Source organism: Leuresthes tenuis, unplaced genomic scaffold, assembly GCF_036924035.1.
Source record: "Leuresthes tenuis unplaced genomic scaffold, fLeuTen1.0.hap1 SCAF_19, whole genome shotgun sequence".
NCBI lineage: Eukaryota > Metazoa > Chordata > Actinopteri > Atheriniformes > Atherinopsidae > Leuresthes > Leuresthes tenuis.
Window position 1 is genome coordinate 14,139,060 of NW_027325373.1, and position 122,689 is coordinate 14,261,748.

Genomic DNA, 122,689 nt, shown 5'->3' on the forward strand with positions numbered 1-122,689 from the left:
CTCTTCATAAACTTGCACCCTTGTGGGCCTCTGAGGAATCCTTCCCTTACCTGTGCTTATAATCTTCTTAGCGAATATAGTCAGCTTGTCTATTTAGCAGCTAAAGTCACCTGTAATCTGCTGATTTGCTTTGATACTTTCTGCTGTGAGCATGAAAGGTGATAGGACAGCAATTTCACTATTGTATCATTTATTTATCAGGATACTATCCAACTACGCCACCGTTCGGGGATTACATCTACATACACTAAAATGTAATTTTCCTTGGAATAAGAGAGAATTTGCAATATGGTCAATATATGGTAAATGTGATGTCTGCTGGAAGTAATGGCAACAAACTTCCATTACTCTCCCGAATTATTGATGCTGTGGTGTCACAAATAAAACATTTTTGCTTTTTCTGTTGTTAGGTATCTGTTGTTTAATCCTTCCAGTGTAAATACTGGTAATCTACCACTTGGGGGCAGCATTGCACCAGTGAATGTCCCGTTAAAGTTAAAGTTCAGTGAAGGAGCTCGTTTTGTTTTCCCATGCTGACATATGGTGGGGACACTAACTGGAAATAACAAGAGGGAGTGGGGGGAAAAATTACACAAACTCTTCCAATGTGTTGACATATTCTGGAGTTATTCACTTATTTAGAACACTGCCTTATTACCCCTTTACTGCATTTTTTGTTTTTCAAATTTGTGATTTAACTGTTTTCTGTTGTACCACAGACACACACACGCACACACACGCTATTAAGTAGGCTAATTGATCCTTTATTTTATGATAAATTCATTTAGATCGTCATCAAATATGGATGCATGTATATAGCACTGGTAAAAAAAAAAAACTAAATAAATATACATGTGAGTTTATATATATATATATACACATTTACATATAAATACAATATATATATATATATACATATATATATGAGATGGTATAATACGTGTGAACATTACATTAATGTACCGAGTTACATGTTTGTCCACCACAACAAGGAATCATGTAATTCAGTAAGTATCAAACATATGTCATAAGTGGAAAAAAATAATTATATAGATGGGAAAATAATTGTAATGATACTAATGTGGTATTATTCTTCTGTTTAGGAGTCTGAATCAGTAGTTTGTATTATCATTTTTTCAATCATAGACACTAATCACCCATTAATCTTCAGAGCATGTTTTTGCTGTGTATTCCTCAAAGCGGAGGAAACCACTTATTTTAATGCATTTCATTTTTCACTCAGAATAGGGAGCTCCTCGGTGCAGCTACTTTGAGTTCAGTCGTCTCTCACACACAAAAACATGTTTTCTTCTTTTTCACTTGTTTCATATTTTGTTGTTGTTGTTTTTTTTCTTCCTTTCTATTGTTTCCTTTTTTTCTTAATCCCCCAGTTGGATCTTGCGGATAGTCCACACACGCAACAATGAGAAGCGGCAAAGGCGAAATGAGATTGAGGTAAGCTGATTTCAGATTTTAAACTGAGCAACTCAAAGTTGTTGCTCTTTTCTGAAGCAATCGAGTTTCATAAACAAAACAAAACCATCTGCCTGTGTAGAAGGTGAACTGTACAGTTCTGCATAGTTGTTGTTGGTTTTATTTTACAGGCTTTTAGGATAAGTCAATGAAAATAAACCAAAGGGACATTTTCCTCACTCTGTCCGGAGATTACTGCTTTGTAGTGCCTTTTCTGTACAAAAAACTGAAAAACACATAGTCAAAGCAAAATATCTAATGCTTTAAGCCAACGAGTCCTGTTGATCACATTGTTCTCTTTGCTGCTTCTTTAACCACCCTGAGACTTTTTGACCCAAGAGTGAAAGTCAGATTGTTCTCTACAAATCCTGCTGCATTGAATTAGCAGTGCATTCGCCAGCATGCTTCGCAGATGCCAAATATTACAAAGCTTTTTGTTTACTTTGAACTGATTACCTCAAAAGCAGCCTTCAGCAATTCCAAAGTGAGATTGCCCAAATTGAACGAAAAGAAAGTAATGTGTGAATGGCAGGTTGATTTAATCATTGAGTTGTTTTCTTCTCCATTTTGCTTTACGTTTATTGGACTTGTGTGTGATTTGTTGAGCCTATAGGTGATCTTCTTTTAGTTTGTCAGCATGTGGTGACTCATTTGCTTTGAAAAATTGTTGTTGCTGCCGGCTTTCATTTCCCCTGCCAAGCAGAAATAGATCAAAGACAACATTTACAAGAGAAGTATAATTAGTTAGTGGAAACTGCATGTTTAAAACTTTAATATTATTGCCCACAAGGAACAGAAGTGACTTGATGACAGAATTGTTATTTTGTTGTGTTCTTTGATCCATTCCTAAGCAGGGACCCACTGCTGTTCTGCTAGGGGAGGCGACTACTATAAGGAGTGCTGTTGTCATGTGATTGGTCTGCAGAAATGTTGAGGTAAGTGGTAGTTGTCAAAGTGACAGCCATGGGAATGCTAGGAGCCAGGTTCTCCCAACAGAACACAGAATTGTAGCAAGATGAGCTGTGTCACTCCCTTTACCTGTCAGTGACAAACCCATTACCTCGCTTGTGAGGCATCAGAAGAAGTCCGAAGAATACCTTCATTCTGTGACATCATGGATAAAATCAACAAGTCTTCAAGTAATTCTCCATGTAGTCAAACCCTAGTAAATGTGCAGAGGGACTGAATAAAGAAGTGGTGAGCTCCCATAGATCCAAGTATTCAAAGAAATCACTATGAAAAAAACTGATTTTTATTTTATCTGAGTATGTGATTAAAAAAAACAGCCATAGTACTATAGAGAAACCAAAATAGGACTTTTTATTGACATGTTCTGTCATGCATAAACAAGCAAAAGCAACATAAATGAATGAAGGATTATAAACATATTCAGTAAATATGCTACAGATGGGTGCAAACCTGCTGGGTGAACATCTGGAATCTGTTAACATTTGCTTTGTGTTATTAATGGTGCAGTTCACATGGAGATATTGGTCAGTTGTCTTCTGGTCGTGTTACAGTACATTCAAATCTGCCTATGTTATCTGAAATTTACTAATTATAAAGCAGTCCCTTAACAAAACAAGGTAATGACCAATGGATAGGAAGGAGGAAAACAATTTGCATAATGGAAAAATCAGACCTAATCTTCTTTGGAATCAGCCTTGGAGCTTTAACCGACAATATAGGAGGGCAGGAAGGAAGGAAGGAAGTGGAGGAGAAATGGATGAGCCCTTAAATGAGAATCCAACTGGAGCTGACATCGCTTATCCCCATCCTTAAACCTTTGTGGAATGTCCTTTATCTTGCAGCAATCCCCAAGACAAAGCTTTGGTTTTGACCAATTCTCCTGGTATTTATGAGTTTTTGTATCCTGAGGATTGCTCCTATTACCCATAATTGTATGCTGAGATTGGCTCGTCATGTGTGGCATAAGTTCCAGAAAATCGTGTAAACATTAACCATCAGTCGACATTATCTCTTCAACATGGTTTAATTATCCTGAGTGTATGAAGTACAGCATGAGCTTTAAATGAGCTCATTTGAATACATAATTTAACATTTATTATCTCCTTTAATTTCACATTAAAACTGACACAAGATGTATTTTAGTATAGTATGTATTATAGTACTTTGACTACACTGACAATTCAACATGTGGTATCTTCTATTGTTTTTTCTCCAAACAACCAAAGGGTGGCAGTGCTGTTTCCTATCCTCTCATGTCCTTTTCAGTCCAGATGGAAGACTGTAAAGCACTTAGACCATTCTGACTGTAAGGAAATTGTTGCATTAACTTAAATCCTGAATTGTGAAATCTTAAAATATCACAAAATAAGTTTTCATTAATTTTCTTATGATCCTAAAATTCAAACCAATCAAGTGGCAAATGGCCTGTGTGACGGTGTTGTGGTTAGTACTTTCACCTCACAGCAATATGACTCTTGGTTCAAATCTTGACTTGCTACATGGAGGTTTGCATGTTTTCTCGAAGTACTCTGACTGCTTCCTACTGTCTAAAAACATGCACGTTAGGTTAATTGGTGATTCTAAATTGATCTTAGGTGTGAGAGTGTATGGCTGTATGGCCCTGCGATGGACTAGCGACTTGTCTGCCTTTTGCCCAGTTGCAGCTCGGACAGGCTCCATCCCATCAAAAAAAACAAACCTGAATTGGATTAAGCGGGTATTGAAAATGGATGGATGGATGCCAAGTAAAAAATCTGCAGTCTCTACTCAGAGCAAAAGTACTGTACACTTTGAATTCAGGTTTATTTTCTACAGATGCTCCGTGACAGTGGGATAGTGACAAAAAGAGAATAATTGGCTGTAACAAGTATCATGACATTTGTATTATACTCACTTAATCGATATGCGTCAGATACTTGTAGCCTCATATTTACTTGGTCTTTAATGCAACTTTTATCCTTGTTACTGAAATCGCATGTGCAAGAAATTCTTTGTATGACCCATTGGTTCAAGAGTACTCTACGTGATATAACTGCTGGGCCACTGATCTGAAAACAGAATCAAGCTGCTTACGGATACAATAAATATTACATGTTGAGGAAATTACAAGTTCTGTTTTAAACTGACCCCTTGAATTTCTGTTCAGGAGAGAGGAATGAGTAAGAGAGTTGCATGGCTATTAAGTATCATTTACTCGATAGACACAAATACATAGGGAGCATTTTTCATTGTTATGACTGAGCAGTTCCATTTTATTTAGAAAATGCTAACAGAACTTGACTTCGATGCCAGCAACACACTAAAAGATTTGGAATGGAGCCATGTTTATTACTAAGTTACATTACTCTTCCTTTTAATGACATTTTTTAATCATGTGTAAACTGAGGATAGGAATGGTTGGAGTTTTGCAAAAAGAATCCGTGTCCATCCTTGCTGAATACAAGATTTTAGCTGCTCAACAGTCCGTTGTTAGCTGCTTTTCCCCCTCATGACTTCAGTAGGAGCCTGATCTGAACTGCAGGCTGGTCAGTGAAACACACTCAGTTGCTTTATTTATGATGCCACATGTTTAGAAGATGTGCAGAATGACACCTGAGATTGTCCTGCTGATGAAACGCAGACATAATGAGTAAAGATGCTATCTTGATGGAAGAATAATATTCTAATAATATATTTCCAAAGTTTTATTATGCACCTCTGCATCATTTGTTCCTTCACACTAATGCAAGTCATCCATGCCACGGATACTGACGCACCTCCCATACCATCACTTTCGCTGGTTTTAGTACTATTAATTATTATCTTGATGTTTAGAGTTTACAAGTTCTTAAAAAAAGTGATTAAACAAAATAGTAATGGTACTTTATTGTGACTTACTGATAAACACGCCTCCATTCCAACTTTTTCAGTGTGTTGCTGGCATAACATGCTAGATTTTTTTGTGAAGACACTTTAAAAAAAATTTTTTTAGAAAACTTTCTGAAGTTTAAAAAGTTTTGCGAGATCTCGCAAAACTTTCTCGAGATCTTTCTCGCGAAGTTTTGCAAGATCATATGAGATCTTGCGAAGTCATATTTAGGATAATGTACATCCAGTTCAGTTAGGCCCATGGGAATGAATTCAAGAGCTCTCCAAGTTGTCCTCCATTGCTCCTCTTCTTTCGTCAACAAAACACCGATCTGGTCCAGAATACTTTGTTTGCGGGATCTCGCAAAAGTTTCTCGAGATCTCACAAAAGTCTGTCCTTTTCTTTTCTTTTTTTTTTCACCCATCATCTTTTTTCCCCCTTGTCCCCAAGGGGGCTCCGTGATTTTTGGCTTAGAGTATTCAAACAGAAAAAAAAAATTGAAATTATTTTGTGGGGCTGCATGGTGAAGTGGTGGTTACCGCCAGTGCCTCAGAGCAAGTTTACTGGATTGACTCCTGGCTGGGGCCTTTCTGTGTGAGGTATCAGTGTTCTCTTCCATGTCTGTTGGCCCTGTGATGCACAGGCAGTCGCTCCACGATGGACCCTGACTAGCAGAGATAGGCTGCAGCTCCTAACAGTGAGTCTTGACTTTTTTTAATGCAGTGCTGCCTGAGGGCCCAAAGATAACAACCAAGTTGTAGTTGTCCTTTGCGTACAGAAAGTTATATGGATTATCTAAATCTTTTAATGCTATTATGTAGTATAAATATGAAATTGTCAAACTTTTACTTGAGGGAATTTTTTTTTTCCCGACTTACTTTTCTACTGATTCCCCTTGTATCTCGGATTCTGACTGACTCAAATCAAATAATCTAAGATGCTTTTTTCTATCTATTCACGTTACTGACCTGTTGTATTATAAATTGCCCAAAATGTTGTGAAATGATCAATCAGGATTTTTCTGTCCTTAGTTGTGACTATTTCGACGTCATTTCTTAAAAGGTTTCGCAGGCACAAATTGTGAGGTTTTATATATTTGTGAGGTTTTATATATATATATATATAGAGAGAGAGAGATATAGATAGATAGATATATATACATATAAAACCTCACAGTTTGTATCATTATTTGTTGTTGTTGGTTTGTTTGATTTAGCCTAGAAAGTGACTTATTTAGATACCGAAGCCACAAGTTGCTCAAAACAGCATATGGGGACCTGACATGGAGAATTATTGATTTGTGTTCACAGCTTATACTCAGTCTATCTTGTCATTATCGCTCTTTGAGCCAATCTGAAAGATCACAGAAAGATGTGATCTAATCAGGAGAAACAGAATATAGGCACTGGAGTGTAGCTGATCTCTTTTGCTTCGTGGATGTGGCAAATATTTGAAGGTGATTTTTGAAGACTATGGGAGAAGACAAGGAATAATGCATTTGTGTATGTACATATGTACAGTGTGTGTATTTGTTTTCATGTATCTGATTACAGTGTGGAGTTAAACATAGAAACTGTGCCAGCAATAAATTGTGCTCAATATTCAGGTTAGCATCCATGTGTCTCTAAGGCTGCTTGTTGCACTGGTGTCTATACTGTACCACATATCAGCTTATACATCATCTGTCCTTCAGTGTGTATGTGCAAACGTATGTGTCCCTCGTGGCTATTTGTCTGGCAGCATGATAATGCTGAGCCTCGTGAAGCCGCTTGCCTCTGTTGTGGCTCCTTGTTCTTGGCCTACTTTGGGAGAGGTGAATTGAGGGCAACTCGAGTCTATGGGTAAGGGGATTAGGTCTCCAAACACGCTCCTCTCCAGTTTGGGATTTTGCCCTGATGCCAGACACTTAAAGTCTGCCACGGATTAAGATAAAGAGAGAAGTAAGAGCGGTGTGTATTGTGGTCTTTTCAGCAGCAAAAAAAAAAAGCAAGAGCAGGGGCAGGTGGTGGGTGATAGAAAAATAAGATGCATGTTGGTGATATGATCCAATTCCACAATTCTGCATTTGTTGACCTATTTGGCTGTGGCTCGTGCCATGATGTCGGTCAGCATATTTTCAAGGGATGAGACACAATAGTGGAGAAGCTGTTCTTTTCATTTTGTTTGTATTAGTGGATGATCTCTGCTTAAGTCAGTGGTTTAATTAGGAAAAGGCAAAGAGCATTGCTCAGTATCATTAGTCTCACAGTTTCCTGTTTTGGAAAACAAAAGAATTTAAATGTGTTAAGAATCACCCTCAGAAGAACTATGACCTATCAGACATGTGGGTCAGGCTCACAAAGTGGCTGAATTTGTCACTTTTTTCTACCAACTGATTCCATTAGAAATCTTTCTGTGAAATAAAATGTCATCTGCATATCATACAATGACACAGAGTTTGCTTAAATACTGTTATATCCAAAAAGCGCAACAACAGGTGCCAGTGGAGAAAACACAAAGCCCCTGACTAACAAATATTTTTCACGAAAAGGATCAAATGACCTCTGAAATATCTGTCAGATAAAACTTATAAGGCCAAATCACGTTTAGGTTTTAGAGTTCTTGAACCTCGAGCATGGCTTTCAGGGATCTTCACAGGAGTTTGGCTTTTCCTTTGTCTTAACAGAGTGGTTGGGGGGGGGTCGCACCACCCCTCCACCCTGCGTCTGGAGGCACCTCCTGGGTAAGAGGAGGCTGCTGCTCCATCATGCTCCTCCAAGAAAGTGGGTCATGAGTCTGAGACTGTGGGATTACCGATCATCATGCAGGCGTGTGCCGGACAGCCTCTTATCCGCAATGTTAGTCCACACCGCCCGCCCCACCCCCCTACCTTTGACGGAAAAGAAGACTAAAAGAAAAAAAAGCGTGAGAGGGAGAAAAACACGTCATGTGTCCCACCAACATGGGCTACACAAACATCCCTAAGCTTGTTCGACTAAGACAATTCTGAGCTGATGCCTAATGCAACAATGGTCATCACACAAAAAGAAAAACAAACAAAAGTCATTCAGAGAGAAAAGTCTTTGAATCCCAACTGAATCCCAACCAGCTCAGCAATGACATCCAACAACAAAATGATAAATGTTGCCTTTAAAAGAGCTGACCCCTGTGATACTAATGGCATTCTGGTCCTCTGGTATGCTCTGACATGGAGTATGATTAATAAGAAAATAAATTACAAATAATAAATCCATTAATTTTTGCGGAGGAATAATTATAGCCATCATCAGAGGTTACTGCTGCCTTGTACAGCGACTAATCACTTGTTCCACTCTACTTTCCACCTGTGATGGCAAAATAAAAGAATAAATCAGTGATAGGGTAGAAACCTTGAAAGGTAAATACAAAATAAGAATGGGGAAAGAAAGTCCGGAGTGGGAGCTGAAATCCTGTAAAAAAAAAAAAATCAGGTAAAAATAAAGAAGCAACAGTATAGTTACTGTTGTAGAGCAGAAACTCTGTCTCATTATTTGTGTCCATGTCGGCAGAATTGCTGACTCTGTTTTTTTAGTTTGTTTGTTTTTTGTTTTTTTGCTTTTTTTTGGAGGGGGGTGTTCATTAAGATAGAGGGAGGTGGAGAGATATTCTAATTAGAGGTTAGAGAGGACAAATATAACCACTGACACATGTTGCTATCCATGACCTCATAAGTCCACATATGACATCATCATTTATTTGTTGTTATACTTTTTTCCCTTCTCTTTGGTACCCAAAAGAAGTAAAAAATCCTAATTGCATACAACATATTTATGTTATTTTATACCAGACTTGATTAAACCACAAGACTGCAATGATCCCTAAAGGGTTATGGATAAGAACTGTTTAATAAAGAAGTGTTTTGTTAATTTCTTTTAACTTGTATGAAAGGACGCTTTCATTGTTTTTGTTCTATCCTACTCAGAGAATATAAAGTTACAGGATCTAATGTTCAGGTTTCAAATGATTCGGTAGATGTTAGTGAAGGAAATCACTATCAGCCAACGATTCAGGATTCAGACATCAACAGTTTGATGTAAAAGTCCAACAACAGCCAACTTTGTAAATCAACTGTTAACAACTGCATAGCGTGTATGGAAATTGTGATTAAATGTACATCAGTTGTCTGGAATTTTAGCTTTCCCGAGAATGGTTTCTCTTTGAAAATGTAGCTACAAAGTAGTAAAGTGGGGACCAGATTTTAGCTTTATAAAGTCACCATGGCAGCTTGATCATCAGGTTGGTGTAATACAATATATCCTCTGCTTTACAGGCCTAACCCACTCTAACTTTAACCACGATCACAGTAGAGCATCTTTCCCACTTCTTCTAAGTCTCTAATATCACCTTACATAGACCATTTATAAGGGGCGGCTAAAACATTGACATTAAATGGCCATCAGTGGTGAAACAACCCTTGTAAGACGGGTAGGGTACAATTATGCCTTTTTGGACAATCTTGGGAAGGGATGCTAATCTGTAGTTTGGTGTCATTGTATAAAACTCTTGCATATTGCAGTGCACTCTAGTGAACAATTACAACATGTCTTCGTTTTCATGTAACCAAGTTTGGTTTTGATAGGTCCAGTGCATGCTGGGATATGAGTTCATTGTCTGCTACCAGATGTAATAAACTATCAAAGACTAATACTTTTGTTAATCAAAAAAACACATAACAACTTTTGTTTAGCTTGGTCTCAAGTAAATTTTTGCTAACTGTCGCAATAATTTTTTAAGCGATAACTTATTTTCTGAAAAACCAGTGTGTTGAGCACTGCAGTGTGGTGAAAATATATGCTTTCTACTTAGTTTGATAAAAGGAATCCCGTGGCTCTGCATTTTTTAAATTAGAGCGTATGGTTTACAAGTTACATGCAGCTCCAGTTTTGACACGGCACAAGAGACCTCAAGTTGCAAACATGAAAGTTTATTCAGGACAATGCCCCACATTGTTGTGCCAGTTTTTGGGCTGCCGTGGACTAACGTTGAGCATGCGTTTCCATGTTTTCAGGCTTATCTGCAGTGCTTAAGTGATGTATTGTCACCATAAACATTACCCAAAGTTAAAAAAACGGGTATATGCATGTTTAGTATTTTTATGCAGAGGCAGTGCTTGCCCATGGGAGTGAGAGTGTGCATGTTATCCAATGCAAGCAAATTAAAATTGGAAGTTTTTGCACCACAAAGAACAAGTGATCCGCTAGTACTTTTTAGAGTACTTTTTTTAAAAAAAATTTTTGGCTGTGAGAGCAAGTTGACCCAGTTCATCTTCTCTGAATACCCAGCAATCTTATATTAGTGGATGTGATTTGTTTTTCCTGGCCAGTCAGGAAACGTTTTGAAATTTGTTTGCTGCACTTCATAAACAAAAGTTTTATGAAAGTTTTATGAAGGCCCAGTATGATGCTGGCTTTGTGGTGACACTGAAGTCAAATGTTGAGACTCCTCAACCACTAAAATTGTACAAACTAAAACCACAGCCAATGAGAGAAATTGTTTCAAATGTGTGCATAGTATCAGCATTAGACATATGTGTTTTAATGTGAACATCACGGGTACACTGAGAGAAAAGGCAGCCAAGGGGGCCACCATCCCTTTGCGTTAATAGATTTATAAACAAGATAACTGAACATATTCATTTGTTGCACATACAACCGCTCAGAAACATGGAGGTATAATCTTTGTTGTAGCGGTTTGTCATGCTGCTCTCTATGATGTTCAGAGAAGGAGCCGATTCTGGTTCTAACACGTATGGTTGGATCTTACGTGTTGCTTGGAAACGTGGGTTTTCTTGTTCAGAATCAGAAGACTTGTATGTGTGTTGTCCTAGCCAGCAGTTATATTAGTGAACATCTTTCTGAACTAATTCCAAATTATTTAATCTAGAGGTACCCAAGATTAAAAGTTACACTTCTGGAAATGATCATGCCATATCCACTTTAAGCAGCTTGCTATGTGGCCTCCATTTAAAAAAAAAAAAAAAACAGAAATCTGGTGTGGAGGCAGACAAGATGGATTTCAGAAGAACTATCATATATTTGGTTCTGACAAAAAAAAAAGAGTAGACAAGGATGCTGGACAGCATATATAGTAGCATGATTACCTCTTTTTGTCCAAACTCTGTTTCTCATCAAACAATAGAAATATACTTTTAATACCCCCAAAGCTGATTTGGTTGCTCTTAAAACCATCTAATAAATGTAAAGATGATAACTGTTAAGCTTTATAATGTTCCATATTTTCTCTGTTTTTGACACAAGCATACCACCTACAAACCAGAAAGACCCCACAGCCGGCCAACATCTGTAAGGACACTCTAGGTCAAACCTGGGCTCTGCCAGACAGGTTTGAACTCTGACCCCTCAGGCATGGAGGCTGCTTTTGGATTGGCTTATCATTGCCGTAAAAAGCCGATACTTTCCACCAAGGACAAAGACAGCATAACCAGTCAGGATCCCAGACGGTCCATCAGAACTGTGTAGCAGCATCCCCCATATAAATGGATCGGCAGTTGTTGGCCTTTATTGTCTGTGCATGAAACTGGGGACACATGTTGGGTGGTAAAAGTGTCAAAGACTCACTGAATGGCCATTGTACTGGTTTCCAGTGGTAGCAGTCAAGCTTTGTCTCTTATGTTGTTCATCATTAGCATATCAATATTAAGAGGGGTTGACGATAGGCAGAGGTGGCAGCCTTTTTAGCCAAGAGAAGGCCCTCGCACCAAATAATGAAACCTGCATTCAGCTCTTAAGGGCCAGCTGTTGAGTTAAGCACATAATTGATGAAGAAGCATGAGAATTCCCTGTTCTCTAAAAGTGGAGAAGATTTTGAGTCATAGGTTGGAGCATTTGTCATTTTTTTCCAAATCTTTGAATGTCCAAAGATCATTTCAAAGGTCTTGCAGTGCACTCAAAACACTTTTGACCCATTTCTCTAGTTCTCTTGAGGAATAACAATGGCCTAAATGGTGTCACCCTGTTCAGCCCACACCACCCGTCCCAACATACCTCCCTCCCCTCCCTTGGCTCAAGCCAGCTGACCCCAAGACTGGCAGGCCGGTGGACAGTTACCCTTGTGTGCTTGTATGAGCGTTTGTGTATGTTTGTGGGGTAAAGCCACCAGAGTATCGGTTAGTCCGAAGGCCAAGCGGAGAAGCGGTTGGGCAGTTTAGCCAGCTGCTGGGGGTTGCGAGCCTCGGCTGGCCTGGTCAGTGAAACCTTGCCAGATGGAGCCATTTCGGAACAATGAGAGCTGCTTGCTATGGTTGAAAACTAGATGCCGGTTCCTCCGCCGACAAAAAGGGTGTCATTTCAAATGTAAATGACCGTTTGCACTACTGAGCAATCTCCAACTTAGCCAAGTTGAAAATTTGTTTTACAGTTGTGTTCTAATACTGGCAATATTCGAATATCCCCCTATGACGAGTGAATGTGCAGCATCGAAATAATAGTTTTCTGCCGTTCCTTTGCACGTTCACAGTCAAGTCACTCAGATTAACATATTTTGCCATTTTTGACATCCACATTCAAACAAATGTTCTCTTTTTCTTTTTCTATACCGTTCACACACATTTGCGCTCTTCCTCTTTTTCTTCACGCAGCAACAGGCTAAGGTGTCTTGGGACTATACTCCCTTTAGGAGTAACCAAGCCTGGGTAATGAGGCGTGTGATTAGTCCCCTCCCTCATGGACAAGGCCAGTCTTTGGAGGACATGATGGATCATGACAGGAGGACAATGGCTGCCTGGTGTCAGAGGGGTGGCATGGGTGCACATGGACCCCCCGCAGTGACACTCAGCCGCCTACCTCAACTGTGTATAAGCAGTTGCATGCACACAACATGCATGCACATACAGTACATGCACACAATTAAGGACACAAGGCCACTTGGGGACAAATGCAAACATGTACAATGGCACATATAAACAAAGCAAGGCCATGTTCTCTGATGTGCATCTAAACACATATGAATACCAACAGTCACTTTTTGTTGTTAAAGTCCAAAATGTTTAAAGAAGTACATCCGAGAAAAATGTATTGCGTTTTGGGAAAAATGCTGTGTGAATGCTTTTCAATTTGGACCTTGAAATTACGTTGTCTTGTCTCTTTATCTGCCTGGCCCTGGTCTTAAAGAAAAGAAAAAGGAAAAAGAAAAAAAAATGTATTCTAGATTTCTGTCAAAAGAATTTGACTAAACATATTCTACAGAAATTTAGTCGCTGCATTTTTTGTTTTGAATAGAGTATTGGTTGTCCTAATAAACAATTCAGGACTGTCTAATTATGACTTGAACTAGCTTGAAACAGACAATTTCGAGTTTTTCTTCCACCTGTGGGAAAAATGGGGAAATGGTGGTATAGATCTGCTCCAAATGAAATAATTTAAGTAGAAGAATAGAAATTCACATTGATTTGATTTTCTATTATTATCAAATCACTCCAGATTTGAGTGAATAGCTGCATTTATGAATAAAAAACACTCTCTTTCAGACAAAAGTCTCCACTTGAAGGAGGTCTCACATGAAACATGCTGTTTGTTCTTTTGAAGTAACCCTCATCCACATGGCACTTTTGAGATGGCTGCACCAGCTAATCAAGGTCAAAAATCAAGTTGTCATAGGTGCAAAAGGCAGCGTTTTTATGAAGGACCATTAGAGGCTCATTGCAACTGCTTTCTCAAGTGGGACCCAGGTGTGTTAACGCTTTACCAATTTTCTGTGATGATGCTTTGTAGGTTCTGCAGTGTACAAACAAATCAGTATAAGAACCCAGGCATATTTTAGAAGCTTGCCTCATCATAATATTCATGAAAGGGTGTAAAAAAAAAGTCTGAGAAAGGAGTGCTTTCATGTAAAGGTAACTCAGCTATATTTCATATAATTTCAATTTTATACTTTATTTTAACCTCAAAATGTCTTTCCTGATCCTCACAAAACATACATTAGCCAGAGGAATGATAGTTCAGCAATACCAAAAGAATTAATAAATAAATTAAAAGTGGCCACTGATACAGCTTAATAGATCATTTATTCTCATTGTTTGTGGTTTTCTCCATACACAACATAGGTTGACATAGGTTACTACATTCATATTTTCACTATGTACCACAACAAACAACCAAGGACTGTTGGAACATACCTCCATCTCTGAGTGGATGAGAGGAAAAGGAAAGCGGTGATTTTGTTTGTGTTTGTCATCTAAGCTCCTGCAGCTGCGTTGGCTTTAGGATTTTTGTTAGCCTACTGCGTAGAAGTCCTTCCAGATTTACAAACAGTTCTCCCTTAATCTGCGCAGAAATCTATGTTTACTTGTTTATCAGACGTTGCTGCCCATGAAAACACAAAGGCTTATTCGTGAAAACATACCTTCACTTGTTAATGTCAAAATGGCTGCAAAGAGCGTGTTGGGGTTACTAAAGATAAGAGAGAAAAAAACTTTTGGGACGCTTAATTACCCTGGGTTGACTAATGAAGAGCACCGTGGTTCTAATTGGCTTACAGCACTCGTTGGCTGCGTGCTGTGCGAATAAAATTGAATCAAAGCTGTAGCACTACGTCAGAACATGCGTTACGGTCCTAATTGGCACAGTCTCAAATGAATGAGATTTGGCACATAGCCAAATAGGCGGCTGAGCGTGTGTTTGTTTACTATGTCACTATAGTTACTTTATTCTACCTAGACAGTGTGCTGTAAAAATGAAGAAAAAAAACATATTAGTGTGATTATTCCAATGTTATTGTTTAAATCAAACTCCAGCACTTGTCAACCAATATTGATTGTACAATGTCTGTCTTTTTTCAAATTTACAGTTACACTATACCGACTAAGATAACGGCCTTTTCACTCCACCCGTTCCTGCCAATAATGTCTATTTTTAAACTAACAAAAGAAAGACGCAGCGATGGAAACGCACGATAACAATGCCCAATTGCCCCATTGTGCGCATTGAAAGACAGACACGTGCAACACAACATAGATAAGGAGAGAGAGGGGAGGGCTGGTGTGTGTAGTTGTGAGCGTGCTTAAAGATCGCCTCTGGGGATGTTAGAGCAGCACACACCCCTGCAGCCTGCTCAGAGAAACTCCCCTTTCAGCACTCTGGACAGAGGCAGCGCTGACCGCCGGTTATTTTGGTTGAAGTTAAGTTTCAGGCTGCAGGCTCACACTCGGGTCAGCTGACGCGGCTAACGGTCAGCCGCTTCCCCACTGTCACCCGCCTCTCATCGCGAACTTATCAAACAAGGCATCAAAGAGCAACTTGATGAATATTCAAAGCTCCTGTTCTTGGAGGCTGACGAAAGGAAAAAGGTCGAGTCCGTTTCAACATTTTTCTGAATTAATAGACCTCAACTCACTCTCAAGAGGATACATTGCCAATTAAGTGCGGAGTTGAGTCCGCCGTCTATATTGAGCAGCTTATTAAGTTTTTGTTTCAAATCAAAGATCTTCTGTGCCGTTTTCTTCACTTGGAGCATCTTCAAAATGCTACTTGAACACCCGGGGTCAAGTTGTCAAAGCACCGGGAATTTTTCCCGGTACAATTCAAGCCAAGGTAAGACACAATTTTGCTATTTTCTGCAGTTATTAAGTTTGGGCGAGAGCACATATTAATTACAAGTAGTGCAGAGTTTTTCCAAGCGTCCTGGGATCCGTGTCCCTAACCCCAGGATGAAATAGCGGATAAAGAAGCACAGCGGGACTGAATAATGTCTTTGACAACCATGAAATAGGTGCTGTAAAAACGTATAAATCCACTGTGAAAAACAAAGACACTCTCAACAAAAGCTACAGACTTTGAAAGTTACTTTTGTCGACTTACTTTACAGTAATATTGGCCTTCAATGCAAAGTGGTGAAAGGGTGAGATAAAAGTTGTGGCAACCCTAATATTGGCAAGTCATGCTGATGTTAACAGCCCGTTTAGAGGTGCCTCTTTTGCCGGAGACGTTATGAATCCGTAATGAGCCCTCATTGTTTGTGAATCACACGAACAGATGTTGTGCGCGTGCTGTCATTTCACACCACCGCCTGCAGTTGTCACGGGAGCGCAAAGCGCAGGGAGCGGATAAGGAGACACCACCGGATCCGCTGAGGAGACGGCAGCCTCTGTGCGGTTGAGCGACAGACTGTGAGCAGGCCCAAAGCTGCTCCCCTCCGCGTCTCAGCCACACAGTATGCTCAACAGGTGTGGCATTTCTTCCCTGACAGGTGGGACACCTGCAGTGAAGGTGGTGGTGGCGTCTAAGGTGGTTTTCACTAAAAGAAGGATAGATTAATGGTGTTTTGTATAAGTAGTCCGTAGCTTCCCAAATGGTGGAACGCATGTTTCATGCTTGTCAATCTCACTTGTAACATGCGTCATATTTCTAATAAGCAATGGGCTCCTACTGGAAATAAGTAAGGGGTTTCTTAAATGGAACATTTTGAGCACAATACACCGCTGATATTTTACCTAATTTACAAATTTCATTTTGACGGGCATAACGCGAAGAAAAGTCTGTTTTTTTTAATAATCTTTGGTCCTTTCCCTAACTGACTGACCATCACTCTGATAGTCATTTTATGGCTTTGTTGCCACATTACTGTCGGCTCACCCCCTCAAAAGCGAGCGATCAATGTGACATAAAAAAATATTACAAAGCTGAAAAGTAAAAGGGGCACCCATGAACCCCACACCTTTCTCCAAAACGCCTTTCATATACTTCTGAAAATACAGGCAAATGGGACATTGATTTTAGATTCATCAGTGGTCCGGCCGGTTGTGGCACTACCAGTGATTTCCCCAGGCGCTCTTTTGAGCCAAAGATCAGTGTCAATAAAATTCATTGGGATACCGGCCCGATCAACACGTTATTGAACAGCCAATCTCTCCCCTAAATAAACACTCGCCTTTGCGCACTCAGCACACATGGAAGTAAGACTGCATGTGTGCGCGAGCGTGTGTGTGAGTATTCCTTAGTATATTTTTTCATCATTTATTTATAATCTCATACAAAGCGGATAGACTTTGCAATATTTGACCAGTCTGTAAAATATATCCTGGGCAAGTGCTCTATAAATGTAAAATACAGTTACCACTACTATGACAATAATGACAAAAACAAAACTAATATTAATTCATGAATTAATTTAACTTGTGGCACTTTTGAACTGAAATCGGTTTTAAAAATGAATTTTTAAGGTAGCTTCATAGTGGAGAGTATATTCTTTTTTCCCCCTGTTGTTATAGGCTTACGTTCTTGCACTGGTTCGGTTTCCAAACTTGGATAATTTACACAGTGTCCTATCTATGTACATGTGTTTGAAATTGTGGCAGTTGGACAGCAAAGGATAAATTGTTCTAAGTTTGAACAACTTATTGAATGCTTCTCACAAAACTATTAAAGCATTCATATATTTGCTTCAATTCCTCTTTATTGGGGATCAGCCAAAAATGTTATTTTAGTCTAATTCTGCTTGGTAATGGAAAAAGCGAGAACAGGCTGAAGTGGATTCTTGAGGAGTTTTTTGTTTTTGTCCCATCTTGGCAGCCAAATTAAAAGTGGGGGAGAGTAAAATAAATTGTTTTCCTCGTTGGAGAAGTCTGTGGGATCATTGTAAGGCGTCCCAGTGCGCTGGACCTCTATTGGTTTCCCACCTCACCTCTTGCTTCTTCTTCTTCCGGGTAAGGTACTCAGTAGGTGATGTTGATCTGTCTCCCTGTCGCCCGGGAAACGGCGCAGCGTAATCCTGCTCAGGCTTCAACGGAGGGGAAGCATAAAAGCAAACTCCTCTGCAACCTCACGCGCCTGTGCCCAGTTCAGGACTCTTGCTGCACAAATTTGACAACACTTGCCGTTCGTGAGTGTGTACGTGTGTGGATAGACACGAGCAAGACGGGCTTGTGTTGATATAAGCGTAAATCATGAGCAATGGATGGACGTGGTGAGCTCAACTCTCCTAAAGAGGCACCAAATAACGCGGAGATGCTCCTCGCTCTGCTGTCACACAGTAACGAGTTGCGGAAAGGTAAATGCATTCAAAGATAACATTACTTTCCTTTATTATTATTCATGTTGCACTAGTGTGTGTGCAGAGTTTGTCCTCAAACGCCATGCTGTTGACTTGGGCCTTTCAGTTTAGTTGATTGACAATCTGTTGGCCACGTGTTGAGTGGGTTATAGAATCTCGATGTTTTAATGCGCTTTAATTTGAGCAAACTGTTTCCCAGCGGAACAGTTTAAGTTGGTGACACGGGGGGAACGTGTAATTTTCGCCACTCCTGATATCGACCCTGGACGTCTGTTCTTCATGTTGTAACCTTTGATCTCAGTGATGATTGTTCGTGTTTTTAGCGCACGCTTTTGAGGGGCCAATTTGAACCTTTTTTTTTTCTTTTACGCATTTTGCACTCTTACAGAATATTTGTTGTGCATCTTCAGACACATGGTGGTTGTGGGGAAACAGTTACCTTTGTTTGTTTCTTAAAGTTTTAGAATAGTTTTCTTTGCTCATTATTACACATCTGATCTGATCTGCTTTTATATTTTACTAAAATAGTTATGAGGGGGTTATACTTATTACTAAATGACTGAATGGTGCATATAACATCACCTCCTCGCGGTAATCAGATTTCCATTGGGATTTGCAACCATTTACAATTTCAATATTCCGAGTGGGCCTTTTGTAAGGTGCGCTAATTGCTTGGACGCCGTGTTGGTTCGAACTCCGAGACAACAGGCCGCAGCTTTCTAGTTTTACCGAGCGCACTGAATTAATGATGACCTGGATACACCTGTGCTCGATGTGGCCGCCACCGCACTTGTGCAGGGCTTGCTGGTGATGCAAGACGAAATGGCTCGTCAATGTTTTATGAATCGTCCACAACAGAACAATGGGAGCGCGATTCCTTGCACGGATGGAATATGAAGTGGTTGCGCTTCTTTTAATTAGTAATAAAGAGGCCGAATAACGTCTCTCCTTGTATGTCAGACTTCCTTTATTTGTATCTAACCGTCTGAATGCCCCAGAAAGCTGCTGCCTCTGTACGCCCTCGTTGCTTTGAATGATTGTTTGCTAAAATACTAAAAAATCAATTCTAGTGCCACGTTGCCTTTTCGGTCGATTGTATCTAGAACTGATCTCAATTCGTGATTTTGGGATGTAACTCTCTTAGAGATGTACTAAATTGCCTTATAATATTTAGACAGTTAAATTGGATGTTTTTCTCACACATTGTAACATTTTTCGTTGGTAGATAGACAACGCATTCTTAAGCGATGTCAAACATGATAAGGTCTATTTATATCGCGCGTGTATTAAGTTGTTTTTCTCTGTGGGGAGGGGTCGGGGAGGTGCCCACGGTAAGCATTATTTCCCCGAGTTTACTCCCGTTGTATAATTTATCACATGATCTGTAATTACATCAAGTAGTCATCAGTCGTGTTTGATCAACCCGTGGTTTAATGGCAGATTTTTGCATCAAGTGAATTAATCTAATTTTGTCACCTGTATATTCCAAGTCCCAGCACCAAAAGATAGAGACGGTGTGGACATGGAGGGAAAAAAAGAACTGTTAAATTAACTATTGTGTGGAGATCTGTGTAGAAACACACGTGTAGAAGTGAAATCCGGTCATTGTCTTTTTATTCGTGTTTTCTTTTAAATATATACCTGAGAGATTAACAGCTGGGCCTATCAGGAACTCAACCCACCCGACTGAGTCAGTAACAGAGTTAAATGCAGACGCATGGGCGTTTTCAGTAACTTTGCTTTGTGTTGCGCTTGTGCGAGTTTATTTGATACATCCACTCGTGTTTCCACGATGATTTAAAAATTGAATTGAATAACATGAAATATAGAAAAATAAACAGGGGTTTAGCGATTGGAAAGGCAAACAGAAAAAAGAAGCATTAGAAATCTAGGTAAACTGACGCTCATTAACAAAAGACAGACATCCATCGTGGATGCGGTTCGGAGTTTTCAATTTTCTGATCGCAAGCTGTTGTCATTATGAGTCGTGGATAAGCAGTTGTCTCCACTGGTTGTTATTCTAACTTTGGCAGCTGTTGTACACATTCTAAGCTTATGAGCGGGATCATTTGACGTGTTGAAATGACTAAAAATGCTGACACTTCTCTGTTTTTCTTCTGCAGAAATCCCAGTATGCGCAGGCTGCAGTCAACACATAGTAGACCGCTTCATCCTCAAAGTGCTGGATCGCCACTGGCACAGCAAGTGCCTAAAATGCAGCGACTGTCAGGCACAACTGGCGGAAAAGTGCTTCAGCAGGGGCGACAGCGTGTACTGCAAAGACGATTTCTTCAAGTGAGTGCCTCCAGGAGAAAAAAAAATGGAAATTAAAAAAATGCTCTTCGAAAATCTGTTTTGTCAGTATTTCACGAAAAATACACACGCTGTTTTATAATGTATTGATGGAGACTCTCTAATATCCCCAAAGGAGATTCGGGACCAAATGCGCGGCCTGTCAGCAGGGGATACCGCCCACCCAGGTGGTGAGGAGAGCGCAGGACTTCGTCTACCACCTGCACTGTTTTGCCTGCATCGTGTGCAAGAGGCAGCTGGCCACAGGTGACGAATACTATCTGATGGAGGACAGCAGGCTGGTCTGCAAGGCCGACTACGAGACCGCCAAACAGAGAGGTGAGCTGGTCTCAGCGTTTCCCATCACTCGCCTGAAAATTCTAACAAAGACAAACGCAGAAAATTGTCGACAGACAGCTTCATTTTATAGGCTCTGTAGCCCACCCTTTAATCATCTACCTGGAATTGTGTGTTTGACGTGACAGTGAGGTCATCCATAAACTCTGACCCAACCGCGCTAATTGCGCAACCCAATCGATACTAAACTGCGAGAAGCGGGGGCCACGAAGCTTACACTTGCACTCTGCACTTGAAGGGATCAGCTTTCAATAACTCTTTGTGCGGTGACGGAGATGGGGGTCTGGTGGAGAAACGGACAGAAAGATGCGCGCAGCGCGCATATGTGTGGGAAAAGACGGGAACTCCGTGACTCCTCTGCGCATTATTTACAGTAACCCTGTCCCTGCATGCATTATTTAAATAAATTATTCATGTATCATATGTGCTTATAGGTGTGGCAGATGCTTGATAGGAAGGAGTTTGATATACATATGTTGTTTATTTAAAACAATTAAAAATAAAGGATCTTCTAATCAAAACATCCGACATTTTTTTTCATGCAGTCACAGTTTCTTAAGCTCTAAAATTGAAATCTCCACATGAAAGATTAATTTTCACAAATTTCAGTTTTATAGTGAAACGAACAGGTAAGACACAAACATTTAAATAAAGCTGGAAACACACCGGAAAAGTGCACCAGGACACATAAAAACAGCATTTAACAGGATATCATTTATCCTCGATTAAATGCTGTTTTTCTGCCTGCATTAAGGTATCAATTTGCTCATCAGCATTTCCAAATATTTTGATATTACTACTAATATCACAGTGTAGACTTTAAAATGTCACTTTAACCAGAGAGAGTCCTCAGCTTAATAAACAACAAAAACTTTTTTTATATATATACCTTCCAATACACTGTACATTTCATTCCGTGCACAAAGCTGCTTCACATAACGCACATCCTTTGGAAAATGTACAAATGTTGCACTCTTGACTTCTTTTTTTTATTTTATTGGTTAATAATACATTTTAGAATGTATTGCATATCAGTAGTAGTAGTTTTTGAAACGACATGTAAAAGAACAGGCCAACGGCCCATAATACGTTTTCCCTGGATATTCTGTTTAATATTTCCTCACATTACTGGAAATCCCAGCAGGCTCATTCCTGGTGCGCCAGACTGGGCATGTCCAAGTTTTTATCTCCCCATCTGTTTGTTGTGAATTAACTGTGCTGATTTATGCAACGAGTTAACTCAAGTTTTTGCAAAAAACACACACGTTTATTTTGCTAATGACAGGGTGCAATTACTTGGGGCTGTATCCATTTGGATGATGGTTTTGCATTTTGCTGTGGGGGAGAACAGATGTGCAGGAATGATGCAAGAATGCATAAAGTGCCCCATCGGGGTTTATAAGTAAAGAAATATGAAACATTTATGTGAAATTAGAAAGTTGTACATCAAACCAGTCTTGGGCTTTTAGTTGCTATGGTGAATATGTTTCTGTTTAATATTTTTACATGGCTATGATATGTATATATATCAATATTACATTCACTTTGTTGCTTTGGGTGTCAGTTTAATCTGTACATGTGCCTCCATTTACATCAGCCCCAGACAGATAAAAAAAAATCAAAAGAATAATAAAATAGATTAAACTTTCGAGTAAACATAGTTAGATTGGGGTCTGCCCAGTGTTGTTTGACAAGTTGTGTGTCTTAATTTCAGAGGCAGACTCAACTGCAAAAAGGCCACGCACAACCATCACTGCTAAACAACTGGAGACACTGAAGAACGCTTACAACAACTCTCCCAAACCGGCCCGTCACGTCCGAGAGCAGCTATCATCAGAGACAGGTCTGGATATGCGGGTTGTGCAGGTAAAGTATATTATTATCCATTAAGGGCTATTCCATTAGTGTCCCGACTTCATTATCATTCATCATAAGGGACAATTGTAGCTGATCTGGCACAAACGTACTGTACGAACAAGTGTGTGTGTGTTGAGAGGAGGGATTTACGACTAGATGGAGTAAAATGAAGTCCACATGAAAGTCAGCATGGTTTAAATCCAGGCTCGTTAACAATGCTAAGAGGGCCCTTCGCACATTGTCTGCAGCTGAAGAGCCTCACACTGGTTGCTAGGTGTTGGTCATATATATTGTTTTATTTGCAAGGACAAAAGTAGGGACAGAAGCCACTAAAATGCTCCTCATTATTCAGTGAAAGGGAAGGGGTGAAGAGGGTTCACTCAGGATGGAATATCATTAAGAAGAATGCAAAGCCGCATGCTTTTTGTGCTACTGGCTGAAACTGATCCATTTTCTGTTCAAGATCAAAAGATGGAAAATAAAGACGGCTTAAATTTAGACAACAAACTGCAGGTGAGCTGCATGCAGTGTCTTCACACAATTTAGTTCAGATCAAAAGCCAGTACAGAAAAAAAAAAAGAAGAATCTAAGCTATCAGCACGCTAACCTGTCTGCTCCCTTAGGTGAAGACAACTTGAAGTGAAGTTAATTAAATGCGTGATAAATCTGATTGAGGAGAGGCTGGTCCCAGGGTTACTGCACAGTGTCATTGCTCCAGTCTCCCTCTTGGACTCTCAAAGGCATGAAGTGGTGTCCAGACAGTCCTTGAACATTAATTTTGTTTAAATGCTTTGAAACCATACATGTGCATCAGGAAAAGAGAACATAATGGGATTTAACCAGTGTGTGGGGAGTGGGATGTCTGAATCACAGTGGCTATTGGTCCTCTATGGGCTGAGAGGTATAAATTAACCAAAGAAAATGGGATTGAAGTGAATTTGATAATACTTTATTAATCCCGAAATGGGAAATTATTTTTGCAGCATAAAGAATCAAAACAGTAATTAGTTGTTAGCAATTGTGGGGAAGTAATTGTGCAGAGGTATTGCTGGGAATGGGAATGATCTCCTGTAACATTATTTGTTGCACTAGAGCTGAAAAAGCCTCTGCCTGAAGACACTTTGTTGTTTTATCACTGTGTTATGTAGATGGTGTTCTGCATTGTCCATTATGTTTGCAACATTCTACTTTGCATAAATTAACATAATAAATGTGTATTTTTTCATTAATTTTTCCCCAATTCATTATGAACTAGAAAGTTATTCTTATAGCAGATTTTAAAAAGTAACTTTATTTCTCCTCCTTTTTATACTTGGCCTTTTTCTCTCTCCTCCTCTCTTATGCAAATTGTGCTAAATAGCCTACATCTGCTCTGTTGAATTGTCAAAAGCCTTGACAAACATGACATCTTGCTTGTTCTTCCCATCAGGTTTGGTTTCAAAACAGACGAGCTAAAGAGAAAAGGCTGAAGAAAGACGCTGGGCGGCAGCGATGGGGGCAGTACTTTCGCAATATGAAGAGGTCAAGAGGAAGCTCCAAATCTGACAAAGACAGCATCCAGGAGGAGGGCATGGACAGTGATGCTGAAGTGTCCTTCACAGGTAAAGTCAACCACACAAAAATAAAAACACAGTGCAGCTGCTTCCACGTGTAATGGCAGTAAACAGCATATACATTACAAAAGAATTACACCATGCCATTAAAGTGCCTTAGTACTGAAAGTGTGACAGCACACATGTGCTTAGGTGTATTATCCACATCTGTTCTCTTCCTACAGTAACGATTAGAATTTTTGCCTTTTCAAAGTGGAAAAAAAATCCTCTTAATAACATCAATATTCTATGCACCAGTGCCACAGCCCTCCTAAGATTCATGCTGGTTTATTGCCATAGTTTCTTTAGAAGCTAAACTTGGAAGCTAAACAAGGAAATTTTATCTCCCTAATTTAAAGGCATAATTTCACCATAAACAACTATGTCAGCAATTAACAATTAACAGCTATTAACAAATTAGCATCGGTAAATACTGTATATGGTGCTTTTTCTATCTCATCTGTATTCTTTTAAAATGTTACCAGTTCTTTATCTATAGATAGAGTTTTTGGAATTGGTTTATTAATTTAATTTAGTATAACAAATAGTTTTGACAGTGCATGTTTGTGTGTGCAAATGAGTAAGCATTTATCACATTTGCATACATTTCTTGTCCAGAACAAAGCTCTGAAAACCAGGTTGAAATTTCTTGAATTTGTTTAATTTTGACTAAAGGAATTGAATATTACAGTCTGTAAATCATGTTTTTCAACAAAAGCAGAATTAAGAGAAAGCTCAAGATTTAAAAAGTACCTCACAAATGTAGGAAATCACTATATACTAACAAAAACTATTATGTACAGACTGTGCTGAAAAGCACAAATGGGTTATAATGCAATAATGTTTATTAGACCAAATATAAAAAAAAAAACAGAATAAACATGTAAAAGTGTTTTTTTAGACATTTTCTTTCTGTTGGTTTGAAAAAAATCATGAAGTAAACAAAAAATTGTCGATAATCTGACAATTAAAAACAATGATTTCGCCTGCAGAATCACCACTTAAATAGTTGTGAATGCTCACCAGATGGAGACATGCAGCACATTTTTTTTTTTTTTTTGGTATTTAGAATACCATTTAACTAAACAAAGGTTTACGGATAGGGGCTCTCCATGCAAGCAAAACAAGCTTGTTGGTCCAGTCACTAACTGATGGCTTCACAAAGTGTATTCAAAAGCTGTGGTACATTAACAACACTGACGCCAGTTTCTGGTCTTGTACAGATATACTTCGCCCAGTGAATTAATCCATTGATCGTGTTGACTCCATTAAGATTAATTAATTTAGCTATTTTAAGTACTGTTGTGGTGGCTACTTTGGATGAAATATAGAAGAAATTGAATGCAAACATATCAAACTAACTTTTCTTTTACTTTATCTCTCTTTCACAGATGAACCTCCCATGTCAGATCTTGGCCATACTAATGGCATTTACAGCAGCCTGAGTGAATCCTCTCCAGCCATGGCAGGCCGCCAAGGGGGTAATAACCACAGCTCCTTCCCCCTAGAACATGGCGTGCTCTCCTCTCAAGACCAGTTTCACGACATGCGCTCCAACAGCCCCTACGGCCTCCCCCAGTCACCTGGGTCACTTCAGGCACTACCCAGACACCAGCCTCTCATTTCCAGCCTCGTCTACCCTGATTCTGGCCTTTCTATCATGAGCCAGGGCAGCGGACCTGGGATCAACCCTGCTGTGAGGGTTTCCATGGGAGCAGCGAATGGCCCTAGCTCGGACCTGTCCACCGGCAGCAGCGGTGGATACCCAGATTTTCCTGCTAGTCCTGCATCCTGGCTAGACGAGGTGGACCATGGACAGTTCTGATTGGTCAACGAAAAAACTTGACTCTAATTTTCTTTTTTTTTTTTTCTTTTTTCGTGTCTTCTGTTGGATTTAAGAAGTGGAAAATAGTCACACAGGACAATGACTGTGTAAAGCAGGGGACTGCTGTGATTGGATTTCAGCAATATCTCAGACGTATTGATCAGTTCGTTATTTGTGATCGAAATGGAAGCAAGTAGGAAAATGTCCACTTTAAAGCACTTGGCCTACCCTTTGTCTTTCAGTTTTAAGACTTTATGCAAAACAAGAAATCTTTCAAAAATATTTCAATTTTCAGACATTACTATTAGCTTTTTTAAAACAACATAGACCACAGACAAAGACTCGAAATATTTAAACATTCAATATTTGGATTTTCAATATCTCTCATTTATTCACCTCTCATCCCATCTGTCTTTGTTAACTTCATTGTGTTCAGATGAAGCATCCAGTTCAACATTCAAAGTCTTTAAATGTCTGGTTGTTGCCAAATGTCTATATATGAATATATAATGGTTTATCATTGTGGAGACTTTATTTTTATACAAACATCCTCTTGGATATAAATAAGCACCTGGGCATGAGGACTTTGTACATTCTTGAACAGGGATTTAGACAAAAATGTAGATGTTGTCTTAAATGGTACCTAGGGGTCCAATTACTTCTATGCATTTGTGTGTTCTCAGATGTATCTTGTTCGTTTCGTTCTACCACCCCACGGCAGAACTGTAGCACCTGGGGATCTGATGTATATGTTTGTTTATGTGGAAAATGTTTTATGTATTATTTATTCCCTCTGGTAATGATGATGATTCATAATTAAATGGCAGGACTTTAATAAATTTGTCACCTAATTCGAGATGGAGTTTGATCTTTTTCTTATCGGCCTGCGAATGCAACAAACGGGATGCAATGAGTGATAAGTGCCCTCAAAGATAATTTCTTTTCTTGAGTATTTAGGAAGATTATTATCTGGGAATATATTTAAAAAAAAATGCAGAAACACTCATGTATTTTAGAAATATTTTAAATTCTAATATATGAAAATATATACAATATATGAAAACAGCAGCCAACAAACAAGGTGGTCATTGTCTACATTTATCTTATACATCACATGCAGCAGATATCCTACATATTCATCTTGCATATCTCCAGCACATCACATGATAGTGAAACCAGAGCAAGCCTACAGTTCTGCCTGTGCCTGCAAATTGAGTCTCTGGCTAACTACCAACACTGTATCAGGGGTTCAACAGCTCTTTAGCAGAGAAATTTGATGCAGTCAACTCATCAATCCAGAGATTACTGGGTCCTGTTTGCCCAAATGCCCCTATGGGAAAGGAATCTCCAATCCATTATCCAAGAAGGGATCGAGTGCCCCTTGTGAATTTCCTCATTTGTTTAGTTATTCAAAGTCAGGTTCAATTAAATAGATTAAACAGTGAATATGTGTGTTTGTTTGTGTATGTGTGTGCGTGTGTGAGTGAGTAGATGCCAGTGTGAGTGTGTGCACTTGCATGTTTATGTCTTTGAATTTAAAATAGTTTCTCAAAAGTGTAGATGGACGTAGAATGTCATTTATTTTTTTATGTATGTGGCCTCTTAAATCGTTTTGCTGTGTTCTCCCAAAGTCTTTCCATTTGTGAGTTTTACCCACGGGGCCTGTGATGTTGTTTGATTGTGTGCTCATGAGCACCTTACCTTTAGCAATGCAGCACTGCAAGGGTCAGTTTCTTCTTGTTCAAATTACTGGCACTAAACAAAACAATTTCATATTAGCAGATTTTTTAAGTGAATATCAATGATTGCTAAACAAAAGAAAAACGATAGCAAAAACAAAACTAACACGTGCCTAACATTGACAAATACAAATTGTACCTGTACCTAATTAATCATTCTCTTCAGTAAGTGTTGCAGAATATTTGATAACAATAATAACAGCCTCTGAACATTTCTAGTAGGATTTTAGAAGCGTCATGCACTTGTTTGCTGGTAGTTTCCGACACTTCGTCACAGGTATGTGTTCAAGCTCTTAAGAAATGTGGTAAAACAATCAGCCATTTTTGATGTTAACATCTTTGATGTTGATGGATGTGTGCTTCTGTTGGTTGTTCTGCTGAGGCACACCAGACCCTTACCTAAAAAGTGGTTATCTGACACTTGTTTGCAATTTTACTACAATATTTCATGGCAATGTTCTCATTTCCTCACTACATTCAGTAATTGGCTTTGTTCTTAGACATTATGTATTCATATTCTGTATTTTCCTAAATGACCTATGTTCCTAGCTGGTACTTTACTTTTCCACTCTGCTCATACTGCACAATCGATGACCTTAAAATGGTCCAAGACCTTAGAATGACATAAACAACTGGGTCAGACAAAACATCTCTATTAGGGCAGATAGGTCTGGTACATTAGACGCCTAAAACAGCACTCACACATACACACACATTGTTTATCACATCCAAAGAACACAACAAGGACAGCGGCTGGCCTGATCATGCCACTAAAAACTGGCCAATTATACTCTGACAAGTGTGAATACAACTTCTGTGAGATAAAGCTGAATATAAATATGAAATGTTTCCGGATATCGGGGCTCGGCCTGACGGATGTCCTGCGGGAGCTCTGGCCGAGTCCAGCGCTGCAATATACTTTACATGTGATCACTAATAAATACTTTATTTAATAAACAATTTCTCCAACTTGTTCTTGGCCTTCCAATGAAAGAATCAGGCTAACAGCCTCCTGCACAAAGCAGCCTCAGATGATGATGGAATCACTACCATGTTTTATTACAATAGGTATTCTTATATTGATGGACTTTTTTTACTCCTTTTGTACAAACAAACTGATGTGTTACATTCCCCAAGAGCTTTACTTTGGTTTATTATACTGTTGGAATTTATTCCAGAAAGACTAAAGCTAATATATGATTATCAATTATCATGCTTATGTATCTATTAAAAAAACAAAAACGTTAGACTCATTTATGGTGCGGGACTGAGACCTTTGCTCTAGATTAGCCAGAATGAGATGTCATTAGATGTCATCTGTGGTATTGATTCCACAGTATGTGTCAAACCTTTCAGAATTTTGTCACAGTCTCTTTGTTGTGTGTGTTTTAAGATCTAAACACATTAACTATGCTCTTACTGTGAAGATTCTTGATAACAATGCATACTGTTGGCATTGATATGAAGTTGTGGCATTGTCTTTTTCTTTTTTATTTCTTTTATTTCATTATTTCTTCCTGATAAAAGCATGTTGGTTTATTTGAATATTTCTGAGGATTCTCTGTACCTCTGTACATGCATTTCAATAGATTAGCACTGGGCTTATGCAGCCCAGGTCAACTCTATAAACAAAATTTAAAAAAAATTTGCTTTTAAGCCACATTGTATAATTTAAATTATTTTTAATTTGAAGATAAATTAAAAGTAAATGCTCTTTCATGCTCGCTTCCGTATTCGTAAATTTTCGCATATATGTCTGCTATTTTCCACAACTTTAAAATCTGACATGTATGACGTCAAGAGCCGGCTATCGTCACACCTTAACTTTTGAACTGCAACCTCCAGCTTCCTCTGCTATTAAAGGCTGCCTGATCTGCTCCTCGGGTTCCTGACAACAAGAAAAGGAACACCGGACAGGATATTCAGCTGAGCCCTTCCAGCTGAGTGGCAGGGATCATTGTTGCATCGCAAAAGCAACAGGTGTGTAACCTGACCCAAAGAGTGTTTGGTAAAGGCTGTGTTGATTTCCTACAACGTCCGCTTTGGTCAGTTTGTAGGATATTTGTATTTGGTGTTATAAAGGAGGATTTGCTGCAGTTGGGAAGCACTTTGCTCCACAGAACAGCTAGCAGTGTTTCTATTTAAGACAACTGAAGAGTGAAACTTGCAGCCCAGCTACATGCGTTTATCAAACCTAGATTTGTCAAATTAATACTGACTGAGTTGTGCTTTGTGTTACCCTCACTTCCCAGCTTTTGTAAGACTGTCACACAGCAGGTGTGAGATGTTGGTGGCTGTGGGACAAACTCTTTAAAGCAAATAACTGGGATTACCTCAACCCACTCTTTCAGATTGAGTTTAAAATCCACCATTTTCTGAGATAAGAATTAGATTAAGTTGAGTATGCAATTTGTCAGATGGGTTGACTGCAACTGGTTGACTAACAGCATTGCAACAAGTGAGTAACTGGTGGGAAAATGTTGTGAGAAAAAAGGGAAGAAAATAGAGAAGTGTAATTGAATACAGTGGTATGTACAAAGATAATCCATTGCTATTTCACTTGAAAGGAACAAATCAAAAAGGAATATCTGAGAAAGAAATCACGAGTATAATCAAGAACTGATAGCAAAAACTAAAAAGCGTTGTTCTAAATCAAAATAACCATGTGATTCTTGACTCCTGAGTGGGATTTCTATGACAAGCGTAGAACATTTTGGAAATTAGGGAACAGAAAGTACAACAGCCTAGACTGCAGTTGAGCTCCACAATATTTACAATTTACGATTCATTCTGCCCTTTCTTAATAAAGCTCTTGTCCTATTTGCTCTCACTGTAAAGTTTGTCATCTTTGTTCACTTTCATGATGGAGCTCAGATAAGAATCTCTGTCTACCATTAAGGAGACACTGTGTGCAGGAGACACTGTGTGGGAAAATGTAAAAAATGACCAATTGTTGTTTATTGAGAGAAGGTGTGTTATGCTGTGTCTTACACAGTCAAGATGTTGCTTCTGTCCACAGACTCCCCCTGATGTAAATTAGCCACGTTCTGCCTCTATAACCTCATGTTGTATTACACGGATCAATTTCTCACGAGAATCATTAGAATTGATCAAAAATGACTTATCTGATAATATTTTCATTCCTCAATATTACTTTCATATTTAAGATGAAAAAAATGAATTACATTCAAGTACATTTCATATCTGCATATCTAAAACATTTGGAAATGTCATGACAAACCAGTGTCCATTTCATACACACATTTATCTACATATATTTTATACAATCAAAGCTGTTTCTTACAGGACAGCATCTTCATTTTACATTAATTTGACTCCTGACTTTATTGTGTCAAAGAACATGGAGCAATGGAGAGTGTAAACTGCTTTTACTTGATATTTAAAGCCACCGAAGGTGTTAGCAAATGTAGTAATGTCCTGTCATATTGCATTCATAACCTTTAGAGCAAAGGGCGCTTTTGATTTGTCCAATCAGGTTGTGATAAGATGAGCTCTATATCCTACCAGGCAAATTAAAACATGGACTTTTAAGTCTAAAAACATCAAACCTCGAAATGCATTGGGAGGCAAATTTCTCGAAATAAATCTGTTTTATTTTAATGAAACAAATAATAGAAAAGTATTTATGACTGATGATTCTAATTTTTTTTTAAAAATCATGACAAAAAAAGTGCATCATTTGTATACAAAAACTGAAACATTAAAATGGAACATACATATATAAAATGGAAATGACAAGGTGTCGAATATGAAATCCCAGTGACTGTTGGTGCCGCCCATCGCTTGCAGCTGCTTTTAAACTGTTGCTTTTAACTGTCCTCTCTGTAAAGGACTCTAAGCCTGTGAGGACGCCTGTTGTCTTTCATATGGAAGGGACTCTCACACACACACACAGGCACACACACCCTCCAGCGTCATGTCAGATGGTGCTGAGTAAATCAGGTCTGACAATAACACCTCCCTTGGGTCCCACACATCACAACTACAATTCAGACCTAATGGAGCAGCAACGGAGGGGAGGCCGCTCAGTGCGTGTGTGCAAATGTATGCAGGGAAGAAGCGGTGTACTTTTTTTCATTTTGGGACCCCTGAAGGAGGGAAAGGATGAGAGGAGGAGGAGGGGGAGGAGCACAGTGGATTATCTGTGGTACAGTTATCAATCAATTATAGCAATGTGTTAATTTAATGACATCCTACAGTGGGTGAGGCTTGTGGAGGTTGGAATAGAAAAGCAAGCGGTGATGTGAACGAAGATCAGCTGTAGAGCTGGAGATATTTATTTTGCATGACTATCTAAAAGGAAATTGATTGTTTGTTTTCTGACTCCTGATCAGTAAGAAAAGGGATTTCGTCCAATTGTTATTGTTGTCAAAACAAGAAAAGCATAAAAGAAAACTTTGTCGATCTTTACGTGAGTGACTGGAGAGAATAAAAAAGAAAAGGCAGAGGGTGGTGGCATCATGATGGCACACACACAAAAGTGAACAGACTGCAAACACAGCACTGACCAACACAAGATTTTTGTTTATGTTGTAGATTAATGGCATCTGTAGCCGCATTAGAGCAATCTAACTAATCAACACGGTCATTAGCGTGTGTTTTCACTGACATCTTTAATCAAATCCATCACGGCTCCACCTTCCCATTACTCTCCGCAAGCTGCATAATTATTTCTTCATTTAATTCTAAGACAGGAATGCAATATCTAGTAATCTGTCTGCAATGGTTGACTGAAATGCATTCAGCAGCGTATATATTAGAAATGCATTGGCTAATGTATCACTGAGCTCTTCCTCTCACTGCCGGCATGTGTATGTTTGTCATTTTGAATGAAACCAGTGAAGCACTCTATACAGACGTCACCCAGGAAGAGTGTGCATGAGATCCACCGATTCTCATGTTGGTTAAGGTATCACCAACCACCATGAACACTAGCTATATATTAACACTAGATATACACTTGTATTTTTTTTTCAGCGGTGCCCAGTGATATTAACTAAACTTTAAATCTATTTTTTCCTTTTTTTATTTTTGTTTTTTCTAACAAAAATGTTAGAAAAACTCAGTTATATTAAGAACTGCTGCTGGTGAAATTGTTTGCTTGCTTGGACCACATTTTAGAAACTCATTTTATTCAAAGAACAAAGAAAAGCACACAGATTCTTAGCATGTATTTCTTTCATGCAGATTGAACTCATGTTTGGTGGATCAGCTGTGTAACTGAATAATCATTTCATTATTAATTGTCTTTATGGGCAATGGATTTTCCATAGCGAATAATGTTAAATGATCACAATCACATTCAGTTCAGTAGTGATGATGTAAGCATCTGCATTAAAAATCTGTTCTTGCAATCACTTGTGATGATCTTTTTCAACCATATTTCCACTGCCTTTAGCTTTCTTCTTACTATTAACAGGATTCATAGCAACACATGCTCATATTTACCACACAGTGGGATAATCATCCTCTTTCTCATTAGGAGCCTTGGCTCTGCAAAGGGGCCATCTTGGGGCCTTTTGGCATCTATGAGGTGTTAACAGCTCCCCAGGGAAGGCTGTCTGGCTCTCACATAACCCTCGACCTCCCCGCCCACGAATGCAACACTCACCAAACCACTCAGACTCACAGATGGTCGTTACACCAGCAGCCAGCCATCACACTTTTCAATTATCACAACACCAGGGAAGGCCATTGCTCAGCTGTCACCTTGCAGTGACATGGCAAATAAAGAAGCTCGAGAGGGCTGCGAGACGGAGAATTCCTGCATCCACAACTTGAAAAACACAAAAGGTACAGCAAACTTAAAGAGGCAGTGTGCTGCATTTCAGCAAAACACCAGCAACACGTGACCATCGAAGAGGGTCCTCCTGGTAAAGAGTCTGCTCTGATCTCTGGCTCGAGGAAGTGATAAATCACTTAGTATGATTGTTGTTTTTGAAGCCAGCATTTGAAGTGGCAAAAGAAGAAACCCGAGGCACTCGTAGCACACAGGCTTTTGTTGTCTGCATGAAAAGGAGGGAGGGGAGCAGAGACAAGGAAAGCAAGTCCTGAATAGGCGATTGTTAGGGTTTTCTTTGGAATGTTGCTCCATCAAAGAGGAAAAGAAAAGATGATAGAATAATCTATTTCATGAAAAATATATATGCGTGTGCATTTAGACATGCAGTCACATGGAAGCTGTTCATTTTCCTTGGCAAAAGGACTGAGAGCAAATGGAAACAAGTAGTATTGTTCTGTTGACAGGTAGGCAGAGTAATGTTCACTTTAAAATCAAAATTGTAATGATTTTTTTTTTCTACACCTTGGAGAGTCATCAGACTCTGTCATCAAAACTATTGATGTTCAGAGAATGAGCTATTTTTATTGCAACACATAGGACATTACAAATGATACAGTACAGGATGTGCATGTTTATATGTGTGTGTGTGTGTGTGTGTTTGTTCGCTTGCCTTTACGTTATATACAGTCAGCCAAAGACAAAAAGAAGGTGGTGGAGTAATAAAAAGTGTGAGGGATTGAGGTGTTCAATCATATAGATAGTACTATATTAAACAGCACTAGATTTAAACATCACAAATCCATTGCCATTCAACATTAATACTCTTTGTTCACTTCATTCTCCTTTACAGTAGTGTTTGGTGCGCTTTTGGTAAACAGTCTGCCTGGCAAGTATTACGATGTCTTTAGTGAAAAATGAAGCTTTAGTTTTTGCTTAATTTGCGTTGTTAAACTTTGTTGAATAAGGCTGCAGGAATCTCAAGTTGTAACATGTGGGAGGTGGCTGTAAAACACGGATAACTGTCATCTTGAATTGAATAATAATCTTGAATTGTTCGAACGGCACCACAGTGTTGGAGAGTGTCCCAGCGGCATGCCTGTTACTTGCAAATTTCAGAAGAAAACTGAAAAATCCCATTTTCAGACTTCACATGTGGCAGAGCAGCTGTTCTTAAATCAGAAGGTTGCTGGTTTGATCCCCGATGTGCAAAGTCTACATATTGAAGCAAGATTCTGAACCCCACCAGAATCTCTCTTACTTGTGAGTCTCTTTGGATAAAATCATCTGCTTCTATTTAACAAGAAAATACCGGTGACATAAAATTTTTAATTTAAAAAAATTTAGGATCTTATTGAATCTTATTGAATCTTATTGTGCAACAGAAATGAAGCTTTATTATTATGAATTTGTCATTAGCAGACAAACCCAAACTGATCTTGTAATTTAACTCTGCAAGACAGTGAATAACTGTTGATGAGTTTATTGAGTTTATATGAGTTTATTCTTTTAAATATATATATTTTTTCTTGTATTTAGTGGTTTACATTTTCAAACTCTACCCACACGCTATTGCTCACCTCCCTCTTCAAGCTCACCCCAGTAACATGATGCATCTGGGTGGAAACTGGTAATCAGTGAGGCCAGAAACATGTCGCAGAGGCCAGATCTTCCCTCACTATGCCTGCCAAATTTCCAGATTTACATCACATGGTAAAGTAACACGATCCAGAGTGTTCGTGCTGTTACTTGTTCTGAATTTCAAGTAATTTTCTACATAGAAATTGTAAAATAATGTTGCATTTTACAGTTTCTAGTTGGATGTTGAGCTCCTTTTTTTGGTTATGCTGAAATTTAAAGGTTAGTTTTAGATATGCATGTAAGTGTTCTACAAATCAAAAAAACATTTATCATGTATCTGTCCCGACATAAGTGCTCAGGTTTCAGTTCGAGTGCTTTTCCACTGTCCCACTTGTCCTTTCCTGGAGGAAAAAAAATAAAAATCCAGCTTCAGCCTGATGGGCCCCCTGAGGTCGTTGCCACCAGTCGCCAAAACTCAATCCAGTTTGGAGCATTTGCTCCAGCCCTCTCTTATCCGCTCTCTCTCTCTTTCGCTCTCTCTCTCTCTCCCAAGCGCTTGTTTTCTTTCTCTTTTTTTTCATAATTCATGTCAGAGGATCTCTGGAGAGATGAACGGTGGTGGTGTGTGGGGTAGGAGGGGGGGACAGTGGGTGGAGAGGACAAGGGGGTGGAGAGGGCATACACTTAATCCCTGGGTCAAGATGTATTTATTGAAGATTAATAACCGAGCAGCAATCTCATCATGCTCTCGATGATTTTATAATTTGGTTTCTGGGGGTAGGGAGGGTGGGAAGAGATCAGGGACAAAGGCAAGAGGGAGATTCTGAACTATTGTTCGTGCCGGAGCCGACTACAGTATAATGCACAACTCTTAAGGTTTCTTTGTGAGCCGCACTTAAAAAAGGCAAGCTCACTCACACAAGCTCATCTCTTTTCTATGGTCTTTCTAAAAGACACCAGCACATCATACATGTTTCAGCAGTACTGAAAGGAATCTCCTCTAAACTCTGTTTAAAACACAGCAAGTTCTCATTTGACATGTTGTAATCCAGCCTTACAGGTGTAGGACAGCGCTGTTTGTGTTTACTTTCTGCTTGGTGTTTGTGGTGTTATATTTACCTGCTTCACTGGCCCACGGGACCAGCAACCCTGTGCTGTTTTTTGATCAAATTGATTAACAAAGTTACGCCATGCTAAAGAGTGTTTTTTTTTTTAAAGTACAGCCATTCATTTTTCCCTGTTATATAAATTTTTTTAAATTATTATTAGAATTAGATTAGTTTAATTAATTAGTTTTCTTATTAGGAAATTCTGTGAAAAGAAAGCTGCAACTGTGGAAGATTTTCACGATAAAACAAACAAATTTCAGCTGGTTATAGTAAACTGATACACTGGCTCAGTTTTGTCCATATACGACTCAGCATCGCTGAGTATTGCATATGTAGAGTGAACACATTTTCCTCATTCAGCTAATGGATTTGTTGCACACTTGAAGCAGAGACTGCGAGAGACAGGGAGATAAAGAGGTTAAGCAGGAGGCCCCTTTTGTCACCAAGCAACAGGAAAAAATGGTAAAAAGATAAATTTTAGCTGAGGGTAAAGGTTCAAAGTTCAAGGTGTAGTCCTCGGTCCAAATTTATTTATACTCCTAATAATAATGAGTGGGTTGAATAGATTGTTTGTCCCTGACCTTGGTCATCAGGCAAACCTTATGCTACTATATCAAAGCGTGCAGGCAGACATGTCTGTGTGGGGTGACAGCTAACACAGTATGCAAGGAGATGGAAGGAAGGCTAGAGGGAAGGAAGGAAGGAAAGATGGAGGAAGGGAGGGAAGTATGTAGAGCAGGAGTGGTGGGAGGTGAAAGGGCAACTTGTTTGCATTTTGTATGGAATGAGGAGCAAGATGAAGGATGTGTGAAGGGCACGAAGGAAGGGCAATGTACAGTGTGTGTTTTATTTTTGCATGTATTTGTGTTCTTCTATGTGCATTCATTTGAGTGTCAATGATTGTTTTGTACATCGATGAATAAAGACTTGAATTCAACCATAAAAACACCAGCAACAAAAAAACTTCCTCTGGTTTGTGAATGAAAAATTGTCATCGTTTCCCATGTTTACAAATAATATTGGTATCCTACAGAGGAGTAAAACACTCTTTTGGTTATTACAATTCTGGTTAGGGTTAAATGTGGTCAGATTGCCCTAGATTCAATATTGCAATATTAACCGGAATTAAATTACATAGTTAGCCTGTGGTTTTCTTCATGGTTCAATGCTAAATATGATATTTTTGTGAAAACTGATTGAAAAATAAAGACACTTGTTCTTGCTGCTGGTCTCAAAACCCTTCCCGACTTTGGACTTCGAACAAACCCAGTCATCATTAGATGACGGACTCAGAAACCTCTTCCACAGCTCAGCACATCCCTCCCAAGACAAGACCATCACTTGAATCCCTGAGCATAGCCATCAAACCACCATCCCCAGCAACATTAAATGTATTTAGATGTAACAAAGTGCTCCCCCTTGACTCTATCACTTCTTTAAATGACTTAAGAAGGGGAAAAAAAAGAAGAAGAAGGATGAGGAGGAGGGGGTGGTGAGAAGGAGAAAAGGGAGCTGGGGGATTTACGGTGACAAAATGCCGGGGTCAGGCAGAATGTGTGGCGGTGGTATTGATCAGTGAGGCATGCAACGCACGCGTGGCCCGAACCCTGACCCTTAAATAGCGAATGAATCTCAATCCAATAGACTGAAGTGTCTGGTACAGACTATACACACACAGAGAGAAGCATAAAAAAACACACATCACACAAATATGTATGAACCAATACACCTTTGGTCTCACTGCCATTGCTACGACTCAGCACACCACATTAGAAACCTCGAATGATATTAACAGGGCATAATTTCCACGTTGTAGATTCACAGTTTCTTGATAAAAGAAGAGATGTGTGCATCTGTGCATGAACACTGACATATATGCTTATATTTTGAGCAGGTGTACATACCTCATTTCACCATCTTCGAATTTCACATTTGAAATTCCAAAATGGGATCTCCAGATTTTTCGGTTGGTATGTGAACACTGAGTGGGTCCGTGTGCAAAAAGGAATATATTTTGAATGATTTCTGAATTCTGGTCTCTTTTATTTCGATTCCTTTATTGGATGCTTTCTTTTTTTTTGTTTCAGTGTAATTTTTTTTATTTTTTTTGTAAATATGTTCTTTGCTCAAAAAATGCTGAATGTTAGAATATTCCTGGTAGTTAGAAGGGCTGTTTTTAAATCCCATAATAAAGCACGGTGAACATATCTGACAAATTGTGGTCTGTATGATTGTTTCTTTTTAAGGTTTATTGAAGTTGATGTGAAATAACACATTTAATTTTACTCAGAATATTAGAAATCACTGGGATCTGACCCTTTTAGCTCAGTCTCATATGTAAATTGAAGGGACACAAGGCAAAATCCTCAAACAAAAAAATGCTTGGATTATTCTAATGTCAATGAAAGGCTCTCCTCTTTATTTAATGCCTCTCTCCACTTTGCATTTCCGAGATCTTGACGCTGACATTCCCCCTCGACCCCTCACAGGCATGACACAAACAAACATAAGGCTTCACTAATAACCACTTTTTCTATCTTTTTAACCCCCAGCCACATCCATATTCCCATGTGCACACATGTGCATAGAAGCAAGCGCATGCATGCACACACGCACACACACACACATACATCCTGCTCCCCAACAAACAAAAAATCCTTTTAAGTAATGAAATTACATAGAGTCATATGTTACATCGTAGACTAGAGTTATGGGCACGTTTTACATAAAATTCACATCGGCAGCATAGTCCAGGATGCATGTGTGCATACGGATTTACATTTTAGAGGGTATTAAATAAATGAGCGGGGTGCGGTAAAATAGGAAGGAGAAAAAAAAACAAAAAAGCGTCCCAATCTCCTGTTCTATCATCTCAAATCCCGGCAGCCATAAATAACATGAACAAGGACCTTCTTTTAGATGCCACCCCCCCACACACACACACACACTCCCTCCCACACAGACACACACCTCACACACATTAAAAATGGATAAAAGAGTGAAAGACATTTGCAATAATTTCCTCATTTTCTGTTTGACTACAGAAACAAAGAGATTTCTGAACCGACGGGATTTGATCATTACTATAGATAAAATATGTTTGACATATATGGGAACTTCAGCAACTGCAGCTGTTACAGTGCTCGACCTTTGCATTTCGCACTTTCCTTCTTGTCTCTCCATCTATCCACAGCCATGATCACCAGGGGGCATGGAGCTTCTGCTTCTGGGCCATGCTAGGCCATTCTTAATCCAGCATGGCCTCGCCAGATTCCAACAAGTAAATCTCATATTTCTAAACACTGGATTATGCTTTTCTTTTATTACTGCTGGAGCTGACAGAGAGATGTGGGGTTAGGGGGGTAAGGCCAAAACTGATGGGATTACCAGAAAAGCCTGTGGACTTAGATATGAAGGGAGGAATAATAACAATAATAATAAAGAAATACATATATATGTGTTCATTAAGATGATGACTGAATGAAAAACCTGAATTAAGGATGCTCCAAAAATACTGATAAAAGTTAAAAGTAGGTCTGACACAATAATAATCCCAAGATTAACTCAAAAGCAGTTCAACGATGACACAGACGACGGTAACACATATACAATTGATTACACACAGAGTTCAGAAGTTGTAAGCTCACCAACAAAACCATGTACTAAAGCAAAGAAAGGGAGGGAAAAAAAGATATTTTACACGCAATCACAGACACAAAGACAAACCATCGCTTCTGAATGAGCAGCAGATTCAGTGATGTTATACACGATCATGTGACGGTGCAGCCCTCTGATTTTTATGTGCAGGTTTCACCAGTGGCTTTTATGAGAATAAAAAGGCTATCATGCCAGAAAATCACTGTGCCACAAACAGCAAAGAGTAGAGGCTGAGCGCGACAGTGACGTTGAAGTACAGGATGCAGGGTTGCAGAGAAGGGGAGAAGGAGAAAAATGACCTTGCTGCGAATAACAACAGCAACCCTTAATGTGTTGCATTACAAGATATGTGATAAAACACTTTTATGGGGAGGGCTGTTAATGCTGTGGTCTCATCGCACATGGTGCCCACTCAGCGGCCCATTTCATCCATGTGTGTGTGTGTTTGCGTGTGTGATTGAGGAGGAGCTGGAGTCAAGTGATCCAATGATCCAAGTTGGGGGCAGTAGCTCTGACTAATTGTCTTTGTTCTCACCTTGGTATTGGTTTCTCTTTGCCAAATGATCATCCTCCCTCTCAGAGTCAGGTAGACTTGTCGCATATGTGAATCTTCTTTGCTTTTGGAGAGCAGCTGGGCATCACAACTTTTATGAGTCTATTTGTTTTCTGTTGCGGCTTTTGACCGTACTGAGGGTTCTATCATTGTGATGGGATTTTGAAGTAGGCTTAAGGGGGGCATTTCATGTTTTTCTCTCCACTGGGAACGGAGATCTGATATGGGAGACATTGAGAATTTGGACTCAGCATTGCCCCCTGATGGATAACTTTCATAACAACAATATTTTTAGCTTAGACATATTAAGCTTTAGTTGGATCAATTGGAAAAGAAAATATATGTTTATGAAACAGGATAACAGGAGACGGGTGACACATTTTTACAATAAACTAGGTGAACCAGGACATTGTTTTCATTTATTTTTTTCTCTTTTTAATGAGTCATGTGATTAGTCTACTTCAGAAACTTAGCAGCAGTATCATAAATAGAAAAATGAGCAGGTATGCAGTCAGGCCACCTGCATTCTAATGTCAGGAATGTAACATATAATCTGGAAAGAGACACCAGTTGAGTGAGAGTAATAGTGAAAGAGACAAAAATTGATTTCTAAGGACAAAACAACAGCAAAAGTAGCAAAATAGGAAAAGCAATTGCTCAAATGAGCCTAAAAACTCGTACAAAATACTGCAAAGTAACAAGGGATCAACTAAGACCAAGCAAAATAAGTTCAAAATTTGTAATGTGAGACACATAATGGTCAAAACAAAACAAAAAATAATCAAAGTGACAAAAGAAAAAACAGTCTCAGAATGAGACAAAAAAGTGACCAATCTTTAAATGCTAGTGCTAGTGCTTGCTAAATGCTTTATGTGCTTTATAGTCATGTTGCACATCTTTCATGCACACCACAGATCATTTTAGCTGGCTTTCTTGAGAACAGCAGCTCTATTTTTACATCAATATTATACAATATGTTGCTGCTTGTCATTTTCTTTATATTTTCAATCTGTGAAAATGTGTATAGCACTCTCTTTGTGCTTCCCCTGTCTGCCTGTCTTTCTATTTTTGTCACTCTTGTCTTTTTCAGCATTCACCTTCTTCCTTGTTTGTGGACCCTGACACTCCTTCCGGCCCTCATATTCAGGCAGTGTAGATGTTAGGCCAGGACTTATCGATCAGACTATAAATTATCCATGCATCACCTCTCCTCTCCTCGCAGCGTGTCTCACAAGCAGTCTGAGACCTTATAGAGAAGAAGAGAGGGGTGGGATGGAGAGTAGTGTGAGGCAGGAGAGAGAGTCTCCAGCAAATTGTTAATTAAATACAAATCAATCCTCTGCCATTTATCAGGCCATGCGTCCACCTCACCTTTAAGGGGGAGGCTGAGGGAAGAGGTGGGGGGAGAGAGGGACGGGGAAAATCAATAAGGCGGACAGAGGGGAGGGATAAGTGTTTAATCCACCAATCAAACTATATTATGATCATTATGGAGAGACAGCTGGACATTATTGGGTAAACTGGTTGGGTTCACAATGCTTTAACATTTTACATTAAAGAAAATCGGACTAATGTCCACTTTCACTGTGTTGTGGCGGGCAAAATTCAAAAGAATACTAACTAAATGCAGAGCTGAAGGATCTCTATTAGGAGCTGAACCCAACCTTGGCCATTTGTTCAGTGCAGCAGCAATGAGAACGAGATTAAAAAGAGGAAAACAACTTTGATCCAAGTGTAAGGTGACGGAAGACAAACACTTCACAATCACATGTTCCTCTTGAGCACAATGTCGGCTGGATGAGTGGGCAATATATCAAATCAAATTTTTTTCATCAAATCAAATTTTATTTATATTGCACCTTTCATGCTTTAAAAGCAACACAAAGTGCCTCACAGAGGCTAAAAACAACAATGATAAAACATACCAGCCCTCTCACCTTCATAAATACCCAGAGAGACACAAAGACAAACAGACACACACGTACACACAAGCTCCCACTGCACCTATCAGACAGAGACATGGCCGGGCATCCAGACCTAAGGCAAGGAAAAAGCTACCTTAGGGGGGGCCGACCACACTGAGAGGGCTCCCGGCCCATGACCACGGGGAGCACCGCAACAGAGACAGTTCCGACCCGGGCAGACCCCACACCACAGAGACCCCACACCAAGGTGCAGAGTCCTCCTGCCACCCGGGCCAGAGCAGTCCACAGAACAGCACCCCCCTCAGTGGACTAAAAGCAGCTCCCAGTGTGGTAGCCCCCATGAGGAAACACTGGAGCTAAAAACTGAAATACTAAAACAGTAAAATAAGATAAAAAGGTGTAAAATGAACAAAATAGATGAAAAAGCTTTTCAGCTCATATAGTTAAATGATCTAACTAAGACATGGAGTTAAAACATGTAACTACAGCATGAAGTTAAAACGTCTAACTAAAACATGGAGTTTAAAACATATAATTAAAATGATATAGAACAAAAATTAGATATGATAAAAAAATATGATTAAAAGGAATAAAAAGAATCAATAAAAACAAATAAAAGCCTGATTAAAAAGGTGAGTCTTGAGCCTTTTTTAAAAAACCTCAACAGTCTCTGTGGCCCTGAGGTTCTCTGGCAGGCGTTTCCACAATCGAGAGCCATAATAACTAAAAGCCGCCCCCCTCTTTTCAATCGAACCCGTGGTATTTTTAAAAGGCCAGTGTCGGAAGACATCAGGGTCCGTGAGACATCTAAAAACAAGTAAAAGAATGTTAAAATTTATCCTGAAATGTACGGGACAAAGTTGTTCAGCACTGCATGTCTGAAAAAAATTATATTGGAAGAGTGTGAAAAACTGAACTCAGTCTAGAGAAATGTGTTACTTTCCACAAAGCCCCAATCGTCCCATGGCCTGACTGGTATTGTGGCTCATATGAAAAAATCAAACACAGATAATGAAAATTATTTCAGTTAAAAAACAAAACAACTCTGTCACCGTATGGTTTGGCTGCACTAAAATAAAACAGATGCTACAACATATATTGAAAACAAATTTTGACATCACTGCATTATTTCTGGGTCATGCTACTGTACTGACTGGTAGATCAGTCTGTCCACTTGTTCCTGTATGCCTCTACAGTCCATTCATTTTGATGAAGCATTCGTGGCTACATGTAAATGTATGCAAGAATGTTTTGTTGTTGATGTAAAACTCTATGGATATGTGTGGCATTACATTTGATCTAAGTTATGGGGAAATGGGGGCCGACAGCTGGGAGCCGATGACACATTTGAGGTACTTGCAGGGACCAAAATCTGATTATACATGTGGTTTTGTGTTTGCACGTAGGATTACTGTTATGTCAAAGTTTAGAGCTTAGCATTCAGTTGTGGAACACAACCAGTCGCTCACCAGGAGCCACCGTTGCTAATTGTTGTCAGACCTAAAATCTTCCCACAGCTACCTACCAGTATAAGACACTGTTTGGTCCGAGCTTTTGTGTTGCAGCCTCAAATTTGAGGTCATGATCAAGACTCTATCTGCTTCAGAGGGTAAAGAGAGGCAGGAATGGATGAAAATAGGATATGTCGATCTGCCGCTAAAAAGAATGTGGAGCAGTAATATGGAAAGAGGTAATACATCCTTGGCCTCCCTGTAGCAAGCGCCTTTGAATCTGACACCAAAAGCATCTATACATACCTTTCATCATATTTCCATGTCTGATTGATACAGAGCATGGTCAGGCTATGGGCAGCTCTCACATCTCCTCTCTTAAGAACCCTGGGAGCTTAATAATCATCCAACATCTGTCTGGAGCCAAGAGAAAGGCAGAGGCCCAGATGTCAGAGAGATTGGTCTTATGGGAGTAGGGCACTTGGCCCGTTTACCGAGCAGCCCAGTCAGTGAACTAGGATTAGAGATACGGCATACCCTGGAGCCAAAGATAGCTGGACTTTAACCTCAGATTTAGAGTATGTGAGAAAAACCTTAGCTGTTTTCTAAATTTTCACTTCTTTGATTAAAAAAAAAACATGTATATTGGCATGTTTGTTTTTTTAGGGTGAAAATCTAAATTTTTTTTATATCTCAAATATCTTAAGATATTTGATGATGTTTTGCGACTCCTTTCACTTACCTTGAGTTTGCATCACTGGAACATCATCCACCACATAAACGGCAAAAAATCCCCTCAGGAGCAGAGTCTGTGCTTTGACTCCAGAATCTCTGCTTTTAAAAAAAAACACATTTTACTTATAAAGACATCGATCAGCTGTCTTCCAAATATTGCTCTTTGTCAATTGCTGTATATATGTCAATTGTATATATAAAAATCTTGAAAAAAAAGAAGAAAAGAATCACTTTTAATGTATTTGTTTTCATAGAGTCATAGAGTTTATTTCTTTATATCTGTGTCTATTTTTATATCCTTTAGCTTTTCTCATGTGCCTTCCTGGGTGGGTGGTGGAGCTTGTTCCAGGCAGCTGGATTGTCCTCTATTAGTGTTCCCTCTGTTTCGCAGCCCTAATCCTCTTCACTGGAGCTTCGCCTCACTCCTAATCTGAGGCACAATCTCTCCTGCAGATGGTTCTCTCCTTAAGCACCGCAAAAGAAGTGAGCTTATCCCCATCTTCCCTGTTATTCCTCTGTTGTCCCTCAGTTCGCTTATCCTTTTCTACCAACATTACTCTCTCATTTCTCATCCCCAGACACTTCATTTCTTCCAGGACCCAGAGAGTTCTTTGAAGTAAACCATCTGAAAGTGTGACTATGTCACACTATGTCCCATTTAGCATTTCTTTAAATCCTCACAGTCAGAGAATAATGAGATTACTATAAAACCCACTTTAAATCGATATAAGATGAGGAGAAAAAAAAATCTAATTCAAAGATTTTGTCATGATTTCCTTCAGTTGCTTTATGGACAAAATTGACAAAATTCAGCTACTTGTAATGGGGGTAGAACTATATCTAAAATAAGAGTTGAGATGGTAAAACCTTTTCCAACACAAAAGCTAGAACCTACACCACAAACTACTATCTATTTATCAAATCAGATACAATGTATGCACCACTGTTGGAAATGAGATCATACATACCTTGTCATTATTTAATTATTTCTCTACATATTCTATAACTCCAATAGTATAAGCTTGAATGCTTCAGTTTATTAGAAAAGTGTTGTCCTCCATATGCTACCATATTTCAGAGTTGTCACCAGAATACCCAAGTTGTCAAGCGCTCAGAAACATGACCAAAAAAGAGAAGGCTGAAACACAACCACCACTGAGTAACAGCCATAAGCTGGAGCAACGAGATTAAAGCAAGAAACATTTGAGTACAGATTTTTCCAATGAGATCATATTGACTTGGAGCCATTGCTTGAACATGTACTGGATTGCTTATGTTTAAAGAGCACCGCTGCAGGGTGGAGGAGGATCACAAGCAGGGCTGCTGGATCTAATTGGGTTAAAGATGGACTGAAAATCAACTCCAAAACCTGATGCCAGTTTCTGGAAAAATACATTCTTGAACCAGTGATAAAGAGAAAATACTCCAACATCCAGGGGATGAAGATGGTCCATTACATATGTCTGAGCTTTCCGCTATTTGGCCATCGTCCTTACCTTTGCCAGACTTAGATAATCATAAAAAACCGACTGAAGGCTCAAGACAGTAACTGAAAAGATTTTTAAAGACCAAAAATGTTTAATTATAATTTGTTTTATTTGTAGCATTTTTTCTGAAGATTAAGAATAAACAAGGGAATCAGAAAAAAGAGTATTTTTATAATAACTCTGACTAATAATTCTGCTCATCCGATAGTTACCTCAATTACTAAACAGACTTAGACATTCTACTGAAAAAGACAAAAGTCCCTTTTTTATTCTTAAACATTCAAATTTGATGTTGGATTAACTGACTGCTGCATATGTTAAACTCTAAAATCAATCCTTCATCAAATAAAATGTTTTTTTTTCACTCTTATAACTGTTGGGTTCAGAAATCTGTAACAAAAAAAAAGAAGCCACAGCAGTACAGCCTCTCTACACTATGTAGTTCTTTTACCAAACTTCCACATCATCCCACTCAATTAGAAGATCAGCCTCCCTCTCCCTGGAGGACTTTTACTTTTCTATTCATTCTTTCCCCAGCAGCTAAAGCAATAGCCTACAATTGATAGTCTGCTCTGATAGGTAGTTTTCTCTAAATGCTGTGGCAGAGCATGCGAGGAAAAGAATGTGATAAAGGGTGAGCGGTGTTGAGCAATAATCCAGGGACAGTTTCTATGGCAACCCAGAAATGAAAGCTAGGTATACAATGTGAGCAGAAAGCCAGGAGGATGGAGTGGTGATCAGGTGCTGTCAGAATACTGGGGAGCGAGAAGTGAAGCTCTGGGTGTTGAAAATGGATTGCAGGGCGTGATGCACTGCAGAGAGAGAAGACTGGTGAGACGAAAGCAGGGGAGAGAGGAGGGGAGGACGGGGGGTGTAGTGGAGATGAGAGTTGCGGCACCATTTTTCACAGCAGACAAAAACATTTGCAGGGATATCAATTTGAAGCTGAGAAGCAGTCTTCCCCTCCTGCCCCATCATCCATCATCTTTTCGTACTAACCACCACTTGGGCACTTCACCCCTCTCCCCCTCCCGCACTTCGCCTTGCAACCACCCACACATGCACACACAAGCCTTGCCGTTTCCTCCCACCTTCATACATAACAGAATACTCTCTGCAATCTCATGCAGTTCCACAAAACATACATGGGGAAACACACACTGGAAGCAATGCCTTGCCTCAAAACAGGACAGAAAAGCTTGACCTGAAGGTGCTGTGTGTGAAAGGAAAATGCAAAGTAGAGTTGAAACGCAGCACCTCGCACGGTTGGGGTTGAAAAGGCGGGGCTGAGCGGTTGCCACAGCGGCCGTCTCCCCTAGTCTTCTCCCATTAGCACCAGTAGGGGAGACCCCACCCTCCTGCTGCCCTCTTATTGGCACCTTTGCCTGCACCCCATCACTCATCTCCCAGCCATCATCCATCACCCATCGCGATCAATAGGAGGCCACGCATTCATCAGTTACCGGGTGCTGATGGGAAAGAGGAGGCTTGGAGGGGGGAGCGATGAAGAGGGGGAACCACTTGGTGCAGAGGAAAGGCAAGAATATTTGAAAGTGAGGAAAAACTGAGTAAAAGAGGAGAAATGAAGGAGGAGGAGTCGTAGGAGGACAAGAGCACTAAGGTGCACTGTTATAGCAGCTAGATGACAGCACAATTTGAACCTTTTTAGATTTTATATAATTTTTGACAGAGGATCTGGAAATATAGAAGTATGTCAAAATACAAGAAACTGTATTCTTAAAAAAGATTTTACTTTGGAAAAAGAGCAATTACTGTAGCAATATGCAAAGAGGACTTGTTTAATATGCCACCATAACATTCCCAGGTGTCAGTGATGAAGCCATCATAATGATAAGTGAGAATTCTGTGGATCTTATGGCTACTTGAAGAGTGGCATGACAAAATGAAAAAAAGACCCTTTCTCTGCGAACACAGAAATAGATCTGAGGAAAAGTTCAATGTGCACAATTATTCACAACAGGCACACCAATATGTACGCAAGCATACTAAGAACATAATGGTGCAATGTCACTGTCAGTCATTCGGTGGTTGTCAGTTTCCGGCAAGGCACTGCACTTTGTGCTGACAGCTCATAAGTTGTGTCGTCAAGCATACACACACACACAGACACGCACACACCCACACACACACTCATGCTGGCTCAGCCCCCCCTCCTTCCTCAAGTCAACCGAACATGGACCGGAATAGATCGCACTTTAAGATGATGGATGCTCCCTTTAGCCAGAAAGGTTAGGGACAGGGCAATAAGTTACTGAGCACCACATTCAGAGCGGGTTGCAGCAGTGACCAGCAAATATACAGTACAGTCATTGCGTCTGCTTGACAGCTGGGACATGTACCTCTGTGAAAGCTGAGCCACGGCTTGACATAATTTGGTGGTAAATGTGCGAAAAAAATGGCCTTTCTCCCATGCCTGTCTACATTAATTTATCACGTGTTAGGTCTTATGATCTGCCTGTTTGAAAATAGCAATCAAGAAATTCCATTAAAATCTGTTGCATGGCATCATTTCTGAGGACTTTTAGGAGCTTCTTATAATTTATCTACAACACTTAACAAAGAGGTACAAACGCAGCAAAGGATAAGTGTCAAACAGTCCAAAAACTCTTGGACTCTTCTTTCAAGGCCAGGTGAGAGCGAATGTTTATTCCAACCACTAACCACTCTGCCCCATTTAAGCATCAATAAAGGAACACAGGTAGAGGGCACAAAGAGCTGTGGGTTAGATGACATGTCCAGGAGCCACACCATCATCAACCACCTGAAGTCATCCATTCCCAGAGTCCCCTCTGTGTGTGGATGTGTCAGATGTCACTCTCAGGTTTCGAACCCCAGGTCTCCATCTGCCGGATGCTCTCATTGGATTATTCAGGAGGAGGCTAAACGCTCTTTGTACCAAGCTGACTGAGACAAAACCCCACCTGGGGAGGATAAGCTACCACAAGCTGTGCAGCAAGAGGGCTTTTGTTGCATGAAAATATTGTTGCATGTTGGGAATTGAGGCAAAGCTAATTATCAGGATCATTGTCTGTGAAAAGTGACTTTTGAGAGAAAAAAAATGTCTCTTTCTGTTGATCAGTTTCAAAACTTTCATAGTGGGGAATGTGAGGTCCGTATTAGCAATCAGCAGCCAGGTTTGTCTTTAAAAGGTGTAAATAGGACAAGGTGAGTGGAAATGGTAAGAAAAAATAAAAATCAAATCAAATCAAATAACTTTGTAACTTCTTTCAAAGAAGCTTTGATGTGCATTGGGGGAATAGAAAATAATTTTGCAAATCCCATCTGACCTGGCAGAGCTAAAGATTGAGGGGATTCACCAGTTGCTTCCAGTCTTAGCCTGTAAACCAAAACTCAACCAATTGACTGACCAATGTCTTCCCAGAACTGTCAGATGCAGAAAAGGTGCCGTCTAAACATCCAAAATATAGCGTTTCTTTCTTTCTTTGGTTTTAGGTGTTTTAGATAGCGAAAATCTGAGAAGCCTTCAGCTTAGCTCTTCCATTTAGGATTCGTTCAGTTCGACTCTCTACTGCCCACTCACAAGTGGTACACACAGTCTCACTTTAAAAAGCACCTTTTTTAGATATCCTTGAGTGCCCAAATTTTCTTATTGACGATACATATTGTGCAGTATTAAAAGTATTAAAAGATAAAGATGCTAAAAGCTAAAGCTAATGGAACCATAGTAATAACAAGAATTTATATTATGGACATAACGACATAGTTTAATGTCAAATGTCTAATTCTTTTCCTTCTTCTCTCTCTTTTGACACTGTGACTTCAAACACTTTGTGCTATGTGCTGCTCTTTCTTAAATATTTCATTGTGAGCCTGTGCATTGTCTTTACTTCACACACCTACACATATCCACACAACACCGTCAAAGAAGGCAAATACTTGTGTGTTTGTGTGTGTCTCTGTGTCCCCGTCTTTGAGTAAGTGGAGACCAGTTTCCAGATAATAGATGTCTGTGTTTAATATTGGAGGAGTTTGAGGTAACCGCAAACCTGCAAACCTGGGGTCACTGAGTGTGAAGCTGGACATCTGATCTGCACCAATGCTGAGCACAGCTATTGTAAAAACCTGGAGGACTGATATCGCTAACTTGATTTCTGTTTCACTGATACCTTCAATGTGTGTTTTCCTATTTACAGCCAGTGCTGCTATTATTCTGTCTGTGAAATATGTAAGTTGGAAATTAGAAATAAGGGAGAAAATGCAAATGAGTACTGTTTCTTTCTTGCTATAAGAGCATGGCTGTTAAGCAGGTTTGCGGGAATCCCATAAACACTAATTGACACTGGTAATCTCCTGTCAGCAAGTGAAGAAATATGAGGTACAACAGCGATCAATCAGATACTTAGAGCCCTCTGCTGACATCAGGAGCAAAAGACAGACAGGGGCAGTGTAAGAGAAATGTATGGACAGCTGAGAAGAACTAAGCAGCCAGGTGGACGGATTTGTAGACACAGAGCCACAGAGAGCTGAAGTCCTGACATCATCTTCTACTGGCTTTAGTAGAAATTGCCCATTGATGCAACCCTCAATCTTTAATGCTTAAACCTATCAAATTTTTCAAGCCCTCATCATTTTAGCATCAGCATATTGTCAGATTGTTTAAATGTAAATTAAATCTAACTAAAACTAAAGGAAATCATTAAGTAGTTAATGAGACAGATATTTAACAGCTTGAGGAGACTTTTTCCATTTGTCCAGTTTTTCCATGTGTCCAAAACACAGTAGTATCACAAACCATGATTAGAAACTGTGGAATTATAATGTATTGCTGTGCATTTTTGTGTCTTTTAGTTAACCATTCGTGAGAGAAAGAAAAGTTGCAAAGTAAGAAATATGGAGGAGGAACATTGAAGGAAAGGTCAGTGGAAAACATTCTGTGAGACAAGTATCAAAGTATAAACTCAACTCGACAATTATGTGGACACACTCGCATGTTTATCTGGTTTATAGCTCCCAGGAAATGCTGCTTAAAAAGAATTTTTGAGTGGAAAAAAGAAAACCTATAGGGCTGCCCACGGAATAGATTCAAAGGTTGGAACTGTGATTTGTTTGTGCTTATGAACATGTCCGTGGGAAGTTTTTCCACTTGCTTTGGTTGACCACACAGTTCTGCACCAAACTTTAGCAATAAACAGAGAGTTTAAATCTCTGTTCTTAAAGTTGCCAAGTATTCTTCTATTTAGCCTTTGGTTTGAGGGTTTGTTTTCACATTCAGATATCAGCCCTATGCTTTAGGCGTTCAAGCGTTTTACTGCTCTGTTTGTTAACTACTTTTGCTGCCACTGTGTAAAAAGATTTCTGTCCGCAAATAAGCAGCTTTTGTTCTGAGAATTTTATGCAATGTGTAAAATGTTAAGGGAGCTAGATAAAGCACATTGTTAATTATCCCTGTGTTGTTTTTATGATGCTCTTACGTTTGGTCCCTTGATTTCCTGACCCTTGACCTTTTGACCCTTGCACGATGCCACTGGGAAAAAGATGGTGGTATTTCTTTCTGATAGCTTGAGCAGTTCTGGGTTTGGCAACTTGATGAAAGAGTGGTATCTGAGCTGGGGTGCTTTTGTACTTGCTATATCATTAATGGGGCACAGATAAAGATACGCAGCTCTCCTGGCACTTTGTTACAGATTAGGAGACAGGCTCAGAAAACCGATGCGTTTATCTTGTGTTTTCTATCTAGGCCACGTTTTGGTTCAACTCACATGTAGGTCCAGCCTCTTTCAAGTTGATTGCCTTAATTGACACAAGGAGACAAGACTTTAAGACACAAGGACAATAATCTTAGAACAAAAGACATGCAGTTGTTACAACTGAGTCTGGTTTGAAAAATCCAACAACTATACACCATTCAGCATCCACTCATATTCTACCACAGTGAAACAATTTACAGCATAAATCTTTCTGCATTAAAATGTTCACATGAGCTGGTCAAGAGGGTTGACAGGGCAGCGCAGTCCAAACGTAAATCAGCATAAGTGATCGGATAGATTTTTCTGTGTTAATGTATCGTGGCCTTGGCATGCACAATAACTCAGATGAGGGGAGGGAGAGTGTGTCCAGTATCCAGCCCTCTGTTTGCCAAGCCAGTGTGGTTAGGTCATCAAATCGACAATGTGATTGACCCATCAATTGACCCCTGCTGACCTTTCCGGCCAATCGGGCTAATGGTGGCTGGTAGTTTGAGCCTTATTTCGCTGGTATCCTTTCTCTTGCACCGCTCGTTTGTGGCTCTGCAAACACAAACATGCACGTGAACACAGACTGACATCCAGTCCAGTCTCACTTCCTAGGTTTCTAACCCATCTCAATTTGTCAGTATTGGCACATTCGTAACTGAAGGACTCTCGTTATCACTGACCTCTCTCTCTTTTTGTGCTTGCTAATATCAAAAGACTTCAGAGCAATGGGGCAATAAAACAAAAATACTGCTGGAATCCACCGAATTTTAGAATCATGAGTGGCTCTTTTTGTTTGACAGGCTTGTGTAAAATGTGCAACATGTATTTTAGTCCATATTCATATTAATCATAAAAATGCAGCATCACCATATTGCGACCAAGCTGCCTGACATGAATCAATATGTCTCTGCAGGCTGAATCTCCATAAATCAATTATACAGTAAAATTCTTGGACTGGTTGTGCCTATGTGTGTTTACTGGAAGTAGGAGCTGTATTGATCTGATCTAGTATGCAGTCACTGTATCATGCTTACGATTATTTGATGTAATGATAGTGTATGGATTCTTAATTGACAAGCTTTTAGATCAGAGGTGTTACTCTACACGGTGCGAGGTGGACAAGTCTGCACCTTCAAAGAGTGATGAAACCTCTGCTGCGTAATTCTTTATGACTCACCTGTAATTTTGCAGCAAAGACTAATATGATCATCAACTATGAGCCATGCTCATATCTCTTTTTTCACACTTTTCCCTGTATGCCCGACTCGTTCAGACAGAAATGCGATGCACTTTAACAGAAACTTAAGACTGTTGCACCAGCTGTATTTTGATACATACGTAATATAATTTTTGTCAAGGAGCTACAGAAACTTGAGTTGTTTTCCCTTCATCCCTTTTACAATGTCCAAACTGTGCTGTCAACAGAACAGATAGAAATAACATTGGGGTCAACAAATAAAATGTTACAGTCAGCTCACATTATTCGCCTTCTCATGTGCTTTACTGTCAGAGTTTTGATGGTGGAAGGTACTGACATAGCTGCAGAAAGCAATGACTTTGCATGAAGTGTCAAGACCGCAAAGAGCGTTTACAGCTCTGCAGGAACAGCAAAAAAGGACCCTAATGCACTTTGATTCCGATCTATTGCATGGAAGTACTGTAAAATTGGAGGTCAGGAGGAGAATCAGAGGTTATAAAACCAATCAGTTAAAATAAATAACAAAATAAAATAACAGTACTATCCGGTTTTCATAAGAAGTTAGGAGACTGTGTAAAACAGAAATATAAACAGAAAGCAATGATTTATCAGTTATAGTCTCTGGGACTGAGGGAACTAGTTATTGTGGCTTTAAAAGCAAAATATTTGTCCATTCTTGTTTGATAGAGGATTCATGATGCTCTGCAAGTCCGTGCTTCTTTTATTGTATAACAAAGTAGATGGTAATGAATTTTGAAAACTATTTCAGTTTGGATTCATCATACTAACGGATAGTTTTCCTCCTCTCCTCCACTTGTCTATTGCTGAATCTTGTTCACACATGATTTATTTATTTATTCATTTTTTTCATGTTAGAATTTAAACTTGAGCAACTTCAGCTGTGCTTACTGAGAGTCATTTCCAGACGTGTTTCTGAGCCCAAGCAGTAATTTCCACGACATAATCGTGGCAGTTCTTTTAATGCAATGCCCCCACACAGTCTGAAGATCACAGAAGCTCTAAATGAATTTTTTCTGCTTTCGTTCTTTTTGTAAGGAGATGTCAATGAACATTATTCTAGAAATTTTTAACTAACCGGCGTGTGTTTGGACTGCACGACACTTTTCCCACAAAGTTTCCCGTCCCACCTGTTTTCATCGTACAATTTAAAGTTCAGTTTAAAGACTGTTACTAATGTAACCTCGCTGCAACCCTTCCTTGCCTGCGCTCATCAATTTTCTTTTGATTTCTTTTACTTGAGTATCAACTGAAAATAAACTGCACATCCTTTCCAAACAGACCAATTTCTCTGCCATCTGTTCACCAACGTAAATCAGGGCTTGTTGATGTAAACCTCCTCCTTCCTCAAACTCCCCCCAGTGAGGACTGAAGCGAGCTTAATCCCCCCCAGTGTCCCCTGCCCTCTAAATCATCTCTGCATATTAATGCTCTATGCATCACTACCAGCCAGAAGCAGATGTATATGCAAAGCATGCAAAACACAAAACCAAGGACTCTGTTCCTTTGGTGGTTTACTATAAGCAGGGAGTGAAAGTGACTTTAAATAGAAGTGTGTGTGTGTGCTGGCAAATTGTCTGCATGCCACCTGGACAAATATTTTACACTTGATTTCCTTTATTTGTATTGGCACACTAAAAGATTGAAAGATAGCAATTTTTTAAGTAAAAGGTCATGAACATTTGAACATTATGTTATCATAAGATCTTGGGGTTTTACATTTACAACTAAGCGCTCATACTGTCTTCATACATGTAATTTTTTTCAGAATATTGTAGTGTCTTAATTTGAAGATAATAAGGGCATTTCTTTTCTCTCTTCGTTATCTAATCGAGATTGAGGGAACGTCTCACCTCTTCCCCATGTTGTACCTTTCACAGGAACATAAACCCTGCTGCACAGGCCATCCCCGACACCCTTTCCTCCTTTTTTAGATCCAAGCTTCACAGCTCTCTCACTCAGCAATGCAGATGTTTCCACATCAGTCCATAATCCAGCCTTGCCCCCTTATGCCAAGGATTAGCACTGGCCAGGCCCAATCGGGAACAGTGGGAGAACAGAACAGGCTGACAGACATGGACCAAAACCACAAGGAAAACTTGGCAGGAAATGAACCCTTTTTTCATCTGTTAATTTGAAATTTGGGGACAGCTTGCATCACAAGCACCACAAGACATCAAATACCATAAATAATAATAAATAATGTGTTTTACTTTTTATCACAAACTATAAAAACAACTGCTTAGCATGTTTTTTATTTCATTCTGGGTTTTAAATCTTTGGTAAATTGTAGCGACTGCACAAAAGTTTGAGATACGACGACTCAAGGTTGAGTCTGTCCTTATAAATACTTGAGATCTACAGCACAAGAGAGGCAGGTTTTTAATGACAACAGATGGCTTGACAGGATTATGAAACGCACACAGATGCACGCACTCAAGAGAGGCAATAGCACAAAAGATCATGACAGCGTAAGAAAAAAGTCCTTTAGAAGAGTGGAAGTACTTTAACCGGCCTGTGGCTATTTCCTAAATAACTCATCTTTTTATTTATATGGCAAAGAAAATTGGAAGCCACTGTTTGACCCAGCTGCCTGCATCATGTTTTATTTTAATTAGTTTAATTGGGTACTTAATTTGCTCTCTGAGGTTTGGCATCCTCAGCACACCTAAGTGACCTGGAAGTTGGTCTGTCTTTGGCCGAGTTCTCATCTTTTGATTTAATCTATTTAACTTTTTCTCACTTTTTTTCGAGTTAATTGATTCCTCAGTATAAATAAAGACTCAGACCAAAGGGCAGGATGGCACACACCCCTCAATACTGAGAAATAAATAAGAGTGGTCAGAAACTCCTATTACTAAAATGGAATCACAATTTGAGTACATTAATGTGGTTATGTGCAAATATTTTCACACACAAAGTTTATTCTTATAACTCCGATGGAGCTTAATGCTCATTATGCCTCATAACGCAGCACAGCACAAACACAGCTTTGATTAAAACTTTCACTAATTAAAAGTCTCCCTCATCTTATTAGCTAGACTAATTGATTTAATTTGTCTTTGCTCAACTATTGGCTGTGACCTCTACTTAGTTAATGAATTAATTGATTTAGCCCAAGCGCATTTGAAGGAGTCAAAGAGGATTTTGACATGTTGCCCCTTTAATCTTGCTCCCTCTGGACAATCTTTGGGTCATGTTGGTGTTGAATTGGCAAAGTGTTTCTGGGGAGGTGGGAGTTGAAGGTTGGATCGCTTCAGCTATGGATCACCCGTCTACAATGCTAAGAATTTCTGTAGTTTGTTGGAGAATGAAGATGCAACTTCTGCAACATTTTAAAAGCAGCATTCATCAGTTACTTTCAAACTTCGAAAGAAAAGAAAAAAAAATGACAAATATATTTTTCATGACCAACATACTTTCAGCAGATGAGGCAATATCCTAAAGGTCTTCATATTTTGGAATAGAAAAATATGATCCAATAATGTAGCAATAATGCAGGTTTAGAACCAGTGTACATCCTTTACAAGGGCGCATGGATGCTTAAATCACAAGCGCACATTTTATTGACATCGTTTTTCTTAGTAATGGTACAAGACAGAGGAGCTTTCTCAGCTTGGAAGCAGTTATTAACCAGATGCAAGGGGGACAGCAACATCTAATCTTGGCACCATTTAGGGGTATTTGCAGCAGTAATGGTGCTGAATTTACCCATTCATCAAAGACGGCAATAATATAGGAGCTGGATTTTGTTCAAAGGAGCCTATATGAGAAGAAAGAGAGATAGCTTGGTGTCGTGCCCTTGGATGAGCTGCTCTTCGCAGGATTAATAAATGCTGGAAAAAGCAGTGAAATATTGACCAACAGTACCCTCGTGTGGTGGAAAATAGAACTGCTCAGACAAGGACAAACTCGATAATTATGTAACCCACTGACAAATTCAATTTTTTTTTTCACAAAATCAAAACAAATAAGAAAAAGTCAAATAATTTGTTGTTTACATTTACAGAAGGATAGTTTAGAAAAATGTCTACTGTCCACTGCTACCTTGTGCTTGTGAGCCTCCCATTTCTCATGGTAAAGCAGACTTTTGGAACTTAGTACCTCAAACTAAACTCAAGAGTAGAAAAGAAGATCCCTGCCAAGATTAAGTGTTCGAACTAGTTTCTGATATAAAAAAAACATCATTTAAAAGTAAAATCATCCAAAAGAGCTCACTGCTACAATATATTGATATGCAGGACTGCAGTAGCGTGCTTGAATAGTGATAATGTTAAAAACTTGCCTATGATAACTTGTTCATGATAAATAAAAATAAAAATAGATATTAGTTCCATCTTATACTTAATGAGACATGAATGGAGGGGGATCTGGGTCATTTCATAGTCATGATTACTGTCCAGGTTTGACTGTGAAAAATAGTCTTTTTGTTTGTTAGTTGGCTGATTTCTTTGTAAACTGATTTAATTCAAACTGATGGAACTGATCACCCACGAATCAAGCATAAACTGAAGCAATGAGATAGAAACTAATAAGATTGAACAAACAATTCCAGCTATTCAACTCAAGCAAGAACATGCTTTACCGACCCTGAGCTGAACACAATATTTTCATTGAAAATACCTCAGAAAAAGGTTCATACATGATTAATCCATACTGTCTGCAGTACAACACTCAAGGTACAGAAGGTTGAAGGTGGTGAGTGGATTTAAAGGCTGAAATCTGAATTGGAAGACAACACCTGTACAGCTGTACAACTCTAACTCATTCTGGACCACTCTGACTTCCTGGGGTATGAAGTATAAATGCTGTTTGTGAATAATCAGAGTACACTGATATGTGAGTGAGAAGTGTGACATGTCAGAAGCAAACTGAAGCGCTTTTACTTTCAGTAACAGTGAGCTGTGTAGGCCCAGAAAATAGTCTCCATTTTTAATAAATAGAGGCATTTAAAATGAATGACCAGAGCTGACTCGACTCAAATTATGATGCTGTGGACTTCATTACTAAACTCAACCATGACATAAAAGCAAAGTACAAGGATTAATGCATTCAGCCTCAGGGACAGCTTTATGTATGTTTGATTAAGCATTCCAAGGTTTGTTTTTCTAATTTTGCATGATTCATCTTTAAATTCTCAGCAGAATGACCCAGCACACCATTTACAAGTGTAATAAACTCTTTTTCTTTTTTTTCTTTTTTTTTTTTTAAAGACCAACATTTATTATGACTTATGATCACCTGCTACCATCTGGCTTGTTGACAGATAGTGGAGATGTAATACGTCGTCCAACCCATAAATCGACCTAATGAAGGTTGTATAATGTACAGAGTGAGAGGCTTGAAGGCACACTTATTAGGACATGCAAGTGCACACACTGTCCAACCTTGTGTTAGGTTTACTGACACATGAATACAGACACACACATGCCCTTTGCAATGTCATCCACTGACAAATGCTGCAGGCACAGTCATATGACCCCAGCTTACTGGTTTGTTCAAACTCATGCAGTATAATACAACAGTCCTGCAATAAATGCTTTTATTGCATTACTGTATCTTTTATTCCATCAGACCCATTTATTTGAATTGGAACAGGCTGAAAAACAGAAGCACAACCAACATAGTACATCTCTTCTAATCTAAACAGATTTATCTGTAAATGGTTGATAGCGGTAGATTGTTGACTGAAACACCAACCTCATAACGTTTCCTATTATTAGGAATTATTTACAAGATAAGTAATATAGTAGAAGATAGATAGAAGATAATAAGTAATAAGTAATAATAAAGTAATTTGCAATGAATTAACCCCTTTGGTTGAATTTCAAATATAGGACACGTTGGTCAATGGCATTTGCTTTATATTCATCTCACACTATGAGGAATACATCTACACATCTTGTGACATACACTACAGACATAATAATACACTTCATGCTGCTTTTTTAAAATGTCATCAGTGCTATAGAAATATGGTCTAAAGGCCAAATGCTTGTGTAATTTACCTTAGTTTGCATGTTGGAGGAAAAGCCTATATCTAGCAAACATTTTGAATATAGATGTAGTTTTAAAATAAATGTTTGTATCCTTCTTCCTTCATATGTACAAGTTTGTGGATGTAAATCTTATCTAAGCAAAGATATTACAAGTATTACAAGCCAAAGGGAGTTTGTTTCAGCTTTGGTTCGTCTAAGTAGAGAGTTTATACTGAAGCTGTTTGTTTCACTTTATATTAAACAAATTATAATTACACTATATTTGAGAAGTTTTTGGTGTGGCTGTTATTAACATTTCACATGTGTCACCAGGATACACATGACATGGCCTGTTGAAATGTCTAAAAGCACGTGCTGTGCTTCAACAGTTTGTTAGGTTTACATCATTCTGTGTAATCTTAATTTCTATTTAACCGGGTACTAAACTGTTAAATATATGCAGCGTAGCGTAATCGTGTACTTGCACGGTATGTAAGTTTCCCGCATGTCATTGCTGTAGGAATTCTTGAGCACTTCCCCTTTAATTCGGCAGCAGCTGACGTCACAGCAGGATGACTCGTGTATCTTGCGACACGATTTTCAAGCACCGGCTCATCGTCGCAGCTACATCTCTGCTGGCTGAATCTACATCATTTAAAACAAAAGCAAGACAAAAGTTGCATGTATTCAGGAATATTCCATGTGACCTGTTTATGATGTGATAGAGTCCTCCATGTGTCCAAAAATCAAACAGCTTCTTTTTGTTGTGGCGGAAGACGTCCTGTTGTTGCAGGTAAGATTCTGCACTTATTTTTACAACACAATAAGGATGAAAGGACTTGTGGGGGATTGGAGACACTGTGGACTAGCTGTGATTTAATCATTTAAAAGTAGCTATCAGGGTTTGGTTCATGCATATGCATCGGCCCTTTTCTGAAAGTGTGTATTGCATGCACAGGCTTGCATTTCATCAGAGTGTATTACAGTGTGATTGTGCCTTTTAAAAAAAGTATAAACAACTTGTGGATAATAACCATGTCATTTTATTGCAGAAGCTTTTTGAATTTTAAAGAGAATACTGGAAACCATCCTAGACGCATCCACCTCTCTCTTCTGGACTCCTCCACTAAGAGTTGATCAGAGAACTTCAACCAGATGAAGCTAACTCCCCAGAAGCAGCTCTCCCAGTGGACCACAGCTGTCACACCTGTGCACCGTGTTGGGCTCCAGTAGCCCATCCATGCCTGTGATCCCCATCCCACGGCGGGTGCGCAGCTTCCATGGCCCCCACACTACGTGCATGCACTCGGCCTGCGGGTCGACACACACGTCCAAGCTGGTGCGCACCAAGTACAACAACTTTGACCTCTACCTGCGCTCACGCTGCATGTACAGCTTCCTTCGATTTCTCCTCTACTTCGGCTGCAGTCTGCTGACCTCTCTGCTTTGGGTCTCGCTCTCGGCCCTCTTCTTCCTGCAGTACATCAGCGTGCGCGTGCTCCTGCGGCTGCAGTACAAGCTCTCCGTCATTCTGCTTTTGTTGGGGCACCGGCGTCTGGACTTCGGTGTGCTCAATGACCTGATCATATACAGCATGCAGATCACCATGTTTCTGGTGGGGGGACTCGGCTGGTGCTTTATGGTGTTTGTTGACATGTAGCACTACTGTAAGGGGCATGTTGAATGTAGGGTATGATAAGGATTCTTCACACTGTAACTTTAGTGTCGTGTGGTGCTACAGGACCACACTCACCTGTAGCATATCTTGTATGATTGTTCTGTTGCTCAGCTTTTGTAAAAAAAAAAAAAAAAAGCGACCCTTTTTTGAGGTCAGAGTAAGCATCACATGTGATCCTTTAAGCCATTGTGTGTGGCATAAAGATCCTGGTTTAAAATCATTTATATATTATTAATCAATATAAGAAAATGATGCAGTCTGAAGATGGTGAGACTTGAATAATAAAGGGACCAATAGGAACAAAGTATATTATATTTATTGTACTTCTTGCTGTTTGTAAACTGTTTCCACTAACTTTAAATTGTGTTCTGTTCAAGTTGTAATGGGAAATGTGAATGTCAGTGTTGCATGGCAAAGTGACAAAAGACTGATGGGCATCATAACTCTGAAGCAAGGCAGTCTCTTGTGCCAACAAAACTTTGGGTTCCAAAAGCATGCCACTGTCAAGAGGGTCGAGTACGTTTTAGCAACACAAACTACATCATGTAAGTATACATTTACGTCGGATATTAAATGAATATGTGAGAGATGGAAATACCAAATCAAGCAAACAACAAAGATATGTCGCGTAGGGGGAGTTGGGCAAAAAATGGTGGAATAGGCTTTGCAAAGCCTGATGTCATACACTGACATTTTTTGTAAAGTTATCTAATAAATATACAGTGGAATGCACGGCCAAGTGAATGTGTTTACTGTACAGCTTAACACCCATGATGGGATGCCTCGAGCTGTGTCATAAGAGTGTGTGACAGTTCAACTTGAGAACGGCTCTGGGTCAAGTGTTCCATCAGTCGCTCTTCACATGGTCTCAGGGTTGCTCTGACAGACTTCTCTGTTTAGCTTCCTCCAGCACACAAACACCAGCCACAACTAGACCCCGCTGTTTCTGCCAAGCATAACAATGGCCGTGGCTGTGTCCCAATCACCTTATATAGCCTCATTTTCATTTGGCATGAAGTGAGCTTACAGGAACTAATGAGGGCACAGGTTGAAGCACTGAAATGTGTGTTTTAACACTAAAGTGGAAGGACGTGGACTCCATTGTAGCCAGCATATATTTCAATGCTTCTAATTGAAAAGCGCATTAAAATGAGCAAAAGAGGCTGGAAACAACCAAGAAGCCCAACTTTAGATTTGAACTTTTGACACTGTAGCTGGTGGGCTGACTGAGACATGCTTGGGACGCATATGGCCTCGGGCTGTAAATGGATAATCAAGGCAACAATAAGCTTTTGTTCTGAGGATAAACGCATCATATGCCTCATATTCTGAGCCCGGGCCGATCTGACTGCCTACTTACACCATAGAGAAGATGAACTGTCTTGTGATGTCAATATAGTGCTCACGCACTGCACATTTTCATTTCTTCTTTTTCGTTAGAGAAGCTGAAGTTGTTTGCTTAGTCTGAATGACTTGCCAATTTCATTGATCAGTATTTGCATTTGATTCTCTTGAGTTCAACTCTTGAACTTTTAATCCTGTATACAGACACACACTCATATATGTGTATACAGAGCGATAAGAGGACATATGATTTCATCATTTTAAACTTGGGTGCAGTCTCAGTAGCCTCCACCAATGATATGTGCATAAAGTTAACAAAAGTACTTCCTGTGATGTATATGCAGCCTGTTTTTACAGAACTTTAAAATGCATCGGTTTTGTAACGAGACCACAGTTTACCATAGTTAACACTAATTTCACGAGGTTGTAGTTTTTACTGAATTAATTGAGCTGAAAGCCATCCTGAATAACAAAGATTTCAACACAGATTTCCTTAAAAATGTTGAAAATAATATAAGCATGCCACTATGAACTCATATGTAACTCAGGATCATTCTAACCTTATGGCTGAGTACTACACACTGAAGCATAATCATTGTTAAATGTTAGAGGGTTACCCTATCCTTTTATAGCCCTTTGTACGATACTTTGTTCAGTGTGAACTGTATATAAATATGCTTTATAAATAAATTTCACGCACTTACTTACTATACCTTTGTATTAAATTAGTATATATAACTCATCACCATAGAAACAAAACATACTTGCTGATGTCAATTAGCTGACAAAATGTGACAATATGTAAATACTACTGGCCTAATTTTTTAGGTCAACTAAATATGGCAGAGTACTCTCACATGTCACTGTTGATAATGTGGAGTTTTTATCTCATAGGGTTATATTAGATTCATAAAACAACTGCAACAAATACAAAAAACAGACAACCTCTGAAGTCAAACTTGAAGGGGTGCAACTTTTTTCTGTTTGTGTCCATTCTTAAAAAAAAAAAAGAGTATATATATGTTTTTTTTTTAATGATTTTGAAGAGATGTGGTATTCAGAAGTATTCGGATTCGATTATTTATGTCAAGACTGACTATACTATGAGTGATGCAGTAGGCTATGACATGACATGCCTGCAGTAAAGAAAAAGTTGACTTGGGTCACACCGCCAGCAGTTGGCGCCTGTAATTTAGCAGAACAGCACACATGCGCATCGTGCAGTCAAGCCTGTCATCATAGAAGGACACGTGAGATACCCACACATGTAAATGTTGTTCAGGATCTCAACTATGCCTCCCCTTGTCCTACATAGCTCTCAATGCATTCCACGGTGTTCGAATAAGACAACAGTTACAGTGCTAAGAGGCTAACACGTTCGACAGGGTTGTGAAACTAATCTACAGAACTGTGCACCTTTAAGCCAGCAGAGTGCACCGAGTTCATGTGTCCGTAAAGGCGCACGGTATGACCGACCGCTGTTGACAGTCCATTTGCCTCGCAGACTACAGTAGGGCAGTTTACCTGCTGTAACCTCACAGCCCAATCATGTCTGTGTCTTTAAAAAGAACTCTATACGGAATGGTGCATGATGTCAGGCTGTTCACAGTCCGTATACTATTCGCGTGAGCCGCGTTTTACTTCCTGCACAGGGACAGAAGCGGGCAGAGAAAGAGAGAGTGGGATAGCGAGATGGGGGACGAGCGGCCAAGACAGGACTAAAGTGGTAGAGTGAGCCAGCGGACGAGGGGAAAACGGGCCTACTTTTTTTTTTTTTAAAGATTAAACACCCCACAAAGTTTATAGGCTATCCGAAGAAAAAGCCTGCCACATCTGCGCCAGCTGACAGCCGCATTCTATGGAATAGCGACATATCGGGTAAATATATCCTCTTCTGTCTTGGCGTGATATTTACAGAGCCTGATTTGTATGACGCATAGGTTTTATCATGCATTACTCCCTGGTTTCTCTGTCTTTATGGGTACATTTACCATCCGCATACTCCGACAACCTGCTCACGTTACAGCTTAACACTCATCTGTGATAGAACGACATCCTGAACTAAGTTAGAGTCTTGAACTTTACAGAGTAATATCGCGAAATGGGAAGATTTTGTGTGGAGGAAGAGATGTAATTCCCGCTTTTGTGTATCACGCGCCACTACAAGAATTTAATAAAATAAGTAGGATTGCAATCTGGTGATGATGTGGGGCAGCGCTTTAACCACAGGAAACAGTGTTATCATTAGTTTCAACTGTATAAGTGGTGAAAGTGGCATGATATTATCGGTCTTGCGTCATGATGAAGTCAAAACGCAAATCTCCACCCATAATGCACCCACGATGCTATAAGTTGCATGGTTGCATACAGATGTGTTGCAGTAGTGTTGAGGTTCATTATTTCACGAGTTACAGTGTGATCCAACGAGTCTTCACTCTCAGACTGTTTCTTGCGTTCTAGGTGTTAGGGCTGTTTGTGTAGATTCTTTTTGTGCTTTCAAAATATTGCCGTGACACATTGCACTTGGCTCTCTGTGCCAAATGTTTTCTTATAGAGAGTTACACAACGGCTGTTTTAAAATGTGTTTGGCTGTGAGGGTTGCAGATCATATCAAATGTGTTTAGTCAAGTTAGAATGATGCAATATTGGAGATAACTGAAAAAGTTGGTCATGAAAATGATAAGTCTGATTCATGCACTTTCCTGTCAGTTGTGGCTCCGTTTACCTCACCTGAACTCCTCAAGAGACATCAGGCTATACATAGACTACCCCCCCCCCCCCCTCCTGTTTTTACATGACTGCAATGTGTGGCTAGCCGGCAAGTAGTCTGTGGCAGTTTTCTTCATTTCCTGTCACTGTTCTTTCCCCAGCATGCACTCTTTCTCTCTGTCACTGTGCTGTCATTCTTATTGTCTAATGTTGCATTGTGTGTTTGTCAAGATGACTGGGGAAAACAATCAAGTTGTTGCATGTTTTTGCTATGGTATGTATCCTAACTTTACTATATGATAACAACCAAGAGTAAGTATTAGTATTTCTAGTATCCCAGTGCCCAACAGGTATGGCACAGGTGGGATTTTCAGGCCTCTTCAGTTAAGTGAATCGTTTAAGTATAGTTTTGAATCGGTTTGTGTTTCCCTAGTGTGAAAATATCACATTGGGAAGCAAAATGTATTTGGCTTTAGTCTGAGGCAACTCTTTTAAATCAATATGTAGCCATAGGTGTACCTGTCTGCCCTGAGGCAAGACAAGGATGGCTTTTATAATGGTGGTTTATGATACCTCCTGTACAGGCAAACAGGTTCAGGGTAATGTGCACACGTGCTGCCAAGATTCTATCTTCATTCTTTAACGCAACATAAATGGAAAATGTGGGATCCCCCCCCCCCCCCTGTTTTTCACTCTGAACGAAGGCCTTCCAACACCGCTCATCTTTGAGTTGGATATCTGCCAAAAACGTTGTGACGGCTATCAACAGCTGTATTTGTCTGTCTGTAAGTGTGTATGCATGTGTGTGCGTGACTATTTGAGTGTGTCGGTGAGTGCGTTAGCATGTGTCCTGGGATGCCCTTCCTCCATAGGCCTCTCAACTGTACAGCATTCCATGAAGGGGCCCGGGGCTGTGTGCTAGTGTGGGAGTGTCAAGGAGAGAGAAGCACAGCACAGATTTCTATAACTGATGTGGACATTGACTGAAAAGGTTGACAGATGGGGTGAGAAAAAAAAAACTCACGAAGAATGTGAGATATTTGACTCTTAAATAAACAAGAGTTGACGCTTATCCATCACTTGATGAGCCTGGAGGTGATTGTCGCTCTTTACACAGCAAATATTTCAGGAATATTGATCCTAATTTGTGACGATACAGTAATACAATGGGAGAAACAACTTGTTGTTTTAGACAATAAAAGCATCGTACTTACTGATTTGCGCCTTTGCTTTATTCCTAAGGTGTAAAAATTGGTATATTTGTGATGTGCACATGTTCGACAAAAGACTGAATAGCTTTTTTAAATTTTTTTTAACATTTTCATGATACAGAAAAGTCTTTAATAATGTTTGAATGGCTTGATTCTCGGCTTTTCCAAATCAGTTTGGATAGCGCATCTACAGCAACCAGGGCTGAATTAAAGTCCAAGCAATCACATAATACACAAACAGAAGTGGAAATACTCACTCACTCAGCTAGATCCATTTGGAGATGAATATGTGAGCACCAACACAATGTGCAATAAAAGTTGCCTTGTTTTTTCAGTTTTTGCGTTCATCTGTGCTATTTAGTTAAGATGCATTGGTGAATTGCAACTGATTTTAAAGTGCAAGCAGCTAAAAGAGAGATAACGATCTGTGAATTAAACTAGGATAAGAAACGATGAAAACATAATTGTTTGTATTAAATTATATTAAAAAAAAATTAGACTTTATATTTTTTGGCACTGCCCCATCCACCCCAATACTTAGTGAAATGTCAGCCTACCCACTCCGAGACCTTTAGCGATGCGAAGATGCGCCACCTAGTGTCATATTAGAGAAAATTTACTGAGCTTTAACTTGCTGAATATAGGAAAATTCCAAAGTTTGATTAAAAATGATTCAAATAAACATGTATTTGTCACTGGATGACTTGTTTTATGTTAAACACGGTCTGTTCACTAACAGATTAAGTGTTTTAATTAACACTGCTCCATTAAAGAAAAATAAATGAAATAAAATGAAATCAAGTCCAGGTTTTTTATAAATTTTTAAGGGTGAATAAAAACACGTCCAACTCCCAACCATAGCTAGTGACCATTTATGTCCATAGTGCTGCTTCATTCGCTATAATTGTGTGTGTGTTAGCTTGCCAACCACTGTGTGCTCCTTCATGCTTTGTGTGCTTTTCTCTGTAAATGTGAGTATACTTGTGTGGGGTGTGTGTTTATATGTCTATAATTTTCCTTTCCTTTGAACGTTATGAGTCATTGCTGATGGTATACGATACAGGGCAACAATTGTACATCATATTCTCAAACAACTGACATACACTTTCTAGGTATTGCAGATCCTGTTCAAGGTAAACCTTGAAGGGTGAAAACCTGCCTTGGCTGGTTTGTTCTGGCACGTTGTTTGCTGCTTGTTGAGCTGCATTCATACAATTCAAACAATGAAGGTTAACTAAAAAGAAATGTCATACTTAATGTTAAGTCAAGTTCATGTCTGTACTGTGAGAAAGTTACTACAGGTACAATTGCCGATGTTTTTTAGATGCACCCATGTGAAGTTGAGCTAAACACCTTCTAATTTTTTTATAGATTTGACACCCCTCCCCCTCCCCATAAACAAAATATGTTATGCTAATGGTGCCCTTTTATCTGTCTCACAGCTGAAATCAATGTTAATAGCAACACATGTATTTACTATATGACTAGAGTGTAAAGGCTTTTTTAATAAAAAGTTGTGACTGACAGAAATTTAACACATGGGCCTTTTTAAAAGTTCGGAACGGTTCTGACCTTTTTTCAGTTATTTTAAATTTCAATATTCTTCCTTCATTCTCTTGGTAGTCTTGGTAACTTAAGGTCAAATGATCTACTATTTGTATTCATAATATTATCTAAATTTATTAACTGATTTTAGAGAACACTTGCACTCAAAAACTAAATTTCCCTTCTCTGAGCTTTGGGTTTGGGTGTATTTATTTAGTTATGTTTGTGTTTGTAACATAGCAAGACATTAGGAGGATAGATGGGGGATTGAACCCTTGAGCTGTTTTGTTTTATTTGTCTTTTTTTTGACAAAGTGCTGGGGACATGTCGCCTGTAAGAGTGCACTGATTGAGATTTTTGTGGTAGTATTGGCTAATACTGGTCACAAATAACTGACCACAGGGTCTATTATTTGAATCCATAAATTTATCATATCACATTTTTCATTGTTGTAATTATTCTTAACATTGTTTTATTCTTAACTAGTCAGCACAATTCAGTATAACTTTCATGTAGTGTAAAATAGATCATGTTTCATTGAATAAGAAGTGGAATAGAAGCAGAAGCTGCACACTAAGGTAACTATAAGAACTTACGTTCTGTTTCGTCTCATTTTGTTGGTCTGTACCATCAGAATCTCCTTCCCATGATGTAATTTACTGCCACGTTGTCACTGCTGTGGTATCTGCAAGATATGTGCCAGGTGTGCTCAGGTTTTTCAGTCTGATACACCGGCTGCAGCAATGATAGATGCACACATCAAATGGTACAAATGTTATTCTGTAGCGTTTATGAACTACAGGGGTTCAAGAAAACTCTCAGGACTCGTATACATGGGATTGAATACCTTCAGTTTTCACTCACTGGTTAGGTTTTGGCATTAAAAAGTCTACCTGCTCCTGGTTTTGTTTAGACAGATTTGGTAGCGTGGTTGGACTTGGTTTGGTGTTCAAATCAAAACCTTTTGGTTAAGTCAAGGAAAAACAGTGGTTGGGCTTAAAATCCACCATGTAATCACATTGATAGAGTTTGCCGGTAAATGACATGGAGAAAACTATTTCACAATGTTTACCCAAAGTGTTGAAATTCAATGCTAAAGGCTAATATCTGCTTTTATAGATGATGTCAGTTGAGATGTTAAGTAATTATATTTTCACTGTTTGAGGCTGTTCGTACTTGTACTGAGGTTTCCTTCTCAGCCCTGTAGACTCGTATTTATCAGCACTGACAGATAAGCATGCAGTCCTCCAAAAAGCTAATGGCACATTTGTGTGAGAGACGAGGCTACACATTGATCAAATGCTGATTGGCAGAGAGCTATCTCAAGCCAGGATGAGCTTACAATGACTGATTTCATAAAAAAGGGGACGTGGCATCAAAAATGATAAATAACAAAGCAGAACCGGCGAACAAGAACAGACAGCAGCTACACTGATTACACACAATCATTATTTAACATTTAGTCTCTCTTCACCACAAAGCGGGACTTTGTCCACAGTGACTATCTTTTTCACAAAGGAGGAAAGCTAAAATACCAACAAGAGTAAGAGTACAGATAATACCAAGGGCAGCCAACACATTATTCCACATAGTTGTGATACTGCCCCCAAGTAGGAGCACAAAAGCTAGTATGTAAATGGGCTTTTGTAAAGCCCTAATGCAGAGAGGTGTTCGAAGTATTATCACATGAAATGCAGAATAAGGCATAAAATAATGTGAAGACGGAGCAGCTGTCCTTTCTTTTTATAAAAGAAATCTGATCAGCTTTTCTGATCAGCCTTTTTGGTTACCACCGATCAATTTAAATAGATGGTTTGCTGCACACTTCTCCTCACCCCACTCCCTGCACCCCTGCTGCTGCTCAAACTAATTTCTGCTTGACTCTATATGGATTATCTTTCCTTCAAACAGCTACAACTTAAGCCTACTTGCAAAATATAATGAACATTTTCTCAGAATTGCATGTTTGATTTCCTTTGGCCAACATGTAAATGTTTTCACACGCCTCTCTTGTGGCATTTTTCACGGAACACTTGCAACAAATCAACGAATGCATCAAAGGAAAGTGAGACAATTTGGCTGTCTTCTGTGGTGGAAAAGTGTGTGTGCACGTGTCTCTTTTTCTGCACTCATTAAATGTATTCCACCAGTGGTTTGAAGTGTACACAGAGGTAATAACATAGGTATAAATCCAAGTTTCCCCAAGTGCGTTCTATTTTTTTCTTGGCACAAACAGGCAAATAACGTTCATGCTGAAATTAAGTAAAGTTAAAAAATAATCAGGAGGCAAAAGAGTGAAAGAGAGGATCAGCAAAAGCCATGAGGAATCTTGAAACATGTTTGGGCTGCTTTGGCTTGCTATGAGCTTTTCAGGAAGCCTTCCAAGAATTTAGACAATGAACAGTAAACATGGCATGTTCCTAGAACAATTCCACATCAGATCTTAAGAGGTCACGTGTGGTTCTTTTTTCTCAGAATTGACTACCCCCACACCATACTCCATAGCAGATAACTAGCAGCTAAGTCTCATGTTCCTTGTGTATGTACTGTACTTACACTTGACAAGGAGCTCTCACATACTGACAAATGTGCACAATTTCTGTTTGCTGTTTGTGTGTGTGAGTGCGTGCCTTGCTCTCTCATTCTGTCTCAGAGATTTCTGGTAAGTGACATGTTTGGCCGTTGGCATAATGCCTAGCAAGATCACATGGCATGAATGTCGTGCCTGTGTTGTGCGAGTATGTGAGTATAGAAGTGTGATTGTGTATCTCTGTGCATTTGTGCCTAAATGAAAAAAATAAAAAAAGGAAAGAAAAAGCAAAGGGAGCATGTGCACATTTGATTGTTCCAAGTATTTTCAGCTTGACTAGAAGCACGTAGCCATGGCAGTGAATTACAGGCTACTGAGAAGTATGACGAAGATGTGTTCAGAAACAGTCATGAGATCGGATTCTCAAATAGGATGGAAAATTAGATTTTTTCACTTAATGGCACTTCATAGTCTATGCTATTTTGCTTTCTTTGATGGCATTTGTGGCATCGGACCATAAAAAATTCATTAAACCTATATAGCTTTATAAAGAAGCTATTTCATTGCTACTATAATATGCATTAGGAGCTATAACAAGCTAAAAAAAATCTTGATTTGTATTTTTTTCAAGGGAACCTTTGAACTCCTTGTATTTTTGCAAAGGCTCAAGTGTCACATAAGACAGTGGATTGTATAGTATTGCAAAAAATTTGGTCAAATGTTTAGGCTTTCAGTGAGGGGATATTTGACTTAAAAGCAGAGTTGGACCTATAATTCAGGGAATGACGCTCACAGACATGCACACAAACATGTAAATTAACCAGAATCAGGCAGATACACACACTCGCAGAGAAGTAGATGTAGAGAGAGAGCGAGGAGAGCGAGCACTGTGGATGACTGGATGACATTTAACTTTGCTGCCCACCTCAATTTTCCATGCTCTTTCGCTTCATACTGTACATAATTAAATTGCTGCAAACTTCAATCCTCACTCAAGACTCCTACCGGTAAACAAAGCTTGCTAATCAGTGCGTAAGATAATAACGGAGGAAAGCAGATAGACTGACCCGTCCTCTGTGATGATGACCTATCTTTTATGTGCTGTTCATGTCCTAACTGTCTGGCTGAATGCTGGTAGAGGCCAGTGGAAAAAGACAGGAATCTGAGGCGGGTACTTTTCACTACAGAGCCCACCCTGCTTCTCTCCCATTACCAAAGCTAATGTGTTAGCCCATGTAACCACATCGTTATTGAATTAATAGGATTTCTTGCCATCCAAGACAACACAGGTTTTCAATAGAAAACAGAATGTATATTCCCCGTGAAATTAAATCATGCTGTGTTGAATATCCATTTATGTATCAGTGCTGCCACAGCCTTTTTTCGCAGAATTAAGTTTATACTGACGTGATATATTCTGATTTTTCTAATCACAATATTGTATAAGGGATCTGAATTTAAGCAAAGTATATACATGTACTGGATACTTCTGGATATGTTTATGTGACAGTTACCATAGTTGCTGTTGTACCTGCGATAATTTTGAATTAAATGCCCAGTTTCTGTTATTTGACTAGGGTAGGCAGTGCTTTAAACCAATGCTTCTTCAACCTCTACCTTTGTATGTTTGTACTGCTGCTGCATTTCTTTCTCTGGAAAATCAACAACAGCACGGTATGGCATTCTCAACTTTGGCTCAGTTGTCATGAGCCTTCATTGTTTACTCTGCTCTTAATTGGGAGTTTTGTAAAATGGGGCTGAGTGTGGTGGTTAGCAGCTAGACTTTTAACTTTCACTACTTTTTTCCAACTCTGAATGGTGGAGGATGACATGTGCTGGGATTTTTGGTTTTGCCTTTCATTTAGCTAACCTTGCATATCAAATGAGTCATGTACAGCTCCTTTATCTGCGGAACATTGTATAATCCAGAGCACGCCCCAAACGCTTTGCTTCAACTAAGGATTAGGCCTGCTTGTATTTCTTGTTGAATATCTTGTTGCATCATATTAATTAAACTCCAGATTTTTGACTGCTAATTTTAGCAACTGCAGCTGCCTGCCTATGGCCTGCCTTAATGGCATCCATGTTAGATCTAGGGAGGGAAAACCCAAATTAGCACATGGGAACTTTGTCAGATGAACAAAACATGTCTGAATATACATTATTGGAAGTTGCTAATTGACTTAGAGTCTAAGACAATGGAAATTGGGGTCCTTATGTGAAGTTTAGAGTATATTAGTTTGGTTTTACAAACTCTTTTAAAAAAAATCTAAAGTATAATGCTTTCTAAGTTTTGTAATAAAGTAGGAAACATTGGGAAAGAACCAGACTGGTTCTGATGTAACATAAATTGAGAAGAAAATTAATGATAATAATACTGCCTCTTAAGCTTACAAATTCAGCGGCATGTGGCATGCAAAACACAGGAAGATCAAGAAACAACTCAATTCAACATGGATCATCATGGTTTGGTTTAGCAAAATAATCATTTTGTTAGGCTTTTGAAAAGATCATAGTTTGGACATCAAGAAACCAACAATTGTGGTTGATTTTTGTGGTCGTACGGATGAAATGCATGTAAAATCCCCCACCCTTTTTCACAAAAGCTTTGTGCGCCACTCAGACACTGTGGAAACTTAACGTGTGCTCATTCCAAAATCAAATGCTGCTGTTTTGTGAAGCTCGTGATTTAATTTGTGATCTACATTTTTTTTTCTTAATCCTATGTGAAGGAGGAATTTTAATGCTGAAATATAATGGCATGAGGTTAGGTAAGGCAAGCGCTTAGTCGTGTAAGTGAGAATTAAAATCAATCACTTCCCGGAGGCAGTATAGCATTGTGTGACACGCTTTTCTTATATTGGTGTGTATTTGTGTTAATTTGGGGGAACTACCACTTGTTCAGCAGTCATGATTTACTCATCCTCGACAGAGTGACCTACATTTACACCTCTTATGAAAACTCTAAGGGATTTTTTGCTGTTTGAGGTTACCGCCTCCTTTAGAGTTGTTTATTCAATTTTTGACTTGAGACAGAGATAAAAGAGCGCTCAGCCGCACCCCATGTCAGGGTGATACAGTTATCTAAGATGGCATGTTATTTGAGTACATGTATGCCAGCTTAGTGTGGTGCTGACTGGAAGATTCTTGGGTCACAGTTAAGTGTGTGTGGGTGAGGGTTGGGGGTGGGGCGTGGGGCAGAGCACTTAAAAATAAATGTGGATGTGTCTGTGTGGGCACTGGAACAAAACTATTTTCATTGTACATTTTTACAGTCAACGACACTGATTTTAGAAATATTTGCCACGTCATGAGATCCGTCTTCTTGACCTTCCTTTATTACGATGTTCCATGGAATTTTTATTTTTCATAGAGTAGACTGAATCCAAGCGCTCTGTTTAAATGAAAGCTGCACAAGGGGCAGTCGGTCATTGTGGGCACAGCTCACTCTGTATGTCTTTGTTTCTGTGCGTGAGTGTGTTTGTGTATTCCTGTTTGTAGACAGTGGGGCAGTGATGCTGAAAGATGTGTCCTCATTTTTACATCGCACTGGGCTCCTCTGACGACCATGTTGGGCTTCCCTGATGTCACACATGTGTCACTGTTAAGCATTCAGATCAGAAACAACAGCGTGGGGGGATCAAAACGACAAGTTTATTCTCTCCATAGCTGCCCCCTCTCTCAATATACATGTCGCTCTCTTCCTGTCATGCAGTCGTTTACTCAGTGTTTGTTTTATATGTACTGGAAACTTTTAGCAAAGTTTTTGTCACTGAGCCTCACTAGATTCCAAAATGTTGTTTTAATGCACAACAGTGCCTCACTCTGTAGATAAAATCTGTGGTTTTTCTGGGCAGGAATTGAAAATTGTTTGTAGGTGTATCTGACCTGAATATCTCTCATTTTGAGAGTCGTAATCGAACTCTTGCACACTGTCTAACCGGCACAAAAAACAAACAAACCTGCTGTTTGTTACATTTTGGTCCTAGACCTCCATCAGGTAACAGTTCATCATAAATAACCATGGAAGCATTTGCTCTTGTAAGTTGAGTTATTTTGAATGCATTTTGACCGTTTTATGTTTAATAGTGACTAAATTTGTGTGTATTTATTGCAACATCTTCTTCAATAATTAAATGGGTGTGGTCTGGATGGGTAATAGATAAAAAATATTTATTCTACTTTAATGATAAAAGTGCATATTTTCAGTTTGTAGGTAGGAATTTTAAGAGATCTTCCTTTTATAAGGAATTTTCACATTCTCATTATACTTTTTTTTTTATTTTCCATGTAAATGCACTTTGCAAAAGGTTCATCCTAAAGTTTTCAGTGAGACTGATGTAATTGAGACACATCAAATTATTGGTGCTAACGATTCTAAGCTATTGAATCTTAGTCCCGATACATAAAACCTTCGTACTGGAAGAGGTTGTACTTTCTTTTGCATTGTAATGAGAGAAATAACAAGACTACGCATGAGCTGTTTCAGGATGTTTAGGAGCAGTGGCTTCTGTGGGAGTGAATAACTCCTTTTTTGTGTGGACTTTGGGCTTTGTGATTTTTCAAGCCTAAAACATGCACACAAAGCTATGTAATAAATGGTAAATGTGTTTCTCATACACCGATAGACTTTTAGACCGATAGGTGTCTTGGTGGTGATTCACCTTTGGCATTATGCATTCCAGCCTTTTACCCTAACCCTGACCAGTATAGCTAAATGCCCAACCCTTACCCTAAAGTTAGCCATAAAATCATAACATATTCAACCCTGACCATAAAGCCAAGTTTTGACATTCAAAAATCCCTTTTACAGAGGCATCCCCAGCAGAGACGCAAAGGTGGGTTGAAGTTGATCTGCTACTTATACGCCTCTGTGCTAGCAAGAAAGGTAGTAATGGAGGGTGAAACGGGCACACCTCCTGTATGCTTGAAGCTAGCATCGCTTAACTCGCCGCTACACAGCCGTGCTGTCATCACTCGATAAGGACACAGCAATGCAGGGCTGAGTCTCCTCTGTTTGACATGCAAGTGTCTTTTTATTATGTGGATTGTCTAAGCACTTTGAATAACTCTAATTTGACATATCCATATCAATTCATTTTGATTGACGGAAGCCTAACTACACCTTTTCATTTAAGATACAAAGCAGGATGGGAATTTGTCACCTGAACTAAAGCACTGTTCACCATGACACGTAAAACAACAATAAAAAGTTGCATAGCACAGTTAGTGTCCACTATGTACTCAAATCCCACAGAAGAGCTACTGAAGCTCTTAGAAGTGCCAAGAAATGCCCGTATGAGAGTCATAACTTGACCAAAGAGCATTTTTAAAAGGAGCCTGTTCTGATTAATCCCATTTTTTTTTTTTTTTGTCATATGAAGACTGAGGTGTCTGTTTTTGTCGTTTACCTGGAGTAGAAGTGGCAGCAGAGAGCCTATGGTAAGATGGGAAGCATGTGGATGATATTCTTGACCACCTACATAAACTTTGTTCCAGACTACACACACTCCACGACAATAGTACTCCCTAGGAATAGTACTCCCTAGGAATAGTACTCCCTAGGAAAGTGTGATAGGAAGTCTCCTAGGAATACTGTACAGAAATAGTTTGAAAAACATGGAATTCGAAGTGGCCACCAGTTTCCTCAGATCTCAGTCTAATTTAAAGTATTTGGGATTCTGTGGACAAAGAGTAACTATCCCCTCTTTCTACCTCACAGTGTTATCAGAACCGGCTTCTAACAGCTTGGTTGCTTATTTAACTACACAATTTTGAAGGTCTTGTGTGGTCCATCTCAAAGTTAAAGGGAGCCCTATTCAGTATTAGGCTGCCAGTTTTAATTCTATATTTCATCAGCGTATCTGTGCAGGCTTTCATTTCTTGATTCTCGTTTTTCCATGTTACACTGTCTCATGTCCCATGAAAATCAAATCATGTTTGGAACAAATGCATAGAGCTGATGCAAACACAGTGAAAACCATACAGACCTCCTGACATCTAACCTAATTGGGATCCTTGTTTGACAGTCAGTGACACTCAGCAGACCATCTAATGGCCATTTTAACCTCAAATGAGGGCCATTTTAAAGAGCATACCTAAGGCTAGATCACCAGTCAGGCACACAGCTGTGAGAAAGCTGGACACAGATCCTGTCTCAAAATGTAGTTTTAATACCTTCATGACAGCCTTGTTATATTAGCCCAGAAGGCACAAACCAAACAATAGCTTTAGAGCAGGCCTTTATTTGTTTTTCACAGCCATTATAGTTTTTGGGTGGGTGGACGCTACTCACTTTCTTGGAGTTTGCTGTTTGTTTTGTTTGACAGTTAGTGTTACTTTACGCTTACATTTTCCTTAACTTGTTTCAGTGCTCCAGACTGTTAGCTGTCTTGTGGTTTGGTGTGCTAGCAACACTAACACGTCAGCTTTGTAACTGTTCTTGCAGAAATAAATTAGCAAGGTTCTCTAAATGTTGGCATCAAGTACTGTACAACAAATGAACTCCTTTGTAAACCAGTAGAGGGTTAGTGCCGTGGCATGATCACTGTTTGGAAATTAACACATTTGAGATGCCACAATATCTTCCCCCAGGAGTTAACTGATGCCCTTGTTAAAGCAGTCACAAGGCAGGACTCCAACATCCCCACTGAACTGCCACAGGCACATCATGTTTCATGTTTAGCTCATTTCTGTGGACTTATGTGTTGTCATGGACCTCACTTTATGTCCTGAAAAAGTTTCATTACTTGATAAAGCTATATTTGCCTCAGTGAATATGCAATTGCATTCCTTAATTGTAGACCTCAGTGAACATCAGAGTTGTACATGAACTGTACTGTAACAAATCCTGCCTGTATGTGACTAATAACTGTCAGTTTGTCAGACAGTTTTAGAGACTTCCCAGAAACTCATTTTGAGGGCTTTAGTCGCTGATCAGTGTAACTCGATCTTCCAAAAATATCAGATTACTTTTTCTTCACACTAAAAAAACCCCAAAAAACATAATGTCTCAATTTTCATTGGTGTGCTTAAAGGCTTATTAAAATGTTGTCAGTACGTGTACCATAATTGTTACAAACCAATTTTTTTTTTCTATAATTCACAGGAGTCATGGGAGTCCATTGAATTACCAGACGGGTAAAGGTAGATAGAAAATATGCCCTAGCCTTTCAGAAATGATGGCTCGTTTGCAAAAGCAAAGCATCAGATCACGTGTGAAATTAGATTCCTTAGGCTTACAGCAAATCGTTACATGTTATATTTCTACACCCACTAGTGACATGGCAGCTGCAAGCCAGTGCCAAGGTAGAGGCTTTTTAGAAACATTTTCTGAAATATCACATGGCTGTCATAGGTCAGTATCTAATATCTTTGTGTTAGCACAAGAAAATGCTGCTTAACATACACACACTTATTCTATTATTGTGTATTGAATAGTTTCTTATATCTGTGGGCTTTCTCTTCCCTTTTACTCTTCTTGTGTTGCTTACGTATAGTTTCTCTGTAACTTGGAAATTTAGGGATTTTTTTGTCTTGTGTCATAGTGTCAGTGTTTGTTGTAAATATCTCAGTCTTGCGTGAGTCTGAGGCTTGAGTTTCCTTGCTCCTCTGCCATCACCCTAATGTGTTGCTGTAAACTGGAACGACCCGCAGGCCCCTGTGGTTCTGCAAAATGAGTTTGACATGACTAAAAAAAAATAAAAAATCCAGCCTACCTGTTGTTCTCATGTCATGGAATGTTTGATTCCTTTTCTCTGTCTTTTACTGCGGCAGGGATTTCCCTCAAACAGATTGTCAACCTGTGAAGTTACTTTGGTGGAAATGACATTTCAGAGTCAGTAATGTGGTCACTTTGTCCTTATAACTGCCTGCATGTGTTTCCTTTGTGGAAAAGTGGACTCTGATCTGGTCAAAAAGAAACCATGCATTGTTCCAGGTCATACATATGAGGATATGATTAACAGTCAGCCATTTTCTTTACTTGAGCTAATTCTTAACTTTTTCAAACCCTTATCTTATGTGGCTTTATTTCATGTCATCACTCATCTCTCAACTCATTTTGAGTCATATTTTTCTGCCGCTGTGTAAATTGTTGTCTAAATCTTGTTCCTCTGTACCACTGTTTTCAGTGTGTTTTCTCAACTTCTCTTTTGTTTTCTTTGCACATCTCTTGCACATACTGCCTCTCTCTTTTTTATCTTTCCATCTTCTCACTTTCTCTCACCCTGTCACTTCTTTCAATTTAGACGCTCTTCGTGTACCTTTCAGACTTTCTCACCCTTCACTGTCTCTGTCTCCAAGTCTCGTCCGTGTGCCTAAATCCTGTCATGTATGTTCAGCTGTATTTCAGTTGACATCTATGACTGTACTGTTTTGCACAGCCGCAATCGCCAGAGTTTGGTCTGAGGTAGTAGCTGCTGAAACTATTTGTTTGTTTACCTCCCACAGCCACTTGGAGTCCATTAACAATGTCTTTGCCTCAAGAGAATAAATCACACACATACTCACACACACACACACACACTGTACACACTCTTCCTCTGTGTTACCCTCTGTCTTGTTTGCACCTCGACTACAGGCTAAACTCATACAGATTCTTTTTTCCCACAACTTTTTGTTTGATACTACTCCCCAGTTTTTGCTCTGATTTTGGTCTCCACCATTTCCTCATGTGAAAATCTTTAGCCTCCGTTTTGTCTACATTTTGGTGGCAGGAAGATTTCAGAGTATTTTGTTTGTTTGTTTGCTTTTTAAGCAGCAACCTGCTTTGGTGCACACAGTGATTTGAATGATTAAAGTAATTAATTAGTAGGCTGGAAAAAAACAGAGCGCCACAGACCTGTAGAATCTGGTGAGAAATTATGGATTGATGACAAAAAAAGGTTGCATTTTATACCAATCTAATTATTGTACATCAGGCACATCTGGACCGTTGGTGAATATCTAGCCCATGTTTTTTTTTTCTGGGATGTAACCCACTGTTCATTGCATCAACTCGAACTCTGTGTGAGCCCTGCACATGGATAGCCATACACAGGAATTTCTTGTCACGCTGAAGAGGCCACAAAGACACCGTCTAAAGCCCACAAACAATGTAAAGTAACTGCAAAGCAAGATGTTTTGGTGCAAGACTGAAAACCAAAGTCATGAACTACGATATCTCAGACCCTGAGGACTCTTGGGCAGTTTCAGGCCCATGAATGTCCATATGAAAGTCAGTGTACTTCAAAATGAGTCAGAAGCACATAGTTTTACGGTTCACAAACGTCTTTAGACCGCACTTGGTACCCTCTGGGGCTCCTTCATGTGACATTGTTTTTTGTATTTTTCTGTTTTCATTTCCAGTTAGGGCTCAGCACCAAAACTAGTTACGTTAAGGCACAAAAACTAGTAGGTTAGGGTTAGGAAAGGATAATGGTTTGGTCTCACAGTGTTTACCCAGCATGTTGCCTAGAGGCTCTAAAGACAATGTGGTAGGTTACAGTCTGATCAAAGTGTTGTGACATTTTATAATGATACAAGCTGTAGTTCATACATCCTGCGCAAGTATGTGATTTTCAATCTTTTCGTTGTTGGATATAGATCATTGTATTGCCTCAAAAAACATTGTTCCACGGGTTAAAACTGACAGTCAGGCATTCTTTTTTCCCCTCATCAGACACAAGTTAGACCTACATTATCTGTGCCGATAATTGGTGCATACTGAGTGAATACAAGTGGGGAGATGGCAGACAATATTCAGCCCACAACAAATCATTTCATAGTTGTCTCCTTGTTACATAACTCCATGAATCATAGAGAGATTGATTTTGATCCTGACTATGTGCAGACGACTTCACCCAGTAGGGTCTATACACAGGGAATGATGTTACATTATAAGCATTGATAAGCAGTCTCTCTCTCTCCTTCTCTCTCTCTCCCGACATCCCATAATGCTACTCAGACAGACTCAGGCAGACACCCGCTCGTTCCCGATTGGTAGAACTGTTGCCAGGGAGCGTTGCCGTCTCAACGTGGATAGAATCTGTTGTCTGGTACACTTTAGACATGAGAACAACTGCAGGATCTGAATATTTATAACAAGGGGACTGTTCATATTGAGACTGTATGGAGGCAACATAAGCAAGTGAGGAAGGATGTACTCCTATTCAGCTCACCTCAAAATTTTCCTTCAGTTTGCTTTTTTTTTTTGTGGGTTGCTGCACTAAATGGGATTTTAACTGATGTTATTACTTTGATGTGCCTTGATTAGATGTATTATTAATGTTATGTTTAATTCTTTTTTTGTCTGCAGTGTGTGACACCAACTTCGTGACTTTCTTGAACTATTCCAAAAAGTCCCAAATAGTGAATGCATGAATAAATATCGCATCTGACTTTCAGAGGTTTATGTTTGACTGTCGCTCTATTGTCATTTGGTTGGCAGCTACAGTATAACTAGTAATTAAAATCTGTGAGTATGTGTGAGTGCGTGTGTGTTTGTTTGCCATCTGGCTAATTCTCTCATTTCTTCATATTTTTCAAATAAGCCTGGACTTGCTCCTACACTTGATAACAATGAATGAGGGTATGAATCTTTCATTAAAATAGATGCAGCACATTTTGAAGGAAGCTGACAATGACTATCAGAACAGCAGTTCTAATGTAATATAAAAACTCAGACCAATGTTTGCACATGCACATGGCAGACATAGAGTGCCAAAAGTCACAGCCGGGTATATAATGATGATTGTAAAAACACGCCTTGGTATGTGAGAAACTTTGACATGGGAATGCAAACACTCTCACTATGAAACAGGGATACAATTTGCAGAGAAGCGCACTCTCACACATAATCACTTGTTTCACAAACAAGTTGAGGGGGTTCATGCCTTATATTTCTTTATCAGGGACGTGCAAAGTCTATATTTAATAGAGGCAGCGGTAGCTTGGAATTTGCATGTGCATGCTTATGTGTGTGTGTGTATATATGTGCACTTTTATGTTTGTGTGAATTTCTTTGCACTTTTTCTAAGAATGTACCTGTATACGCTTCATATTTATTGGTGCATGCATTTACATGAATATGAAGTGTATGTGTACATGTGCGATGTGGCACACCACTGTCCTGTCTGCCTGACTCAACATATTCTCCGTTCACTCTCTTTTGCTCTTTCTCTCCCCCTCCCTCTTCCTCTTTTCCCGCTCCCCTCCACCTCCTCCTCTCGCTCTGCCTGGCTGGCACGTACATGCATGTCTGTAGACTCTGTACTGTGCTTGCTGCCGTGGCACGCGCCAACCTCACTGCAATGCAGCTCTGTGTGCATTAATTGGCAGAGAGACAGTAGGTACGTGGTATGCAGGGTTGGAAGGATAGAGAAAGAAAAGTCAGGTGGGTGGGGGGAGCAGAAGGCAACGTAAGAACACAATAGTCACAATAACCGATGGATGGACCGATGGACAAGCAGTCGGGCAGGTTCTGAGGTGAAAATTTCTGTTAACAAAGCACAGTGAGTCTGCACCAACATTTCCAAGGTTTATTATGCTTCATGAAGGAGAGCGCCAGGCTGCAACTCTGAAGAAGTCTGAACTTACATGAGTACTTATACATACAAAGGTGGAGTGTTATACAAAGGTGGGAAATGTGCATGGACAGATAAGACTCTTACTTACTGACTTAGCCACCTCAGCTGTGCAAGCAGCCGATGCAACCAGGAAACTTCACTTATAGAAAAACATGTGTGCATCATGTGAAAAACACAGGATGAGGCAGCCATTGTTTGTAAGACAGAGAAAAATAACACACAGCACATTCTTAAGGTGGAGCAATACATTTTCCATCACATTTCGCAGGGGGACAAATAGACAAACAGAATGTGTATCGCTGAGTGTGCACAGGGAGATTACCTGACTGTGTGTCGTGTATGAGAGAACAGGGGAGTGAGTGTATGTCTGTTTGCATTAGTGTGTTTGCGGATTTGTTTCTCCGCCGTTTGACTGAGCTTTTTTGTGTGTGCTCACTCATGTGTGCCTATATGTGCCGAGCAGATATCACACACTGCTGGGGCAAAGCTCTCTAAACCAAATTCTGACTCGCTTTATTTAACGCTTTTTGATATCCTCCCTTTCATATTTCCGCTGTGACTGAAGAGTAGAAGTTTGCTCCGTTAGACACAACTTTCTCCACTTGAGGTTTCTTTGGCAAAGAATGAAACGGAATGTGTCTTGATAGTTTCTGGGGATGTTCTCGGACATAAAAATGCTTTGCAACAGCTTTATATCTTTTAACAGATTGTCTGTTGTGAGTTGAAAAAATGGACTGTGATTTTGAAGGTCATTTTTTAGATTTGTTACTTTAATTTCTGCAGCGCCTCATTTAGAGGGCTATCTCCATCATGCCTTTAGGGTTTTTATTGTGACCTGCAAGACATAGTCAACATTTAGGTTTAATGCCTACACACATACAGTAAAATTTCTCTTACTCATCCATCAGTTTTAAATGCACATCCTCCTACACGCATCTTTGTGGAGCGTATTCTCTCTGGTAGCAGTTGTATTTCTTGTAGCTGTTGTCCCGTCACAGGCTGTGACATCTGGCTCATGTCCTCCGTTATCCACATCAAGTAACATTTAGGGAGGCCTCTAATGCACTGATAAAAAAAGGAGCAACAGAAAACACAGAGATGTCACCTGAATATGCCGAGCTACCAAAGCAGAGGCGTAAATTAATCATTTAATTTATCAATTCCTGTGCAAAATAGCCTCGTGTAGAGACAGTTCTTCTCTCTGGTTTTGTGTAGGTGGTTGGCAGAGATGTCCTGGCATGATTCAGAGAACATACGCAACACTTGCTCAAAACTAAAACCTCTTTTTTAATTTTTTTTTATTACCATTGTCTTAGAAAGAGGGAAGTGCCTTTCTGATAACTTTTTTTTCCATTTCTCCATTCTTTACCATGAAGCTTTCACTTTAGTAAAGCTTTGCTTTACTAACGGGTGACGCATTTGCTCCAGACTTGCGTCAAACAGGCAATTTTAGAAGTTTCACTATTCTGTTAATTAAAAGTGGCTTTGACCTCTGTAAGCTCTTCTCCTTTCTTTTTTTTTTTCTCTGAGTCATTGTCCTCCTCTTTCTGTCAAACCATATAGACATCTGTGTCCAGGGGCATGTGGCAGAAGTTGCTTCAACCTAATTGTCTTTCTCTTCTCGTATTGTCCTCAAATGACTTTCTCTCTGTCTCAACTCTCCCCTCCCTCCCTCGGACTCTCTCTAGCTCTGCCCAGTCTCTGTCTCAGTCTGTAACTGTAGCCTGTGTTTTTCTCTCCCTCCCACTCCCTGCGACGTATAGATACTGCATTGATCAGACACACGCGCGCAGACACATGCACACACCGAGCCTCCCACTCCTTTCATCATTGATTCGCTCTGCCATGCTCTCTTTTTCTACACACCCCCCCCCCCATTCTCTCTCTCCCTCTTTACAGCGGCACTTGTTGAATTCAGCCCTTGGAGAATAGTGAGAGGGGAGAGAAGCAGTGAAAGATAATGACAAGGAGGCAGAGGGAAGCTTTGAGACGGTGCTAGAGCAGAGAATGGGGTTTTGGAGGATATAGAGATAGAAGACAGTAAGAGAAAAGTCAGTCAGACAGCAGAGAGAACCATCTATGAGACAGTGGGAATGACACTTTAAGTGAAAGAGAGAGCCAGCCAGACGGAGAACATCAGAGTGCTCTCCTTCCATCTGTAACTACTCCTCTTCTGTCCTGCTCCTGATTGCTGCTGGTGTGTTTGTGTGTCAAGGCTCCATGGTGTGCTTTAACCAGAGGACTGGCTTACACAGGTCAGAACTGTCTGGGCTTACAGTGAGCGCTCTTTTTGTGCATTTGTGCATGTTAGCTGAGGAAAGTTATGTGCTGGTTTCTCCAGGTGATTGCTTGTCTGCCAGGGTACACAGTAATTTCCCTATGCAGCCTACAGTGCATGTGTATGTGTGCAGATTTAGCTATGCACACATTTATGTAAGTAAGCCAGAGTGCATGTGTGTCTGTATGGAGCGCATGAAGTGGGAGAGAGGAGAGAGAGACTGTGTGTATGCGTATGTGTGTGTGTGTGTGCGATTGTGTGTGTTAGAGAGGCGGTGACATTTTTTTTCAGTTTGTATTCCTGGAAACTGTTCTGCAGCATTGCTCAATAATGAAACTAGCGCGTATATGTATGTGTGGGGGTTGGTGGGGAAACAAAGACAATAATACAAAGGTTCAAGGCAAGAATGAAGGTGCAAATTTTCCTGGAGAATGTAGTGTTTAAAGAACTATCAAAGTTCATATGAAACAGTGTCTTGCATGGGAATGTTCTCTGGCCAGAACTTAGAAAGAAGACAAATGCTGACAAATGTACTGTGTCAGCATAATCAAGGAGAATCTCTGAATTATGACATGAAAAGCTGGCTTTTATTTCTCTTTTGCTCGGAAAAGTTATTGTCAAGGTTGACTTATTGGCTATCTAAGTCCATTCTGCAGGTGAATTGTTGTTTATGCATTAAGTATATTATATGGAATGAGTCCAAGGCTCTTGGAATTGAAGTCTTGTTAGACAGCATAGCCTAAAGCTATGTCACAACAATTCAAACACATACAGTAGACATGCCATTGTATTCGTTCTTTTTTTTCTCCCTCTGTGGTGACTTTGTTCCTCCTTCCTCTCTCCTGCCTCAGTCTCTCACCCACTATCTTCACATATCCATCTTTCTTTCACGCTCCTCTCACTTCTCCCTCAACTGTATTCGTTTTCTCACTTGATCCAAACTCTGTTTTCAGTCTTTCTCTTTGCTTCTTCCTCCGAGTTGTCGCTTCTCACCTATCTACCTTCCCCAAGCATATCTTTTAATTTTTCACACATTTTCTGTTTGCTCCTTTTTTTTATTTCCTTCTCCGGCGCATCCTCCATAATTTTATTTATTTTTTCCTGCTTGTTTTTTTTTTTTTTTTTTTTTTACAGATGCCTCTCCTAGTGGCAGAGACTGCAGTGAATATCTGAAAACCGATCTTCCTCTCCCTCTGTGGCCAACATGTCCCAGCTGCTCCATGTGGAGATCCCAAACTTTGGAGCCACTGTTCTGGGCTCCCTCAATGAGCAGCGCCTGCTGGGACACTACTGTGATGTATCCATTCTGGTGAAAGGTTGGTTAACAGGAAATCAAGAGATTTTATGTGACTCACATGAATTTGAATCAACGCAGGAGGCTGTTTATTAATATTTTCTACTTCTCTTTCTCAACCAGGTCAGGCTTTCAAAGCCCACCGGGCTGTTTTGGCTGCGAGCAGCCTCTACTTTCGTGACCTCTTCAGCAGCTCCACTAAGACCCAGTTTGAGCTGCCTTCCTCAGTCACACCTGCTTGCTTTGAGCAGATCCTCACTTTCTGCTATACAGGGAAGCTAACAATGGCAGCTAGTGAACAGCTGGTGGTGATGTACACAGCTGGCTACCTCCAGATTCAGCATATAGTTGAAAGAGGCATGGACCTAATGTTCAAAGCAAACTCCCCTCATTGTGACTCTCAAACAGCAGGGTCCCTAGAAGAAACAGGATCTGAGCCACAGAGTCCTTGTAATAATGGTAATGGCCTGGCAGTGGCTGCCCTTTTGGGAACCCCGGGCTGGTCTACATCCCTACTCTTGCCGCAACGTAGGATTAAACTAGAGGGGGGTGATCCAACACCCCTTACAGTACCCTCAACGCAAAGTAAAATTTCATCTTCGGAGTTGGGAAGTAGGTTGGAGAAGGTCAGCTCACTGTTCTACACAGTGGCTGGAGGGACCCCCATCCCTGGCATGCCTCCTTTCCATCTTCAAGGGACAAGTGGAGGTGGAGGAGGCGGAGCTGGTGGAGGAACAGGCGGTGAAAGGTCAAGTCCTGGAGCATCCAGCCTGCCCACCACTGACAGTCCCACATCATACCAAAACGAGGATGAGGAGTTTGAAGAAGAGACCTATGATGGGATCACAGAGGAGACCTACAGTCATATCTACGGACGTTCAGTTAACCCCTATGGGAGTGAGTATACCTGTATGTTCATTTATTTGCAGAAACTTTGGGAATTTTCTCAGTACTTTTTTCTTTTATTTTGAAAAAAAAAAAAGAAGTAAACTTCTACGGTCTACTTTTCAAATCCAGGACTCCATAGCAGTCATAATCAAAATTCAATTTTGTATTTCTGGTCTGACATTATTTTCCCAACTGCCCAAAAAAATTTGAAACTCATTTGATATCACACTAATCTAAATGTTAGACTCGGCATGACTTGCAGAAAAATGTCGGGTTTTTCCAGGCATGTTACGTGTTGTGCAAAAAATGATGCACATTTATTTCATCCCAGTTGCATTATTCAGTATTTCATAAATCATGTATCCTGCACATCTTAGAAAAGCAGGATGATGTGCCTCCAGTGAGTGTGTGGGTTCTCTTAGCTTAAAGATAGCCTTATGGAGTTATGATTGGAGTACATCGTGACCAACAACTTTGCTGCTTTTCTGTACTGGTCTTCTGTTATAATTTCACACTGGTGAAGATTTTGCTGCTCAGGTCGGCATACGGTATATTGATTTGCGTTTGCATTCACATACAAGAAGGCACACAGACCCAGTCCTAATTGACGCACTCCAACCCTTATCGTTCTTTGCAGTCGTCAGCTCAAAGGCATTACACAGGTTTGTAGAATTCTAGAGTTTCAGATATTTATGAAATCAACTCTATCTGCAAGCAGTCAGAGTACCGCGGGGTGACATTGTTGGATATTTGAGAACCATCTTTCCCATGGTCGCGTGTTAAGTTAGAAGTGTCTGAACTCATGCAAAGGGATTAATCCGTGGTTTTCAAGTGTTCGCATGTGTTGCATTTGATGGATCCATTTCTCCTGTTCTCTGTGTGTGTGTGCATGTGTGTCTGTGTGCACATGCCCTCAAGCCATCCTTGAGGTTAGGGGAAAATATTTTGGGAGGAAGAACCTAACACCCTGCTATGGATATGTCCCCCTCCAAAAGTCAGGTCACTGATGCAGCATCATTGCTTATCAGGGATACATCTGCAATGCTCTAAAACATTTATAAAGCACAACAAACTTGTGTTATATTACCCCAAAACACTTTACTAATTATATTGTAAAGCTTTTATTGCGATCATGACACAGATGCAAGGTATGGATGAGAGTACAACTTTGGTTTTAAGGCATATATTCTGATAAACTGGTGTATGCCTACTCTTTCTTTTCTGAAATCTTTCTGTTCCTCTTTGCTCTATTAGTCCAAGACAAGCCAGAGATGGCAGCGGTGCCCTTGGCCTTGGAGAATCGCAACTGTGTGCTTATCCGCAGAGACCTGGTGGCGCTGCCTGCAAGCCTCATAAGCCAGATCGGCTACCGCTGCCACCCTAAGCTCTACACTGAGGGGGACCCTGGAGAGAAGCTGGAATTGGTAGCTGGTAGGCGGGCACATAAAAACACACACATTCACTGTAACCCACATTCTACCATGTGCAAATACCAAAAGTAGTTTGGAATGTATTCAGACCTCTACACTTGATTTAGATTATATAAAAAGCTGATATTTAACTGATTAGAATAACTTAAACCATCATTGAGGAAAACTTTTGTAGAGCTAGCAAAGTATTCATTGATTGGAGAGTTTGCCCAGATCCAAGTGGCTGACTGCTGTCAATGGTCACTGCCATTCACTGTAATTTGAGTATAGGTTTTGGATGAATTATTTTTAGACATCAGCACTATTAAATTAAATTCTTATCTCTAATTGAAAAGACAATCAACGAAAGCATCATCTGACGCATGTTCGCACAGGCCAGGAGAAGGTCATGAAACTGAAACTGTCAGTGTGCATGAAGTTATTCAGATTGGCTGCTGTGGTGGGTTTAACTCATGTCAATGTGTAGGTCAGTCTGGAAGGAATAATACAATACTGCGCAGTTTCTTTTCAGAGATTTAAGGCTGTGACAGGAGGACAACCATCTCTGCAGTTATCATCAATCAGGTCTTTATGGAAGAGTGACTGGACAGAAGTTAGTCTGGAGTAAAAAGCATATGACTGTCTACCAGGAGTCTGCCAAATGTCCCTTACATAGCTCCGGGGTGAAAGGGGGAAAGATTTTTTGTTTTTTTCTGGTATGATGAGACAAAAACAGAACTTTTTGGTCTGGATCCCTTGTATCGCTTTTGCTTTTGGCAGCCAGGAAGGAAACTTTTAAAAAGAAAAGGTACCATCAGCATGTATGTGGCATAATGTCTACAATGAAGCATAACAAATAGTCATATTTTTTTTTAGTATGAATCAATCCAGGCAAAAATAAAGAAACAAAAATTAATTCAATAAAGAATTGAGTCTGATTGCTTGCAGTGTAATTTGCAGAGACAAACTAATGAGCACAATGGCATATATGCAATTTTTTAGTCAGTCACCAAGGAAAGGACAAGAGTTCAGAAAGTGTATCACATGGTAAAATTCAATCAGTTCATGATTTTATTTAATTTAAAACAGAACGAAGCACAATGAAAATGTGTAATTCAGTCCTGCAGTGCGTATGTAAAAGTTAATGTTTAATCATTTAATAGTGTTCTGTTTTTATTATCCTCCATCCTTTCCTCAGTTTCCAGTTCCAATTTGGACTGCTTGAACTTGGTTAACCTACCTTTAAAGACCTCAAATGTACGACTGAAGAGAAAGAATTATTCTGATGTTAGCGTGTTTCTCAGCAGATTCTTCTCTGCCCATCCAACTCAGGTACCCAGGTGTTCATGACACGAGGTCAGCTGATGAACTGTCATCTGTGTGCCGGTATCAAACACAAAGTCTTACTCCGCCGTCTCTTGGCCACATTCTTTGATAGGTGAGTATAAAGGCAAGCACAAATAATACATACTTTAAGTCTTTGATTTGAAATCTGTGCATGACTCCAGCACTGCTGCTGTTGTCACTAACCAGCTTTCACACTTAACCTGTGGCCATATTGTGCAATGCGGTTATTGTGTGTGTTCCCATGTTGTTTTACCATACATGTGCCTGTTGCTGACTCTGCCCCCTGGTGTGGACTCTGTATTCCTGCAGAAACACTCTGGCCAATAGCTGTGGGACAGGTATCCGTTCTTCTACAAGTGACCCCAGTAGAAAACCCCTGGACAGCAGGGTCCTCAATGCTGTCAAACGTAGGTTTATTTCCCAAATCATTGAAAATGTATCATAGACTTTGCACAATTAACCTCCATTAATCTTATTGCTTTTCTCTCTATTACAGTCTACTGTCAAAATTTCAACCCTAACTTCAAGGAAAGTGAAATGAATGTGATTGCTGCTGACATGTGCACAAATGCAAGGCGTGTTCGCAAGAGATGGCTGCCCAAGATCAAGTCCATGCTTCCTGATGGCATGGAAGTGTACCGTGCAGGGATGGGCATGGGGGCTGCTGTAGGTCTGGGGCTGGCACTGGGTGCCCCTCAATCAGGAGTACACCTCCCCTTCGAGGCTGACTTCAAGACCTTAGAGCAAAGGTTGTATCCAGATCGCAAAGACCCTCTCAGGACTCACCCGCCACTGACAGAGGGCAGCCCAGGGTCTGGGCCAGCTGGAACAGAGGCTGAAGGTGAAGGTGAAGCAGTAGTCCAAGAGGAACAGGAGGAAGATGAGGATGAAGCTGTGTTGGAGGGCGTAAACAGATCACTGGGGGCGCCGACTTTGATCCCAGGCGTGGAGGCAGGTCACACGCCGCCTGAGCAGAAAGTGGAAAGTTTTGAACAAGGTCTTAGAGTGAATGGACAGTGAATGTCCCTTTGAGCTGCCTCTCATTTGGTGAAGTCTGTTTAACACGCATTTTCTTTTGCTTGCTCTCTAACTCATTTTGTCCACCACTCTTTTCTTCTTCTCTGTGCTTCCTCAACAGGAATTTGTCAGCACAAAAAGCTTCACTCATAGATCTTATTACACAGGAGTTTGTCACACATGCATGCGCACGTGTGTGCTTGCGTACTCGCATTCTTACCAGTACGGAAAGAAGAACACTGCTAGAAGTAGACGCAGGCATGGTATTAGTACATTAAGAGAATCAACCATTTCAGATCCACCCCTTTCTGATTATACTAAGTATTAACTCAATATTTGGGCTCCCGCAGCTATGTTACAAAGACCTAAGAGCAGAACATATGGCTGTAATAATTAATCATTTGAGTGAAATACAAAAGCAACAGCTGCTTTGTGGGCAGTTTGTGAAGTGGGGTGTAATGGTTTGAAAAGTGATTCCTTTTTCCTTTTTTCTTTTTTTTTTTTTGAAAACTGCTTTTGAGAACAATCCAACCTTCAAAAAACCTTGTGAGAAAAACGCAGCTCCCTTTGAGAAAACGGCTTTCTTTCCTGGAAACTTTGCATGCCACTCGTACGGTGAAGATTACAAAATGGTTTTCTGCAAATGCTAAATTTTTCTCCACAATCGAAAAACAAATCTATCACATGCATTTGTTTTTTTTTTTATGCATATCTCCCCGTGACATATTAAATTAGACTGTCAATGCGATGCCTGTGTCTGCTCCTGACCCAACCCCTCCCAACCACACATGCATACAGATACACTCACATTTATCATTCTATAATGTGTTAGCCTTTATTATCTATGCCGATGTATTCAAACAATACACTGTCCAAAAAAAGACAAAACAAAACAAAACAACAAAAAAAAAAAAACGTAAATGTTGCAGTGCTTTTTAAAAATCTTTTGAAATACATCATCCTGTCTTGGAGATTCAGAGAGAGACATGAATAATGACATGTACTAAAGTCTGAGCTTGCATGCATTAATACAAACAAATGGATAGAAAGAGTTAATGAAAATAACAGCAAAGCCACAACCCTGCATCTAAATAAGATATCAGCTACTGTTGCCTGGAGCTATGCCATTAGAACACAGAAGGACTTTTTTACGTTTTTCTCTTGGATCTGACCTCAGTCTAGCAAACGTTAGAACTGGGCTTGCTATGACCCAGGATTCACTATCTTTGACACAGCGATAGACTGAATTTCTATTCTTTAACTACAGAATGCGCTGTCACCACGAACAGGAGAATGAATATATGTCGTAGAAAGAGGAAGTGCACTACACAGAGTGGTAGAAGAAAAAAATCCAAGAGAGAAGCACTGTTCTACCTTGATGTGGTGGTGCTATATATACCGAGACTACACAGCCCTGCTTCCATGCTTTTTTTTTTCTTTGTGGGTGGGTGGGTAAATTATTGAATAAAACTTTTATGAGCAATTTTAGCTGGCTTACTGAATTTGCACTTAAGAAGGTAAAAGGGTGGGAAACTGAAGTTTGGCTAAATGTACCTGTAAAGACGGCAAATTACCACCACATCAACCTTAATTGCATTCTTAATCAGGCATTTGTGGGCTTGGATTAAAGCAACAGGTCTCTGGTTTTTAATGGGGGAGTGAGGCCATCCATTTGTCATACTCATTTTCTTTTTTTTTATGTCTGTTTCATGCTTGTTGCCATGTAAAGGATGAGGTCCGAAAAGCCTTTCTTTTTTGTTTCATGCATCGATTCGAAAGAAAACGCACTGTAATACGTTGCTCCCTCGACTTTTGTATGGCCCGATCGGCAGTGAAAGCACATTTAATCACAAGAGGAAACCATTCATTTTAGTGAATGGTCTGAAAGTAATTTTTTGGCCACCAACATTTTGCAAAGACTTTTGCAGGAGGAAAAAAAGCACCTGTATCCAGTATGCCCCTTGGTATATTTGATCTGCTTGTTTATGCTTTAGTGCTGTGCCACTTCAAAGGTTGGCCCAGATGATTCTCTGTCTGTCCTCCAAGTATATCTTAGTTCTTTAGGCTAAGTTTTAAGATGGCCCTGCACAAGAAACACAGGGTTGTGATTGCACTAGGTTCTGATAATGAAGTTTACAGTTTTGTTTTTCCCTTGGAAGAAATGTGGTCTGCCATAGATATGACAGGGCTGTGATAGAACGGTCGAAATGATGGATGAATGTAAACTGGAGCGCTGCTTTGGCGAGGGTCCAGGCCTTGATTGAATATAGTGAATTATTGAATCTCTTTTTTATATATATATTTTTACATAAATTGTAAGCTTTTAAAAATGTTCCATAAAATTAAATTAATCTGACTGAGAGGCTGGATATAATGGTCTAGCTTAAAACATTAGTGATTTTTAAAGTGATGCGAACGGGTCTTTCAATGCAACGAACGGTATACGAACAAAACTGAGCAAAGTTCAAGTGGATTGCTTGCATTTATTACTTTATTGTTTATTTTGTCTATATCCCAACACTTATGTATGTCTCTTATGTTGAAATCACGAGAGTCGGCAAGTTCTATCATATTAATTTATTTAGATGAAGTTGCTTTTGTAAGAAAAAAATAAAGATATTCCCTTTTCTATTGAATTTACCATCTTAACTAATGATGACTTCTGCTTTTGTCAAACAAAGTAACAGTCTTTTGTAACAAAAATAACATGTGTCGTTTGAAATTTAACCTGATTCAAAAAAAGCTTGCAGCTTTCATACCCTGCCACCCACCAACTTAAGAGTCTTCTGCTGTTAAAATGATCTACAAAAATCGAATTAACTGAAAGAAATCTCTGCTCTTAGTTACAAAAAAAAAAAACATTTCCAAAACTGGAGATTTTTTGTGCAGCTACTAATTGTACAGAACATCCGAGTTCATATCTTACTGAAAATAATGCAGCAACTAGAAAAGGTTGAGAAACATTTCTATACTCCACAGATAAAGGACTGTGGAGCAGTGCCTTAGACTCTGAATGTGTGGGTGTGGATGTGTGGCATAATTGTTTCTTCAGAGACAAACAAGATCAAGGATCCTATTACATAGTCATAGATTAGAGATTATTGTCAGATTTATTTTCCCATTATTAATTTTGTTATTCAAAATTGTAAAGTCATCTAGGAAGAACCTACATATTCAACTTTTTCATGATATTTCCGGTCATGTCATTCTTAGATGTAGATAGTCCGCTTGATTAACAGCTTCATTCTCCCAGAGTCACTGTATTTAATATTTACTATACTGATTATAGTCAAAACCGTTCATCCACTTGAACATGTCTTTTTTAACATCAGTTTCAACCGACTTAGTTGCTTCTTTTTTTTTGTAAACTTTAGAAAACTCCCAGATAACAGAGAATACCAATTATTTTCAATTTATGAGGAATGTTTTTGTTTCGTTTTGTTTTCTTGTGCAGGGTAAACTGAATGATGTTGCACTATAAACTGAGAAATTCTCAGAGAATGTCATGGCTAACCTTTCGGAGAATGAGCTCTATTTGAGGTGGCTGAAAAAGAAAGTAATGTTATGTATTTTACACATTTCTTTGATTGAAACCAGTGTCTCATTGACTGCAAACTCATTCAACCAGATGAAACAAGAAATGGGATGGGGTTGTTGCTTGTGAAGGAACTATTTTCACAAACATTTTTGTTGCAAATAAATTCTTACTGGCTTTATAAGAACTCACATAGTGCTCAGTCCACTCCCTGTTGCTGTAAAACTAATGGGCTCTGTAGTTTTTTTGTCCCACTGAAAGGTTAATCCTGAAAAAAAAATACATTAATATGCAAAACAACACTTGTATCATAAAATGCATGCCATTTAGATGCTCACCCCAACCCAATGAAACCTCTGATCTTTATGCACCATGTATTTTATGCTGAATAACTGTTGTCACTGTTAACAAGAAAAGACAGAGGAGTCTTGCAGTGAGCAGGGCTGTATTTTTTTCTTATACACCCTGGCCTTTCTTTGAATGTTTGCATAAAGTGTAATCTCTTGTCATAATGACAGCAAAGTAGTGATAAAGAGTGGAATACATAAAATGATAACTACCCGGCTGAGTGTGCATTTGAACCTTTAGCAGACTCAGAAAAAAATGCACTAAAAGTTTGTATGTACATGTGTGTCCTTGAACAAAATGCCAGCACTTTAGAACTACTCTGAAACTGAAAGAAAAGAGAAACACATCAAGAGTGACCAAGGCTTAGGCAAATTAGGGGGAAATGCAACTTTTAAAGCCATGTGTTCAGAGCGCTGACAATCAGAAAAGGGATGAGACCCAAAGTGCACTATGGGAGATGTGACATGACTAGCTGTGCTCTTGCTATTGCTTTGTCTTTCTCCAGCTTGCTTTGGTCTATGCTAGCTTGCTTTCCAGAGTGGAGGGGCATGATGATGTTAACTCCTGCCTTCTTGGTTATAAGTGTGTTTTTGCAGCAAGGACTGACTCATACCTTGGTGCTTTGTGAATAGATCTGTCCCATGTTGACATGGACCATATCTTTCATGCTCTGGTCAGCATGGGTTGAACATGGCCCTGAATCTGGGCTAATGGGTAACCTCATGATGGACTACAATACGAATGGTAAAATAGGATCTTATCATACAACCGTACACTTTGATCATGGTAATGTTCTTCACTATCAGCAATGCTTGGACCAGGCAAACTGGGATGGGGCTATTTCAATGTCGATAATGCTTTGTTTCAAAAGAAAAAATGTTAAAATGTTTATGCGCCTTCTGACTCAAGCATCAATAATATATATGACAGAAATGCAAGTTGCCACTTTTGATGTTGCGTAAGAATCTACCTTTTCATTCCCGTCATGGTATCTGCCGTCACCAGTTTTAAATTGTGTAGTCCAAGAATACCTGATTTCTTTAAATTGCAATACAGAAAAATCTGCTTTCTAATAAAAGTCCTTACATCACCATTTACTGTGCTGCCTATCTGATTATTTTGTCTCTGTTGGTTTATGTTCAAAGAGCTTAAAGGTTGCCTTTTTGGTTATCTTCCGAGTGCAGACATCCCATACACAGGAGAATCCAATTTCAAAGTTTTTCCAAGTTATGATGTATTGTATATATAGGGCAAACCATCAAGAAAGGAGATGCGAGGATAGGGAAACAAAGTAGTCAGTGACACATGAAAGGTAGAAGCAAAACTAGCTTAGCTTGAGAAATGATACACATCAGTGATATAGACCAGGAGCTAGAAGAGAAAAAAGGAGCGCCTCAGAATAAACTGAATGAGCATAATGACCGACAAAGTTCAGTTATGGCATCAAACGTAGATAAACCTGGCACATAAAACATGGAATTTAGATCAACAACGTTATCACTAAAACAAAACCAAAAACCCATAAACCGTAAATGAGAAATCACAAGGCATAATACTGCTAATTATAATTTTGACTAAGTAGTAGACGTCAAATATCCCTTTATTTTGCAAGGGAAGTGTGGTATAAACTTAGTGTCGTGGTCTCAGGATGCTCTGGAATCTATTAGTCATCCTAGTTTCTTCCTGTTCGACAAAAATCGCGCGACGCGTTTTTAGCTGTCCTGATGTTGCCTACCTAAACTAACTTGTCGTAACCACGCCACCAAGGCATAAACCGATATAAGCCATCTTCACGATAGGCACCAGCTTCTGTCCTGCAAAATGAGCGACGATGCGGACTCCCCTCCCGATAGGGAAATGAAGGTAGAGTATTGTTATCCACAAGTTGTGTTGACAGATTAGCATGCAGAAGCTACTGCGTCAGTTCATCCGCTATGGTTTTTGCTAGCTTAGCTAGTTAGCAAGCTGGTCAAGTTGAGGTTTCGGTTCAGCTAACTCTATACTTCTTAGTAATAACTTAACAATATTGTTAACCTTGACTAAAATAAAAGTGAAGAATTTCAGTAACAGTTTAAAATAACCACAAGAAAAGGTGATAGGAGCAACTTAAACCAACTAGATTTTTAGCCAGCTACACATGCTAGCAGGCAGCAGTGAGCATGATAATGTGAACTACATAGTTGAATATTTACATGCTACGTTATTAAATAGCGATTTGAAATAAAATCAGTTGATACATGTTGTATTTTTTTATTTTAAATTGAATAGTTGTTGTGTGGTTGGCTACTGTTATTTGACTGCATGCGAAATTTTGTGTTATATTTATTGTTGTGCTTTGCAGCTCAGGTCAAAAATAATACTTGCAAGCCACCATAAAGTAACTGCCTTTGTTTGTGTGCTTAGGATTTCCAGTTTCGTCAGATGAAGAAAGTACAAGTTTTTGAGCCTGCTGAAGATTTGCCAAAAGACAGATCAAGTCTGCTCACCATCTCAAACAAATACGGCTTAACATTTGTTGGGCTTGACAGAACTTTTAAAGTATACTTGACTCAAGATATTCTGGCTGCTGATAAAGCTGACTGCAGTGCCTACGACATAGGTAAGAACACAACTGCACATACTTGAATCAATTATAGCTGGATTGCTACTTAATTAGAGGTTATAATTCCTCAGTTTCTTTCCGTGGGGCATCATTCATGATGTGGTCAAAGTCTAAGCCTAGGATGCTTCATACAGACAAGACTTTTGCTGCTGGATCTAAACTGGATTTGCGAGTTTAACTCGCTTGGCTTTTATCTTCATTGTTCAAGTTCAATTAGTTTTTTTTAGACAATGGCTACAGCATTGCATTGATCGACACATCATTACGGGCCACATTGCCATCTGTGGTTAGTAGATGTAATGTCTTAGATAGAAGTCACACTGCAGAAATATATTGTCTGGGTATCTTTGGTAAGTGGTAGTCTTATAAACTCTCATTGCCAAATATACAACTACCATTTATTTTGCACTATCAAAGATATCCCTACGATTCTTTCACATCAGTCATCTTTCGTCTGGAACAGCAGTAAATCCCACAGTGGCAGGCAGCGGCGCCGGCCTTTTCTTACTATTAACTCAAACCATCCTGTGTTCTGTAGTGAAAGACACCCCAACACTGGCTGAGGTGACTGTGGAGCTGACCCTGCACCACTTGGCCCTCAGTTGTGATGAAGTAACTTTGTCGGTATGTGGCGTGACTGCGGAGGGGGGTTTGTCCCTGACATTCTATGACGTCCGCACCTTCATGAACAAGGTAACTACTTTTAGTCCATGTGCTTCATGTGCCATTGTTTTTATTATTAGATGTGCTCCATACTTTTTTCAGGTTCCGCCAGGGTCAGCGAAACAAACCAATGTGATCATGTACGGTGTTGCTTTAGCTCTCTTGAATTTATTCATTTAAAGTTCTTTTTAACTGGGGCGATGCATTAATAAAATGTTGCATTACAAAATGCAGCCATTCCAATGTATATTGAACTTCTAGCGGCAGTTAGTTGGCAGACATTTCCTCTGATTAGAGCAGAAAGACTAATAAAGCAATGACAGCACCAGGCAAGAACATAAAGACGTGCAATTGAAGAAAAACTATTTATCATCTGTGTTCTGTGTAAACAAGTCAATCTTAGTCTTTTCAGGCTTGGCTTCGTTTCAGCCATCATTGCAACAGAGAGCAAACTGACTCAAATAAACAAAAGTTGGCCTATTCGGGAATAAAAAGATAACGATTTGGTCAAAAACAAATTAGTTAGATTCGTGGATGCAGCTTCTTTCATTTTTATTTTTAACTTTATAGATATTTGCTTGCGTGCAACCTTCAGGTAAAGTATCATAAGGTAGAGCATTAAAACATTTTTTTTTCAGAAATGAGGGCAAAATTCTTGCATTCTCAAATACTAATATGAAGGTAATTACTTTCTTATACCAAAGCATATATGTCAGCTGTCAAATCCTATTATATCAGATAGGTATTTATTCATTTATTGATTTTTCTTCTCAGGCAAGACCACAGAAGTTGCCATTTGCGTCCCTGCAGCCAGCTGTGCCCCCTGACACTTTAGTGCTGGACCTGAAATGGAACCCTGTGCAGACGTCCATGTTGGCTGCCTGTCTTTCTGACGGCAGTATGATGATTCTGGAAGTCACAGACGCTGTCAAAATCCAGGCCCAGCTACCTGCTGCAAGTGGCATCACCTGCAGTGAGTGCGCCTCGTAACACGGTTTGTTGATTGACGTGCTCCGTGTCTCAGGTGTGGCTCAGCTGTACTTTGCTTACTCTGCACAACACAGTTTGTTGGAGTCCAAAAGGAAAGCAGGTCGCTGCGGGAAAAATGAATGCCACAGTTAGTCAGTATACACCAGTAAGTGGACCTTATACACTAGGATGAAGAGTAAGATTGTTGCTGGTCTCGACAAAAAACTACAGTTGATTTGTGTCCTCTGTTCAAAAGGCACTGGAAGAAAAGAAGGTCATCCCATGTCCACACTTCTACTCCTTTGAAGACCCTGTCAAAGGTAAGATGGCCTTTGCTGTAACTATCAGAATACATTAGAAATGATTTGCGTTCCCGCGGTAATGACTGTGTTCTCTTGCAGCTCTCGATGTGCTCTGGCTGAGAACGTATGTGTTTGCAGTGGTCTATGCTTCTGCAGATGGGTCACTGGAGACCTCTCCTCAGTTAGTCTTGATTTCCCTCCCTGTGAGTATGGCGAGCGTCTTTGGTCCGCGTGACTCATCTAATCGCATGTGGATTTTTGTCAGGTAGCACTGCAGCAGTCTCCAGCACACCAAAGCCGAAGTGAAGAAAGAAACGCAGCACTTGGTTCTCTGCCAGGTTCTGTGTCGTAGCTTTGAACAGCAGATTGGCTCCGCATTGTGGGGTTATTAAATTTCTTTAGTGCAGTCGAGTGCTTCTACTTGATGTGCTGCCTTTTGCTTGTTTTGTCTGAGTAGATGCTTCATGGAAGCAATCACAGAGCCATTTAAGGATTTTGTTTGTTTGTTTCAGGGCTACCGTGCACGTGCACTTGTTTTTGTAAATTGAGACATTCCAAGTTGAATTCTTTTGCAGAAAAAAGATGAGAAAGTGGAGACAAAGTATCTGAACTTTGGTGACAGCGTGTACGGCAACTGCACTGAGCGACAACACCACTATTTCCTAAGTCACATCGAGGACTGGTGAGAATGAACAGAATATAGGCATGAGATAAAGTTTGTCCTTTTATTAGTTCAAAATGATGCAGCTCGTTCAATCTTAAACGTGTTGAATCGATGTAAGACTTTGCCTCCCCTCATTGGTTCTTTCATCCAGGGACCTTGTGTTTGCGGCATCAGCAGCGAGTATCGAGGTCAGCGTCATTGCCAGACAAGACGACAAGGTATTTAATTTGGACAAAAGCCTTAAATGTTTTGTGTGTATTTTACTGAGTTTTCAATCTAGATAAAAATGGAAGGTTTTGTATGGATTTCAATGGAAGTGCTTCTTTGCATCAAATGTCAAGGAGAGCTTAGAAACCTAAAGTCCAATACTGAACACCATCTGCTGATGGCATTGGTTCATCTTGTGGACAAAACTAATAATATCTCAGTTCTTCATAGTGTTCTGATAATGTGGGGTTTGCTTTGGTAAAAGCTGCTGCCAATTAACTGCTGATGGTTACTTTTGTCTGATAACGTTCTAATTAATGTTCAAATTGTATGAAAATGTTCAAAATAAAGTATTATTGAGTTGGTAACTGTAATGTGGGAAGAAACATGGCCCGTGATAACCACGTCGTCCCTTTTTTAGATGTGGGAGCTTTGGATCTTAGAAGATGCAAGTCGGGCCGAGCTTCCAGTGACGGAGACGAACGAAGACACTCTGCCGCTCGGCTTAGCCATAGACTACACCAGCCAGCAGGAGATCCTCATCAGTAAGGATGCTTTTGCTTTAATTGCACTCCTTTCACCTGCCTGAGTAGAGGTTTGGTTACCCTTCAGCAAAACCAGACATCGGGAGTGGTTGTCGGTTTGTCTCATATCGGTCTGTCGGGTATCCGCAAGTAGTTCTATTTTTAGTACTATTAGCGTTATCATTATTTTGATTATTATTGTCAATTTTTAATTATATTTTATTCTCTCTTATAAATAATCTCCTGTATTAACAGAGATGTGCAACGCACCCTCATTGCACCGCTCATCTGTTACACACACGCTTTTAAGGCTTTCACTGTAATGTTTCTGATTGGTTCTATATCTTGTCACTTCTTTTCCATCTTTACATATATATAATATATATATATATATATTTTAGGGATGTGCGGGACTAATTGATTAGTCGGAACGGCGCACTCGTTTATTAAACCATCTTCAGGAGAAAAAAGACCAGGTGGAGAAACAACGAAAAACGACTGGTTTTGTCGTAGCTGAACGCTTGTGTGGCAGCAAGCGACTGGAACTGGAATAATTGCTTTGGTGACTGATGTCAGTTTAATGATGACGTCACGACTAATCGAGTTGAATTGGCCTCATTGGTCGACCTAAAAAAAAAAAGACTTAACGTGCCCATCCTTAATACTCGCACACACATGTATCACTAAAAAGACTATTTCGAAACAACGGGGGGGGGGGGGGGGGGGGGGGGGGGCAGGCAGGCAGTGCTGTGAACAAAACTGCCATGGATTTCTGGTGCTGAGTCTGCAGCAGAAAATATGTGTGAAACAGAAGTAGATGGAGCTGTATATGCTTATTTTTATGCGAAGTTTGCATCAAACAAGAGCTGCTGCATCACTTGAGCAAAAGCACAAGAGGCCCACATGAGTGTCCTTTTTGCTGCTCAGATCCTGCAAATATTGACCGTCTGCGTTTGACTCACAGCGCTGAGCTGCTGTACCATCACTTAAAAAGCACACGGTGATGCTCCCTTATTCAGGGCTCATCACATAGTCCTCATTCAGCAAGCCCTTTGCCACCAGACAAAAGTTCTCTTAATTTTCTGTCATATATGAGTTCAGTTTCATTTTAGGTCCTCTCTTGTTCTGTGTTTGATTCACTCATTGTTTCGGCTTCAAAATGTTTTGTGTTGAGCCCTCCTCTATTGATCAGACGATGCTCGGATCCATCAGTTTGCTTTGTGCACACAGCATCCACTGCAGTGCTGTATTGCAGCATGTGTAAAGAATAGTGATAAGCTACCGTCTCAATGCACTGTTCTATCTTAACGGGCTCCGTCTGCCAGACATTCACGTACAGCTGCTGTTGCTGTCTCGTCACATCTCTTCTCATTCACTCCCGAGAACTCCCTCCTCATTAGAAAAGAAACAAAGCAGAAAACCCTGCAATTTGAACAACATGTCGACATAATTGCAGTCTGATCAAAACTTTGATGCTGCGTGAGGCGTTAGGTAGGAAACGCAGAGGGAGGGGTAATGACAAAGTTATCTGTGCAGGGAAAAAAAAGCACTCATTAAAATGGCTCAGACAATGTAGAGGACCCTAACAAACACCAAAGCCCAGACAATCCTGTTGCAGAATGCTGATGAGGTTTACTGTGTGCCTCTCTCTGTCACCCTGTGTTTGCTTGCTATCCAAATAGCTTTTTATACTTTACTTTCATAAAAGAAAAACGTTAGCTGCATCAAGTGGTACCTTTTTCCCTTTTTCCCCCCTTTTTTTTCCCACTCTTACTTGAGTGAGTAGTAAATGTCTATATAGTGTATGTATTTTTGCGTGTTGCTGCTTGTGCTTTCTGTTGGTAAAGCGTTGAATACTGTAATGGACTTACACATGGAAGACATATAGACTCAAGATATAAGATGGTAGAGAGGAGGAGCAGCAATTGTCGTTATTCCCTGACTGTTGCCCGTTCTTTTCTGCTGTTGCTGAGAAGGACGAGTGCAAACTCCGAGGAGCACATCTTTAATTTAGGCCGGTGAATTGTGGCGTCTTATCATTCGAATGCTGGTTTGGACTCGGATTTGGTTTGTCGCCCGTATTTCGCTGCAAGATTTTTGGAAAGTGCTGGAAAGTGGGTGTGAGGAGCAGAAAAGGTTTGAGGGTTTGGCAAGAAGAGGGAAGGCAGTGGGCTGTGTTTTGCCAAATTAGGCATCTTAAGATTGTTTTTCAACCTTGACGACAGAGTGCCTTTTGAAACTGAGCAGAAAGCCCCGCTGTGAATGAGATGGATACATTGCTGACATGCTCTCTGTGCACAAATGTTCTCAGAATTTTCATGCTCCAACAGGCAAACAGCACTTTGTGCTCATAAACAGAGTTAATATAGTGTGCAGAGGACCCTTGCTCCTCATCTCTCTCATATATAGCTGTATTTGTTGGAAGCACAGTGCCGAGCAGAATGCCAAATGATTTCTCTCAAGAGTCTGTAACTGTCTGCTGTAGATTGGATCTTAATTAATAGACTCTTTTTGTAGAGCTTCTCGCCAGAGAGCTAAATAGATTCCTCCTGACTTTGATCTGTAAAGTGCTGCAAAATAAGGGAAAATTAGAAATTAAATTGCGATGGAATGTGTATGTTTTTTTTTTTAATTTAGGAAAGTTTAATTTAGGAAGTTATTTAGTATCTTTTGTAAAAATCAGAGGCAACATATTTGAAGTGTTGCGCCACACAAAGTCTAGAATCTGAATAAACGTCGAGCTAATCTGTAACCCTTTCTTTTGGCCTTCATATAGCTGATGAGAAGACGCTGCCTCCAGCACCCGTAATGCTAATTCTATCTACAGAGGGATTACTCTGCCCGTTCGCTCTGCTCAACCTAAATCCTGGGGTTAAGCAGCTCGTCTCGCCCTCCACTACCCTGGCCTTGGAAGGGGAGAGACTGCCCAAAGCAGGTAAGGATGCCAGTAAACCGGACAGATGGGAGACCTGACCGATGATTTTAGAACGATTCACACCGGCCTATTGGAGAGATTCTATTCCCCGGTGCAGTGCTATCAAACACTGACAAAAGATATCGACGCATTTGATGTGTCACCAATTTGTTTCAGACGGACACTTAAGTGCAAATGTGATATTTTCACCATAAGATTGGATCAAAAAAAAGTTGCGAGTAGCGTTTTTAGAGTGATGACTCAAACATTTTTGTCTTTCTAGGTTTGTAGAATTGGCAGCCTCGATTTGTATGCAAAATCCATCCATTTTCTACACTTAATCCAACTCAGGGTCACAGGGGGGCTGGAGCCTATCCCGGCTGTCACTGGGGAGGCGGGTACACCCTGTACAGGTCGTCAGTGCATCACAGGGCCTCACATAGACAAACGAGACGAACAAACAACCTCACACTCACTTCTCAGGCCACCAATCACTAATCCACATGTTTTTGAACTATTGAAGGAAGCCGGAGTACCTGAAGAGAACCCAAACACACTCTTGCTATGAGGCGACGGTGCTAACCACACTACACTGTGATGAAATCTACTAACAGTGAATTATTTTTTTCTCTTCTCAGGTTCTTTTTCAACCCAACCAGCCAAAATTGCAGCCTCGGTTCCATCTGCCCCACTAGCATTCCCAAACATAGGTTTAGCCTCAGCAGCAGCAGCAGCTGCTTCCTCTACTGTCCCTTTCAGCGTCGTTCCTACAGCTCCCGTGTCGTCATCCTCATCAAGCTTCTCTTTTTCAATCCCAACTACCTGCTCGGCCACCTCAGCGCCTCCGGCTTTCTCCCTGGGAGGATCTGCTCCTTTTGGCTCAGGATCCTCGAGCTTTTCTTTTGCCTCCAAACCTCCCTCCGACACTCTTTCTGCGTCGTCAGCGTTTTCTGTGAGCGCACCCTTCATCAAACCCCCGGCTCCAGTTCCAACCCCTCAGAGCCTTGCCACTGCCTCGCCACTTACAGTCAAGCAAAATCTGAACGAGAGGTACTAAAATATTAGATATTCTCACTGAGATTTTGTGGATTTTATACATCTGAGTGCAAATGAATACAAATCATTTAGCTGTTTCTCAAGGTTTTCAGCTGTGGAGTCTCCAGCACCAGCTTTCCCCCCTAATTCCCTGCTGCCCAAATCTGTTGTTTCCAGTTCCACTGGTTTGATTGTCCCTCCACCATCAGCCACGAAGCCAGCAGCAGTATTAGGTAATCAGTTGTGCCACTTGTTTGCACGTCTTTGCTATTATCAGGTTATTATTGGAAGCTTTGATAACTTAATTTTAATGTTTGTTTGCTGTTTGTCAACCCCAGGGCGCCCAGTTCAGACCAGCACACTTCCCACAGTTGTCCAGAAACCTATTCCTCCGGCCCGCGTTCAAACTCCACAGGTAATTTTACCATTCATACGTTTCTTTCAAGGACATAGTTAATAGCTCCTCCAGAAAGGCGTTGTTTGTGTTTGACTGAATTCGAAGAGTAAAGTAGAAAATGGAAGCAAAGCAGTAGAAAACTGGCTTGACAAAACTAAATGGTAGTAAATTAGCTAAGTTGTTTCTAATTTGGAAATATGCATTTACTGGAAGAAATATTCAGCAGTCTAACAAGTATAATAAATTAATCTTTTTTTAACAATAAGTATTCTTCTGCTGGAAAATACATAAAAAAAAGAGACACCAGTTATTAACAGTTCTTCACACCTACGACAAAGCTTTTATTTGTCACCGCCGTTCTCAGGAGTGCTAACAAGCTGTTTGCATTTTTGGGCCACTCCTCTTCTGCAGCATTCTGTGTCTTTAGGGTTGGAAAACTTCCATGCCTGTCTTGGCTGTATGATCTGGATTGTTTCCTCCTCTTTACTCCAATTAGAAAAGAAATCTCTGTGGGTCTCCTCTGACAAAATTCTATTTGCATTGGCAACCGTTGATTAGCTATTTTGCTTGTTTCCCAGCTTGCGACATCTCATTACGGTGAAGCTCCCTGGCCTCAAATGTACTGTATGGGCAGTCTACCCGATACCTGCCATCCAACCCCATTCTTCTCCCTCTTGTCCCAGAAAGGGACTCTGCTATTATGTCCTTATCTTTCAGTGTTCATCGCCTAGTCGCCTGTGAGCCTGACTCTAACAACCGCTTACAATGTGCAGTTTATTGTAAATGAAACCCCCCCCCCCCCCCGTTTTCACACCTCATACTCTTTTCTCATTCTAAAAAATAAATTGTTCTAATAGAAAGGTTCGGTGCTCAGTTTTTCAGCAGAATGTCTGGTGTTTTCCTCCGGAGACTAAACATTGATCCTCTCTTTTTAATGAAGCCTTTAGCTATGACAAGGTTGCTCGAACCTGTAAGTTAAGAACAGCCAAAACAAAACAAAGAAACCCCAGCGAAGTACATCCCCACCACGATGCTTGAGCATCAGAGTGGTGTCTTTATTGGACCTTCCGTCAGGACTATGATCTGAAACACAGCCTAAGTGGTCAGTTATCAGAAAGCCACGTGAACCGTCCACCGCAAAATACTAATGAACAGGGGGGGTTCAAAATCCAGGAAGATTTGAAATGACTTGGTTGTGATTGATTTATCATCTCTTAATGCAGGATGCGAGTAGCATAAAGGCACTGGAGAAACAGCTGCAGCAAAAGAAAGACTCTGATCCCATTATGGCTGGTATTTTGGAAGAGGTAAGAAAGTTTTTAAGTCATTTCTGGTGTGTTATGCATTGGTTACCTTTTTTTTATTATTTGTACGGCATGAGCCATGAAACCAACTGTTACTGACGCTGTTTTATGTGGTGACCAACGTTAAAGCATGTTAGATGCTGCAGGTGTACCAAGGGGAAGTTTTTTGTCTTTTTAAAGGGAAATATACCTCAGTCGCAGTGTTGCAGCCTACTTTCACTGAAAATGAGCTTACGGCTGGGAGAAAAGTCACTAGATGACATCACATGCCTGTCGAGACAAATATAAGTTAAAAGACAGTAGCCTTGCTGAGATATTGGCAAAATTTATGTGTGCAGTCATCACTCAGACAGAAAGTTAGAAGGGGGAACACCCCACAGCTGCCATCAGACCACAGGATGTGTGCTCATTTGCATCACATTTATATCTCAGTCAGGTACTGTGTGTTCGTCCGATTGTTCTGCTGCTCTTCTCTGCCACTCACTCAGCACAAAAAAAAAGAAATATTCTGTCAGTTTGACCAACACAAGCCTCTTAAAATGCAATTTAACGGCTGAAATGGTAAGAAATGGAGCCAGGCGCTCACACCCAGATAATGTAGCTGGAGATCGTATCACTCCTGCCTGTGTACACTCGGCTGAATTGAAATGGGCTCCACAAACTTCCTTCTGTTTGCATCTTTCTTTGTAAAAACCATCACTTATAAATGTATATCGATGCGGCGTAAAATCCAAACAAAGCTGCTGTCATTCACGTTTCTTTTGTCAAACGGATTGTGAGAAACTGTGCTTGAAAAGCGGCCCGTTAACACTGCGCATCCACTTGCCGTAGCTTAAAGCTTTTACAATAAAATCGATGCGATTTTTATAACGGCGCCATCTTACGCAATCAAAATTCCAGTAGCCTGAAGATGTCTGGAGCTCCTTTGAGCTTTTTCTTGCAGCATAATTCAGTTTCACCTCCCGTGCATCTAAATGAATGGCCAGGTCGAGCTGAAACCTTAGCGTGACTGAACTGTACATGTAACTGAGCTAATAGTAGACTTTTTTTTTTTTTACAAACACATTCCTTAAGATTTAGTACTTTGAACGTGCAAAGGATCGTAAATCCAAAACTTATTGGTACTTAGTAATAAGTCGCATTCATTATTTGTGAATAAACAGGCTTCATGTCTCACTAACAGTGTTCAGATGTTTCCTGAATTCCGTTTGTAATTGTTTGATGATCATGCATGTCTGTGGCTGGCCATCAGATCGCACACTTCCAGAAGGAGCTGGATGACCTTAAGGCACGGAGTGCAAAAGCTGACTTTAAAATTGGCAATAATGAAGAAATGAGGGAGTTGAGAAAAGAGTCTGAGGACCTCCATATTTTCACCCTGGAGATCAAGGAAAGCACAGAGGTAAGGCCGTTTTCTTTTCTTTTTTTCTTCTAAGAACCAAAGTGTTTGGGGACAGCTCAGGCCAACCGGAATCCATCAAGTGTGGAAAACTCACCAGTTAGGACCAACTCCCACAGCTGCCTCTTACCCAGAATACAATTATCTGGGAACGAAAAGAAAAAATCACTGTTAGTCTACAATGGTATGATGGTGGATTCTTGTGACACGGGGAGACATTAAATACATCTTCAGTGTTCATTTCTATTATTTTGGATTGCATTTTACTGTATTTTACTTCTCTCTTTAAGTGCTCAATGTTGAAAAGTTGGCCCAAAACAGTCATTTAGACAGTGCTGACTATTGAATTCAAAGTATATGCTTAAAGCCTGTTATTTTTAGTCCCAAAGCCGTAGTTAAAGAAAATCGCTACAGTGTCGAGTACAAAAATGGCAAAAATATCACTTGCTGCATCAACCTTTCCAGGATTACATTCATATACAGTGACTTGGCTGACAAATCCTTTCAGACCTTTCCTCAAGCTTTCCCTTTTCTTTTTTTTTCCCCCCTTTATGATCTGAAGTCTCTTCATGGAGACATTGGCACACTAAAAACCGCCTTATTGGAGGGCTTTGCTGGGGCAGAAGAAGCCAAGATCCAGAGTGAGCTGAGCAAAGACAAAAATTACAGACAGTTGTTGTACAAAAGACCTCTGGATCCACGCAGCGAGGAACAACTGAAGGTGAGAAAAGGATATACAAACGGCCCGAGCTTTTGTTTGCAGATGAATCATTTAAATGAGCCACTTCCGGGTTCAGAGCATCTTCGTGAATTCTTTCTCAGGAGATTCGCAGGCTCTACCAGTACGTTACATTTGCTGTGGAGGACGTTAATGATGTCTTGGATGTGGAATGGGAGAAACATCTGGAGAAGAAGAAGAAGCAGAGGTGAGTGGATATGATTACATCATCCTGCCTGCAATTCAAGTATGTGGCAGGAAGAATAATGTGTATTGGATGTCATTCACGAGGGAATTATGTCTTCTTCGCAGACACATGGTTGTGCCTGGACGTGAGGGTCTGTTCAATACGCTTTCCAACAACCTGTACATCATCAACCAGCAGAAGAACAGATTGAATCAGCTGGTGCAGGAACTCACATCACTGCGACTCTACAGCAAAACCTCCACCCCTATGATAAAACCAAGTAGTGCAACAGCTACAACGGCTGGGTAGGCCCTGACAAAGATGACACTGGAGTGGAGAGTTGTGAAAATCTCAGGGAAATGTTCATTTTTGAGTTTAGAGATTTGGAGTTTGAAATGAGAATGAAGAAGCTGTGTATAAGGTTTAGAAAGACATGTTTTTTAGAAGTTCTGGGTCATAGTTTTTAACTGCAGTTTAAGGGGACAGCAGTTCAGGACAAATTGAAGGGGAACTGATAGAGCTGAACATATTACTTGTTTTCTTTGTACCGAAAAAGAAACGCTACAATGAATTAATTGAATAAATAGATAAGATCAGAAGTTTTCCTCAGGGGAGTAATTATTAGATGTCTCTAAATAACTTGTGCAGAAGCCTGTTGAGTATGTGGATTGTTCCCATGACTCCATTTTCTTCCATCAGATAAGACCGCAGTGTTTGCATCTCTTAGAAAAAGGTCCTTCTGAAAGATTTTGTCTCTTCTCTCCATTAGTTTGGAAAGTGAGCTGGAGAGTTTAAAGGATGCGCTCATGAAAGCCAGGCTGGATACTACTTCTCCACAGATGAAAGCCAAATCTCCAGGTATTTCACTTTAGGTATTTATGACCCGAAACGAGGAAAAACAACATTTTTGGTATTCTAACTCCAGATATTTCTGCAGCAGTCAAGTTATCGCCAGCTAAACACTCCCAGCTGCGCAACTTCCTCTCAAAGGGACAGATGCCTCCTGTGCGCTCCACTGCACCGGGTACGATGAATTTCTGGTTGCATCAAACTTTCAAATGGGTCTTAGCTTTGCTATATATGCTCAAATGATATTGAAGGATCTCTCAGTAAATGAAGTTCACAAGAGTTGACTGTCTATTAAAGTAAAGAGTTGATATGTCAAGCCTGAGAAATGAGTCTAAAAGAAAGTACCTCTTTTTTTTTTTTTTTGACCTCACAGTAAGATGTTGGCAATTTAGATCTATTTATTTTGTTTTCTTCCAGCCAACCTGTCTCGTTCAGCCTTCCTTTCACCTAAATATTATGAGGACCTTGATGATGTGAGCTCAACATCCTCCCTTTCCCAGTCCCTGGAGCCTCACCCGCCTTCCTTGGACCTGGAAGAAGAGGAACTGCAGCCGCTACAGCCCCCACCCATGACTGCAGTGGCCCCGATATTATCCACTCCCCGACACCCCACAGTCGTGAGAACCCCTTCTATCCAGCCAGGCTTTGGAGCCATCCAGTCCACCCCACTTCCAAAAATTCACTCGGTACCGAGCATGGGCTTCGGACTCAGCCCTATTGCCAGCCCTGGTAAGTAAATCATCCCAAATACTCATATGGAGATAATAAAAGGCTAACTGAGGTAGCACACTGTTCCAAAGCGATGAAATCTCAAAATCCTTCATATTTTTCACATCAAGTAAAAATGCAGCTTCAGAACTCTTAAAAAAAAAAAAAAAAACCTGCTTTCTTTTACAAATGTTGCATTTTAGTTCCAACCAATAAGATCAACCTCAGTGGGGCTGATAGCACTGCTCTTGCCACAAAGACGGTAAAGCATGGAGCTCCACCAACAGAGAGAGCCATTCCTGTCACCATCTCTGCCCAGCAGGCTGCAGCCACCGCTGCTCTGCGCAGACAGATGGCCAATCAGAAGTCAGGTAGGAAGACTGTGCAACACACCTCTAAAAAAAAAAAAAAAAAAATGATACTTATTTTTGAACGGTCATAAATATGTGCCTGCTCAATTCAGCCGTACTGTGTGTATTGGAAGGATCTTCTTCTGTAACACACTGCTATACCCCTTATCAGTCACCAGGGGGAGACATAGACTTTGAAACTTGAGAATCTGAACCTAACAGCTTTGAGTGTAAACACATTATCACATCTGACAATAACTTTCTAAGCTCCTCTAGTGTAGCTCCACCAAAGCTGAAATCACCACTTAATCACTCAGTTCAGTTCAATACCTGTTTCTTGTGTATTCTTTGTAAATGTCCACAGTCACTTTGTGAACTGCTCTCACATGTTTATATATATGTTTTTGTATTCTAGCTGCTGTGAGTACCTCATTGACAGAGTCCACACTGAAGACTGTTCCCCAGGTGGTCAATGTTCAGGAGTTCAAGGACAAAGGGCCACCTGTGCCAGTTTCTTCCATCATCAGGTAAAAACTGAAAGAACGTACAGACTACATGCAGTGTAATCTCTTTCAAGAGTTGACCGTTTCTACTTTCAAGTTCTGCTTGGTCTCAGTGGAGGGATTCAAATCTTTTGGGTTTTAGTTGACTGCTGCAAATAGTTGAGCTCAACGAATGCGTTGCAAACACAGACAGTGTTCAAAATTCTGCTTTTTCTTTTTCTTTCTGTCTTTATTGAATCAATGGATTGGCCTGGTCTGCTCTCCTGTAGGTCTGTTGTGCTGCAATTAGAAATGTAGTTGAGAAAATATTAAAGAGATGATATTATGTAATGAATACAATGTTGGGAAAAAGATAAATATGTATCTGTATTCTCATTACTACAGTTGAAAATTCTGTTTTTGTTAATCTAATATATTGCAGGGTGTAAATAGTAAATTGCTGAGGTATCGTTTACTCCAGCAAAGCAGCATGAAGCGATTTATTTAAATTTTTTTTTATTTATTTATTTATTTTTTTAAAGATTGTCATTTTACAGTTGAGCGACGTGAGTCATCATGTGAGAATCAACGTACATTTTTAAGCTCAGCTTCACAACAAATGTAATATAGTGTGGAGTCCAGGCCAAACGATGTAATGAGGGCCATTCACAGGGCTTAGAACTCCACCAAAGCCCATTGGTGATCTATTTTAATGACATTGATCAGGATGTGCATCAAGATTTAATGGGTTCTTTCCTTACCCACACTCCACTCTACTAAATTCTATGACAAGTTGCATGGAGGGAATAATGCCTGCTTGCAATACAAGTAGATGGATGAATAGTAGGTTTTGCCTCTTGTTTTTATCAGCCGACTGAGGATTTCTTAAGCAAACCATCAATGACAGAGTCACTGCACTGCGCCCCCTGTGGCAGAGAAAGGCTATTACACCACTACTGATGTGTGTCCAGGCTCACAGAGATCAATGCCCATCTGTATTCGCTGACTGGTGCACACTTTCAACAAGAACATATCTCCGTGTGCTGGAGGAATCAAAACATGTTTCTTACAAAGCCAATTTCTGTTGTCCATACATGGCATGGATGTCCAGCTTATTTTTCGAACACGAACACTAAATTTCACACGATACAGCTTAGTAAAGTATTTGTGTGAATACATTCTGCTCTCCCTGTCTGTTGACTCTCCCCCAGCTCCTCAGTGCCAGATCCCACAGCTCAGGCATTCGCAGCAGTTTCTACCAACCAAGTTAAACGAGTGAGTACAAGCTATCCGACCCTCCCAAAGCTGCCAGTCATCTTTTCATATATTTCTGTGTTGTTGTCACTCGGGTAACTCTTTTTAAACCTTAAAAAAAAAAGCATCTTCTCCCATCTAAAGCGTTTGTATTTTTGTACTTAAGATTTTCTTGGTGCTGGGTAATATAATTTATAAATTATAATTTAATTTAGAGAATTGATTAGCTCGTATCATCCTTTTAATGCACCGGGTACATGAAAATGTGCCTGCTTTACATTTGAGCAGAATACTGGGTTTAGATTAAAGTTACATTAGTAAAGTCTTTGAAGATTGACCACAAACAAACACTTCAGTGTACATTTAGCAGCTTCCATTCTTAACAACTCAAAGTCAAGCATGTGCAGTGTTATTGCACCCCAATTTTTTTTCGTAACTTTAAAGAACCTTCAACGTGCGACAATCCACAGATTGCTGACAGTTTGGCATCTGAAGACCGAGCATTAACTGCATGGGTGAGAAATGTCTCGGGTTCCTCTCGTGTTGATGCCACAAACTGCAGTTGGCTGAGAGGGCAACTCCTCACACAAATCTTGTTCTTGTGCAGGTCCAAGTTCACTTTTAAAGGGACTGAGCCAGATATGCTGATCACCAAATGCATGTGTGCACATTCACTCTTGTTTCTTTTTCTCTTACTCTGCGTGCTTGGTGTGTGTAAAATAGCATCAGAATAAATTTAAGAATATCGGTAACTGTTTGTGTTCTTCTATAAGGTGCCGACTTAATCTATAACAGTATTGCAACCATTCTCTGCAGAATACAACCCCAAGTATCCAAAAGATGAGCGGTGAAAGTACATCCATCCCACAGGCAGGTTTTGTGTTTGGTAAGTATTTTTGGATGTAGCGTTTGTGCATATCCAGTACCAGCAAAAAAGTTTCAGCTCTTCTCCTCATTCAAAATGAATGAGAAAAGATGGGTCCAACCTTTGCCTGGTACTGTGCAGGTTACCTCTTTTCCAATGCTATGATCTGAGTAAACATGAGTAAAAATTGCAATTGAGTGCATTGCCATGATAGGTAGAGGTCTGTAAAAGCTTTCAAACTTTTTGTCCTCAGGGCAGCCGCCCAAAGCAGATGTTTCTGTGGTTCCTGCGAGCTCAGTGGAGCAAAACACCAGCAAGGGTTTCTCCTTTGCATCAGGGTGAGTTAACTTGAAGTATTCGAAGATCACCTACTATTTGTATTGTAGAGAAAACAGTATGGTTTGGATTTGATCTGTCATAAAGATATAGAGCAATAAATGATGAATCCTATTTGTTGGGATCTTCCAAGTCTTTAAACATTACATCATCTAAAGGGTTTTTGGTGCAGGCTTATTGACTTTTCCATTATCATGGTAACAACTGAAGCAGGTATGGATGGAAAGGAACAAGAAGTTACAACACTGTATGCTGTCATATGCCAAATAATCTAGCAGTCGAAAAACATTTTTAAAACGACACCCTCCAGATGTTTTCTATTCCACTTTGAAATATGTCACATTAGTTACTAAAGATTGTGTCATTGTTTTCATTGTGACTTTACCGGTTACTTTTTAGGGGCTTCAGTTTTTCATCAGTCACACCAGGAGCTGGAATGTCACAAGGTAAAAACAGTACAATACTGTGTTATCAAGACAGTCCCTGGATGCTTGTACAGGCTTGCATATATTCAGCTGTTTTCTCTACATGTCTCTACAGTCAAGGATGTGAATAAATTCTCCTTTGGTGGAAATGGCAAGGCATTGTTTGGCCAGGCTGGAGAGGAGCCATTCTCACTGACCCCTAAGTCCACCTCCCCAGCGCTTGGCACTGGGTCTCCCACTTTGGCTCCAAACGCATCGGGAGAAGCAGCCAAACCCACCTCCGCCACGACGGCTTTCAGGACAGAGCCGCAGCCTCCAAAGACGATTGGAGGAGAAACGCTGGGCAGTTTTTCTGGACTACGTGTGGGCCACGGAGAAGAAGCTAAGGATTCCTCCGCAAAACCTGCAAATGCGTTTACCTTTGGCGACAGTGGACTTGGCATGGGCAAGGGACCGCCACAGTTCAGCTTTGGTGCAGCTCTTCAAAAGTCTGCAGAAGATTCTACGACTGCAGACTTGTCCAAGGTGGCAGCATCAGGCAGTTTGTTCAAGCCCCCTGAATCAATCAAGCCAGCTTTCTCTGCCCCCTTATCCAGCTCAGGTGCTTCAGCTTTGCCTACATCTTTCAGTAGTCTTCTTTCAGCCTCTTCAGAGTCACCAGAGGAACCAAAAGCTCCCCCACAACCTTCAGAACCGACACCACCACCTGAAAAAGACCCACCTATCACTGAGCCTGCTGTAGAGAGCAGCAGTCTTCCTGTAGCACCTGTCCCCACAGTGGATGCAGCCACCACAGAGACTGCAGCAACCACATCAACACCCGCAGCACCAATGCCTGCGCTTCCTTTGGCCACAGCTGCGCCTATGCCTGACCCTCCTTCCAGCATCACTGCACAGGCCGAAGCAACCCCCCCAGGACAAGCCAGTTTACCTTCCGCACTAGAAGCCACCCCAGACTCCTCAACCACCGCTGCTCCTGTGTCTTCTTCAACTGTTGCCACGGTCACACCTGTCTCCCAGGTAGCCCCAGCAGCATTCCAGGTGCCCTCTGCTGAAAAACCGGGCTCCATTTTTACCCAGTCCACTCCTTCAATAACAGACAGCAGTTCTGTTGCAGCCACGCCAGTTGTGAACACAGCTGCCCCAGCAGCCACCACTACCACCCCTGTAGTTGTTAACAGTGCACCAGCTACTACTGCTAACACTGTGTTTGGGCAACCTGCTGCCCCTCCTGCGTCCTCAGCCCCAGCGTCCACAGGATTTAGCTCGTCAGGGTTTGGCACGTCAGCCGGAGCTGGTTTTGGCAAATCCATGTTTGGTACTGTGAGTGGCTTTGGTCAGCCTGCCAGCAACAGTGGAACAGCTAGTGGCTTTTCTTTCGCCCAATCCACGTTTGGGGCAAGTTCAAATAGTGCGACTCCTGGAGGAGGTGGAGGTCTGTTTGGTTCCTCTACTGCTAACAGCGCAAGTTCTTTCTCTTTTGGCACGAGCAGCGCCAACACAGCCAGCAGCACCGGCTCAGGGCTGTTTGGACAAAATACAACCCCAGCATTTGGTCAGAGCTCTGGATTTGGGCAAGGATCTGTGTTTGGAAGTAACACTACCACCTCCTCGTCTTCAGGATTTAGCTTTGGACAGCCATCAGGTGAGTGAGAGCTGGGACTTACGAAGTTAATTAGTTTTTTTCTATACTCTATATAGTTATGTGCCATAGTCTATGTAATTATTCAGCATAATCATCCTAAAGTAGCATCTTTTTATAGATGAGAAAAGCTAAAATGTAGGCCTCTCAAATTAGTGGGATCATCACTGGTTGGAGATTCATGGCCGCGAGTCAAATCTGACAAAGTCACATCTGAAGAAAACGCAATCTGACAACCTATGAGTGACACTGTTATGTCTGTAAGGGCACTGCGCGTGTTGGGGTGACTGAGGCCAGATGTGGCACTGTTTCAAAGGGCATAGTCTCACAATTGAGAGGACGCCGGTTTTATTTCTGGTTACCATGAGTGGGTGAGAGGGAGCTGTCCCAAACATTCTCTAAATTCCCAAAGCAGTCCGGTAATGTATGCGTCCATGTGGACAGCTGATGTCGGCGGATTAACTCAGCAGTTTGACGCTGCATGTTCCTGTCTACAGACTTAATGGGGGGGGGTCAAAGTTTCCAGTGTCAGCTTGTTCTGTCGTGTGACATGGGGGGAAGAATGGGAAGCAATGTAAATGAATGATATATCTCAACAGTTTTTTTTTTTTTTTTGTTTCCTTCAATCACAGGCTTTGGCTGCTCTCCTGCCAACCCTGTGTTTGGCCAACAGTCCACCACAGGGAGCGTATTTGGACAGGTATCATTCATTGTTTGATTGATAGAACAACCTGTAAATGTAATTTTCTTGAAATTGTAATGAAATTCTTCTTTTTTCACGCGTCTCGTTTCTGTACCAGCAGCAGCCTTCAACCGGTGGGAGTCTGTTTGGTTCAAGTTCAGCCAATACAGCAGGCTCATCGTCAGGAGGGTTCTTCAGTGGTCTGGGAGGCAAACCAAGTGAGGATGCAGCCAACAAGAACCCATTTGGCACAGCTGTCTCCACTGGAGGGTTTGGGCAGCCCTCTCAGACCGGTATGCTCACATATGCTCAAAAAATCTCTTTAAACCAGCAACGACACCAAGAACAGTCCCTTGTTTAACTCCTCTTGAAATTTACATCCATCTGCCTTTGTCCTCTCTAGGTACCAGTAGTCTTTTTGGGAATAGCGGTGCCAAGGCCTTCAGTTTTGGTCAGTCCTCCTTTGGAGAGCAAAAGACCAGCGGGACCTTCAGCACTGGTGGTGGAAGCGTAGCATCCCAGGGCTTTGGCTCCTTCTCTTCGCCAACAAAACCAGGTAGACGGCGCCGTCTCCCATCCTTACATCTCATTTTTTGCTGTTTTTACCCACTTACATGTACTTAGTTGTACCTTACTCTGAATTTTATAAGGAAAAATCTATCATGCAGACTTTTTCACTCTCGACCTGTTACCATACGTTATTCCTACTTCCTTTAGGGTAGTTATAAATTTAGTTAATTAGAGCAGCGCAAGTGATCAAGCAGTAGAAAAGGTTGCGTTATTAGCTAATTAAAGAATGTTATAATTAATGCATAGACTTATTCATCTTATAATGGCTTCTATAGTGACTGTTAGCACAGAGGCTGTAAAAGGCTAATAGTTTAGTAGTGGCATAAAGATAGAAATAGGCAGTTAAATCATTGTAACAAATAGTCATCTATTAAAATGTCATAATCGTGACATCCCGAGGTGTCTCATGAGACACTTAAGGAAAAGAAAAGTCACTCATTTTATATCTGGCCCTCTAAATTTGCTATGTGGTACCTTGTGAGTAAGTGTGCCTTATGTGTGTTGTTTTTTGCTGCCAAGATGATCATTTTGATTGTGCTCCTACGAATCTACTTAGAATAGGACTGACTCTGACATGTTTGGCAGTCCTTACTACGTTACAGTAGTTATTTGCGTCAGTCAGGCTATTATAGCACATGCAACAGCTGTTCCTGTTGCAGTTCTGCGTTTTGCTGAAGTAGAATAGTAAAAATGAGTTTGTTTTCTTTCTTCCTTCACATGATTTAGATTGCCACTTATATTCTGGCATATATTCAAGCTCTTAAATTCAGAGTAAGTGCACTTGAACGAGGAGCACACCTGCAACGTAAAAACTAACTTAATGCCTCTCCAAATGCACAGTATACGTTGATCGTAAAGTGAGCTTCTTCCGTGGAATTTGAGTTTTTGCTTCCATCCGAGCGATCGCTCGGTTCCACTGGGGTATACTGGTACCACTCAGCACACTGATGCCCTATCGCTGGCTTTTGCAAGGGGAATGTAATCTTGTTACATTAGCGCAATCAATTATTTACTGGGGCATGCTGCTGGCCGGGCTGTAATTTCAGCACGCTCTTTCTCTCCTGCCACTCAGAGGCTTGGAACTGGTGTGAAGTATTCATCCTGTCTGTAAGCTGTCACAGCGCGCCGTTCCAAAGTTATGTCCTCGACACCGCGGGGCCCAACGCACACAACTGTTATATCCATGCAAATAAAACAAACAATATCTTGTTGAAATATGGTTAAAATGCTCACTGTTTTGCACCTGTTTATTTGGAGAGTTAATGTCGCACTGTTTGTGTCGGTTCAGGCTCAGACTCCATGTGGACTGTGTGTTGAATCTATGAAGATACTTCATCTTCGTTCCTTTTGCAGGTGGTTTTGGCAGTGCTCCGGTGTTTGGGAGTCCCCCTTCTTTCGGTGGTTCCCCAGCATTTGGTTCTACGGCATCGTTCGGTCCCAGCCCTTCTTTCAGCAACCCCATGACTTCCTCAACTAGTAAGGTGTTTGGAGAGGGAACAGCAGCTTCCAATATGGGAGGATTTGGGTGAGAATATTTACTTCAATATCACTACAATATCCAAGGTGGTCCGGTGCATTTCATAGTTACAGTTAGCATTTAAAACCGGGCTGTTTGTGCAGAACAACAGGATGTCTGCAGCGTGGAGCAAATGTTTTCACTGATAATGTTAATATTGGCATAAGTTCACCACTTGTGAGGCTACAGCAGTGCTGTTGAATCCTCTGTCTCTGCAGAGGAAGAGGAAGATGCATGTAGATGGACTGGAAAGAGTTTTTAAAATGGGTTTAAAATTTGACGGATTTCTGAACTTAAGGAGCATGTGTTGCAGTGTTTATGGCCGCGCCATCATTTGTGTGTCGGACTAAACAAACCAGCAGCATTGCAGCTCGCGCACTCTCCCTCCCATCACCGTTGTTTTATTTTAATTTGATCAGCATCACTGTCAGTTCTGTTGCAACTTCCAGCACTGTGTTTGTGAGCATGCTGCTCCAGCAGTTTGATCTCATATATGTTCATTTCTCTCCTCTTTCTTCCTCTTCTCAGGAGGTTGCAGTTTGATCAGAAAACAGGGGGCACATGGTTTAATATAACATATTTCTCAGTACTGAATAATTGTATTTTATTGAGATTGCACTCAAGTTGATTATTTGTACGATAATGGACTGGCATTTTTACTGCTGTATATATTAGACAGATTGGGAAATTCTTCACAGCTCCCTGGAAGTCCAACTCAAATGTGTTTTGTTTTTTCTTAAACAGCCGGAAATGGAGTGTTTAATCTTCTCATCCCTCTCGTCAGTTCTGCTCTAATGATTCTCTCGGCTTTGTGTGTTTTGATAGCAGTAAGAATGGCTATGGGCCTAAAACTATGGATCTCTGTGCTGGAGTAGATTATTCTCCTCAGATTATCTCAGTCCGTGATCATGCTGCCTGCAGATTAAACTGACCTGCTCTCTCTATCTCTCTCACTGCTTATACTTTTTTTATTTTTCTCTCTCTCTCTCTCTCTCTCTCTCTCTCCTGAGAGTCAGAGGGGAGGGGGAGGGGGTCCTGTTGAAAGGATTAAATCCGGCTTAAATACCAACCTCTCAATCCCACATCAGACAAACTCAATCTAACGTATTCTATCCTGATGATATGTTTAGTTGGATCTGGCTAAAGAGGGGCATCATCTTTTGCTCTTGGCTCTTGTTCTTTTACTCTGTATAGATGTCTGATTTAAACATGGCACTCAGCATTGTGACTTCATGTTTTTGTGCGAGTATTCTCATCAGTTTGGCTCACTGTATCTATTTGTTTTACCTTTTAGTTTTACCATGGCACACCCTCTGTATCTGCCTCTGTTTTCAGGTTTGCCTCCCCCCCTAGCGCCCCCTCCTTTGGCGCTCTCGCCAGTCAGAATCCTCCGTCCTTCGGGAGCTTGGCCCAGCAGGGCACTGGATTTGGAAGTCAGCCCAGCAGCTTCTCAGGCTTTGGGCAACAGCCACAAACGGGAGGTGAGACAACTACTTAAGTTGCATTTGTTTTTGTCCCCTCATCATCTTCACTTGCCAACAAGAGTCAGATATTGTATGTAGCAATACACAGGAAGTGACGGCCAGTAAGTCGCTCTCCCTCCATCGGTGTCGTTTTTATATTAAACCACGTTTAGTTTATGTCTCTAAAGCTCTCTGAAAGCTTTAGAGACACGTAGACATCAATAAGTAAAGAATTTTTCTCACAGCAGAAATGGCCTTTGTGTTTCGACCAAACTTCCATCAATTTTCCCTCAGCATTCCTACAGCATTCCAGCTGTGTTTGCAGAGATGATGGGCACGCATGCTTGATCCCACTTAGTTGGCTTGTCATCGTTTATTTCTCTCTTGCTTGTCTCCGTAACTCGTCCGGTCATCGTTTGACTTTCCTCAGCAGCCGTCTGTGGCTCTGTCGTATGCATAATGTACGTCACACCATCCGCTTCCCTCCCACAGCAGACAACTCACGTCTGTGAGTTTCAGGTTTGAGACCTCTGTCACGCCTGTGGTTTATCATATTTCGACAGGCGTGTAATTGCGCGTTTTTATTGCTGCTCTCATCCTGTTTGTCATGTGTCTTGATTTTGCAGGATTCTCCGGAAACACCTTTGGATCTGCAAACCAGTAAGTGTGATCAATACGTCTGGTTTTGATTCGGTGTTTTTAGTGTGAACTGATGAGTAGACGGAGCCACATTTCTGTACATCGATAGCTCATTTTTGCTTTAAACTCTACTGAAGCTCACAGCTTTTCTTCCACAACAGAGCTCCCTACAGAACCGTTCTGATTTAATATACCACATAATCTCACCTCATTTTTGTCCTCCTCTTCATCTTGTCTTTCCCAGCTCCACTATTTGACTGAACTAATATACAGTGAGTGTTCTCTCTTTTTTTTTTTTTTTTTCTCGTCCTGTACTTTTAATAAAGTCATAATAAGGAAAAAATAAAAAATGACACAATAAATACTGTTCAGTCACTAAGTAAATGTACCTTCAGGTGTGTGGAGGTGTGGCTCATCGGTTCTCCCCCCTTCAAGTCCTTTGATTTGCATTCCCATCCTAATGCAGCTACTTTTCCCGTCTCCCATCCATCAGTACCACTGTCTCCTTTTATTTCTGGTCTTTTTCTAACGCCGCCTCTCCCTCTATTTGCTGCTATGTGTCACATGGCAGCCAGTGTTCCCCGGGGTGTGTTCCAGTCAAATGCGCTCTTCAGTGTGCGGGAGCGTGTGGAGACGAGGCTTAACCTATTGGACATGTTCACATGTTGTTATTAATTCCTCTCTCGCTCTTATGAGCTTTTTTTTTTTTTTGGTGTGTGTGTGTGTGTGTGTGTTCTGCCCCATTTAGACTTTTCATACAGTAACCTGTACATGCTCTGTCGACTGCTGCCGCATCTGAATAGCGACAAATACGCCAAACAAGAAATTTGACTTCAAACACTGGGGAACAAATTATCTGTAATACGACAAAACCAAATTAGCAATCATCTGAAATTCTAAAGGTTTGTGATTTGATATTGATTTGATTGAAGTGATTGCTGGTAATTAGTTACTGAATAAGATGACTTAAGATTGGTTTTATTGACCATTCTCCTCATATGAAGGCTTTTCTTAGACTTAAAATGATGATAGTCTCCATCCAGGTGAGCGTTTTGACGCTCATCTAATATTCTGCATATATACTAATGCATCTGGATCACACGACCATTTTGTGTACACTGTACATGCGCATGTTTTTTGACACTAAGTGCAAAAGGAGGATCTCTGTTGCAGTTGTAGTTGCACTGGCTGCTGAGGCTCAGTCAGGACGCTGTTTCAAAAAGCCTCCGTTTTTCTGCCTGTCCATCGTTTTCAATCACTCTGAACTAGACAAATAAACAAAAAGTCATGTTGTTGTTTGTTTTTTTGTTGTTTTTTCCCCCCAAAATGTGTGTGTCCAGTCGAGCCCTAACACTAACAATACTACTGCTGTTGTTTTGTTTTTTTTCAAGCATCGAACTCTCATTAATGTCTCTCTTTCTGCTCTTCTGTCTTTTTCCAGATCAAGTACTCAGTCGTTTGCCGGCTGGAGAAGCTAGTTTTAATAAACCTCCTTGAGCTTCTATAAATGCCACAGTGACAGTTCTGCCTGCATCGAGCCCTTCTCCTTCATTTAGTGCCACATCATGAGAAAAGTGGAACAATAAGTTGCATAAGGGTTGAAATGGTAAATGTTAAAAGTCATTTACAGGCATTTTCTTGACAAAAACAAAACAAAAAAAAATTCACTGTGCATTTCACGAAATGTATATAAATATATACTTTCTTGATTTGCAAGAATGATTATTTTCATGTGATCTTAGGACATAATAGATTAAAGTACTTTTAACTGCGAGTTGCCACGGTGACATAGAACATAGAAACTTCAGCTTTCGTTTGTTGCAAAAGTAGTTTCTGCTCTTGCAAATTACAGGGATTTACAAACGCTTTCAAGTTTTACTCTAAAAATGTCTCTTATTTGATGCAGTTTTATCGGAAGCAAATGTTCCCATTGGGCTTCTGTGCTCAGGTTCAGCCCAGCTCACCTTCAGTAGAGAAACTGTATGCCACAATTTGTTGAAATGAAACAAAACCATCGTTTTCACTTCTGATGCAAAGAATTGTCTTTTCCAAATGATCTTTTGCCACAAGGCCTTCCTTTGATGTACATTTTTACATGACAATGTAGAAATAAATGATATTTCTCAAATTACTTGGGAGTTCTTTTGAAGATTTCCTCATCTTCATTCGTCTGAATGCAACCTTGCTAAATATTTTCCAAAATTAGGAAGATTTTGTTGAATAAAACGTACAATCAGGCCTCAGCCTGTCCAAAGTTAAACTCTTTAAACTTTCAATTATTGTGTTTAGATGCTTAAAATAATCTAATCTTTGGGTAATTTCTTATTGAGAACTCCTGAATCTATTAACATGCAAATATTTTCATCTCAACGGGTTTTTTCACTGAAATTCTTGTCAGCGTTCCTCTGATGTGGGCTTTGGGTTTTGACATTATTAACATCTAAGAATCTGATAAGTCCAGGATTTTCTTCCGGTCTAGTTGTCACAAATCCTGCTTGCAGGTGCATGTTTTCAGCTCGGATTTTTAATAATTTTTTTTATTTTATACCGAGCCTAGAAAACCTTTCTCACTCTGAAAATAGACCTTTGGTTAACTTGTATCATCATGGTCAGTGAAGCTCAAAGCATCCAAGAAGTGACATTGACTGCAACACATTTCTGAGGTAAGGGGGGGGGGGGGGATAATTCAGAAAATGAGCCATTAAGTACAACGGTCTAATATGTGGTGACGTGAAGAACAGTGTGGCAGCATGCCTCAGGCCGTGTTCATATGGTTGAGTAATTAATGCAAAATCCTTGTTTATATGCAGCTCATTCCTCCATCTTCAGTCCGGACTCTTGTCTGCTTGCATACAGAGCTAAAGCGTGCTGTGTGAGAATGCTGATGGGGGTATGAGGCTTGTGTCCGAGGCACAGCGTTGTGGCAAGCGGCCACCGGCAGCAGAAATGAAATTCCTGGTTTGTGGCCGTGGAGCGTGTCACCGTCGCTCTGTCAGCCCTTATCGCGTTTCTCTGTCAAAACGTGTGGCAGAGGTCCTGGTCACTTTGAAGTGGCTCGGGAATGTCAGGGTCATCGTATGTGACCTGTAATAGCCACCTATAAAAAAATAAAAAATTCCACATTTGGTTCTCAGAACTT

General features: G+C 40.2%; 4 protein-coding genes across 14 annotated transcripts; all 4 read left to right on the forward strand.

Annotated features, from left to right (window-relative positions):
- The first annotated feature begins 15,378 nt into the window (after positions 1–15,378).
- lhx3 (LIM homeobox 3) lies at positions 15,379–27,055 on the forward strand. Of its 2 annotated transcripts, none has more exons than XM_072371821.1 (6): positions 15,379–15,855; positions 20,437–20,608; positions 20,742–20,944; positions 22,677–22,828; positions 24,249–24,420; positions 25,803–27,055. In XM_072371821.1, exons 1-6 carry the CDS (start codon positions 15,786–15,788, stop codon positions 26,234–26,236), a joined length of 1,203 nt encoding a protein of 400 aa, XP_072227922.1. In that variant the 5' UTR covers positions 15,379–15,785; the 3' UTR covers positions 26,237–27,055. The 2 variants fall into 2 exon arrangements, with proteins under 2 accessions (XP_072227922.1, XP_072227923.1); XM_072371822.1 differs by lacking the exon at positions 15,379–15,855 and adding an exon at positions 18,076–18,310.
- Positions 27,056–59,766: 32,711 nt separating this feature from the next.
- LOC140276910 (transmembrane protein 250) lies at positions 59,767–61,582 on the forward strand. The gene is made up of 2 exons (XM_072371769.1): positions 59,767–59,977; positions 60,237–61,582. Exon 2 carries the CDS (start codon positions 60,425–60,427, stop codon positions 60,842–60,844), a length of 420 nt encoding a protein of 139 aa, XP_072227870.1. The 5' UTR covers positions 59,767–59,977; positions 60,237–60,424; the 3' UTR covers positions 60,845–61,582.
- Positions 61,583–63,509: 1,927 nt separating this feature from the next.
- LOC140277410 (nucleus accumbens-associated protein 2) lies at positions 63,510–94,977 on the forward strand. Of its 3 annotated transcripts, none has more exons than XM_072372412.1 (7): positions 63,510–64,084; positions 85,181–85,362; positions 85,464–86,237; positions 87,483–87,659; positions 88,970–89,075; positions 89,294–89,391; positions 89,481–94,977. In XM_072372412.1, exons 2-7 carry the CDS (start codon positions 85,251–85,253, stop codon positions 90,002–90,004), a joined length of 1,791 nt encoding a protein of 596 aa, XP_072228513.1. In that variant the 5' UTR covers positions 63,510–64,084; positions 85,181–85,250; the 3' UTR covers positions 90,005–94,977. The 3 variants fall into 3 exon arrangements, with proteins under 3 accessions (XP_072228513.1, XP_072228515.1, XP_072228512.1); XM_072372414.1 differs by lacking the exon at positions 63,510–64,084 and adding an exon at positions 81,462–81,693; XM_072372411.1 differs by lacking the exon at positions 63,510–64,084 and adding an exon at positions 83,675–84,023.
- Positions 94,978–95,559: 582 nt separating this feature from the next.
- On the forward strand, positions 95,560–121,681 carry nup214 (nucleoporin 214). 8 transcript variants are annotated; one of them, XM_072372689.1, is made up of 37 exons: positions 95,560–95,747; positions 96,288–96,483; positions 97,025–97,179; positions 97,924–98,122; positions 98,214–98,284; positions 98,375–98,438; positions 98,520–98,623; positions 98,996–99,102; positions 99,236–99,302; positions 99,713–99,836; positions 102,592–102,750; positions 103,368–103,779; positions 103,858–103,997; positions 104,103–104,179; positions 105,385–105,468; positions 106,718–106,867; positions 107,427–107,585; positions 107,687–107,790; positions 107,895–108,074; positions 108,539–108,627; positions 108,707–108,793; positions 109,036–109,347; positions 109,530–109,697; positions 110,092–110,203; positions 111,370–111,433; positions 112,229–112,298; positions 112,531–112,615; positions 113,013–113,059; positions 113,154–114,683; positions 115,313–115,380; positions 115,481–115,655; positions 115,766–115,918; positions 117,286–117,457; positions 118,784–118,929; positions 119,538–119,571; positions 119,795–119,822; positions 120,992–121,681. In XM_072372689.1, the coding sequence occupies exons 1-36, from the start codon at positions 95,706–95,708 to the stop codon at positions 119,805–119,807; spliced, it is 5,919 nt and encodes a 1,972-aa protein (XP_072228790.1). In that variant the 5' UTR covers positions 95,560–95,705; the 3' UTR covers positions 119,808–119,822; positions 120,992–121,681. The 8 variants fall into 8 exon arrangements, with proteins under 8 accessions (XP_072228790.1, XP_072228785.1, XP_072228786.1 ...); XM_072372684.1 differs by lacking the exon at positions 119,795–119,822; XM_072372685.1 differs by lacking the exon at positions 119,795–119,822 and having other exon boundaries at positions 115,484–115,655.
- The last annotated feature ends 1,008 nt before the right edge of the window (positions 121,682–122,689 follow it).

Excerpts from the sequence above, each read along its gene's own strand:
- lhx3 (XM_072371822.1), top strand. The coding sequence starts at position 18,214 with ATGGATGGACGTGGTGAGCTCAACTCTCCTAAAGAGGCACCAAATAAC. Across the intron at positions 20,945-22,676 it reads CGAGACCGCCAAACAGAGAG|AGGCAGACTCAACTGCAAAA; the intron begins GTGAGCTGGTCT and ends TCTTAATTTCAG. Across the intron at positions 22,829-24,248 it reads TGGATATGCGGGTTGTGCAG|GTTTGGTTTCAAAACAGACG; the intron begins GTAAAGTATATT and ends TCTTCCCATCAG.
- LOC140276910 (XM_072371769.1), top strand. The coding sequence starts at position 60,425 with ATGCCTGTGATCCCCATCCCACGGCGGGTGCGCAGCTTCCATGGCCCC.
- LOC140277410 (XM_072372412.1), top strand. The coding sequence starts at position 85,251 with ATGTCCCAGCTGCTCCATGTGGAGATCCCAAACTTTGGAGCCACTGTT. Across the intron at positions 86,238-87,482 it reads TTCAGTTAACCCCTATGGGA|TCCAAGACAAGCCAGAGATG; the intron begins GTGAGTATACCT and ends TTGCTCTATTAG. Across the intron at positions 89,392-89,480 it reads GGTCCTCAATGCTGTCAAAC|TCTACTGTCAAAATTTCAAC; the intron begins GTAGGTTTATTT and ends TCTCTATTACAG.
- nup214 (XM_072372684.1), top strand. The coding sequence starts at position 95,706 with ATGAGCGACGATGCGGACTCCCCTCCCGATAGGGAAATGAAG. Across the intron at positions 104,180-105,384 it reads CCCGCGTTCAAACTCCACAG|GATGCGAGTAGCATAAAGGC; the intron begins GTAATTTTACCA and ends CTCTTAATGCAG. Across the intron at positions 106,868-107,426 it reads AGATCAAGGAAAGCACAGAG|TCTCTTCATGGAGACATTGG; the intron begins GTAAGGCCGTTT and ends TATGATCTGAAG.